The sequence below is a fragment of the Loxodonta africana genome, chromosome 3 (genome assembly GCF_030014295.1).
Source record: "Loxodonta africana isolate mLoxAfr1 chromosome 3, mLoxAfr1.hap2, whole genome shotgun sequence".
Lineage (NCBI taxonomy): Eukaryota > Metazoa > Chordata > Mammalia > Proboscidea > Elephantidae > Loxodonta > Loxodonta africana.
In genome coordinates, this window is record NC_087344.1 from 189,676,097 (window position 1) to 189,783,541 (window position 107,445).

At 45.9% G+C, this 107,445-nt stretch overlaps 2 protein-coding genes and 1 long non-coding RNA gene across 15 annotated transcripts; 1 reads left to right on the top strand and 2 right to left on the bottom strand.

Moving 5' to 3' along the window:
• Positions 1-3,781: 3,781 nt before the first annotated feature.
• Positions 3,782-21,465, bottom strand: LOC100669206 (ETS translocation variant 3-like protein). 9 transcript variants are annotated; one of them, XM_064282757.1, is made up of 9 exons: positions 16,717-19,790; positions 16,464-16,587; positions 15,107-15,257; positions 14,458-14,556; positions 13,853-13,948; positions 13,515-13,752; positions 13,096-13,285; positions 12,537-12,648; positions 3,783-9,110 (listed from the first exon to the last, which is right to left on the bottom strand). In XM_064282757.1, exons 4-9 carry the CDS (start codon positions 14,516-14,518, stop codon positions 8,632-8,634), a joined length of 1,176 nt encoding a protein of 391 aa, XP_064138827.1. In that variant the 5' UTR covers positions 14,519-14,556; positions 15,107-15,257; positions 16,464-16,587; positions 16,717-19,790; the 3' UTR covers positions 3,783-8,631. The 9 variants fall into 9 exon arrangements, with proteins under 9 accessions (XP_064138825.1, XP_064138827.1, XP_064138826.1 ...); XM_064282756.1 differs by having other exon boundaries at positions 15,039-15,257; XM_064282755.1 differs by having other exon boundaries at positions 3,782-9,110; positions 13,515-13,707; positions 14,458-15,257; positions 16,717-19,801.
• Positions 21,466-38,816: 17,351 nt separating this feature from the next.
• Positions 38,817-52,323, bottom strand: ETV3 (ETS variant transcription factor 3). Of its 5 annotated transcripts, XM_064282761.1 has the most exons (6): positions 52,308-52,323; positions 49,598-49,656; positions 48,753-48,990; positions 47,354-47,469; positions 41,195-42,265; positions 38,817-40,501 (listed from the first exon to the last, which is right to left on the bottom strand). In XM_064282761.1, exons 2-6 carry the CDS (start codon positions 49,641-49,643, stop codon positions 40,479-40,481), a joined length of 1,494 nt encoding a protein of 497 aa, XP_064138831.1. In that variant the 5' UTR covers positions 49,644-49,656; positions 52,308-52,323; the 3' UTR covers positions 38,817-40,478. The 5 variants fall into 5 exon arrangements, with proteins under 5 accessions (XP_064138831.1, XP_003415215.1, XP_010593155.1 ...); XM_003415167.4 differs by lacking the exon at positions 52,308-52,323 and adding an exon at positions 51,609-51,793 and having other exon boundaries at positions 38,817-42,265; positions 49,598-49,653; XM_010594853.3 differs by lacking the exon at positions 52,308-52,323 and adding an exon at positions 51,609-51,793 and having other exon boundaries at positions 38,817-42,265.
• Positions 51,975-73,872, top strand: LOC135230815 (uncharacterized). The gene is made up of 3 exons (XR_010321553.1): positions 51,975-52,775; positions 57,741-57,840; positions 58,498-73,872. It is a non-coding gene; the product is annotated as an uncharacterized LOC135230815 (long non-coding RNA).
• Positions 73,873-107,445: the final 33,573 nt, after the last annotated feature.

Genomic DNA, 107,445 nt, shown 5'->3' on the forward strand with positions numbered 1-107,445 from the left:
TCTTATTAACAGAAGTAGCAAAAGAGAAGGTCACAGTTGTTGAGGCCCCAGGAAAAATCATTTGCAGTCGGCACGTGAGCAGAGACTTGGGTGCCAGACTATTTGGGTCTGAACCCTGGCTCTGCCACTTGCCAGGAATGTGATCTTGTGTCTCAGTTTCTTCACCTGTGAAATGGGATGATAGTCATGCTTACCTCATAAAGTTATTGTGGGTGTTGAATGAACTAGTGTATGTGAAGCCCTTAGGACAGGCCTGGCTCATAGTAAGTGATGCATAAGTCTGGGCTGTTACTATATTATAAGCCTTTCAGAGGACTGTTGGGTAATATGTGTATCTAAAGCCATTAAAATGTCATAATTTTTGATACTTATACCATACACAAAAACTAATTCAAAATGGATCAAAGACCGAAATATAAAGCCAAAAACTACAAAGATTGTGGAAGAAAAAATAGGGCCAATGCTAGGGGCCCTAAAATACAGCATAAATAGGATACAAACCATAATTAACAATACACAAACACCAGAAGATAAGCTAGATAGCTGGAGCTGCCTAAAAAGTAAACACATAAAAAAAAATTAGGTTCATCAAAAGACTTCACCAAAAGAGTAAAAAGAGAGCCTACAGACTGGGGAAAAAAATTTAGCTACGACAAATCCAACAAAGGCCTAATCCCTAAAATCTATAGGAAAATTCAATACCTCTACAACGAAAAGACAAATAATCCAATTAAAAATGAGTGAAGGGTATGAACAGACACTTCACCAAAGAAGACATTCAGGCAGCTAACAGACACATGAGGAAATGCTCACCATCGCTAGATGTTAAAAAAAAAACCAAACCAAACCTGTTGCCCGTGAGTCAATTCTGACACATAGCGACCCCACAGGACAGAGTAGAACTGCCCCATGGGGCTTCCAAGGAGCGTCTGCTGGATTTGAACTGGTGACCTTTTGATTAGCAGCTGTAGCTCTTAATCACCATGTCACTGGCACTAGCCATTAGAGAAATGCAAATCGAAACCGCAATAAGATACTGTCTCACCCTGACATTACTGGCACGAATTTAAACAAACAAACAAAAAAAACAAACAGAAAATAACAAATGTTGGAGAGGCTGCAGGGAGATTGGAACTCTCATGCGCTGCTGGTGGAAATGCAAAATGGTACAGACATTTTGGAAAATGATATGGCGCTTCCTTAAAAAGCTAGAAATAGAAATACCAGCAATTCTACTCTTAGGAACATATCCTAGAGAAGTAAGAACCATCACATGAATAGCCGTATGCACACCCATGTTCATTGCAGCATTATTCACAATAGCAAAAAGATGGAAACTGCTCAGTGCCATCAACAGATGAATGGATAAACAACTTATGGTGCATATACACAAAGAATACTATGCAACAATAAAAAACAGTGATAAATCTTCAAAATATCTCACAACGTGGACGAATCTGCAGGGCATTATGCTGGGTGAAATACGTCAATCACAAAAGGACAAATACTGTATAAGATCACTATTATAAAAACTCATTAAAGGGTTTACACACAGAAAGAAATTATCTGATGGTTATGAGGGAGAGGAGGGATGTGAAGGGAAAAATACTAACTAGACAATAGGTAAGTGGTAACTTTGCTGAAGGGATAGATAGTACACAATACTGGGGAAATCAGTACAACTTGACTAGGGCAAAGTCACAGAAGATTCATTGACACCCCCAAACTCCCTGAGCAACCAAGTTACTGGGCTGAGGCCTCGGGACCATGATCTCAGGGGACATCTAACTCAATTGGCATAAAACAGTTTATAAAGAAAATGTTCTACATCAGACTGTGGTGAGTAGCGTCTGGGGTCTTAAAAGTTTGTGAGTGACCATCTAAGATATAGCTACTGGTCTCACGCCCTCTGAAGCACAGGAGAATGAAGAACACCAAAGACACAAGGGAAAGATTAGTCCAAAGGACTGATGGATCACAACTATCACAGCCTCCGCCAGACTGAGTCCAACAAGTAGGTGGTCCCTGGCTACCACCACTGACTTCTCTGACAGGGATCACAATAAAGGGTCCTGGACAGAGCTGGAGAAAAATGTAGAATAAAATTCAAACTCGCATACACACATACAAAGGCTAGACTTACTGGTCTGACAGAGACTAGAGAAATCCTGACAGTATGGCGCCTGGACACCATTTTAACTCAGTTCTGAAGTCCCTCCTGAGGTTCACCCTTCAGCTAAAGATTATACAGGCCTATAAAACAAACGGAGCCCTGGTGGTACAGTGGTTAAGAGCTTGGCTGTTAATCAAAAGGTCGGTTTGAATCCACCAGTCATTCCTTGGAAACACTATGGAGCAGTTCTACTCTGTCCTATAGGGTCGATATGAGTTGGAATTGACTCAAAGGCAACGGGTGTATTTTATTTTTTTTGTTGTTCTAGCAAACGAACAATAACACATGTAGTTCAACCATGTATATGAGACTAAATGGGCACACCAGCCAGGAGCAAGGAGGAGAAGGCAGCAGGGGACAGGAAAGCTGAAGAATGGAAATGGAGAACCCAAGGTCAAGTAGGAGAGAGTACTGACACGTTATGGGGTTGGCAATCAATGTCACAAAACAATTTGCGTATTAATTGTTTAATGAGAAACTAATTTGCTCTGTAAACTTTCACCTAAAGCACACACACACGAAAAAGTCCTAATTTTTTTTTTTTTAAATAAAAGTCCTAATTTTTGACACCATAATTTCACTCTTCAGAATTTATCTCAAAGAACTAAGTCAAGGAATGAAAAAAAAAAATCATAACTATGGATAAAAGTTTTGAAGCGATTTTATTTACAAAGCAAATACCCAGAGGCAACTTAAAAGACCTCCGACAGGGAAATGGTTGAATATATGCCGTATCAACATCACAAAATATTTTCCCATGGTTAAGATCATCAACATTAACTACAAATCCATGGTGAAGTGTTCATGAAGTAATATCAGATGAAAAAAGTAGATCACAGAATTGTATGTATATTATGATAAACTTATACACCCTTATTACCTGGTCAGCTGCATTTGACTACCACCTGTCTGCCAGTTTGTTGCATTGCACGGTTACCGATGGTGGACAGGTTTCAGCAGAGCTTCCAGGTTGAGACAAGGTAAACTAGCCAAGGAAAACCTTATGGATCACAATAGATACAGGGCTGGAAGATGAGGTCCTTAGGTTGGAAGGCAACAATGCACTCAAGAATACCAGCCATCAGGATGATGGTGCAGGACCTGGCAGCGTTTTGTTCTGGTCGCCACGAGTGGGAGCAACCTAATGGCAGTGAAAAACAATATCTGCATTTGGGGATTGGAGGTGACTTCTTAATTAGTAAACCAGAACATTTACTAAGAAACCTTGCCTCCAAAGCTCTCTGTACTCAGTCCCCAGCTGGCATTGCCAGGCCCGCTTGTCTGACCAGGCCTGGAGTCCCCTTCTTGTACCGGCAGGCCAGCCTTCCCTGGAGCTGCCTCTTGTGACCGCTCCTCCCCTCCGCGACATGTCACATGGAAATTTTCCATGCGGTGTACTGACTTCTGTCATGATGCCTGTGACACTTCACAGATGAAGGTGTCACGAGGACAGAGAGTCATTATCCTCAGTGCTGGCTGTACAGCACAGTGTCTGGCACATAAAAAAAAAAAAATTTTTTTTTTTTTACATAGCAGACATTTAATAAATGTTTGTTGAAATATATATATAAATTTATAATATTATCATTGTTGTTAGTTGCCGTTGAGTTGCTTTCCACTCATGGCGACTGCATGTGTGCAGGGTAGAACAGTGCTCCACAGGGTTTCAAGGCTATGACCTTTTGGAAGCAGATCCCCAGGCCTGTCTTCCAAGGTGCCTCTGGGTGGGTTTGAACTGGCAACCTTTTGGCTAGTAGTCGAGGGTTTAACCGCTTGCGCCCCTCAGGGACTCCATAATATTATATATATATACATGTATTTTTTTTTACTGTGGCAAATAATTAGGTAACAAAACCTTTGCCATTTCAACAATCTTTACATGTACAGTTCAGCAATTATGTTCATTGTTCCACTATCGCCTTTATCGGTTCCCTAATTTTTCCTTCTTTTTTAAAAGCATGTATGATTCTGAAATGTTTTTCTCCCCTCTGGATCAGGGTCCTCATTCGGGGGATAAAAGGGAGAGGCTAGGAATTCTTCTCACCCCCACCAACGATTCAGGGCAGGGAACATTTTGCTTTTGTTTTTAAATCCCCAAGTCATCTCCCTTATGCTAAGCAAAGGGTGTGCTGCCTGCCACTGAGAACACCACCTTTATGGGGACACGATAGCGATGCACATGCGACAATTAGAGGACGCCACCAGACAATAAAGAATCAGGTGCCCAAAACGCCCACAAAAAGAAAAATGCTTACCATTACGGTCATTAAAAATCACACTGGAACAACTTTTTAAATTTCCCTCTCAACATACTCTTATTTCTAAGGAATTTTTAGGGCCTCTAAAACTCTCAAGCGGAGTAATTATTATGGCGAGGTGGAAAGAACTTAACTGATAATTAGGACCTTTATACTCTAACTTTGGCTCTTCTATTTGTATGGTCTTGAGCAAGTCTGTTCCTCTCTCTGGGTCTGTAAAATTAGGGATTGAAGTTGATAATCTCGAAGGTCCCTTCTGACTCCCAACAGTCTAAGATTCATAAAGCCTGGGAGTCTGACTCCCTGAAATTCTGCTTGAAGTTCGCCGGTGCTTTCTCTGTCTTTGTCTTTGGTATGATAGAGCTGAGGACCAATGAGTGGGGCTGGTTGGTGAGATGACTTCTCTGCGTCTTCCACTGCTCCTAGAAGAAGGCTGGGTATCCACTCCTTGTTATTCCCAGATGAGACTGATGGTCATAGATGGTAAACAAAACAAAACAAAACAAAAACCAAAGCCAAACCGGTTGCCGTCCAGTTGATTCTGTCTCATGGCTACCCCATGTGTATAGAGTAGAACTGCTCCATAGGGTTTTCATGGCTGTGACCCTAACCAAAGGGTCGGCAGTTCGAACCCGCCAGGCGCTCCTTGGAAACTCTATGGGGCAGTTCTACTCTGTCCTTTAGGGTCTCTATGAATCGGAATCAACTCGATGGCACTGGGTTTGTTTTTCGGTTTTTGACCTTTCAGGAGCAGATTGCCAAGCCTCTTTTCTGAGGCACTTCTGGGTGAGTTTCAACTGCCAACCCTTCGATGAGCGCACTACCCAGGGATTCCATCATAGACGGTCAGCGGGTGTGATTTCTAGGGTTGATGGCCGCACCCTGCTCTACCAAAGAAACTTACAACTTGCCAAGTCTGTTGTCACATTAGACTTGTTGGTTCTTTGGTGAATAGCCCATGATTCGTCAAGGGGAATTGCAATGGGAAAGTGCTCATAAAAAATGTTTCCATCCTGCGACTCCCTTCCTCCTCTCAGAGGACTTCAAGGTCCCTGTCACTCCTTGCCTCAAATAGAGCCATCTGTAGGCTCCACCCACCCAGCCTGGCTCAGACCTCAGAGCTCTTCTGATCGCTGGTATTGACTCTAGCCACCAGAGGGCACTGTCGCAATATGGAAACCAAGCAGTTCTCTGGTGTTGGGGGAGCTTGGGTCCCATCTTTGCCAGAACATCTGGACTTGCTGAAGCCAGGCTGCACTTATCTATTCTCTACTTAAGTGCTTCCCAACCAGGGTTGATTTTTGCCCCACAGAGGACGTTTGGCAATGTCTAGATACGTTTTTGGCTGTCAAAACTGAGTGGAAGAGGGTGCTACTGGTATCTAGTGGGTAGAGGCCAGGGATGCTGCTAAACATCTTGGTATGCACAGGAAAGCTCCCCACAACACAAAATTATCCAGCCTAAAATGTTAATAGTGCCGAGGTTGAAAAACTGCTCTGCTTAAATCCATTGCCTAGACTCTATAGCACATCACCAGAAAGTTTAAACCCTCTGGGGTTGAGCTTTCAGTCTCCTGGCAAACATACTCCAAAGGAAGATTTCAGAATAATGACCTCAAAGTGATTTTCACTACCTGAAATATGGGGTCCCAAACACCAAAAACCACTGAAGATGGGGTGGTCCAGGCAGAGGGCACATGAGGGTGTCCATTACAGAAAGAACCCCTGTCCCTGGGGCTGGCTTCTCTGCACAGGGCCCCAGCCCATGACGATGCAATCCAGTTCCTTGTTCTGGAACAGACAACACTAGCTCTTTGTCTCCCCAAACTGGGCAGGGAGAGGGCAAAGCCCTGGGGGCTGGGCCTGTGGTGTAAGGAGCAAGTGAAAATTGACTCTCACTGTAGCCCTTGGGATCTCCTGGGAGAGAAACTCTGGGGTCGCCTCTTCTTGGCATCTGGGGAGGTAGAGAGAGGGAGGGAGACTGAATAAAGAGCACTCATAGATCCTTTCTCCTGGCCTATATCAGCTTGGAAACATAGGGGCTGGGGTCCTTTCCTTGCCAATCTCAACGTGTCTGTGGGTTGAGGGCCTAACCTAGCTAGCTCCTCTGGGTCTCTCCTTCCCCATCCCAGTGGTGAGAGCAGTGCATTTGCCATGAAGAAGAGCTAAGAGGCGGCAGAAAGCAAAATGCTTGGGGATCTTCACAGAGATGGATGCACACATCTATTCCTTGGAGAGGGACAAGGGCAAGCAATAGGCAAAGGACCCTCTGTGCGTCCCTCATTCTTCTTTTCTTTCCTTAGCTCTTGATGCAGAACATAGGAAGAAGGTGAGGACAAATCCTAAACGCGGGATTTGCGGCCTAGGGATTTGTCGTTGTTAGTTGCACTCACGTCGGTTCCAGCTTATGATATAGCTCAATCTCCTTGGCTCCTGGAGCATCCCTCTCTGCTGGCGTTTCCTTGGCTGAGCACTCCCCTAGCTACCCAGTGCTTCAGGTCTGCTCACCTTGTCATTTTAGACCTAGGAGCAGAGGAAGAGGACTCCTGCTAACTCCCTTCTTCCTCACCCCTCATCCCTTCAAATTCTGCTCAGTTATCTTCCACAGAGATCTGAGTGTCATTCTGTAAAGACTCCTGCTGTGCTCTGAAGTTCTTCCCTGGAGGCTGGTTTCTAATCTCACCCTGATTGCTCCTGTGTCACCCCCTCCTTCAGTCTTCCTGTCTGGGAGCTGATGGTAGGAGAAGGCAAGAGACTAGCTGCCTGGATTTCCGACCCTGCTCCAGCCCTCAGGCCTTCCCCGAGTCCCCTGGCCCCTTTTCTGTGAGAATCCTGGGTGATATCTAGCTCCAGCCCACATCAGAGGGCAGGAGGAGCCAGCAGGGGCTGGGACCACAGGAGGCAAGCAGTCAGCTGAGAGGGTAGTTTGCCAAGGGCATTTTATTCAAGGTCTGCAGTGGAGTACTACAGAGAGAGGAGGCCAGTCCCTCCGTCCCTAGCTGCCTGGGGCTTGGGCAAATGGAGGTAGAAAGAAGTGCCTGCATGGGACAGGAGCTCCCAGGATCACAGGAATCAGAAGGATGACAGAGAAGCACATGAAGGGGAGAGAGGGAGATCAGAGACCCTAGCCAATATGAGGGAGATAGACCCAGAGAGAGGGAAGTGCCTGGAGTTGTCCTGAGACTCAGGAGCAAATCAAGTCCTGTCCCCTCCCTAGCTTAGACCCTTAATTTCCCCCCTGACAGGTTTGGGGTGAGCAGGTATGGGATGCTTCAAATGATGCAAACTTTACTCTCCTCCACCTCCCCCCTCCAAAAGAATGAAATTAAGAACATCTTTGTGAACCACAGCCTCTTCTAGCCAGAGACCAGAAGAACTAGATGGTGCCCAGCTATGGCTACTGACCGTTCAGGCCAGAAACACAATAGAAGATCCTGGTTAGAATGGGAGAAAAATGTAGAACAAAACTCAAATTCATAAAAAAGACTGGACTTGCTGGACTGAGAGAGACTAGAGGAACTTCCGAGACTATTGCCCTAAGATATCCTTTTTGACCTGGAACTGAAGCCACTCCCAGAGGTCACCTTTTAGCCAAATAATAGATTGGGCTGTAAAATAAACAATAACACCCATGAGGAATGTACGCCTTTGAACAATCAGCAATATGAGACCAAATGGTCAACATTTACCCAAAAGAAAAGATGAGAAGGCAATGGGGTGGGAGGTGGGGGGGCGGGGCAGGGAAACTGGGTAGATGGAAATAGGACCAGCGGGGTGGATATGGTGAGAGTGCTGACACATTGTGGGGACCCTAACCAATGTCATGGAACAATCTGTGTGTGAATTGTTGAATGGAAATCTAATTTGCTGTGTTAACTCTTGCCTAAAATACAATAAAAACCAAAAAAACCAAACCCGCTACCATTAAGTCAGTGCAGACTCATAGCGACCTTATACCTAAAATATTAAAAAAAAAAAAAGAACATCTTCATCTGATTAGCAAAGTAGTGGGCAGGGACACCCTGCTTCAGTTTTCCTATCCTCACATACACTCCTTCCCTACTTGGCCCCCACCTTGGGTCCAACTCCTGCAATGGAAGCTCACGTTCCGCCAGTAGTGGAGCTGGAAAGTGCAAGGCCAGAGGGAGGTGGGCAAGAAGAGAGATGGAGCTGGACCCCTGCTTCACACCCCCCTTCCCAATTAAGGAGGATCCAAGGGCCACCCTGCTTTGAAAGTCTCCAAATTGGGGGATGCAGGAGTTTCCCCCCCAGTTTTGAGTCCGTGGGCCTCTGGGGAGAAGCCCTCTCTGGGATCAAGGCCCCTCTTTGCCCCCATCATGGGATCAGCCTTTTCCCCCAGCCCCTCAGGCCTCAGGGACAGGAGCTGAAGACTCTTGCCAGGCCCCTGTCCCAGCCCCACCACCAGGGGGAGCCCTGGAAAATACCGGGCCCCTGGGAGGCAGCTGGGGCTTGGGAGCAGGGGGTCTGGCTTGGAGGACCCCAGGAGCTGCTCCTCTGTGGGGGGAGAGGGCAAGAAAGGTCCTGAAGGACGGGTCCAGTCGGGGGGGAGAAGGGGTGGTAGGGGAGGGGTGAAGGAGGCAAAACTGGGCAGCTCATCTTGGAGGCTCCCAAAATGGCAGCAGGGGCTCAGCCGGCAGGGGGCTGGGGCAGATCCAAGTCCTAGAGAGAGAAAGAGAGAGAGAGGGTCAAAGAGAGCAGTCCCACCTCTCTGAGATGCCCCCTTTTCCTCTCTTTACCCTTTTGTTCTTGCTTGAAACTCTCCCTCCTTCTCCCCATCCCCCTCCCTTTTTTTTCTTTTTTCTTTGCTTCAGGTCTCATAGTAAATGCCATTTTGGGGGGAAGCCCAGGTGAGTCCTTGCTTTTCAGTTCTTATGTCCTCATGACTCCTCCAGGGCACTTAGCTCAGTTAGAGTTATGTCGTCATTTGCGTAATTATTTAATGTCTGTGTCCCCAAATCTGTGAGGGCAGGAACTGTGCCTATTTTACTCTCCCCTGGATCTTCAGCACCCAGCCCAGCCTGGTGCAAATTAAGTAAGTGCTCAATAAAAACGTGCTGAATGAATGAATGAAGATATTCTTTGCCGTAACTCAATGAATCCATCCTTCACTCTCGAAGCCCTGCAGCAAAGGGCTCTAGTTTCAGCTGGGCAAACAACTAGTTGTGTGGCCTTGGGCTTGGCATTGAAATTCTTAGACCTCAGTTTCTTCATCCATAAAACCACTTTCTTGCCTACTGGAGTCCCTGGGTGGCCCAAACGGTTAATATGCTCAGCTGCTAACTGAAAGTTTGGAAGTTTGAGTCCAGCCAGGGTGGTTCGGAAGAAAGACCTGGGGATCTGCTTCTGAAGAATCAGACGCTGACAACCCTGTGGAGCGCAGTTCTACTCAGACACACACTGGGTCGTCATGAGTAAGAATCGACTCGACGACAACTGGTAGACCTAAGGTCAGACGACATTATCAGTCCGAAGGAGCCCGCAGAGCTAAAGGCTGTGGACGTGAGGCCCGGGGTGGACATGGAATGAGACTTAGCCTACCTCTTCTCTGACTGGCTGGCCCACAGCTCTCTTCTTCCAAGAGCCATCCCTCTTCCCATTCCTTCCAAATCCACCCTAATCTGTTCTCCTCTACCCCCACCCTGCCTCTGGGATCCTACCATAGGTACATGTAGGTGGGGTCCCTGAAGAGGGTGATATAGATCTTCACACCATTTTCTATATGTCAAAAAGCCTAACCCCAATTCCATATTTTCTCTTAGCAAGCCCACGTCATTTAACTAAACGAATAAGCATCTTGGCGTACAACTGGAAAATATCAGCTCAATGTGGTCACATTGGTGGGGTTGAAGTTAATAAAATTTGGAAAAACAAATTAGTTATTTCTTAATACATTCAGTTGATTTGATAGAAAACACATTTCTGAAGTTGGATCTAGGAAGGGGGAAAATAGTAAAAATGATCCTCCACGAGGAAAAGTGTGGCGACCCCTGCCGTATGCAGTGTACCCTCTCTCTGGGTCATTGTCCTTTTCCTTGAGTTCTTAAGTGAGGTGGAGTCGGCGCTGTTTTCCCCCAGAGTGGGGGTCCCTGCGGGCAGGAGGACTATGTGTCCTCCCTCAGCCCGGGGCTCCTAAGGTCAGGGCTGTGTCTTCTCCAGAGAGTGTAGCCCAGTAGGCCTGTGGAAGAGATATTTCTAAGAGTCCTACTTCTCTCCCACCCTTTCCCGACACCAACCCGGCAACTCCCTGGCTCTGGTTCAATGTCCTGGCCACTCTTCTGCCCAGAAGCATCTTCCTTTCTTGGCACCAAATACTCTGAGTGGGAGTGAAGGTGAGGGGCTGGCACGAACTTCTGGAGTCTCATTCCAGAAATGGGACATATGGCAGCTACCAACCTCTGGGTGACCTACACCCGCTTAATGTCCCTCAGGGCCTGAGCACAGGCAAGGTGTGTGTGTGCACCTGCCGAGGGCAGGGAGGTGCAGAGCAGCCCACTGGAAGCTGGGGCTTGAGAGGGAACACTTTGTATCCTTCTCATGGTTTCCCAAAGAGAGAAGAATCTCTGTGCCCAAGGCATTCCCAGAGCTGGGAGCTGGTGGGTGGGGGTGAGAGAACAGAGAGGGCTGTTCAGGTGCTGTTTAGCTCCAGGTTGCCAGGCTGGTGGCCATGCAAGTTCCAGCAGGCCCTGGGCTGCCCCAAGCGCACTGCCTCAGCTGCATGTGTGGGGCCCAGAGTCAGCACCTGCCTTCTCTAGGAGCATCTGGGCCAGAGCTGTGTCTGGGCTGAGATTGCCTGGTGTAGAGGCATAGGTCTTGGGCCTCTGCAGAAGAGCCTTGAGTTGGTCAAGAGTCTCTATGACAAAATCTGATTTTATGTCTTCCCAGTTTATGGCCTCGGAAGAGCTGGCTTCCGCCTACATTTTCACTCTCCTCTCCCCCGCCATCACCATGTGCTGCCTCACTGGCCTGGGCCCAGCTCCTCTTTTCTGTCCCAGGGCCTTAACACCCGCTGTTCTCTCTACTTGCCTTGTTCTCCCCCTCCCTCTGAGCTAAGCTGATGCTTATTTATGCTTTGGGTGTCAGTTCAAATGACACTTTGTCAAGGAAGTCTTCCCTGATGTCCTTAGCATCCTGAACATCTCCTCTAGAACAATTAGCACAGTTATAATTACATATCTTTGTCAAATTATTAATGTTTGCATCCCCCCCGCTTCTTTTGCCTGCAAACTCTATAAAGGTAGTGCCATGGGCATCCCCAGCCCCTAAGACAGTGCCTGGCACACTAAGTAGGAGGTCATTAAATAGCTGTTGAAAGAGGAAATGGATGAGTGAGTGAATGGGGGCGTGAACTTTATCTTCCCAGCCTCTCTTCAGCTGCGCCACCTTATTTATCCAAGAAGCGCTTGCCTTGGTTCTGGCCTCCACCATCTCCTGCCTAGATTATTGTCTAAAGTCTCCCAACACCAGTCTTATACCTCCTCAAACCCAAACTCTACACGCAGCCTGAGTAGTCGTTATAAAATGAAAATCTCAACATGTCTCTCCCTCCTGGATTCCTCCTGCCCAACTCCTCAGCATGGTTTCTGAAGCCCTCAGTGGCTGGACACCTGTTTCCCTTGCCAGCCCCATCTCTCACCTTCTTTGTATGTCCCACCCCATCACATAACCTCCCCTGACCACGGCAAGCTACTAGCAGTTCTTCAGATTTGCTATGCCTGCTCACAGTTTTTTGCTATATAAATGCTGTTCCCTCTGCCTGGGCATCTTTCTCCACCTTCTTCGCCTGTTCAGGTATTGCCTCCTCCGGGAAGTCCAACTCTTTCTCTGTGCCCTCTGGAAGCACCTGGAGCTTACCTGAATTATAGCACCAGCTAGTGATTCCTTCCCACTAGACTCTGAGCATCTCGAGGGCCATTTTTCATCTTTGAACTGCCAAACCTGGTAAATAGCTGGTGCTCAATGAATGGGTGTTGAATGAATGACTTGTATGATCCCTTGTCCCATGGCCCCTCACCCATGGACTCAGCTGGAGAATCCTCCCTCTTCTGGTTAAGATTCCCCGGCCCCTCCCCTGTCCTGAGCACTCACGATGGTCACTGCTGCTGCTTCCCTTCTTATCCCCTGGTGGCCCTCGTGGGGTCCGCTGCCCGGACAGCTGCTCCACCATGATCTGGTGAGTGAACAGCATGCTGTGCAGAAGCTGAGGAATGAGGAGACAGAGGCGTGAGGGTGGGACAGACTTTCCCTGGCATATATTCCCCCAGAACCCACTGATACAGTTGACCAGTTTACAAAACAATGGAATGAATACTCTCATACAGGTTGTTAAGTAACCACTGCCCAAGTGCCGCCTGTAGTCTCAGATGTCCTGGACCCTCCCTTGGGGCTCCACCCCTTTCCTATGATCCACCACTGAAGGAGTAATGCCCACACAGAAGGCATTGGTCGTCCTTTCTCGTAGGTGGGTGCTGTACTGTGGGGATTATTAAATACTTTGAATATCACCCTGTCCCTGGGGACTCAGAGACTTGGATGCAGAGGGAAAAGAACACTGGAGGGTCCCTGAGGCAGAGAGAAGGGCTGTGGCCTACTGGGAAGTAGGGCGCGGCCTGATGTAGCCCTGGGGATGGGCAGCCTTCATGCCTACCTCACTCTGCATGCCCATGGGCACCAGGGCTGGCCGGCACAGGGCAGGGGTCCCCAGCAGTAAGTGGGGTGATGGCGGTGCCCGCACCTCCCACAGAGGGTAGTTGACTATGATAAGTTTGCTGAAGTTGAACTTGTAAGTGAACCTCTTGCCTTTGGTCTTGTGCAGGATCCTTTTATTGTAGTAATATCTGGAGAACCAGAGGTTGAGAACAGAGAGTTGGCCCAATGCAGGAGGGAGTCAGAGACCCAGCAAACCCCACTACCCCAGGCCAGCAAGTCCAACCCGAGCTGTTCCTGGAGAATCAGGCATCTTGCCACACGCAAAGCATTTCCCCAATCATCGGAGGGCTGGGCAGAAACCTCAACCCTTTTCTTGGAACTTTGCCCTCTCTGGCCATGTTGGCTGCCTCCTCTCACCTGAGGGCCCGGCTCAGCTTGTCATAATTCATCTGAGGTTTGCACTTCCTGCGGCCCCAGAGGCGGGCCACCTCGTCTGGGTCCTTGATGACGAACTCCCCATACTCTCCCTGCTGCCAGGCAATGACATGGCGGAACTCCTCCTTCTGCAGCAGCTCAAGGATGAAGTGCCACAGCTGGATCTGCCGGGAGCCTGGGGACGACTCAGCTTTGTAGGCCCAGTCAGGGAAGGCCAAGCCTGGGGTGGAGAGGCCAGTGTGAAGTGCCAGGCCCTGCCCTGGGGCCACACAACATCCCACCCACAGGATGGTGGAGGGAAACCTGGCAAAGGGGCTCACCTGAGATCCAGTAGTTGCCGGGGACAGCAGGGACACCCTTGGCCAAGCAGCTGCAGTGCATGGTCCACTCTGGGGCAGAGAGGGCTGTGTCTAGGCCTTGGGACAAAATGGTAGCCACTTAAGACAAGGGGAAGGGAGAGAAAGGAGGCGGGGGTAGGGGTGGGGTTGGGGGAGGGTGATAAAAGCGGAAGGAAGGAGGGAGAGAAAGAAGGAAGGAATAAGAAGGCTGACAGAAGGTCAGGAAAGAAAAAGAGTAGAGGAAAGGAATGAGTCGAAGTAATGAGCCAAGGGGAGAAAAGGCAGGAGAGAGGGGTCTGTGCCAGGAAGCTACCCCATGCCCAGGGCAGGGCTCAGGCTCCTCTGGGGTCTCCTCACTGGCCAGAGGCTGGCCCAGGACTCTTGGCTTGGGACTGAGACACTTACAGAGATGGAGAAGAATGCAAAGGGTCCTATATCCTGCCCCCGTCAGGGGATTTAGACAGAGAATGAGATCTCTTCTCAGGGCTTAACGGGATTGGAATTTTTCCCGAGAGGACAACAGAAAACATAATTAATCGCGGCTCTTTGTAAACCCTGAGTGGAGAGGCGGTGGCATATACACATACCTGCCCCGTTACAGTACTTAGAACATTTTTGCACTTGAAAAGAGCAGGGATTTTTGTGCATTTTTTCACCAGTGGGTCCCCAAGGGCCTAGAAGAGTGCCTAGAACATAAAAAAACAAAAGCAAAAAACCAAACCAGTTGCCACTGAGTTGACTCCAACTCATTGTGACTGCATGTGTGTCAGAGTAGGACTGTGCTCCGCTGGGTTTTCGATGGCTGATTTTTTGGAAGTAATCATTAGGGCTTTCTTCTGAGGTACCTCTGGGTGGACTTGAACCTCCAAACTTTTGGTTAACTGCACCATGCAAGGACTCTGCCTGGCACATAGTAGGCATTCAATAAATGGTTGATGAGAGAATAAATAAATGGTAATGAACTTATCATTGGTATTGTTGTTTAATATCTGTTTTCCCCCTTAGAATATCAGCTCCATGAAATCAGGAACTGCTGGGCCTTGGACTCACAGGTGCTTGGTAAGTATTTGTTGAATTACTAAACTATGGGCAAGGAAGATAGAATCTTAATGGCTTCCATTAAGAGGGTGGGAGATTTGCAGAGCGAGCCCCAGTGAGACAGACTCACCTAATGTACACAAAGAGAGGAAAGAAAACATCCAAGCCCCAACACCTTCCAGGTGACTCTAAACCCACCCAGTGCCGTCGAGTTGATTCCGACTCATAGCGACCCTACAGGACAGAGTAGAACTGCCCCATAGAGCTTCCAAGGAGCGCCTGGCGGATTCGACCTGCTGACCTCTTGGTTAGGAGCCGTAGCACTTAACCACTACACCACCAGGTGGCTCTAAAAAAAAAAAAAAAAAAAGAAGGTGCTAATGGAAGATGAACCAATATGCCAGAAGCTGCATGGGGACTCTGGGATAAAGTGCCTGCTTCTGGGGGCTGGGCTGGGCCTGGACATTTTCCTATTTGGGACTTCGTGTAAACAGGAGAATGGCTTAGATGACTTCTGGCTCTGGGTTTCCATCTCTGATGAAGGGAGTACTGTTCTCAACTAGAACTTACTAGGCCGCCGGGTTTGGACAGCATATCTGGAGTAGCTTCCGACTTTACAGATGAAGCTCAGAGAGGGAAAGTGATTTGACCAAAGACACACGGTGAGTTAGCCACAAAGTCCAGAGCCATACTTCCTAGCTCTTAATCCAAAGCACTTTCTCATAAACTGTGTAGCCTTAAGACTTTTAAAACACAATCTATGGCAATGCTTCTCAAACCCTAATGTATATAAGAACCACTGGAGGGTCCCTTTAAAATGTAGATTCTGATTCAGTAGGACTTGGTAGGCTGTGAGATTCTGCACTTCTAAGGAGCTCTGGGGTGGGGGGCGGGGTGCTGCTGCTGCTGGTCCAAGGCCCCTATTTTGAGTAGCAAGAACTTACAAAATACAGTAAAAATAGGCTGTTGGTGTTACGAAAGAAATTCAAGGAATCCCAGACACCTCAGGCTGGAAGATCCTCCCCACTCTCCCCAATTCAGGTCATCTTGTTCCTTGCTCTCTCTTTCCCAGGGAACACTCTGGTCCAGGGAGGCCAGCTGACAAAGTGACTTAGGCAAGAGCTTTGAGGGGTGAGCATCTCTGGAAACAGGTAAGCAGGAGGGTGAGTAGGTCCATGCCTACTCTGAGTTTGGATGAATAGGTTAGCCCACCCATCCCTCTGTCTCTAAACTAAGCTGATAGTTTGGAACCCTCTTCTTGTCTTCTCTCGTCCTCTCCAGTCCTTCTCTCCTGCCCTGCCCACTGGGAAGTTTCTCCTGCATGTAACTTCAAGTGGATCGGGCTCTCTACTCTCTAGCCTTAGCAAAGTGGGTTGGGAGATAGGATGTGCAGAGGTGAGAGATTCCAGGAATGAAGATTGTTTCCTAGAGTGAGCTGATAAAATTCCTATGGCTTGCCCCCCCGATCTGGCAGTGTTTCCTATTAGGAAGGATGTGAGACCTCAGGGTGGATTTAGGATCTGGCAAGAAGAGAATGATAACAACCATCACTTACCAGGCACCCAGTGTGCCCTGTACTGTGCTGAGGAATCGGCATACACTAAACTTCATAGAAGGTAGGTGTAGAAGGGAGGTGGAGGCTCAGAGGGATTGAGTAACCGCTCTAAGGTTGCACAGCTCTAAAGTGAAAGAGCGAAAGCAAGACTTTAACTCAAGATTTATCATTTTTAGCCACAGTTGGAGGCTGCCAACCCTCTCCTATCACTCCAAAAAAGAAAAACACCTAAAACCCCAGACCTAAGTTGTACCAGTGGGTGAACTCCAGTCCTCCAGTTTCCTGAATGCTGGCAGCCTCCTCTCCCAGCCTCTCCCGTGTTCATGAGTCTTTCCTGGACCTTCAGGTCTCCGAGGAACTTGCCAGTTCTGGATGTGGAAATCCTCACTGCTGAAAAGTCCTGCCAAATGTCCTCTCAAATCCTCCTCTTTCCGAATGAAGCCTCTGAGCTGACTGTGAAAACTTCAGAGAGGAAATTCTGGACTACCTTTATGTCCAAAAATTGTTCCTGGTGTCTAACCTTAATTCCTTGGGCTTCATTTTAATCTATACTCTGGGGGTGACACTCTCAGGTCTGGAGGAAGTCCTCCCACTCTGCTTCCCTACCCCCGCAGCCCCCTCCCTCTTACACTGTGACCTATACCCCAAGCTTTAACAGGCTCTGTACAGCCCCTACAGCCGCAACGGTGGGATCCACGTCCTTAGAGCAGGATGAGTGTTGAGAACCATAAATCAAAAAGGATCACAACCCAATCTTCAATGATCAGAGTGGCTTCCTTTAAGCGCTTTGTGTTTCTGGAAGGAAAGTGGGGTTATAGCAGCAAGCAAGCAATTATCATTGTCATTATCACCGTGATTCGGATTACTAACAATATGATTAATCCCTTTGGCCAATGTAAGTGCTCATTACAACGGATGTAGGTTTTAGGTCATTACTTAATAAAAGCAATATAGATAAGGATGATAACAATAGAGATTGAGCCTTGAGTTAGGGCTTGGCGCCAAAGGAAATGTCCAAAGCAGATTTTACTTTTTAAAGATTATTGTTAATACGAAGTGGGCCCCTATCATACACACGGCATTGGGCTTGACATTTTTTTTTTCCACAAGCTACTTCATTTAACCCTCACAATAACCCTTTGAGGTGAGTAGTATTATCTCTGTTTTGTAAGCTGAGGAAATTGAGGCTCAAAAGATTAAGATGCTTGCATAAGATCCCCAGCCAAGTGGTGGAGCTGGATGGGAACAGGTCTGTCTGACTCCAGGCTCTGTGCTGTAATCAGTCAATCAGGGCAGAGAAATTGAGGATGAAACTTCAGAGCACAGAGAGGTAAGGCTTGTGGGAGGTGCTGGGCCATGAAGGAGCACCTCTAGTCTAAAGCTAAACTATGGGCTCTTTGCCAGAAGAAATGATCAGTGGAGGCCCCAGGAAGCCAGAAGACAGACAGATAGATGGGCAGAGAGGAATACGGAGAGGATGAGAAAGATAGAAACACAGGATAAAAAAAGTGGGACAGCTGGAGATCAAAGGCTGCATCTATGCAACGAGAAACCTGCATCAAAGATCACTTCGTTGTTGGGTCTTCTAAGCAGCTGAAGTGGATTGCGGCATAATCTGATTGATTAGACAAAACCAAGTCTTTTCAGTGACAGCTTGATTGATTCAGTGGGAAAACGGGACTGTTTATAAATACAAAGGCAGCCAAAAGAGAGAGGTAGTAAGAGAGTCAGGGGGAAGAGTGTACCAGAGAGATGGAGAAAAACAGCAATGCAGAAGTTGGGAGTTGGAGATGGAGGTGAGGTCCTGGGGACCTCACCTGGGGACTAAGAAAGCAGAGTGGGGAAATGAGCCCAGAGGGGCTGCAGCAGCAGAGAAGCCCCTCTGAGACACAGAGATGGCCTTCTCTGGCAGATATTTTACGCTTGTTAGCACTGAATAAACTGCGCTTCCCCTCGCCCGGCTGTCCACCAAGTCCTCAATCTGATTAGGAGCCTCTGGTCTCTGCTCTTGATCTCAGGGCCAAGTAGAGCTCAGTTAGTCCTCCTTTAATGCTATTAGCTAAAGCTGCTTAGGTAGGAGAGCAAAGGGCTGAGGGCTGGGAAAGGCAAAACCAGCCACCTTCTCCCTTAGGGAATTTGGAGGAGGGGCAGGGAGAGGTGCCCTTTCTTCACATCCCCAAGCCTCCCTTTCCTTCTCCCCCAAGCACGGGACCGTTCCCCCAAACACGGGACTTGCTGACAGAGACCCCAGTGGCATCTTCTTCGTCCTTCTGCCACTGGCCGCAACCCAGAGATTCCCTGCCTGGGGCAGAGAGGACCCCTTCTTGATGCCTGTGGGTGGGAATCCTGCCAGCTGAACCTCTTCTCCCTCCTGTGGCACCAGCCCTTCCTTTCTTCTACTGCTCCCTCCCTGTCCATGCCCCCAGCAGGACCCAGCAGCAGCCCTTCTCCTTCACCTCTCCAGTCTCCATGTTGACCTGCTCCCATTGCCCCCTTGGTCTGGTCTCAGATCTCTGCTCGCCCCTCCCCCCAGCTCCCATCTCTTGCAGACTTGTCTCTGAGGTCCCAGGGGGGCATGGGATTTAAAAGGTTTGTGTAACTCTGTGGAGCAGAAATCCAAAGCCAGACGCCCCCACCCCCCTACCTCCAGACCTGCCAAGCTGGGCAGCTGAAGGTCAAGGGGAAAGTCACGCCCTCACACACACTCAGTCTGTGTCCTTCAGGGGCCCAGGGTCAGGGGATGAGGGAGACGGGGTGTTAGGCGACCCGGCTTCTAGCTCCACACCCATCCCTCTGTCTGTCCAGCCTCTGTAGGTCTCGGTTTCACTCTGTTTGATCTTTTTTTTTTTAAATCATTCTTTAGCTCATTTCCTCTCTCATTACTGTTTATCTCCACTTCCCTCCGAGTCTAATTCTTCTTCCCTCTTTCTACTACATTCCGTTTCCCACCTTCTCCTGGTCTTACTAGCGCCACTGTTTACCGCACTTTCTTTTCTCCCCGTGTCCCTTTTCTCTCTGTTTTTCTAGGTCTCTTTTCTGTCTACAGACCACACGGCCTCTATCTTTGTCACTGTCTCTAACTGGCTTGCCTCCCCTGGGATGCCCATCTCCCTCCTCTAGAGGGTTGTCTCTGTCTCACCACTTCCCGCCCAGCCCCGACCTCTGCTTTGCTGTCTCTGTCACTGTCTCTCATTGTCACTTTCTGTTTTCTTGCCTCTCCTTCTGTCTTTCTCTTCCTGCCCCTCTGTTTCTCATCCGTGCTTCAGTGCTGGAGACTCAACACGGCCTCTGAGCTCCCCGCCCCAGGCTCTTACAGCCCCACTGCCCCACCCCCACGGCTTCATTCCCAAAGCCCTCCAGCCCTCTACCACCCCCTTCCCCAGGGGGAACCTCTGCCTTGGTTCCTTTCATCTCTTTCCCATCAGCTGTGCCCCAGGGCATCCCCCTGCCTGGACAGCCCCAATGTTTTCCTTCCTCCCCCCTCCCAACCCAGGGACAAGAAATCCCCTCGAGCAGAGGCTGAGGTGGCTGAGGAGCCGAGTCAGAGGGAGAGGAAGTGAAAGCTGGAAGGACGCTGAGCTGGGGTGAGTTGGCAGGGCCAGTGTGGGGCTGAGTAATGGAGACCAGTCAGCAGTAAGTGGAGGTGTCAGTAGGCATCTGGGACAGTTCTAATCAGCTGGGGGCCTCTGACATCTTCTCACTCAATCCCCAACTTCAACCCCCCAACAACTTCCAGCCTCAACCTCAACACTTGCCCTCAACCGCAATCTTAACACGAATCCTAACTTCACCTTCCACTAAGCCCCAAGCCCAGCCCAAGGCTCCATCCACGAGCTCTGGTCCCTATCCCCACTGGGGCTCCACTGTCCTGGGGTTTGCATGTGGAGTGGCAGCAGCACCCACACTCTTCCCTAACCATTTTCCTCTTGGATGCAATGGGAAAAGGGCTGGGCAGAGGAGCAGGACTTCTGTCTGGCGCAGGAGCAGCATCTTTCTGTGCTTCTCCAGCGTCACAGAGCCCACATCTGCGCTTGCCATTACAGGGGCTTTCGGGATAAGGGGGGACCCAAGCTCTCAGACTTCAGGCTTCTTGGTCCTAGCTCTCTGCCAGGAGCCTGAGGAAGGGGGTGGGGGAAGGCAGGAGGACAGGGCAGAATGCCCTTATCCCATAAGAGATTTCAATGTAATTCATCCCAGCCTGGCTTGATGGGAGCAATTCTCCCCATCCCTGGTAACCCTCTGCTCACCTTCTGCTCCTTCCCATCCCTCCACTTTGATGTCCACACCCTCATCCACCTCCTTCTGCCCCATAGAAACCAGCTGATTATCAGTCCTCACCTATGGCCCTTTGACCTTGGCCACAGAGGATGGCAGCAGTAAGCTCGCATAGACACAGGGCATGGGAATGGCTGAAACCATCATTCATTCAGCCTTCAGAATCCGGGGAGTCATACCTTCCCAAGTGAGCCAACACCTGACCACAGCTGTGCCCTATCTGGGGACAAGAGCCTACTGCCATGTTGGACCCGCTGTCTTCATGATGTCCTCCTGTAGGTGCCAAGGCTTCCACTTCTCTCTGCCCTGATTGCCCAATTCCTGGCTCTGCAGCTGTCCCACAGCCGGATGGAAGAGCCCTGCCACCTCTCAGGCAGCTTCCGTGTGGTCCTTGGGCTCCTCCCATCTCCATCCAGTGCCCAGGTTTCCTTACTTCTCTTCCTCCTATTTCCCTTCATCTGGCTCCACAGCTGGGGTTGGGGTAAGGACAAAGAAGGGCTGTCCCTTGGGGGCTGGGCCCTCCCTGCCAGCCCCAACGGCAGACCTGCCACCAGAGTCCCTTACCTTGGAGCAGCAGCTGGTCCCCGGTCTCTGTCTGGCTCTTTCTGGCACACTCCTGGAGACCAGCGACCCCTCGCTCATCACATGCGTTAGGGTTACTTAAAATGAGAGCAGGATCTCCAAGCTCCCAGGGGAGCGATGTGGTTTTCAGACAATAGCATTAACCCTTTGGGGGCCAGCGACACCACTGTCCTGCGTCCCCTCCCATGCACCCCCACCACTGTGAGGGGTAGGGTGGGAGGGAGTATCTCTTCCTGGGTCTTTTGCATCCAGAGCCTGCTCTGGGGACAGATGGCTCCTAAAACATTTGACCAACAGGGAGATTGGCAATTGGGCTACCCCTTCATCTCCAGGGAAAGGGATGCTGAACTATCTGGAAGTCCTTCCAGCTGTCTACCCTCTACCCTTCCCGCTATAAGTCAGCCCTTCTCTCATGGAGCTTCCTGTGGCCTTGGAGTCCAGGCCTGGACAAGAATTCCCCCTTCACATTCTCTGACCCTTAATGCCACTGCACTCTTTGTTATTTTCCTCTGAGCCCCAGGTCCCTCCTCTGCTTATATACTGGTGTTGGAGCTTTGTAATTGCTCACTTTTCCTTTTAGTCTCAAGTATTAAAAAATAACAAGTAGTTTACCCAATCTCCTTGCCCTAAGGATTTTTAAGCACTTAATATGTCTTTTTCCTCTTACAGTTCTAGAAAGTGATGTTTCCTTTTCTTTATTAAGATGACTGGAAGTTAGACAACAGGAAGAACTTCCAACTAAGGGGTAAACCAGCCAGGAGAGTGACTGCAGGGGTGTCAGAAAACCTGCCAAGGAAATGGTAGGGACACGATTAAGCGTAGGATTCCAGAATATACTAGAGGACTTAGGTAACCGACTTCAGGAGAGGCTTCTCAGGGGAAGATGGAGGAGGAAGGATGTCAAAGAGCAGAACCTATGTCTTTAAAGTCCCGGGGACCGAGCAACCCTAGAGCCTGTCAGGCTGGTGTCCAATCTCCCCAACCCTTAGGGGGAAGGAGAATATTGATGGATGTCATTGGGGGGAATCAATATGATTTTCTTTTTTTTTCCCCCTTGACTCTGAGAGGCCAAGTATCACACTCACCCCACCCCTCCCTCATTACACTGCCTCTCCCAGCCCTGAGCTGATGGAGATGGGAATGGAGGGCCATGGAATTAAATTCTGGGGGTTGTTTTCTGGTTAAATCAACCGAAGCTAACATGATGGAAAGGTGAGAGAGAGGCTGATTGATGGAGAGACAGAAGTTGGGCGGGGGGGGGGGGGGAGGGTGGTGCAGAGAGAGAGGATCCTTGTGGTGGAGGCAGAGGCAGAGAGGGGTCCGAGCACACCCTCCAAGGCCCGAGAGGAAAGGGGCTACAGAGAGAGGGATGGAGCAGAAGGTTTTTCCAGGGAGTTGGATGGGGTGGGGGTAGGGGCAAGGAATATTAGCAAGGGCTAGGCAGACTTGACCTCTGTAGAGGACAGAGAAGAACTACAGTGAGAGGGACTGAGGTTAGAGTGAAGCCGTGGTATGCTGGGTATTCTCTTAGGATGTCGTTGGTATTTCCTCATCTGGAGAACTTGTCCTGCTCCTTGCTCAACTTTACCCCACCCTTCTCCCTCTTTGAAGAGTTTCAGGGCTATTTGAGTCAGGAGTAGAAAGAGGCTGTGGCCAGCGAGGACTCTGGGGAGGAAGGACTGCTCTCCTCCTCCTCGTCATGAAGGCCCAGGTCAAGGAGGGGGTTGGAGCAGAATCTGAAGTGGGGACAACAGGCTCCGAGACTGAGGCCCTGGATTCCATGGGGTCATTCAGACCACCTCCTGTCTCCACAAGCTCTCTTGGGAGGGCAACTTCTGAAAGACTCCCAGATAAGGAAGCTGAAGGCTCTTCTGCCTTCCCACTTCCTGCCACCATCCCAGCTCCCAGGAAAGTCCCTCATGGGGGCTAACTTCAAGCTCTTGCTAGAACTAGAGTAGCTGCTTCTGAGAGGAGTAGGGTTTTACCTCTCCTCTTCTTCTCCTCTTCTGCTGCTCCTATCTTCCAGGAGGATGTTAAAAGCAGTTCTGTCCCTGGCTCCTCCTGCCCAATTCACACATCAGCCTCCTGCCCTGTAGAGGGGGCTGGGTGTGGGGTTAGGAAGCCAAGCCTATGGCTCAGACACTGGCTTCTGGGATGGAGAGCTGATTGCCATGGAGCTGATTCTGACTCATAGTGACCCTGTAGGACAAAGTAGAACTGGCCCATAGAGTTTCCAAGGAGTAGCTGGTGGATTTGTACTACTGACCTTTTGGTTAGCAGCCATAGCTCTTAACCCCTGCACTACCAGGGACCCCTTTACATACGCAAATGGTCTAGTGCCCTTTGGGGGGTATGGGTCTCCTGACCAAACCAAGCCCTGTCTAGACTGTGAGCATCTCTATATACATCCCAGGGCCTAGCAGAGTACCTGGACATGGGGGCTACTCTATCAATGATTACTGAGTGAATAAACCCAAACGTACCTCCAGTCAGCTCTAGCTAATCCAACTACCCTAACTCAAAACGAGCAACCTCAACACATTTTAAACTGCCTCCAAAACACCATTTCCTTCAACTGTACCTGGCCAGATGCAACTCCTATACTCCCTTCACACAGTGACACTGTTAGGTCTGGGTCATTTGGGGTGGGGGTGGAGGCTCCACGTCTGTGCCTGGAGATGGGTGAGTCTGGAGTACCTCCCATCCTGGGGCTGAGCGCTCGCTCTGGGTATGTCCCAGAGTCTACTTGGAGAGGAGTCTCTCAGGGCTGAGGAAGGGGCAGGCAGGGCCTGGGAACAACCCCATCTCCTCAGCTCTCCTTGCAGCTCCTGCGGTTTAATGGCGCAGACTCAGGCACGTAATGTACTCCTCACAGGAGCAAACCCAAGGGTGCCCTACTTGGATCTCAAGTAGAATTTTCCCGTTCTAGTTGGTGACTTTTTCTCACTTGAGTAAACAGCATGATAGACTAAATTCAGAGCTATGGACACTGTTTGACATACATTGTACCAAGACCTCACCACCTTGAATGGGCCCTCTCAGGCCTCACTTGTGCTGTTGACACATCTGACATTAAAATGGGCAGGACCTGAAGACAGGGATGGCGTCAGACCCTGGGGACAGCTTCTTATGAGGCTGCATGAGATGGCGGTTTGCAAGATGGGGTGGAGATGAGGAGGTGGTGCTATTTCCCTCCCTGAGGAAACCGGTTACCATAGAGTCAACCCGGACTCCTGATGGCCCCCTGTGTGTCAGAGTAGAACTTCAGGATTTTCCATGGCTGACCTTTTGGAATTGGATCAACAGGCTTTCTTCTGAGGCACCTCAAGGTGAACTTGAACCTCCAACCTTTTGGTTCGTTGCTGAGCACTTAACATTTTCCATCACCCAGGGACTCCCCCTGAGGAACAAGACGAAAGAAAGAAAAAAGGGCTCTTGTTACTTCTCTTCCCGTCTCTCCTTGCACTTCTGCAAGGGATCTGCCTAGGGTGGGGGCACCCAGTGGGATGGACCTGGTGGACTTGGCGGGTTCCAGAGTGTCTGTCTGGCCAATTCAGTTGTGACAAGGGGAGAATATCTCTTAATAAGAATTCTCTGCCAACTGGTGGAGACAAATGGGTCGTTCCCACTACGCATTCCCTAACCTTCCAAGAGGGTGGGGTCCAACGCACTGTTGTCAGAGGGACGGAGGGGAGTGGTGGTGGATGAGATCAGTCAGTGAGGGTGAGGGAAGAGGGGAAGAAAGGAAGGGAAAAGGGACACCTGGAATAGGGAAGAGGCCAAGACAGATAGGCCCCCAGATGGTCTGGAAAGGGGACAAGGAAAGTGGCAGGTAAACATATTCAGGAGGAGAAAATTAGGCTTGAGGAGACACAGAGGGGGAAGGAGAAGAAGAAGAGAGGAAGGGGTGGATGAGGCAGAGGGAAGGGGAGAGGAGGAAGAGGTGCCAAGAAGGCCAGGCTGAGACAGCCCTGGAATGCAGCAATAGAAGTGGGGCTGGGGACGGGGGGAGGGGTGCCAGAGGGACAGTGGCAGTAGCTGAGGGGGGAGGGGAGGCTGTGTGTGAGTGTGTAGAGTGGGTGGCTATGGCGTCGGTGGAGACTCTTCATGTCCCATTAGTGGCAATGGAAGGTGACATGAGGGGATCGATACCAATCGAGGCAACAGACTCCCAGTAATAAACCCATTTCACTCACACTTCTCCAGTCCCACCAGCCCGACCCCTCCAGAGGGAGCGAGGGCTTCCCACCCCTGACACCCTCTCCACAGGGCTGCTCTCAGAGCTGTCCCCAGCCCTGGCACCAGGACAGAGACGAGGGGTCCTCCAAACCTGGGAGGAGTCATCAGCAGGGATGGGGCAAGGGTCTGCACTGTCTGGTTCTGTGAGGCTTAGGCCCAGGACCTACTCCCTGCAGGGCAAAATCTCCGTCCCTGGGCCTACCCTTTCCTCTCTGGGGGTGAGAAGGGGCTGGCCCACCTCCCAAACCCTGTGGGTATTTTCAAGGCAGAACAGGGGAAAGCCCTGGAATGTGCTGATCAGCTCACTGTGCGGGCACAGGTGAAGGTGCCTTTGTACTCCCGTGTTTATAGAAAGTCGCCTGTCTGTTTGTGCCTCTGTGTGGGTGTCTGAATGTCTGTCTGTCTGTCTCTGTTAGTAGGTGTGCATCTGTGTGCCTCAGAGGATATGTGAAATGAGTCTGCGTTTCTCTGTGGCTGTCTTCTCTCCTACCGGGTATTTTTGTGCGTAGGTGTTTGTGCCAGTTTCTGTGTTCCCAGCACGAGTTGTCGCTGTGCCATGAGCAGGTACATCTGTACGCATTCCTGGGAATATGTGTGTAGTTGTGCCTCTCTGAGTCCACGAACGCCTATCTCTAGGGATATGAGTGTGTGAGTCTGGGTCTGTCTGTGTGTGAGCCTGAGCGTGTGAGCCCATGTTCCTGTGGGTGTCTGCTTTGGGTGTGTGGACCTATGCTTTGTTTTGGAGACTGTGTTATGGGCGTCTCTGTGTATAAGTATGTGTGTGTGTGTGTGCTCGCGCCTGCCTTTGTCTCCCTGTGTGTGTGGGCAAATGCTGCTGGCCTCTCAGTGTTTGTACCCAAAGCCTGCCCCAGCTTGATCCCTCGAGCTGAAGTCTCGACTGTATCCTTCCTTCTAGGTAGAGCGCCAGACCGGCCTACTTTGCACAGGACTAAAGGGTTTCCTGAGATTTGGGACTTTCAGTGCTAAAACCGGGATAATCTGGGGCAAACTGGAACAGTTGGTCACGCTATTTCCAGGCCTGGATGAGAGGAGGCCAAAGTGAATGGCAGTGCAGGTATCAGGGAAGGAAGGAAGGGAGAAAGGTGCAGTGGGGAAAGGTGAAGGAAGAGGCAAAAAAGGACTAGGAAACAAACAAACACAAACAAACAAACAAAGGCTGTGGAAGCAGTAGGTGGAATGGAGTCACTGGGGGGTGCAAATGGTTAGCCTACTAGCTGAGGATCCATATCCACTGAGAGACACCTTGGAAGATAGGCCTGGCGATCGATCCACTTCCAAAAGATCACAGCCTTGAAAATCCTGTGGAGCAGTTCTACTCTGCTTACATGGGGCTGCCATGAGTTGGAATCAACCAGATGGCAACTAACAACAAGAAGTCAGACTATAGGAGTAACTTCCCAGGACACAGAGGTGGGGGACCTCTGGAAACAAAGGTAGGAGGGGAAAGGGCTGGATTGTCCCCTGTTCTGGAAAACTCTAGAGAAGACGAGGGAGTTGTGAGGGGCTCTGTGGAGGATGATGGCAGTGAGAGAGAGAGATGGTGCTTGCCAGCTCATGGCTGCTGGGGCGCACTCCCCACACCCTTCTCTGCCTCCTCATGGGGCATGATGGGAGCACGTGGTCCAGAGACGGGACTCCCTTAGTGCAGAGTGGACGGTGCCCTGCTCTGCATCCTTCCCAGTGGGTTCCCTTCCTAGAAGGGGACCCAGTGGGCTGCATGGGCCTGGTAATGGGCATGGGTGGGTGGGGGTTGGGAGGTTTTGGGGAAGGGAGTGCTGTTTTATAATCTCCCAGAGTCTGTAAACTCCATGAGGAGGGTCTAAGCCTTATCCGTCGTGTTCACCGTGGACTTCCTAGCCCCTACCTCCGTGTCTGGCACATAGTAGGCCTCAGGAAATTTTTTTTGATGATATTCCTACCTTTGTCCCCAGCTTCTGAGTGCTTTAGTTGTCCTCCTTCTCGGAGGATGTGGCTGGGCCTGTTATGAGTTGAATTGTGTTCCCCAAAATGATATGTCAAAATCTTAGACCCTGGTACCTGTGAGCATGACCCTGTTTGGAAATAGAGTTTTTGAAGATGTTATTGGCTAAAGTAACATAAGGTCATACTGGAGTAAGGTGGGCCCTAATCCAATATGACTGGTGTCCTTATAAAAAGAGGAGGAGAGACACACAGAGGCACACACAGGGGGAAGACGGCCATGTGAACATGAAGGCAGAGACTGGCCTGAGGCATCTAGAAGCCTAGGGATGCCAAGGGTTGCCAGCAACCACTAGAAGTTAGGAAGAGGCAAGGAGATATCTTCTAGAGCCTTCAGAGAGAGCATGGCCCTGCTATGACGCCCTAACTTGGACTTGTAGCCTCTAGAACAGGGAGACTACACACTTCTGCTGTTTAAAGCCACCCAGTGTGCTACAGTGGCCCTAGAACACTAGTACGGGACCCCTTTGGCTCTCTGGCCTTCCTTTTCTCAGCCCCACCCTTGCACTCTTCCCCAGCCTGTCTTTTCTAGGGGGTCTCCTGCACCAGGCATCAGAGGTGAGCAATGCTCAGCAAATCTCATGCCTGCTGAATCCTTGGAGGTCAGACAATGACCAAGGTCCAGCTCAAGGGCCTCCAGTCTCTGCTAGAAGCTGTCCCCTACTGTTCTGTCTCAATGTGGTGCTTTTCAAATTGTCCCAGCATTGATCCTTTAGGGCCTTTGAGGAGCTTGAGGGGCTGACAAAATCATGAAGATTCAAATCTGCCTTTGAAGGTCACCGAAAGCTTTCATCTGTTTTATAAACTGGAGTTCTCAGTAGAAGTTTTGGAAATAGAGCTCCACTGCTACAAATCTTTTGTACCCCTGCCTATTCCTGGCATTTGCAAGAGTACCGAATCCCTGGGTGATGCAAATGGTTAAGACGCTCTGCCGCTAACTGAAAGATTGGAGGTTCAAGTTCACCCAGATGTGCCTCGTAAGAAAGGCCTGATGATCTTCTTCCAAAGAACCAGCCATTGAAAACCCTACAGAGTATAGTTCTACACTGACACACATGAGTTGGAATCCATTTGATGGCAACTGATTTGTTGCCTCTGCTCAGGAGAAGGAGCCCAGATGCACCTCAGGTCATTTGGGCAGGGAATTCCAAGATGCCAGGAACCCAGAGCCTGGACTAGAAGTAGGGACATGGTTCCAGGGGGCATATCCCCTCAGCCTCATAAATGCCATGTCCCAGCTAGGGCCCTGCTTGCTCTGGTCTCAGGGTGGAACTGTTTAAAATTATACTTTTAATACCTGCTGGCCCTCTGTCCTGCTGGTCCCTGAACTGGGCCAGGGCTGCAAATCCCACCACTGAGTTCTGGCAGGTGGTGAAGGTCTGAATCATGTCCAGGGTTTTCACCATTCCCTCTCCCTTTAGGTCTTGCCTTTTTGTCTGTGAGTCCTCTTGCCGGGTCTTCAGGTGGCCCTTGTCTCCGCTTTAACTGGGGGCTTCAGGAAACCAGACAATGTCCCTTTTCAGATTAGGGGCTCCCTGGGGGAACTGAATCCCCTCTCTTAGACTGGGGATTACCTGGGAGGGGGAGAAGCTCCCTCCCCACTCTGACTGTACCCCATCCCTGGGATGAGGGGTTGAGGCGCCTTTGCTAGGTTTCCCCTTCCTCCAGTTGGAGACCAGGTGTGCTGCCTGAGCCCTAGGGCGTGGTGGATGGGGCTGGGGCCTGGACAGTAGTGAGAAAGGGGGGCAGTGTGAGGACATCGGGCCAGAGGGACACAAACATACCCCTACGGAGGGGGAAAGAGGCCAACGGGGCACTCCCTAGAGTTTCAGAGGCTCTGAAAGAGCAGTAAGAGGGATGGAGGCAGGACTCTGGAGCCTTAGTGGAGGGACAGCTAAACGCCTGGCTGAGGAGCTGGGAGATCCCAGGTCCCACAGTTACAGGAACAGGAAACAGGATGTGGTGGGATGGTGAGAAAGGGCAGAATGAGGCTGAGGCTCTAGGCCTCTCGGGTTTGGGGTCACCCATGGATTTGTCTTCCTCCAGATCTTTTCTGGACTGCTGAGGGCATTTCCACCATCTGGAGTCAGGAGGGATTTCTTGGAATAGAAGAACTCAGGGGTTCCAAGGGGACTGGTCTCCCTCGCTCCCTCACCTGACACCCTTCCCCCTCCGCAAACGCCAGCCTGGGCCAGCTAACCAAACTTTATATATATATATATATATATATTCTGTGTTAAGGAGCCTTGTGTCAGGCTGATAGGAAAAAACAGGAGGGAGAGAGAAGGGGAAGCCCGAAGAATGCAGAGCTCAAATGAGAACCGAGATAAAGCAATTACCTGATCAATACGGGTGAAATTGAGTAATCTAGCAGATCAATACCATGGGCAGGAGGCTGGAGGGGTGCATGCTTGCTCTGGGAGGGGGCCTTTCCCTACCCACTCTGCGGCCAGCTCCTCCTCCTCTACTCACACCAGCCCACCCCTCCCCCCTGGGAATTCGTAAGTCTGCCTTCCACCTCAGCCTCTGTACTCTGGTCCCCCAATGTGTCACCCTCCTGCCCTGCCCAGCCCCCAACCTGTGCTCAGGCTGTTACTCCACCAAGGACTCCCTTTCCACACCCTCTTTCCTTACTCACTTCTCCCTCTGTTTTCCCCACTTTCTCTAGCCCCCAACCTCCCCACTGGGGACTGCAGCACAAGGCAGCTGGATAGCCAACTGCCCACATGTGTGTCCTGGGGCCAGGGGTGTGTGTGGCGGGGGTGGCTCCTTACCTCCCCAATCAGACAGGTACTCTCTCAGGACAAGAACTAAACTTGACTTGTGAGCGACCATCTAAGGTATTCCATTGGCCTCACCCCATCTGGAGCAAGGGAGAATGAAGAAAACCAAAAACACAAGGCAAAGATTAGTCCAAAAGACTAATGGACCACAACTACCACAGCCTCCACCAGACCAAATCTGGCACAACTAGATGGTGCCTGGCTACGACCACCCACTGCTCTGACAGGGATCACAATAGAGTTCTAGGACAGAGCTGGAGAAAAATGTAGAACAAAATTCTAACTCACACACAAAAAAGAAGACCAGACTTACTGGCCTGACTGAGACTGGAGAAACCCCGAGAGTATGGCCCCTGGATACCCTTTTAGCTCAGTAATGAAGTCACTCGCTCGTGAGGTTCACCCTTCAGCCAAAGATTAGACAGGCGCATAAAACAAAATGAGACTAAAGGGGCACACCAACCCAGGGGCAAGGACTAGAAGGCAGGAGGGGACAGGAAAGTTGGTGATTGGGAACCCAAGGTGGAGAAGGGAGAGTGTTGACATGTTTTGGGGTTGGTAACCACTGTCACAAACCAATGTGTACTAATGTGTTTAAGGAGAAGCTAGTTTGTTCTGTAAACCTTCATCTAAAGTACAAAAAAAAAAAGTTATTTTAATACAAGGAAATTGTTGAGCAACTGTTGAATAAACTCATTGAATTAAAAAATAATAAATTTACGTGTTCTAACAACAACAACAAAAAAAGAACTAAGCTTGAGTGACCAAGTCTTCCCGTGTCAGCCAGGCCTGGCTGGAGATAGGAGCTGTGCCTCTTATTTCACTCTGCTATTGGTAATTTTTTTATTGGTAATAAACAGGGTCGCTATGAGTCGGAATTGACTCAACGGCACTGGGTTTGGTTTTGTTTTGGTTTACTGGTAATAAAAGGAGCCCTGGTGCTTCAGCGGCTAAAGTAGCTAAGCGGCCGCTAACGGAAAAGTAGGCAGTTGGAACCTACTCAATGGGAGAAAGATGTGGCAGTCTGCTTCTGTAAAGCCTTACAGCCTTGGAAACCCTATGGGGCGGTTCTCCTCTGTCCTACAGGGTCATTATGAATCAGAATCTACTTGAGGGCAATGGGTTTAGATTTTTGTTTATTGGTTATTATGGATTGAATTGTGCTCACACCAAAATAGGTGTTGTAAATCCAAACCTCTAGGCCTGTGGTTATAATCCCATTTGGGAACCGGTTGTCTTTGTCATGTTAATGAGGCAAGATTGGTGTAGGGTGTGTCTTGAGTCAATCTCTTTTGAGATATAAAGGCTATTAAAGAAGCAAACAAATGAAGCTGAGATGAGAGAAGATAGATGCCAAGACACATGGAGATCTCCAAGGAACCAGGAAGAAGAAGCTGAAGGGAAACGACCTTCCTCCAGAGCCGACACAGAGAGAAAGCCTTTCCCTAGAGTTAGTATCCTGAGTTTGGCCTCCTAAACTGTGAGAAAATAAGTTTCCGTTCGCTCAAGCCAGCCAGTTGTGTTATTTCTGTTACAGCAGCACTAGATAACTAAGACGTTGGTAATAAGACATAATCATTCCCTTTGGGGGCACTTGCTAGGGAGTTCCTGGGTGATGCAAATGGTTAAGCACTGGGATGCTAACAAAAGGTTGGTGCTTTGAATCCACCCAGAGGAGCCTCGGAAGAAATGCCCGGCAATCTGCTTCCAAAAGGTCACAGCCATGAAAGCCTCATGGAGCAGTTCTACTCTGAGGCACACGGGGTGGAAGCACATGGGGTCGCCACGCATCGGAATTGACTCGACGGCAACTGATGGTTGTGTAGTGATGGCACACGTGCTGTATGCCAGGCACTGAGCTGGAGGCCGGGAGCTGACAGGAGGACGCTTGCGCCTGATGACCCACCTCTGGGTCCTGGTGGTGAAGGGCACCAGTCCATCGGGGGATTGCTTGTATTTAGAGGGGGATCTTAGAGCTGGTTTTTTTTTTTTTTTTTTTTCTCCTCCAGAAGGAGAATGGGGGAAAGTGAGCATTTCCCTAGTATTGTGGGAACACCTGAGTTCCTGCCCACCCAAGTCAGTACTGGAAATACCATTGCAACAGGAAAGGTTACAACTTGCTAGGAGTTGAAAGACATGCTGTGGCATTGTGGAAAGAGCACTGGAATGGGAGTCAGGGCCTCCTAATTTACCCATCTTCCTTTGCTGCTGCCCTCAAGCATCCGGCCGGTAAGGAGTGTGTTTGATTTCATGATCCCAGGACAGGGCCATCATCCAGCAGTCATGCGGGAAATGTTGGTTGAATAAATGAATGACTGTTGCAGTCCTTGTCACAGTCTTCATTTCAGTTCATTATGCTGGCTTGTTTTCCCCACTCATCTGTAAGGTCCTGGCTAGCAGGGACTTCCGTGGTCTCCAAGCACATGGTTTGGCATCCAGCAGGCACTCGGTAAATGTTTGTTTCAGAATGAGGGACCAAATGAGCAGATGTGTGACTTGGGCCCTTGTCCCTCTCATCCTGTTAGGCTTCCCACTCTGGCCTTGAGATTGGACCAGGGAGCACTAACCATCAATGATTCTACCAGGAGGCCCTTAGAAAACCAGGGGTCTCTTTTTTCAAAATTTTTTTTGTTGGGCTTTAGGTGAAAGCTTACAGTTCAAGGTAGTTTCTCATATAAAAATTTATACCCATATTGTTATGATGTGACCCTAGTTGCTATCGCTATAATATGACAGCACACTCGTCCTTTCCACCCCGGATTTCCCATGCCCTTTCAACCACCTCCTATCCCTTTCTGGCTTCTCATCTCGCTTCCGGACAGGAGCTGCCCATTTAGTCTCGTGTGTCTGCTTGAACTAAGAAACACTCTTCAGAGTATCGTTTTATGTCTTATAGTCCAGTCTAATCTTTGTCTGAAGAGTTGGCTCTGGGAGTGGTTTTAGTTCTGGGTTAACAAAGCGTCCGGAGGCCATAGTTTCAGAGGTTCCTCCAGTCTCAGTCAGACCATTAAAACAGGTCTTTTTAAGTTCTGCTCCACACTTTTCTCCTGCTGCGTCTGGGCCTCTGTCCATGGGTGTTGATTGTGGATCCAAGTAAAACGAAATCCTTGACAACTTCAGTCTTTTCTTCATTTATCATGATGTTGCTTCTTGGTCCACTGAAGAGAATGGGCATTCCAGAACTAAGTCATTCCAGAATTGATTGTGCTCACGAGGAACCTGTACACAGATTAAGAGGCAGTCGTTTGAACAGAGCAAGGGGATACTGTGTGGTTTAAAGTCAGGAGAAGTGTGCGTCAGGGTTGTATCCTTTCACCATACCTACTTAATCTGTATTCTGAGCCTTGAAGCTGGACTCTATGAAGAAGAACGAGGCGTCAGGATTGAAGGAAGATGCAATAACAACTTGCGTTACGCAGATGACGCAAACATCCTTGCTGAAAGTGAAGAGGACTTGAAGTACTTACCCATGAAGATCAAAGACCACAGCCTTCAGTATGGATTGCACCTCAACTTAAAGAAAGCAAAAATCCTCTTAGACCTGCCCTAAATTGGGGTGGGGCCAGTGATCTGGCAGAACTGAGACAAGGGACAGAGGTGACACAGGTAGGGGAAGACCTGCTGCTACATGGCTCCACACCTTCACTTCCCAATCTCAGCCCATTCCTTGGACTGCGTCCACAGGGTTTATGGCTCCCACCCCGTTGTCTGCCTACACCAGATGCCCGGGATCCTGGAGCCAGAGGCCTGGAGACAGTGGGGCTCTCTCTCCCAGTGACATGCATGGCCCAGGCTCCCTGTTAGTCAAGGTCAGAGTGGGTCAGCCTTATCAAAGGGCTTCTGCATTTGATTTGGGAGGCCTCCTTTGGAGTCTTTGATCTTTATCCCCCTCAGTCCCTGCAGTCCTGCTGCCTGGAGCCTGTTTGACTAGAGCTAATGCTCCCTCCCCTGGGCTTTCCCGCAGGTGTTTGCTCCCCTTCCTCTGGGGTCTCAACATTTCAGATTGGGACAGGTGGCCTGACCCCTGGAGAAACACCTCCCCAGTTCTGCACATCTGATTCTTAGAGGTTGAGAGGAAGAAGTGTTTTCACCCTTATCTCAGAGATCTGAGGCAGTGGGGAAAGAGTACACAATTTGGAGTTAGGAGTTAAATCACCAGGATAAGTCGCTTACCCACTCTGGGTCTCTTTTTTCTCACCTGTAATACAGAGATCATAGTACCTACCTCCTCTTGAGAGGGGCCAGTGAAGCAGATGTGAAGGCACTAAGCCTGTCTTGGTCACTTTGTTAAAAAAATGACTTTGAGTACTAAGTACTTTATGTGCATCATCTTATTTAATCCTCACAACCCCACAAAATAGGGAAAAGCAGGCACAGGGAAGTTCTGTAACCCATCCAAGATCTCATAGCCAGTGAAATGGCAGAGGTGGGACTATCTTCCCTCCTTAGGGAGTCAACACCCCAGCTCCTTGGATTTGGGTGGAAGCAGGAGCAGTGACACGAGGGGCAGGGTGGTGGAGTAGGGGGGATGTCTGAGATACCACGCTTTCTTGAGGGTTTTCAGCTTCCTCCCTCACTTTTTTGCATAACAAGGGGGTGGGTGAGTGAAGGTGGAACTAAGAAGTTTGAGTCCTTAGAGAGGGGTCAAGAAGGGAAAAGCCCAGGCAGGCCTTTCTATCCAGAATGATAGGCGTCTTAGAAAATGGGAGGCCAGAGGAGAATCGCTTAGGAGGGAGGGCTCTCTATGATTTCAGTTCATTTTTCTCTTGTCCACATTCCATTGGAGTAAATAAATACCTATCAAATATGTCCTGTATGTAACCTAAGGGGAGGCGGGTTTGAAGGACGGAGGGAGGGAGGACAGTTGCAGGAAGGGGGGAAGAGGAGAGACTGAAGATAGGAGAGAGGGATGTAATACTTGCAGGGGCAGGGTCCCAGAGGGAAGGGGGTTGGTGCTAGATAGGCCTCCCTCCTCCCCCCGTAAGGTTCAGGCCCTTCTGCAGGCAGCTCTGCTCCTGGGGCTGGAAGCTTAGCCATGAAGACATTATATACTGCAGCGACCCCCTCCCCTCATCCTTAGGCCTGTCCTCATGTAACAAACCTGCATCCTCCCTCTTGGTTCCAACTGTCAAATGGCCTTCATATATGTTAATCATTTATTCAATAAACATTTATCAAGCATCCTCAGGCTTCAGGCAGTGGGCGAGGCACTGGAGAAAGGGAGGTGAACCAAACCCTATGAGGAGCCAGAAAAGCACAGCACTGACAAATGTGCGGAGGGCTGTGACACAGAGGCAAACACAGGCTGCTGTGTCCCTACTTGCCTGGGAGAGGCCTCGGGAAGTGCACATCTGAGTTGAATTTTTTTTTTAATGTACGTTAGATGAAGGCTTACAGAACAAACTAGTTTCTCATTAAACAGTTAGTACACATATTGTTTTATGACATTGGCTAACAACTCCACGACATGTCAACAGTCTCCCTTCTCAACCCCGGGTTCCCTATTACCAGCTCCCCTGTCCCCTCCTACCTTCCAGTCCCTGTCCCTGGGCTAGTGAGCCCCCTTAGTCTTGTTTTGTTTTATGGGCCTGTCCAATCTTTGGCTGAAGGGTAAACCTCAGGAGTGACTTCATTATTGAGCTGATAGGGTGTCCGGGGCCATACTCCCAGGGTTTCTCCAGTCTGTCAGGCCAGCAAGTCTGGTTCTTTCTTTCTGAGTTAGAATTTTGTTCTACATTTTTTTCTAGCTCCATCCAGGACACTCTATTGTGATCCCTACTGGAGCAGTGGTGGTAGCCAGGCACCATCTAGTTGTACAGGACTCAGCCTGGTGAAGGCCGTGGTAGTTGTGGTCCATTAGTCCTTTGGACTAATCTTCCCCTTCTATCTTTAGTTTTCTTCATTCTGCCCTGCTCTCGAAGGGGTGAGACCAGTAGAGTATCCTAGATGGCTGTTCACAGGCTAAGACCCAAGACACTACTCACAAAAGTAGAATGTAGAACATTTTCTTTATAAACTTTGTTATGCCAATTGAGCTTGATGTTCCCTGAGACCATGGTCCCCACAGCCCCCAACCCCCAAAAATCCGGTTCCTCAGGGAATTTGGGCGTGTCTATGGAGCTTCCATGACCTTGTCTTGGACACGTTGTGCTGGCTTCCCCAGTATTGTGTACTGTCTTAACCTTTACCAAAGTTACCACTTGTCTGTTTCTGAGTTGAAGGATAAAATGTATTGGTCAGGTGGAGGGAAGAAGAGTGTTCCAGGCAGACAGACCAGATGATTAGTACGGCTGAGAGGCCTTATAGCAGACTGGCTAAGAGCACAGGCACTGGTGCTTGAACTCTGGCCATACCATTTATGTGACTCAGTGTTCCCCTCAACAAAATGGGGATAAACACAGCATCTACCTCAGAGGGTTGTCAGAGGATTAGATATAAGTGTAAGCCCTTAAAAACGCCCAGCACATGGTAACTGCTCTGTATTCGTTGGCTGTTCCTACGGTTGCAGCTCAGTCTTTGTGTAGGGACGGTGTGTACGCATGTGTGTGTGGTTAGGGGCAAGGCTGGGGAGGTGAGCAGGGGCCAGTTTATGAACAGTCTTCTAAGCCATACTAAGAGCTGTCAGAGGGAGGTAACGGGGAGCCACTGAAAGCTTCATTCCCTACTCACTCACTGTAATCTAAGGCTCACCTTTCCCTCACGACATCCTTCACGTAGTCACAATGTTGTGCCACCATCATCACTAATTCCAGAACATTCTCATCACCCCAAAAAGAAACCTGTAGCCATAGCACTCGCCCCCTCCCCCGACCACTAATTTACTTTCTTTCTCTATGGATTTGCCTATTCTGGACATTTCACATAAATGAAATCATACAATATGTGGCCTTTTGGGTCTGGCTTTCTTAATGAATCCTTACAACAGTCTTGAGGTAGAAATTTCCCCAACTTGCGTCCTCGCGTCAAGGCTCTCCTAGGAATGTGATGGCGGCCACTGGTCCAGGGAACTGACATCTCCAAACTGTTAAGGAGATCTCCTCACTATGCCAGTACCTATGCAACAGGAGTAAGTATGGGGGTGAGGAGAACCAGCACTGACTTGCAAAGCTCTCTGGCTCGACCACCCTCGCTTGGTGTATACAACAAAACCAACACTCAGCAAACATTATTTAAAAGATTTTTCATTTTTTTTATTTAACTTTAATTTCTGAGGTAAAATACTTTTTTCTTTCAACTTCCATAACAAAATACAGAGCTATCAGATACCCCTGGAAAAAATATGTATATTATACATATATTTCTATAACATTACATCATATATATATAATATATATATGCAAAAATTTGAAGACTTTATATAGAAAGTAGAACATCTAAAAGGCACTGCACAATGGAGTTAAGATTACTTACATTTTATGTACATATACACACTTCATTCTGCTTAAGCGGATAACTAATGAAGTCATCTCTCACTTGTGAATGTCTCACTCACAAATCCCTGCATCACAATTTTGTAACTCACAGAATGCCTAAATATTTCAAAAGAAATTAAATGGTAACTCTCCCTCCCCCCAGTAAACCATAAATGGAACAGTTCTTGAAAGAGTAGATCAAAGTTTTTTTCTTTGAAACAAAATAAAAATGTATGTTCCATTACTGTTTACAAGACAAAAAGCACGAACATAATTATGGAATAAATAAGAAACAAGGGACAAACAGCCAACTGACTCTACCCACTTGGTGAGAAGTGACAGACTTCAACTATTTTTTTTTAATGCTTCTGGAAAGTTTCTTGGCCCACACAGGACTAGGGTGCAGCAATTCCCTGTATTAGTTAGCGAGTTGAGTTTAATGCAATGCAGCTTAAAAATTGGGGTGACGGGGCTTGATGAATGGTTTATATTTCACTATTCTTTTTTTTTAAAAAGGGGGCGGGGGTGAGCTCAGCAAGGCTGGATGCCCTTAAGAGATGTCTACTTTTTTTCCCCTATAGCTAAAAAAGCCAACTGTTTACACAAACAAGTTCCTGATTAGTAAAACTTCAACAGATTTTTATTTGCAAGGTTTTAAATATTTGGCACAGCAAAATTTGGAAAAAATAGGGGAGAGAAAGTAGGTCAGGTTTTGTCCCCCCTTTTCCCCACCTGCTGTTGGACAGTAACGAGATGCTCATGAAAAGAGAAAGGCCTGGCTCTGCGCCAGGCTGGTGACAGGTGCGGCCAGGAGTGGGATGGGGGAGAGAAGCTCCCTCCCACCTCTTTCCCCAGGAAATAGCATGACCGCCCCGTTCCCTGGTCCACTTCCTGAGCAAGCACAGGCTCGGCTCTGTGTAAGGACCTCCCCCAGCCCCAGTGTGCAGTGCCAACCAACCAACAATTTACTGGTGGAATGGCAATCAAAGGAAACAGTTAAACACCAAATAAGTTCTTAAAGCCAAAACACATTTTTCATGGAGTTGAACATTTTTCGAGTGTTTCTTTCTTTTTTTTTTTTTCAAGTGTAAAAACTTTTTGTTCAAACAGCAGCAGCATCTAGGAACTAATTCTGGCACTTGGGTTCTAGGGGGTTACAGGTATGCATTGTGGATTTTTCTCCCTCTCTTATTTTAAAGGCCTCATGTTTCTATTCCTGAGTTCATACACCTGCTGGCCCTCCCCTCTAGCAGACAGAGGGTGGCCAGCGAGCCTCCCTGGTTAGATCGGGCAATGCCAAGCAGAGATTCCTCCTCCACCTGCCTGGGCTTGCTTTCTGATTCAGAGGTAAGTCAAGGTGCAGAGAAAGAAACTGACAAAAACACAATCACCAAAAGCAGCCTGACAGCCTGACGAGAGCCTGAGTTGCTAGGGACCATTCTCCCAATCTCTTTTCTGAGGAGAGATGAGTCACTGGTGGAATTTCAATCAAACAACGGGGGGGACACTTCCAACAAATGGCGTGATAGACCTAAGCCATCCCAGGCCATCTAATGACTCACTCACCTGCTCTAACCTTTCCTTAGCCTCTCTCTCATGCATACAGTCCAGTTTAAAAAGAAAACAATGCCCTCCACCATTAAAAGCCAACCTTCAAATACATCTTAGTATGTAGTTTACTTAGGCTAAGGTGGAGTCAGGAATTTCTCCAATTCCTAGACACCACCCTTGTACCCACCCCTTGCCCCCATCAGATAAGGAGTCATTTTCTCCCTGCTGTTGGGCCAATTTGAGCCAGTCAGTATTTACATACAACTAAATGCATGACGGGCATGACGGGTGTGGGCGCACACACACAGCTGGCTGCTGCTTCTCCATGCCCCTAGCTCGGGCCCTTCCTGCGTCATGCAGCATCAGTACTCTCCCATTCCTTTGAAGTTGCTGGAAGGGAATTCCCCATGAAGAAACAATTCCTCACTGTCTATAATCTGGAGTCTTATGTAGAATAGCCAATTGATCATGACAATCAGAACAATCTAGGAAAATGGGTATGGCCAGAATGGCAACACAACAGGACAGACACCAACTCTTTTGTTTGTATCAGGCCTTTTCGCATCTGGCTGTCTTCGTGTCTTCTGTCCAGCTCTTCCCTCAGTTTCACTACTTGTACTCCCAAGCTCCCTTCTGCAGTTTCAGGTATCGTCTGCCCTTTAACTCCCTTTCTGCTACCCATCCCAGAAACATCAAGAGAGAACAACTAACTGCTAGCTAGAAATTTAACCATGTCTCAACATTCCTGGGTTATCTGAAGAGTTGTCCGTGCCCTCTTACAGGTTTATGCTGACAGACCCGTATCACGTTAAAGTACGTTCATAGTTAAGGCTTGACTTAAGAAAATGATAAAAGAACCAGACATAATGGACAGACATTTTCAACAATGCTGCCACGCCTCTCAGTGAGATCGCTCAGTCACGCTTTGGTTTGGCTCCCCAAACCCACAATGGAAAGAGAAAAATTAAAGGTCATCGTTTTTTGTTTTGTTTTGTTTTTAAAGGCATAGGGTTACTTCCTCCTGCCCTCTTCTTTCTTCCCTGAACAAGAGTTTACAACTCCTCATGGCTTCTTCAATAGGTGAAGTAGGTGGAAAGTCCACGAAACTCACAGCAGCTGAGAGACGGACAGCTCCTGTGCCTTCCTAGTCCCACGCTAATTGGTGATACGTTTCATGTTTCCTGAAAACTTTTTTCTTAAAGGAAAAGAAAAAATGCTGACCAACAGTAAAGGAAAAGAGAAAACGAGAAACATCTGAACAACCTCCCCTCCCCCCAAGTAAGACTCAGATTATCTTATTCCTCCCCTGAAATAATTATAAAGAAACATTTCAGGCAAAAAATACTTATTATTAACGGCCTCCCACTGCTCAACCTCCCAACCATGCCCTCTTCCCTTTTATGTATGTCAGAGCAAAAAGAGAAAAAATAAATTCATCAATGGCTTTCCATTTACAAATATAAAAGAAAGATGCCTGGAACCTGAACTATCATGAGACCAAAAAGTACCTTGGCCCTTTAGGAGTTTCCTTGTCATAAAGTGTAGCCCTCAACTGGAAATGGAGGTTCCTCCTCCTTGCGGTTCAATACCCTCCTTACGCCCTACTAACCAGGAAAAAAGTGTTCACATCCCACCTAATTTACAACAGAAGATACCCCCATCCTATCCCAAAACATAAAAATACAAGTCTATGCCCCTAGAATGATCAAACCAGTCTAAGTCCCTCCCTCCCTCCCACCCCTGCCCTGAAATCTTGCTACATAAATACAGGTATGTATTTGATTATAGTATAAACAGCTTCCAATCAACCTCCAGTTCTAGGCATCAGCAGCTGCCGCCGCCAAGCCCCGGGGTCCTGACCCGTTCCAGAGGAACTTGCCATTCTTACTCAGCTCTCGGGCTTCTGGGTCATCGTTCCAGCGCCGCTTCAATCGAAGCTTGGGGGGCATCAGGGCATCTTCCTTCTTTTCAGATGTGTTGGGCTCTTTGCCAGGCCTGTCCTCACTGTCTTCAGTCACCTCTAGGGGTTCTTCACTTGGGGCGCTAATGGGTACAGAGGGCCAGACAGGTGGTGCGGCTGGGCGGACAAAGATGGTGCCTTTCTCCTCTTCTGTGGTCCTGCTCGGTACAGTGCCCTCCTCTTGAGCGTGTCCCTCCTTCTCTCGGGCAGGCTGCCTGAGGCTCTCTGGATCCTTTTCAGAGGCAAGCTCCACCTTAATTCTTGGCGGGATAGGGGCCGCGGCAGGAGCACTGCCAGGTGCTGACTCTTCACTGCTCTCAGCCCGCTCCCGGTTCTTCCGCCCAACTGGCGGGGGCTGCAGCTTGATAGAAAACTGGGTTGACTCCTCGGGATGCATTTGGCACTGCAGGGGTGGAACCATGAGCCCTGGGTAACGGGGGAAAGTCCGGGGACTCAGGTGGTAGTTGAACACAGAACAGGCTTGCGAATGAAGGTAGTGTTTCATTTCCTCAGGGTTGAAGGAGAAGCAGCTGCTGCTGGTGAAGGGGCTTAGGCCTGGTGATGGACTATAGGAGAAGATGGTAGGAGTCAGAGAGAGGGCTGGTGAAATGGGGACGTTAAGGACACCTCCACGGCCAGGTATTGGAGAGACAGCGAAGGGGCTGTGGGGGTCAGGGTATATCCCTGGCCTAGTGAACAGAGGAAGCATTATGTCAGGCTTCCGTTTCTGATGGCCAATCCCTCCTCCACCGACAGCATTCCGAGAGGACATGAGATCCACGCCCCGGCGCCAGTCAGTGGCTGAGCCATCCTCCAGCTCCGAAAGCTCCGCCTTTCTGTCAGTGCCATCACTCAAGGACTCCTGGCCAGAAGTAGTTAGGGAGCTAGCAGAGAACCGCCCTGGCTGCACATCACTAGTTGGCGAATGCGTGTCGAGAGGTGGGAAGTGGAACCGGGAGGAAGCTGTTGGCACTGGTGGCGCACTCTGGGGAACCACACCTGTGAGGGTGGAGAGGACAAAAGGCTGCATCAGAGGTCCGGCCATTCACTCTCATCATTTCTACTTATGCTAAGTTGAATGTAAAATGTTCAGAAGCAACAGGAAATAAGCATTCCAGCTGCAATCATTCCCGTAATTCTCCATCTTCCTAATAACTACTGCTCAGCTTCCTCTACTCAGTTTAGCGACCACTTTCTTTAGCTTCTCACTTTATTGTCTTCACAGTACTCACATCTACTTGCTTATCTACGGTCTAAAATAGAAATTCCACGAGGGCAGGGACTTTCTGTTGTTTACAACAGTATTCCCAGCCGTTCAGGCCTTAAACAATCAGGAGGTGCTCAATAAATATTAGCTGAATGAATGAACAGCTAAAAGAGCCTTCTCCTTTTTAACTCTAAACACTCAATTTGGTAATTTTCAGCTTTGCAAATAGTCTTTTCTTGTTTTCATAATATTGGCTATTTCTGTAAAACGAGCAGACAAAAACAAAGTAACGAAACTGGAAATAACATGTAGATAAAGCAATGTAGTAAAATACCCCGAGGTTTTGTGCCTCCCCTATACAAACATGAACAAGACCATCCATACTTTATATAAAAAACAGATAATTAAAAACACAGCCATTATATTTGTTAAAGACTTTATGGCATATCTTTCACTGTTTCTGATACACAGTCATTACTTCAGAGGTTCAAACTGAAAAGCTCTTTCAGTCTCTCCAAATTTATATTCCTCTAACAAATTCTACAGAATGATTTCCATTCCCATCCTGCTTTCAAGCACTGAAGAGGCAGAGAGAAAATCCAGGGCCTACTACACACTCGCCCAAATTTGCTTGTTAGATTTGAAGCTGTCAGTGGAAACCCACACCGTGCTAAACACGTTAACTTCAGAGGCTCACAAGCTCTTAACTAGCCCAAAAGGTCCTTCTGATAAAGAAGGCATGAGAAAGGTATGCCATGTGAGGCCTTAGGGATCCTAAGAGGTGTGGGTGGCTTCTATCACTGACACTCTGAGGCAGAGCTAAGGGAAAAGAAAAAGAGAGAAAACAGGAAAAAACCAAAATAAGTAAAAGTTATAGAAACCTAGGAAACGACAAGAGATGCATATGATATGGTGTGGTTAGGAATCGCTCCCCATCAGCTGCCTTCTATTCTTGGTATAACAGAGTCATCCTCAGATATGACCCTGGAGTTGGCTGCTATGTACAAGATTGTAGCTTTCCAGGCACACGTGCCTGAGTAACAACATGCTACAGCGGCATCTCCCAAACCGGTGTTCTACAGAAAACTGTTCTGCAGGACTTCAAAAAAAAAAGTTAAAAGTCATATGGGGATACCTGTTCAAATCTTACAACTAGGAAAAATAGATGAATGACCTTGTATATGATTTAAGCAGAGCCAAGAGTCTCAAGCCAAATATTTCTTCTACCAGCCTATTACAGTGGACGAAATTTACTCTTTTTAATCTTGACTTCATATTGAGAGCACATCTATTCAAAAGCAAAACAAACAAAAACACTTCTAAGTGTTCTGAAGAAATGAATAAGTATAACATGGGTGGGTGTGGGGGGGGAAGGATCCTATTTCCTAAACAATTCAGAAACGCTTGGTTAAATTTTTTTTTTGATTGGAGGACTCTTCAGTTTTTACACATGTTAAAGGACACTGTAAATCTGCAGGTAGGAGACCTAATACAAAGCATTTTGTAAGTGTATTTAGGGGGAACAAAGGAAGGTGAGATGTAGGAGCAATGTAGGGAAGAGAGCATTCTGGTCCCCTTGCCTTTATTTAACTGGAGTAGCTCTACTTTTATTTCTTGAGATATCAAATCTCAGATTTTCTTTGGGGAAAAATTTGCTGCTAAAAAGTGTCTAAATACTGCTGCTTTGGAAGAAGACCACCTCTACGGAGCTACCATGAAATCTGAGTAGTTAGAAAATCTGGGTTTGAATCTCAGCTCTGGTGCTTTTTATCTTGTCGCTTGGTGTAAGCCACAAATTGGAGTCTTTACCCACTCCGGCAAAATGGAAAAAAATAATGGCTTTGCCTAGGTTCAAGCCCTGGCCCCAACAATTATCAACTGTGGGACTCTGGACAACTACTTACCAGGTGTGCCTCAGTTTCCTTACCTGCAAAATGGAGATAACAACAGGACCAATCCTCACATTATAAGGATTAAAGGAATTTTAAAATAGTAACTGGCACATAGCAAATTATATGTATTTTAAAATAAATTAATATTTTAGGAATTAATAATCTTCATGGTACAAAAATTAAAAAAAGGCATGTATCATTTGAACATGGACTATACATGAGGTAGTATCAGAGCAACGTTAAACTTCCTGGGTGTGATGATGGTACTGTGGCTATGGAGGAGAACGTCCTTGTTCCTGGGAGATACGTGCTGGAGAACACAGGGACAAAGTGTCATATGTCTGCAACTTAATCTCAAAACATTTAAAAAACACACGTAAGTAAAAAGAGATAAAGCAATACGGCAAAAATGTTAATGATTAGTGAACCTAGCAAGAATATATAGTCACTATTCTATTTTTTCCAATTTTTCTACAGGTTTAAAGCTTTTAAAAAAACAACCAACCAACCAACCAACCAACGTCGGGGGTAGGAGTGGGGAGTCACAGAGTGAGAGGTCTCCAGTCCACACTTGAGCTGCTCTGTCCTGCTTCTATCCCGACAGGTAACCATTTTTACTAGTATCATCTGTATCTTTCCAATGTTTCTTATGCAAATATAAGTAAAAATGAAAATATATTTAACATATTTTATAAAAAGGACACTTTTAATGATAAAATGAGGTACTATAAGCAGAAGTGCTTTCAGCAGTATCCAAATGTTAGTAGTCTATCCTAAAACAGTTAACAGTGGGTAGGATTAGTGGGAAAGGGAAAAAGAACATTCACTTTTTACTTTAAAAACTTCTGTACTACCTGGGTACGTTACAATCAGCATGTATTACTTTCATTTTTAAAACAGGCCTCTAGGACCTAAATCAGTGCAGCACTACTTCCATCTTATTAAATCACCTGTAACTATCTCTCCTGCTAAACTGTAAGTATCTTGAGGGAAAGAACTCCGTAGCATTTTTTTTTTTTTGGTCTCTAGGGCTTAACACATTATCTGTAGCACAAGTAACATATTCAATGTCCTATCTATTTAAGACAAGCTAGATTTCAACAGCTAAATCTCTCAGGGACTGTTACGTAAGAAACCGTTTAATAGCTAACTATATTCAACCCACCCTGATCATTCTTTTCTTTTGCTGTCCTCCATCCTTAATTTTATTATTGATAAAATTGGGATATCAAGACATATACTTTCACAGTGCTGGGAGGGTGAAAGACAACTCACAAAAACACGAAGCAGTTCTGTAAATGTTGTGCTCTTTTGTCTTCATAAAAGTTAACCTAAAACAATTGGCCTCTCTAGGCAAAAGTTCTCTATACAACTAATAACTCCAGTTCTTCAGAGTAATCTGTATTCAGGATGTAAACAACCAAGGAGTATGCCTAAAAGAAATGTAAACTGTTCTTGCTTTCCCTGGGTCTTTTTGATGAAAATCTTGAGCTTACTTAAGGATCAAAGTTGGTTCAATGGCCTTAAGGCAGGATAGGTTGCATAGGCCACTACTGTTAAATTTCCACACTGGGAGTCTTCACAGTGAGGATCTAGACTTCATTGCCCTTGAAAATCACATTACTCCCAAGAGCTGACGGATGCTCCATTCCAGGTTGCCCAAGTGGCTGGACTTCCAGGTTTTGATAGGCAAAAACGGGTCAAAGACAGAAAAACAAGACCAATGATGCCCTTTTGTTGGGACTTGGGGGTATGTGGGGTGAATGGAACACCAACACACCCTTCGAATTTACTCCTATATCCACCTAGAGCCCCAATCCCTCTTCCAGGTGCACAGGGAGGGTGCAAGAGTGAGAAATAGAGGAAAACAAGATTCCAGTGGCTAGAACAGGTTTGATTTCCGGACGCCTTTCCCCCAGGCATAAGGAAAGAAAACAGGTTGTAATTAGAGAGATGCATTCCAATACCACTTTTTTTTTTAAATGCATGCCCCAGGGACAGGAGGGAGTGGCTACAGAAGATGGAACTGTAATGATGGCAGAGTCAAGCGAAAACTGCCCTAACTTGTTGTGTGTGTAATTACATATGCATCTCAGCATTATATTCTCAGCCACACCCCCGTTCCAATTTTTCAGGTTTCTTCCAATTTTTCTCTGAAAAGTTATATTACTGTAGAATCAGGATTGGCTTTTTTTTTTTTTTTTTTTTGCTTAACACACAATGTAACAAAGACACAGTACTGATAGACTGGCCAGAAAATACTAAAATCCATTTTCTTGGGCAGGGGTATGAGTCGCATTAAAAAAAAAAACTAAAAAGCCTTACGAGATTGCCTTCTGCATTGAGAGGCAGACATGAAACCTGTGAGAAGCTGTGATGGAAAGGCGTAACCCAGAGAGTCTAGGGGGGAAGCCCTGCTGTACTTAGGGGAGAGGTCAAGTCACCCCACAGCCTCCTTCTCTGAGGAGCTGTTGGTGCAGATCAAAGACACTGCTTTTCACTGCAAACACCATGCGAACCTCCCCTTCTCTGGTCAAGGATGCTGTGGTTTAGATGATATTCACTTGATAAGGGAGAGTTGGTAGCTTCATAGAAAATCGGAAGTGTTTGTAGAAACAGGTTCCCAAGTATGAAAGAGTCACTGGGCGGGGTGTTAAAACTCTAAGACCTGAGCTTCAAGATCAACACAGACCTATGGAACATCATCCGCAAAGAGGACAGTGTAATAATACCTAAGAGGTTATATGAATAATGTGCAGAAAAGGGAACCAACCAAACAAAATAACAAAATAGCAGTGCACAGCTTATCACTCCCTTTTATCAGACGAATGGGAAATCTGAGCAAGAACACTGAGGCAATCCAACGGATCACATTACTTTATAGTGTTTCTAAAATCCTCTTACAATTGCTGGTCTTAGATTTGGGTTTTTAGGTTTTTTTTTTTTTCACTCAAAATTTATTCCGCATCAAGAGAGTTTGCATCTTACCACTTGACCGAATGTTGATGAATGGGTAGTTGGGCATCACCAGCTTGTTGAAGTTAAATTTATAAGTAAACCTTTTGCCTTTTGTTTTATGAAGGATCCTCTTGTTGTAATAGTATCTGTAAAAAGGGGAACATGTATTAATTCATCTTCTAGTTACTGACAGTTTTTAATACACGTTGGTAACCACTAAGACCGCTAACTCTTGCTCTAAGTGTTACTAACAAACATCACTGCCATTCTTTTGCAGCCTGGCCCTCAGGTTAGGACTGGGAGATTTAATGGCTTGCTTTTCCCATTCAATTTTCAACTAAGTTTGGCTAGAGTTTTCCAAAGACAGCCTCACTTTAAGAACATGATCACTGCTCCTAGCCCCAATCATCTTTCTTCTCCATCTCTCTACAATTTCAATTCTATAGTCCATTTCCTTCCTGTTCCCACTGTACATCACTAACTGCGGAGCTTCTCTTTTCTGCCTTGCCCAGGTGGGGGCAGACAAGTCTCTTGGGAGACCTGATGTGGTTGGTCTTGAGGTTTAAGCTCATGGCAAAAACAAAGGAATGCAGAAGTGTTTTATGGTGCCAGGTCAAACAATAGTATACCCTAATCTGGAAAATAATATAGCCAGCTTGGCTTGCTTCCCCTTCGAAGAAGCAAAGCCTCCAGGGAAAGGGCTGCACAGAATTTACATTCAGGGTCACTAAGAATGAAGAAAGGCAAGGGAACATCAGGTAACTGGAATCTTTAACCTCATATTTATTTAGCAGTGCAGGTCACAAACTGCTTTCTGGCCTCCAGGAGGCTAAAGGCTTATAAGATTTAAAGACTGACAAGGAGAAAACAGAAACTGAGAACGCTTACAGTGATCAATTGTCACATCTGTTGGAGGGTTTAACAACCATGAAATCTATGGACTGTCAACTGAGTTCACAGACACAGTCCTGAATAGCTAGGTCACTGCCATTCACTGAGACAGCTGTCAGTCCTCCTCTTGTGTGCTTTCTTTACCCTTTTTCTAGTTTCTTTTAGTGGGGCCTAAAGAAGAGAAATTTTAATACAGTCCCAACGTGGAGGTCTAAACTAACCCCTTAGATTATACATGAGCTCCAATCCATCTTTCACCATGCACTCTCACCCACTACGGAGCAGAGTCCGCTGTCAGGATCCAGTGCCAACCATGTTGGAAATCCCTCCTACATACAACCAAAGATATGTCTTTTCTTTTTCTGTGCCTGTGCTACACACATTCAACAGCTCTTCTACTCCCACTTGAAAGCTACACATTATTCACTTTGATAGTGTACTCTCTTATCATCTGATACACTTTTTATCTAACATTCACCAAACTGTTTAGTCTCCTTCCAACTGTTAACACCAGGAATGTGGGAATTCTTTCCCTTACCTGAGGGCCCGGCTCAGCTTGTCGTAATTCATCTGAGGTTTGCACTTCCTGCGGCCCCAGAGGCGGGCCACCTCGTCTGGGTCCTTGATGACGAACTCCCCATACTCTCCCTGCTGCCAGGCAATGACATGGCGGAACTCCTCCTTCTGCAGCAGCTCAAGGATGAAGTGCCACAGCTGGATCTGCCGGGAGCCTGGGGACGACTCCGTTTTGTAGGCCCAGTCAGGGAACTGATACCCTTTAGTGTGAACAGGGCACAACCACGGTAGTTAGGAGCTAGGTACATACGTGCCGGTATCGCTGCCTTCACATTCCACTGCTCAGAATCTCTAGAGTGCTTTGCAAACATGCCAGAAACACTCTTTCACTTAGCTGGGGCTAACCACACTGGGGTGAGGAAAGCACAAAGTTATCTACTCCTGTGGCAGCTGTTAAATCTGGTAAGAGTTGGGCAGCAGCACCCAGGTATCCTAACTAATCTCCCACCCTTTCACGTATTACTGAGTCCCACACCTACTTTCTAAAAGGGTATGAAAGTTCCAAAGGGAACAAGCAGGAAAGGAAAACTAATGTTTCAGGAAAATAAAGCTGGACACCCCTTACCCCAAAGACTGGAACTATGGCTTTAACAGAAAAGAGACTCTAAAGTTTGGGACCAGGGTGTGGTGACCAGACATATGAAATACATATCCATAAGAAACAAGCCTACAACTGTCCTAGCTGTATCCACCCAGTCAAGAGGTTGTCAGTCATGGCTTGGCACTTACGAACAGAGCCCAAGTGGAGACAACAGGAACCCCTGAGGAACATTCTAGGCATATCAGAGATGATTAACGTTTGCTCACCTCCACCTCCTTCTGGTTTCTCCACGATGCTACAGCCTGCTTTCATTTTCACCCTCCTGCTGGGAGACACAAGCCATAACAATTACTTGAAGATGCTATTTATCATCCTCCCAAGGTTTTCTGGCACAGCCTTTTCCCAACCTTCTTTTCCCTATCTTTCCTTCCCTATGCAACCCTCTTTCAAACATGTCACCTCCAAACTGCTAATCCCCAAATCATCAAATGATGGTCCTCAGGTCATCAGCTTCAAAAGCCATAATTATCTCTCACCTGACTTTAAACCACAAACTGTAAACACTGTCTTTAATATTTGCTTTCTTCCTCCTGACCAGCCCTTCCAATGTAAAAAAGGAAGGCTACAGTGAAACGGGTCCAAAAAGGCAGCCAAAACAAGTCAAACAGTTTGTCTTCTATTACTAGACAAGCCCAGGTGCCAAGATACACAAGCCTGAGTTCACTCAGATATACCAGTTTAAAAAAGGGTGGAAAAGAAAGAAAAAAAAGTCCAAATCCATCTGATTCCCACTGAAGAAAGAACATCTGATTTTGATTTATTTTATTGATTTATGTGAGATGGGAAAAGCAAAACTCCTCCAAGTCAGAAACTGCTCCCTCCCCCTTGAAAAATACCCTGGGATACAGGAAGTAAACACACCATATGTACAGTCACTCTATACTAGAAACACGCACCCACCCACCCACCCACCCAAAGTCTTTTTGAGAAAAAAAAAATTGACATTTTCTCCTTTCAACAAGAAGGAAAAAAAGGCAGGTGTTTCAGAGTCTTCTGTCCAGTAAGTGGAGGGAGTCTTGATGCAACCTGAATTTATTTCATCCAGATTTATAGTTCCTCAATAAATTTCCTGTTCCCAGCAAAAAACAACTTTGTGTCAGTCAACTCTTTACCAAAAAGGAGGGAGGGGTGAAACTGGGGAAGAAGGGACAGGAGAGGGCAGATCTACCCTCCTAGTTCCATAGGATGGGTGCTAGGCCCTCAGAACCCACATTAGCAGGGGTCTGGAGGAAATGTAGGTGCTTCAGCGGCCCAAGAGTGGGGAGGGGCAAAATCCCTAATCTTGGAAATTTCACCCAACCTAAGATTCCTTTTGATCCTTTATATTCCTCACCATACACATGGGGAAGACCAGCAAGTTTCAAACCACAGGGGGAGTTGAGGACGAGATAAGTATCTCAAAGGAATGAACACACCGACACACACACACACACACACACACAAACACACACACACGAGATACAGAATAACAAGGCACCAGAGCTGAGGCAGGAGTTTCCTCTTCCCGGCTGCTCAGATCTCAATGACAATAAAGGAGGAAAAGCACCAATTTCCCCACCGCTCCAGGAAGTTGCCCTGGACTCTAACTCCTAAACTGCTGTTGGACCGCGGGGCCTTTACTTGCCACAGGAATGCCCTTAGCCACTACGACTCCGGGGTCCAGATCCCACTACAACGATGACCTGCCGGGGAATCGTTCTCTTAACACCGTAGCTCCCCGATTTTCCCCACAGGCCCTGGCTCCCAGGAGCTCGGAGGCGCCTTAGCATGCCTTTCAAAAATCCACTTTGACATTCGGTCCAAGCAGGGTCACTCGTCTTAACTGTGCAAACTCCAGCCCCTTGCCCTTCGTTCCTCAGATCGCGACCATTCCCCGAAGAGCGAGGCACGCACATTCTGGAGCGGCGGTCCTCCCGCTGCAGCTCCCGGTCCCAGCTTACGCCACCCAGTGCCTCCTCTCCACCTGCCTCCCGGCTGGGCTGCCCTCGCTCCGTGGCCTCAGGGATCCGGCCGAGCCACCGAACGGACGCAGCCCTAGGTCCCAGTCGCCCCTCAGACAGGGGCCCCCCTTTCTTCCCCCGCCCCCCGCGCTGGGTGAGGCCCGGCTGGCTCGGTACGCGGCGCGCAGGCGGCTCCGACCTCAGCGACGCCGTCCCCGCCGAGGCCCGAGGGGTCGGCCCGGGGGACTCCAGCGGCGGCGGCGAGGCCGGGGCTCACCTCTCCCCGGCACGGTCCGTCTTCAGTCCGGTCTCCTCCGCGGCGTCTCCGGCTCCTCCTCATCCACCCCAGCAGGAAGTGACCTCCTCGGCTGCTGTCGTCACTTCCATCCTCAGCGGAGAGGGCGGGGGAGGAGGCGGTGCCTTCCCGCGGGTCTCCCGGCCTCACCGCCCTGCGCCGCGCCCAGCCGCGTCTCCCTTTCCTTTCTCTTTTCCGCAGACGCCAACTTCCGCCCGCACGCCGCCCCTGCGTGCGCTCCTCCCGCCGCGCATCCCGCGCATCCGCCCCGGCGCGGCGCGTGCGTCACGCTGCGGGGGCACGTTACGCACGGTCGCAGCGGGCGGCCGGGCTCGGCCGCTGAGCAGGGGTCGTGAGGACCAGAAGGAGTGACGCAGTGCGCGGGGGCGCCGGGCTGCCTCCGTTTGCTTTCCCCGCCAGCCGGGCACGGGCGACGCGCGGGTGGCACGGCGTCGTGCGGCAGGGCTAGGTCTGCCGAGCGGGGCGCTGCGCCGAGAGCCCCATCTGTCGCGGGCAGGGACCCCGCGTATCTCGCAGGAAGGGCCCAGGCGCCGGGATAAAGCCACATCCAGACCGCTGAGAGCAACGCCCATTTCCCCAGAAAAGGGCTCTGCGACCGCCCAGGGAGGAGAGCCCTTAATGGGACGAGAGGACCCGCAGGCTTCAGCGGGAGTTCCTTACCCGCTAAGAAAGGGCCCTTTCATTTAGCTTAAAAAAAAAAGCCGCGGAGCTCATCGCTTTGGCGTTTCCCGCCTGTAGAAATCGGAGAATGTGACCGCTTTTTCCTTATCTCTTTGTATTTAGTCTTAATTTGTGCCAGTGTAAGCAGCTTGCAAGTCTCCCTAAATCATTCAAACACATTTCTCCTTTTTCCTCAGCCCTTTGTTCCTTCTTAAGCAGTTACAAGTATTGTGTAAAGCATCTTTTTTTTCTATGTTTAAGGCTATGAATCAGAATGATGAAAGATCTCAAGCAGTTCAGCTTTATCTCCACCCCGGCCCCCACGTATTTGGAGTAGTGTCCAGGCTGAGTTTCACTTCAGAGGCAGAAAAAGGAGGGAGAAGTGGAGATCAGCAAAGGTTAAATAAATTAGAATAAAGAATAAGACTGGAGGAGGTGCGGAAGACAGATGGGATTGAAGAATTTGAGGTAAAAGAGCAGATTTCTTTCTGGACAGTTACTGTAATAACACTTTTCCATTCTGTCTACCACAGAGAACGTGGAAACATCACCATTCGTTGTTAGGAAAGTTGGATATGCAGATTGGATATGCTCCTAGCCATTCTCCAGCTGTTGAAACGTTAAGTAGTAAGTTGGGCCTAGAGTTGCCTCGCCTGTTTAAAGAAAGACAGGATAATAGCCTTGGTGATGTAAGGTCTTCTAGTTAGGAAATCTTGTTATGTAGGTGAAAAAAATAAGCAAATTTAATCGCAATAGAAAGGACTACCAATATCTGCAGCTAGACCACAAGCTCTTTGTGTTTGTTGAAACTGTCTGTACATCTTTTGTATTTTGGGCGGAATATCCAGAACAACGTCTTATATATAAATTCTGATGCTTGGTTGTTCCCTTTAAAATATTGGGGTTTACCTAAATGATGAAAATTGTTGTTAGGTCCTAATTCCTTCATCTACTAATGGTGTCATCTTGGTTAAGTTACTTAACCTCTCTGTGTCAGTTCCTCATCTGTAAAATGAACCTAATACTTATTGTATCTACTAATGAGGTTGTTGTATTCAATATGTTAATACATGTAGAGTGCTTGGAACAGAGAATGAATGGTACATTGGAAATATGACAGATCAATAAATGTTGGAAAGGGTAATAATCATAAGAATCATTGTTGTTAGAATCCTCAAATCCTCACACTGCCCATGCAAATCATAGTAATGTTAACTTAGAAACCAGGGTGACCAGGAATGAGCGGTTCTGAAAGGCTAAAATTGGCACAGTTAGAACTGGCACTGTCACCTCCAAGGATCTTGTGTTCTACAAAGAGCCAGAAATCAGAGTTTGGGGACTCTTCTGCATATTCTTATCCACCCCGGACTCCTGGTGGTTCTCTGCTGCTGCTTCTCTAACTAATTAGGGTCACAAAGGATGACTTGAGTAAACACAATTAGCCGTGATAAATAGGTCTCTACCTGGCAAGAGTCTGAGTTGATACACTGAAAAATACCTATATCTCAACAGAATTCAACAGAATTTTTACATGAAGAATCGAATCACTGGCCTGAAACTCCACAGCTGAATTTGGGTTCAGTGAAACAAACCGAAAATGCCCTCACAATTAGTGAGTCCCGATAAATAGAGTTGTGTGCCAGAATGTCTCCTGTGGTGGTAGAAGCTGGGGATTGGGATGGCTAGGGACTTCTTGCCCAGCGGACCCAGGAACTGATTACCCAGTAAGCAAGGTACCCATGGGCTTGCTTGTGCTCATTTACTAATCAATAGTGAAATTAGTCACTACAGATGAGTAAGTAAGCCCGTGCGTACTTTGCTTACTGCGTAGCCCGTCCCTGTCAGGGATAATAAATTTGAAAAGAGGCTTTGATTCTGTAGGAAGATGCTGTGTGGTTGGGAGAGAGACAGATGCCAGCCATACCTAGAAGCAGAATCTTTGATGTGGTGAAAACCTGTAAATTGTTCCCTGTGGAGGATCTGGTAAGATCCTCTATTAGATAACCCTCTCCTGAGTGTACCCAAGGCCCTTACAGTACCTCTTTCACCACAGCACTGCTCCCTTCTTCACCCCCTGGAAACAGCCTTTTACAACTTGGAGATCCTTCTTCTTCCCAAATTGGGGAGATCATGAGCTTCCTTAAAGCACGGGGGTAGAAACAATTAGACACAGTCAGGACAGATTGTAATGTCTTTGGATTGTCACTTGCTCAAAGCCTTCGTTGCCTACTGATGCTGCCCCCTTTCAGTGGCCCCCTACACATCTCTGTAATTGTTCTTATCCCAAGATTGGTTTCTGTTTTAAGTCTCACACCCTCACCTCCACTCCCCCTGAAACACAGCTACTCCACTGCTTCTTAAATTGAAAAGAGAGAGAGAAGACCTCCTAAAATTTCCTTTTCTTATAAAAAATCCTTTCAGGATTATGGGTGTGTGTGTTTCTTCACTGTTCTTATTTTCATTTGTGCACTTATATTGTCCACACCCCAAAACTCGCTGGCTCACATATGTGATATAAATCCTTCCTCTCTACTCGTGTGGATTATTGTCCTTACTGTCACACCTGTATGTCATGTACATATTTGTTCTTCCCAGTGTGTTTGTCTTAGATGGCAGGCCCTTAGAGGTTAGAGCTGCAGTTGGTAGATCCCCACAGTGCCCAGATCAGTTCTGTGTCATTATTCGAAATGCCTAATGACGATCATTTCCTTCTCTGCTAACATGTAGGCTGATGTGCCTCTAAGACTGGGTTCTCCTCTCTTCCCTCAGTCCCTGCTTAAGTCTCCCCCATAAAGGGCAGGTAGCCTCGAGAGTTTCCCTAAGCCTGTTCTCAGTGAACCAGATTCAGAAAAACTGGGTTTCTGCCCTTCGCTAGCTATGTGCGCTCTGCCAGGCTGCCAAGCGTCTCTGAGTTCCAGCCTACCCATCTGCAAAAGGGGGGACACTGTTGATGTCCTTGATGAGGACAGAGTGTAATAGTGGCTGCAGAGAGCTTGTAAATTATGAAGCTCTTTTTTTTTTTTTTTTTTTTTACAGAGGTCAAGGATCATTATTACCCTTGTTACCATCCCAGATCTCTTGCTCTTGGTATCAAGAACTCCAACTTTATAGCACTTACCACCTAATTTCACAAACTGAGTATATTTATTGTTTCAGACTTGGGTAGGAATCTGATAGAGTAAAGAATTTTGCCCTGAGAATCAGAGCTCTTAAGCTTCTTGTCTAGGCACTCTTTAATGAGGCCTCGCTTGAGGTGATAAACTTTAAATCACTCTGTCCCTCAGTTTCCCCATCCAGAAAATGACCATGATTAGAACGTTCAAGAAAAATACTTTAACATTAAAACATTGTTTATACTGGTAAAGTCAACGACGGAAGGGTATATGTGAAATCGACTTGTTTCTGCTCTTTGTGGCTCAGTTTCTCCTTCAGTAAAGTGAAAATAAATTATTAGAATAAACCCTGCTTATAGGGTTGCTATGAGTCAGAATTCAATTCAACGGCAACAGGTTTGGTTTTTGGTAAGTAGTATTTGCATTTTACCACATTAGATTCAAGTAACTCATAAGATCTCGTGTTTTGGTTTATTTTTCCCATACCAAGGTTGTGAGGCTAGAGAAATTAATGTCAGTAACAGGATTGGGGATCCCCAGATTAAAGGTTAACTGAGTCCAAAGCAGAAGTGACTTTGGCCAAAGTTACAGCTCAGCCCGAAGGAGCCGAGACCTGGTTGTTTACTTAGTAGTGACTTGGGGACTCGAGGATTCTCCCCGATTCCACATCCACCGCAGTCCACAAATACCCCCTTCCTCTCATTTCCTCTTTTCAAGTCTTGGTTCCCCCCTCTCAAATCAGCACAGTGGCGAGGGCAGAGAGCCATCAGAAAGGAACAGGAGAACAGGATTAACGTGAGGAAATGGCAACTTAAGCTATTTGACTTTCTTTTCCCTCGCCGACAGCCAAAAGGAAAGGCTACCACAACCAAATATTTGATTACCAGAATTTATCACAATAGTTAAGTGCTTGGCTGCTATCCAAAAGGTTGGCTCAAACCCACTCAGTCTCTTCACAGGAGGAAGACCTGGTGATCTGCTCCTGTAAAGATAAAAAGCCGTTGCTGTGGAGTCGATTCCGACTCATAGCGATCCTACAGGACAGAGTAGAACTGTCCCATAGGGTTTCCAAGGCTATAAATCTTTATGGAATCAGACTGCCACATCTTTCTCCCACAGAGGGGCCTGTGGTTCGAACGACTGACCTTTCAGTTAGCACTGTGCTACCAGGGCCCCTTCCTTCCTTTCTCTCTCACATGGAGTCACGATGAGTCGAAAGTCAACTTGATGGCACCTAACAACAACAGCATATGTATCTCAAGGTCCACAACTTCCAGGAAGCCCGCTGAAGCTAATTGGGGCAGAGGGCCAGTTTCTCCTGATGTGAACCTATCTAGGATGGATTTTCCAAGGCTCTGGATTTGTTCCCCATTCTTAAAATACCTGAAACCTTGGCTCGTTTACCACGTAAACCTTTTTGCTTTCTTTTGTATTATTCACTGCTCATATCCGGCTCTCGCTGTGTTCTCTTTATGACTGTCCATATCATTTGTCATTCTAAGAGGGCAGAGACTGTGTCTAATTAATTCTTATTACAAAATGGGCAATAAAGCTGATAATCACTGTAATAGGGACTTGGGGATCATAGTCTAACAAACACCAATGAGGTTGTAGTGAACAATGGAGCAAGGCCCCAAATCAAGTTAACTAAAAGGCTATCACCTTAAGAATGCTTTAAAAAAGTTCTTGCTTTAATAATTGCCCATGTATCCATGGACTTATAGAATCCTAGCGATAGAATGAATGCCAGAGATCGCCCATCCCACCCCCTCACCCAGTGCCATCCAGCCTCTGCTGACCTCTCAGAACAACAGGGAGTTCACTGCCTTGCCCAACAGCCTATTCAATGTTGATTCATTGTGAAATATATCTACAAGAGAGTGTATGAAAACGTGTATCAGTTGAAGGACAATAATAAAACACCCCAGTATCCAGGTAAGAAGTAGAAATTACCAAACCCTTGAAACCTTTTGCCCCTCTTGGATTTCATCCAAGTTCAATGTTTACCTCACCCTAATTGTAGAAAGCTCTTCCTTACACGGAGCTGAAATCCATCCCCTCAACACTTCTATCCATGACTCCTAGTTCTGGGAGAAGAAGCTACGCAGACTGAACTGGATGTTTCTTTTCTGTGACAACCCAGCAGGTATTTGAGGACAGGTATTACGCCTTCTGCAACAACAAGGAGTTGCCAGAAGAAACAGCCTCAGTTCCTTGCCTCTTCAAAGGCGGCTTCCTGAACCAACCTGCAGACTTGGTCTGACTAGCAAACGATGGACTGAAACTGCCCCCTCTTTAATGTACACACACTTTTTTTTAGGATAGCCTTAGGGTTGACTGCTTCAGAGGCCACAGTCTGCGCACTGCTGAGCTGACGCTCAAAATCCCACACGGCTTTCTCACAGGGACTATTAACCCAGGTATCTTATGTTAAATAGTTTTTAAACCGAAATGTCAAACTTTTCATAAATTCCTCTCAATGTCATTTTGTTGGTTCTGGTCTGCTCTTCATTCTAGCTTGTCTACATCATCTTGATTTATTAGAGTGAACGATAGCGTTTAATTTATTATAGAGAAGCTCTATTTGGAGGAAAGCATGAAAAGAATGTGTGCAGAATTCATTACAGCACAATGTCAAACTCTTCCGGACAAAATATTTACTAAATGGCTCAGAAGTCACTGCAGGATGTTGCAGTATCTCGTCTGTTATTGTCCCTTTGATCTGTGGGATGCCTGTTAGTAGAGTTGCAGGTAATGGGATTTCACATAGCAGAGAGCTTAATGCAGGAGACTCTGGCAGAGAGTTAAAGCCACTGTGGAAAGCAGAAACATCAAAGTAAAGCTTGTCATTACATTGGCAGCAGGGAAACGGGAGTAGGAGTCCATGTACGGTAGCTGGATATCATAAGCACCTGGAAATCTATCATATTTTGGTATCGATTCAGAAGGCGGAATTTCTAGTTGCATGTGTTGCCAGGATATTTCTGTCCCACCGATAGATTATTGTAATGGGCTTGCAATACTGTGTTAAGACTATTGGCACAATTAAAAAAAAATCACCATTATTATATTCACAGGTCTTGATTATGTGGCAAAAATCCGGGCTGCTAATGATCTCCTCTAAGGAAAGAAAAAAATCCCAAAACTTGGAAGGAAAACACCCTAGTGCGCCCCTCCTTCTCCTGGCTGTGAGGAAAGCACCTGGGGCACAGAGAACAGGCGCTGCAGAAGAACAAACACACAAGTGCCATCTTGTCCAGCTTCTCCATTACGCAGAGCCTGGTTGCCGACCAAGTCCTTTCCTGCCCCTGCATGCCAGCCTGGTCCAAAACAGTACTAGTTTCTCTTAAGTTCCTTGTGGAAAATATTTTGTTCCAAGACTGCCCCTGAAGCCCTGAAACACTAATTGTACCTGAACGTTTTAATTGAGCCTCATCGGTTGAACCTTGTGAGGGAGGGGTAGGTCTCCAGAGTCTGAAATAGTAAGGTGAGAGGAGACTCAACTCTAGGTGACACAGTTTGTCTCCTGGTGCCAAAATACACTGCCTCTGGGATCCCTGTTACTTGTGGCAACTTTTCTTTCTTGCTTCCCCTGTTCGCCCCTTACGCTGTATAATTCATACCTTGCCTAGCTGAGTCCTTTCACCTTGATGCCAAGAGACAAGTAGGAATTACAGGGAAACCATGAAAGTCTCTCTAAAATTGGGGCTGGCTGAGCTTGGGAAACTACCATCAAATCAGTCGTTTACCCCCGTAACTAACGGTGTTCTTTAGTTAGGATCTTGTTTTTTAATTTTTCGGTGAAAGTATACACAGTCAAAGATAAATCATTTCAACAATTTCTACGTGTACAATTCAGTGACATTGATTACGTTTTTCAAGTTGTGCTATCATTTTCTGTATTCTTTTCCAAATTATTCCACCACCATTAGCTTAAACTCATTGCCCGCTAAGCTTCCCATGCAACCTTTTGAGTTGCCGTTGTCAATTTGATTTCATATAGATAACTCTTTAAAAGAGCACAATGCTAAAAGCAGAATAAGATAAGCGATTTTTTGGTTCGAAGAAGACTTCAGGGAATAATTTTGGTTTAAGGTTTAAAGTTTAAAGATTACCTCAAGGCAATATTTATGGAGCTTCATCCAGCCTTACTAGCTCCAGAATGTCTGGATTTCATTTAGAATTTGAAATTCTGTTCTGTGTTTTACCCTGTCTTAATCAGGATTCTTCTATAGAATTTTTGATCAAAGCATTCAGTAATGGTAGCCAGGCACCATCCAGTTCTTCTGGTCTCATGGCAAAGGAGGCAGTTGTTCATGGAGGCAACCAGACACACATTTGATTTCCTCCTTCAATTCCTGACTCCCCTTCTTGCTCTATTGCTTCAGGTGAAGAGAGACCAATTGTCATACCTTGGATGGCTGCTTGCTAGCTTTTAAGACCCCAGTCACTACACAACAAATTAGAAGGTAGAACAGAGGTACTCAGAAAAAATATTAAGTCAATTGATTGGGATGCCCCTTGAAACCATGACCCTAAACCTCCAAACCAAGAAAACAAATCCCATGAGATGTTTGGTTGTACATAAGCAGCCTTGATAGTTGGTTTTTTTGGGAGGGGGGAAAAAAAAACACATTTGTCAACTCAACATTTTTCAGATGTATACTTTAGTGATATCGTTTACATTAAAGAGTTGTGTGGGAGCTTGGTTTTTCCCTATTCTATAGAACATGGAAGATCAGACACCTGGGGATTTGTGAAGCAAAGGTGACACATGCTAGAACCTAGCAGTGCTTTTGGTGGATTTGTGATCTGCTTCCTGCAACTCCACAGAACCAAATTCAATACCATTTTAAACAGGGGAAAACCTAGCTCGATCATATTGTTGTTGTTGTTAGGTGCTGTCGAGTTGGTTCCGACTCATAGCGACCCTATGCACAACAGAAGGAAACACTGCCCGGTCCTGCGCCATCCTTACAATCGTCGTTATGCTTGAGCACATTGTTGGAGCCGCTGTGTCAATCCACCTCGTTGAGGGTCTTCCTCTTCTCAGATGAAATTGCTCTGAGAATAACAGCAGTACAGGCCTACTGGCCAAGTTCTTCAGGTTCATTCTTTATTAGAATAGAAACGGCCTGGTGGTATACATACCTGATGATATACCACCATTACAAGTACCAACAGAGCAGAATGGATGTCCAGTTCTGGAAGAAATTTTCTAGGAAACGATAACTCCTTAAATTTGTATAATGATATTTTTCAAAGCATTTTTTTTACATTTTAATTTTTCATTATTCATCTTTTCATTCCACAAAAACTCATGCAGCAGCTGCTATATGCCATGCACTGTGCCACACTTTGGGGAGACAAAGCTCCTGGAGCTCGGTCTCCTGTAATTGTAATAACACTTCCATCAGCAATAGTCCCTGTGATTATTTAAAGGTGTGAACCACACCTATAATGCTGTAATCAAATACAGCATAAACAGGTTCATCTAGCTCACTAAATTCTATTTGTTTACTTGTTCAAGAGATATTTCTTGAGCACTTACTATGAGCTAAGGACTGTGCTTGTCATTGGGGACACAGAAGATTGAAATACGTGTCTCCGCTTCAAGAAGCTGTGAATCTAATAAGAGAGGTGGACACATAAGCAGACAAGTACGATGCAATGTGGGAGCACAGTGTGAAGGACACTTTTCATTATCCACCCAGTATTCATTCTCAATCATTTCTTTCTGGCTAGTAGAGCCCTCTTCCCATTAACCCATTGCCATCGAGTCAATTCCGACTCATAGCGACTCTATAGGACAGAGTAGAACTGCCTCACAGGAGTTTCCAGTGCTGTAAATCTTTACAGAAGCAGAGTGCCACATCTTTCTCCTGCTGGTGGGTTTGAACCACTGACCTTTTGGGTAGTAGCCCAGCACTTAACCACTGTGCCACCAGGGCTCCTTTCTTCCCATTAGGAAAGTGAAAAATGCTTTCTCAGCTTCCCTTTTAACTAGCAAAAGGGCATGTTACCAAATCCTGGCCTATAAGTCTACTGGAAGGATTCTGGGAAAGATTTCCCACCTGAAAAGAGCGATTCCTAGAGGGAAACTTCTATCCCTGTATCTTCTTCCTGATTTTGGATGTTGTCATATGGAGCTGCTACAGTCATCTCGTGGAAGAGTCAAGTGAATTGCAAAGATGACAAATTAGAACTCTGGTGTCATTGAGTCAATCCAGGAATTATCTACTTTCCGACTTGTTGTGAAGAGACAATAAACCGCTATTGTTTAAGTTGCTGTAGGTGTGGGAGTTCTGTTACTTACAACCACAAGCATCCTAATTGATACATGCAATGATAGAGGCATTGTAGTGCAGAGAAAGTGTGCTCCAGGGGCCCCAAGAGAGGTATTTAGGTGACAACTACGCTCAGGTCTTTAAAGATAAGCAGAAATTAATCTAGTAAAGGGCCAAAGGGCACTTTAGGCAGAAAGGATCATAATAAGAGCAGAAAAGCTACCAAATATGTGGGGGAAGCTTATTGGCTACAAGCCTTTAGTGTTGTAGGAGTCTAAGTGTGGAGCTGGGAGTGTTAAGGCTTGAGGCTGTGGAGGTTGGCAAGGGTTGGATTGTACAGCGAGTGAGGCCTTAGTTGCTACAAATGAGCTGTAGCTTTATTTTTTCTGTTGGCTTGGTCAGAACAATGTGAGTGGAAGATGGATTTGAAGCGGACAAAATGAGGCAGGGATTCCAATTAGGAAAATTCAGGAGAGAGAGGAAGGAACAGAATTAAGGTGACGGAACAGAGATGGAGAGGAACAGATGATGCCAGAAAATTCAGGAGGCACACTTGAATAATCTTGTACATCAATGTTATTGTCCATTATGGCAATTAGGCATAAAAGGTAAGTGATGATACCTTGTCAGGTGGCCGAGAACAGAAAGCTGACGTTTATCCTAAATGCCAAAACTATTTTTATCATTTTATATGAAAAATTGAAAAAAGTAATACCTACTTCCCTGTCTTCTTCAGTGGAGTTTACTAGATGTTAACTAACCTTTTCCTGATGACTCATGGTCATCATTATGAAAAGGGAGGCGTCATGGTATAGAGGAAAGGGCTATGTCATGGTATAGAGGAAAGAGACCTGTTAGACATCAGAGGATTTGGGTTTATTCCCAGCTCTGCCATTTGCTAAACTGTGTGATCATGGAAAAGTCACTAAGTCTCTCGGAGGAGTTGTTTTCTCCTCTGCTGCCTGCTTCACAGACTTACTGTGGAGATAAACTGAGATAATGTGAAAGAGCTTGGTAAACCAGAAGGCACCATACAATGAGGTATTATAATACCTTCTGAAGTGAATTGACAGGCAACACAACACCCAGTCTACTTTTGAGACCCATCGTCTTCTCCCTCCCTGTTAGGTTGTTTGTTGTCTCTTTGCGCTCTCCAAAGGCTTTTCTGTCTAGAAGGCCTTTCATCCACACCCCACCTCATTCTCCAAGGGCCATGGGTTAGGAAACCAGAGGTCAAACCTCTAAATTACTTTGTTCGGTTTAACCCAGTAAGGCTCCACGTAGAGGCCTAAGGACCTGTCTTTGGTTCAAGAGATTTGTGTCAGCTATTTTGGGTGCTTAAAGGCCTTTTTCACTTCCGGATTTGGTGCTGCATTCCACAGAACTGAGGTTGTCAGATGTCTGACTTCCAGTTAAGTGGGGTGTAACTACGGTGCTTTTATACTGCCAAATGAACTGTTCAGTTTTTACGCTTCCTGCTTAGTTAGTTCTCTTTTACCTCTCTGTACCCAGTTTTCTATGATACCTTGTACAGATTTATCTTCACCACTGAACCACACACCATGACATAAATTACGACAGAAAACTTAACTGTAACTTTTCAATAGAGGAGATTCTTGCATTTCCTCCCTGAAGGGTTTACGGTCTTTAAGCTTTCCTATTCTCTCCCCTGACATCTGAAAGGGTTCTCGACTTGCATATTGAGGGGCTTCCAGCCCCCAGCACTGATTGTGAGAGCCTAGGATAATTAGGTAATTAGCCGAGAAGACTTATAGCATAGTGCTTAAAGCTTGGACTTTGAGTAGGACCACTTGAACTTGGGTGTATTACATAACCTCTCTGGATCTCAATTTCCTAATCTATAAAATAAGACTAATGCCTTGTTTCAAGGAAACAATGTAATAATGCATATAAAGTACTTATCACAGATCCTGGTACAGAGTAAGCGCCCATTAAAAGGAAGATGATGATACTGGTTAGAAAAACCAATGCTGGGAAACAGTAAGGCTGAGGGAAGCAGGGTGTGGATTCCTTAGGACAAAAGGAGAAGATAGGAGTTGTTAGGAGATGAGGAGTAGAGGATCCTAAAAGAGCATTGGGTTTTTGGGTAGAGTGGATTCCAGACCACAGGCTGGGTTTTGAATTATCTAGCAATTTTTTTTTTTTTTTAGCAAGGGCAGCCCCTGGGATCTGATCTGGGCTAGGTTTGAGATGTAGAGAGGAGAGAGGCTGAGGTATTCACTACCTTCTTCAGGGATCTCAGCCAAGTATGAAACCTGAACCTTCAGAGCAAGAAACTCTCCCTAGACTACTTCATCCCAGATCCTGCCCTTCCTTTCTCACACGTTTTTCCTTCTGAGTACCCATCAGTTTACTCTGTGTGGTAGATTAAAGATGGTCACAAACTCTTTGACATGACCCTCTCAAGAGGTGGGGTCTATTTCCCCTTCTCCTGAATCTTGGCTGACCTTTGACTACTTTGACCGATAGAGTACAGCTGAACTGGTACTGTAAGAGTTCTGGGCCTAGACCTTAAGAGGATTTAAGCTTCCACATTGCTCTCATAGCCCTAAGCCACCACGTAAAAAGTCCAGTTACTCTACTAGAGAAACTGTGTACAAAGACCCAGAAAGGGAAAGGGAAAGGTACCCAGCTGAGTCCAGTTTTTCTGCCATCTCAGCCAAGGTACTAGGCATGTGAGTAAAGCCATCTTGGACCATCCAGCCCAGCTGAGCCACCAGCTGAATACCACTGGGTGACTCCAGTCAGTACCATATGGGGCAGAAGAATCACCCGGCTGAGCCCTGTCCAAATTCCTGACCCAGAAAATTATGAGACATAATAAAATGGTCCTTATTTTGAGCAGCTAAATTTTAGGGTGGTTAATTTCATAACAATAGATTACAGGATATCCTTAAAGGACAAAATAAGGTTTATTTGCAATATTTTCAGTGGGCATAAGGGAATAAAGAGAGCTCTCCATGACCTCTCCGTTAAAATATTATTGGAGATAATTATTGTGGCAGGGAATGTAGTCAATTAAAGGCCTAAAGTTTGGTTGACCTGGGAAAGGAAATTGACCAAAACTTGCCTTACTCCTATAAGGGTGGACTCTATTAATTAAATTATTTCATGGTTAGACAAAAATTTAGGGACATGTTTGGGAGGGAAAGCCACTGAATACTGGAAAAGGGTGGAAGAGACCAGGCTGAAAGAACTGGGAAAATGACTGCAAAACACAATTTCTAGAACTTGACAGTTTTGCTAGGGCCAGCACTGCTTTCTTTCAATCATAAGTGGACAAAAGCCATACACACAGCCTGGAATGTATAGGCACTATCCTCAATACACAGAACCCCAAATCAGGGGAGCTGAGACATGGTGAAGTTATTTGCTCAGGTTATCTGACGTGTCAGTAGAGGAAACGGAATTCTGGTCCAGGACAGAAGAACATACAAATAATGATTGTCTTGGAGTTCTCCGGAACTCTGATTCCTAGAAGTTCAGTCTTTCTTTTCCCAGTGGTTATTTTCCATCATTCTGGGAGGTGAGAAGGGGCAGGCATGCTCCACTATCTTTAGACAAAGGGGGAGAGCTGAGCACTGAGAAATGGGCTTACACACAGCCCACAGCTCTGAAAGAGGCATTCTGGTGTGGTGGGAGAATTTCAAAGGGATCAGGTGTCTGTCCTCAGGCACTTATATTCGACATGGGGATATGGCACCTGCTTCCTCCAAGTGGATGGGGGAAGGCAGAAAGCAATGACTAAGGAAGATCCGGGCAATTATAGCACAATGCTGCTCATGAAGCCAAAGACAGATGGAGTTAGATGAGGCACCAGCCAGAGAAGGCCTCTTGGTGGAGGTGATAGGCATGAATTGGGAAGGAGGGGTGAAAGAGGATATCCTAAGAGCAAATGTCTTATGCAAAATTTCAGAGGTAGAGATAAGCAATGTTCATGTTTAAGACATGATAAGAAAATTGCCCAAGATAGAGCACAGGCCCTCGCTGAGGAGGCAGGAGTGATATGATTAAGAAAGTGGAGGGAGGGAAAGGGTAATTAACCAGGGATCCTGGCCAGATACTCAGGGGCTGTTTCTTTCTCTGAGTCTGAGTTCTCTGATCCCAAAGCCAAGCCTCCAACTCCTCCCAGTTCTACCCTTACATTCTCATTTCCCATCTGTTTCTTCTGCTCTAGCAATGATCATAAGAGCCCTGGTAATAGCTACCATTTGTTGAGTGCTTACTGTGTGTCAGGCACTGCACGACACCCTTCTTGTGCATTTTCTCATTTGACCTTCTTGGAAACACTAAGAGGGTAGCCTGCGCTTTATAGGTGAGCAAACTGTGAAACGGAGCTGGGAGCAGAGGTTTGGTAACTTGCCCCATAAGTCCCTTGTCACTCCTAAGTGACAGAGTGGAAAGGAGGCCAGGCTATTTTCACCTCATGTGTACTGGCTTCCACATTGTGGAAAGGATTGTACGCAGGACCTGCTGCATAACTGGCCGGGGCTGGTGCAAAATGAAAACACAAGCCCCCTTGTTAAAAAATGACTAAGAATTTCAAGATGGTGACAGTAGAGCATTAAATCAAGTGCGGGGCCCTTCTGAGTGCAGGACCCGTGTGACTGACTGCACGGGTTACACCCATGAAACTGGGCCTGATTGTGTGGGTCACTGCAGAGACAGAGGAGGGTCAGACACACTGGGCTGAAGTGCTGCCAGCAGCCTGAGTAGGCCCTCTCTGCTCCACCATTTCCTCTTGCCTTGCCTGGGGAAAATCTCTCGGGACCCTCATTTAGGGAGGACAGGGAGGGAAGGACGGGGAAAGGCAGCAGGAATTGACACTGCCAATGGGGAGGCTGGGGTAAAGCTCCAACTGGGCTGATCTGTCTTCGAGGGACCCCTCACCCCCAGCCTCCAAAAATTCAGGGGGGAGCTGCCTCCGGGTGCAGTTTATGCTGCATCCAGGGTAACATAATATATGGCTATGGAGCCATGCAGTAAGATATGAATGGGATTAATGATCTGGGGACTCATGGCTCTTCAATGCTCTTTAAATCCCTAATTATTTAATGCACGCTTACTGTGTGGCCAGCGCTCTGCTAGGTAATGAGGGCAGGAGGCAGAATAAGTAAAAGGAAAGTTAAAGTTCTTTCCTCAAGGAATTGCACTCTAGTTGGGAATATAAGATTTCAAAACATCAACTATAAGACAATGTCAAATAAGAAACAATTACATGATCAAGCGCCAAAGTATTTGTCATGTTAGTCATGAATATTTTGTGTGCTGCCTGAAAGAGGAGAGGCCAGGGTTGGCTTAAATGAATTAGTATGGAAGGCTTTCATGAGAAGGTGGTATTTGAGTTTGGCTTTGAACTGTGGGTAGGAATCAGAAAACAAAACAAAACAAAACAAAAAAAATACCACCAACAAAAACACCTAGTTGCTGTCAAGTCAACACCAACTCATGGCGACCCCATGTGTGTCAGAGTAGAACTGCACTCCATGAAACCTTCAGTGGCTGAGTTTTTCGAACGAGATTATTAGGCACCTCTGAGTGGACTGGAACCTCCAACCTTTTGGTTAGCAGCCGAGCTCCACCTAGGGGAGTCAGGAATCAGAAAAAGAGGTGGGGGGAAACAATTCAAAGGTGGTGTGTAGAGTGAACAGGAATGTTAACAAAGTAAGCATGGTGATTGTGTGAGCCTGGGAGATGACCAGAGGGCTGAGCCAAGGATGGATGCTGGGCAGAAGAGAGGGCCCTGGAGTCCAGTTTGGCTCTGTGGAAAGCTAGCTGCGTGGCCTTGGGCATTACTTAGGCTTTCGAGCCTAGATTTCCTTCTGTACTTATTTATTTTTTATTGTACTTTAGATGAAGGTTCACAGAGCGAATTAGTTTCTCATTAAACAGTTAGTACACATGTTGTTTTATGACTTTGGTTAACAACCACAACATGTCAACACTGTCCCTTCTCAACCTTGGGTTCCCTATTACCAGCTTTCCTGTTCCCTCCTGCCTTCTAGTCCATGCACCTGGGCTGGTATGCTTCTTTAGTCTCATTTTGTTTTATGGGCCTGTCCAATCTTTGAAGGGTGAACCTCAGGAGTGACTTCATTACTGAGCTGATAGGATGTCCAGGGGCCATACTTTCAGGGTTTCTCCAGTCTATCAGGCCAGCAAGTCTGGTTCTTTCTTTCTGAGTTAGAATTTTATTCTACATTTTTTTCCCAGCTCTGTCCAGGACCCTCTATTGTGATCCCTGTCAGAGCAGTCAGTGGTGGTAGCCGGCCACTATCTAGTTGCACTGGACTCAGTCTGGTGGAGGCTGCGGTAGATGAGGTCCATTAGTCCTTTTGGACTAATCTTTCCCTTGTAACTTTAGTTTTCTTCATTCTTCCTTGCAGAGCCTAGATTTTCTTATAATAGTTTCTGCCTGTTTAGGTCTCTTGGTTGTCAAACGGTTTGTGCTCAACTACTAACCTAAAGGTTGGCAGCTTGAACCCACCCAATGGTACCCCAGAAGAAGGACCTGGCCATCTGATTCCGTTAAGATTAACCCGTTGCCGTAGAGTCAATTCCGACTCATAGCGACCTTATAGGACAAAGTAGAACTGCCCCATAGTGTTTCCAAGGAGCAGGTGGTGGATTTGATCTGCTGGCCTTTTGGTTAGTAGCCGAGCTCTTAACCACTGCGCCACCAGGGCTCCATCTATTGAGAAAACCCTATGGGGCAGTTTCACTCTGTGGAACTGTCTTGGATTCAATTAGAAGGCAAGAGTTTGGCTTGTTTTGGCCTGTTTAGGTTTGTTTTAAGGATTAAATGCAAGTAAAGCATTCAGGATAGAGCCTGGCACAGAGTAATGCTCAAAAAAATGTCAGCTATTATTACAATTATGTATTCTGAAGATACAGTTTCATGCGTAAGTAGGATTGGATTATGAAACACTGCCTCCCATCAAATCCTGGCTCCGATCTTTAGTAGTTGAGCTCACTTGGACGATTTACTTAACTTCCCTGAGCCTGTTTCTTCATCTGAAAATAGAGATGATAATGTCACCTACCTTGTAGGGAAGTGCAAGGATTAAATGACACAATACATATAAAACACTTAGGACAGGGCTTGGTACATAATAAGAGCTAATAAATGTTAAAAAAAAAATGTTAGCTATTTTTTATTATTATAGCTAATGAATGCTCTCAGAATCCTGCGAAGGCTTTTCATTCCCGTGTCGTTGTTGAGGAAACAGAGGCTCAGAGGTTAAGTAACTTGCCCAAGGCTACCCCCACAGTGGCCAGCCAGAACTTCATCCTTTCTATGAAGGAAAAACAGAGTCCAGTCAGCCTTCCTCATCCTCCAAGTTGAAACTCATCTCTTTGATTTCTAAGGAGCTCTGTGCTTCTGGTATTAGACTTAGTAGAGTCTGACTTACACCGCAGTGACTTCCTTGAGGGCGAGGCAGGTGTCTTACTCATCCTTCATGTCCCGGCACCTGACGTCAGCCAGCCCCTGAAGGTGCTCAGGAATGTTTGTTGACTTGAAAGTAGGTGATCGGGGTCAGAGCTCAGGCACAGGCAGAGCCTGTGTCTGGAATGTCAGAGGAGACAGTCAAGTATGACTCGGAGGTTTCGAGTCTGGATGTTGGGACTGTTAAAGAGAGAGGAAGTTGGGAGAAACTGATGGCTTGGGTTTGAGAAGAAACTTGAGGGTGGGGGGATGTAAAGATCAGGTCTAGACAGGTTGTGTTAGAGAGATGGGGGTCAGTTAAATAGGATTCCAGACTGTGAAAACTCATCCGTGCCATCCCCCTACCCCCTCTGTAGACTGGCTTGTGACCTGAGTCAAGCTCCCTGCCCTGGAGTTGCTCCTAATGGGAGAGACCCGAGATACACTCAGGAAGCCACAGTACTTACACAGCCACCTATCAACACGCAGAAATGAAAAAAGTGTTCGGTCACTGTGGTGAGGATGAGGAGTCCTGGGTGAGTGGTGTGGGGCAAGATCAGTCTAGGAAAGCGTCTTGGAGGAGGAGGCTTAGCTTTGGCCAAGACAGGAACAATTAGCTGCTCTAAAGGGGAAAAGAGAATGGGGGGTGGTCCTGCTCATTACAGGGAAGACAGAGGTTTCCTGGCCTTTGCTGGGATCTGGTACTGGTCCCCTAAACCATCAGCAGGAGTGTTGGAGGGAGAACAGATCACAGCTGTTGTGAGGGGGCCCGGAAAGAGATCTCTAGGGAAACGAGGACAAGAATAACCATTCCAATGCCCAGCACCATTCCATCACTCAGCTGCCTTCTTCTTTCACTGACGGGGCTTTTGCTTTCTGCCATGTGGGCACCCTTCACTCCCACCCCCTTGTTCTTCCATCCCCCTCCTTCCTTCCTCATCAGGGTGTGGGGATGAGAAGACCACCCTGCAGCTTGTGGGGAGAGGGGGCTTGGCCACCTGCCTCCTCCCTCGCCTCAGCCCCATCACGATCCATCCTCCTAGGCTGGCAGGGGCCCAGGTGCTGTCCTGACAGACAATTCAAGGGTCCTCCATGTCTCCCAGCCCCCACTCCTATCCCTCCACTCCCCCTGAGCTAGCTATAGTGATAAAACCCTGACACTCAGGAAAGAAGGGAAGGGGGTGAACGGCCCTTTTGGGCTTCTGGCCTCCGAGCTCCCTGCCCTCCCCTGTCCCCCGGTATCTCCAGAGCCCCTCCCTCACCTCCCAGTACTTCCTTCTAGATGTGCCAAAGCCCCAGCCTTCCCCTGCGTACTCCTCCCCCAGCCCTTGCCCCAGCACCCCCGCTGCCTCCAGGAGGGCACAGCAGCACCCGCTGCCCTGGCCTGGGCCAGCTGTGAGGAGCCGAGTGAGGAGGGGCAGGGCCAGCTCAGCTTCTGGGATTTCCCCAGCCTACAGCCAGCAGGAAGTAGGCCTTGGAGAAGGGAAACCTTAGTCTTGGCCTCTGTCCAGCTACTAAGCAAGACCAAAGTTCAGGGGAGGAGCCTGTTTCCCTGGTCAGCTGGGGACTCCCGCTGACCTCTAAGTAGGATTTGGGGGTTTAGGCTTCAGAGGCCCAGATGGCAAGGTCAGAGTTGGGGGAAGAGGAAAGATGGGTGGGACCTGGAGGGGAGTGGGGGTGAGAGAGACATTTTGCTGATCCCCACCTATGTCACCCAGGCCTGGCTTTCTCTGTCTCCAAACTCTGCTGGGTAGTGGTGGGGGTGGGGGTGCCCTGGACTGCGTATCCGCTCCTGAGCTGGGTGTGTGTGCCAGGCGGGCATGGCCTGGGCAGACAGGGTGTCTGCATCCTCAGGGCTGATAAGGGGACTGCAGCTGTACCACCCGCCCCACCCTCATGGGAACCCCAATTGTCGCCCTAGAGAAGAGGGTGTTTGTGGGTACAGGTGGTCCACAAGTGGTCTCATCTTGAGACATACAGGAACTGGGGCAGGAAAGGGGGGTACTGGAAGCTGGTCCTTTCCCTGGTGCCTCAGTGTCCCCTCCTCTGGGGCTGTTGCAGTTGGAAAGTGGTGAGACCTGTGAGTCTGGCTGTGGGCGAATGCCTCCTTTTCTAGTGGCTCTGGCCCACAGGCGCTTCTTGGTCAGTCCTCTTCTCCCTCCTCCCTGGATCTCTCCTCTGCTCTTACCTCTGGTTGCCCTGTTCCCTGGCTCCAAATGAGCCCCTGGGGACCCCTCAGCAGCAAATACAACAGAGAAAGAGCAAGAACCAACCCCCAGAGAGGATGGGGCAGACAACAGTGGTGACAGTGCACATTCCACACCTGGCCCCACGAGCCACCCTTTCCCCATCCCTTCTCCTGCTCTGCTCCTCGAAACCCAGGCTGGGATCCCTTTTTCAGGCCTCTTGTTGGGGGCTGGGCTCTTCCACCCCATACCTTGGGGCAGAGGAAAGAGAGAGAAACTGAGGCAAAGGGGGCGAGGATAGGTGGGAAGGATCTACTGAACGAGCTGGAGTCTGGGTCAGAGTGGGAAGGTAAGGGGTAGCACTCAGGAGCCAAGAACAATAGCGAATTTCTGAGGGTGCAGGGTGAAGCTGCGCGCTGAGCCAGCGCCCCCTGGTGGAAAGTGTGGCAGCAGCGGCGGTAGCCCTGAGCTGGTGATCCAGTCCTGTGGTTGCTGTAGTCTTTCCTGGGTACCTGGAGGTGATGGAGCTCAGATGGTGGAGACTAGAGCCCTGCACAGAGCCCAGGCAAGGTTAGAAGCTCTAACAAGAGTTGGGTTAGAAAAAGACTCCCCAGGAATCAAGAGGTCTGTGTTCTATTTCACTGCTCTTTGGGGACAGCTCCCCTCCCCTGCCCACCTCAGTTTTCTCATCTGTCAAAAACGTGGTGGACACAATACAGGAGAAGTCAACACAACAAGACTAAACCAAAAGCAAAGAAGTTTCTTGAATAAACTGAACACTTCGAAGGCCAGCATAGCAGGGGCGGGGGTTTGGGGACCATGGTTTCAGGGACATCTAAGTCAATTGGCATAATAACATCTATTAAGAAAAGATTCTACATCCCACTTTGGAGAGTGGAGGCTGGGGTCTTAAACGCTAGCAAGCGGCCATCTAAATGCATCAATTGGTCTCAGCCCACCTGGAGCAAGGAAGAATGAAGAGCGCCAAAGACACAAGGTAATTACGAGCCTAAGAGACAGAAAGGACCACATAAACCAGAGACTCCATCAGCCTGAGACCAGAAGAACTAGATGGTGCCTGGCTACAACCGATGATTGCCCTGGCAGGAAACACAACAGAGAACCCTTGAGGGAGCAGGAGAGCAGTGGGATGCAAACCCCAAATTCTCGTAAAAAGACCAGGCTTAATGATCAGACTGGGACTAGAAGGACCCCAGAGGCCATGGTCCCCAGACCTTCTGTTAGCCCAAGACAGGAACCGTTCCCAAAGCCAACTCTTCAGACAGGGATTGGACTGGAATATGGAATGGAAATGATACTGGTGAAGAATGAGCTTCTTGGATCAAGTAGACACATGTAACTATGTTGCCATCTCCTATCTGGAGGGGAGATGAGAGGGCAGAGGGGGCCAGAAGCTGCCTGAATGGACACGAGGAGGGAGAGTGGAGGGAAGGACGATGCTATCTCATTAGGGCGAAAGCAATTAGGAGTGTATAGCAAGGGGTACTTGACGGCACTGGGTTTGTTGGGATCAAGGGGTACGTAAATTTTTGTATGAGAGACTGGCCTGATTTGTAAACTTTCAGTTAAAGCACAATAAAAATTAATTAAAAAAAATTCCTTCAACTCATCTATGTCACTAAAAAAAAAAAAAAAGAAATTTTTTTTCCTCTGTAAACTTCTAACTTTTATAATCTTGTCATTAAATTCACATTGAAAATTGGAAAAAAAAGGCATGTTATACTATGGTATTTTCTGGTGTTTTAATAATAAGACTGAGCAGAGAGTGAATGACAACACTTTGACACTGAAATGCCTGAGTGGAAATTCATGGAGGAGGAGGGCACAGATGTAGGAGAAACTGACCCAGAAGCAGATCCTGAAAGGGCAAAATAATCAGATGAACAAGGATTGGTATACAAGTGGTCCCACAACTTCCAATCACTGTCTAGGCAAAGTGAAACCCAAAAGTCTTAAATAAAGTAACAGAATGTCTCAGCCTAGGACAAAACACAGCAAAGAAAACCTGGGAAAGGTAATACTTAGAAGTTAAAGGAGTAAACAGCCTCCCAGATGCTTGATTGGAAATAAATTTATTTTGCGACTAAATGCATGATGAATTGAGATGAGAAAAAGCTAGAAGACTACTTAGCAGGCATCCACTCTAACCTGGTTACAAAGTTGGGAAAGTCTAGTCTAAGGGTGTAGCATGGAAGTGGGGAGGGACAAATGTACAATGAGTAACTTTCCAAGTAATACCTTCTCTCCTGAGCAAAAGGAAAGACTACATAGAGGATCCAAAACCCAAAACCCATTGCTGTTGGGTCTGACTCACTGCTACCCTATAGAACCAAATACAGCTGCCCACTAGGGCTTCAAAGGCTGTAATCTTTATGGAAGCAGACCGCCACATTTCTCTTCTGCAGAGTGGCTGGGGGGTTTGAATCACTGACCTTTCAGTTAGTAGCCCAATGCTTTAACCACTGTGCCACCAGGGCTCCTACATAAAGGAGAGCTCCTGGGAAAGGACATGTTGTGGACCAGGGCATAGAGAGATAATAAAATCTATGTCCTCAGGGACTTCTCTTCCTCAAAAAAAAAAAAAAAAAAAAGTAGTGGATGTAATGCTGTCTCCAAGCCTCCTTCTGGCTCTGGCATCTGAGGTTCTAGGTGAAAATGGACTTGACCTGACTCCCTGTTACCTCTCTGACCTCAGAATCTCCGACTGCTCTTGCTGGTGCTCTCATGTGCTCCAGCCACACTGGTCTCCTGTTTCTGGAATGCACTAGGCATGATCCTGCTTCAGGCATGATCCCGCCTCAGGGCCTTTTCACAGGCATGTTGCCTCTGCCCGGAAAGTCGTTCCCCCAAATGCCCACTTGCTCACCTCCTTCTAGTCTTTTTTCGAAAGTCTCCTTGATGAGGCCTGTTCTGACTACCTAATTTAATATTGAAACCAACCCCCCAATTCCTGATCCTCACTACTTTGCTCTTTTTCCAGAGCTCTTACCACCTTCTAACACACTATGTGATTTCTTTTTTATTATGATTATTGTGTAGATCCTGTCTCCTTCTAACAGAAGGACAAGGGCAGGGATTTTGTTGGAATCATTCATGGAACAGTGGCTGGATCTCATTAACTACTTGTTGAAGGAATGGGAATACCATTGAAGAAGGTCTGGGCTGGGGGCTGTTATGGATTGAATTGTGTCCTCCAAAAATGTCTGTCAACTTGGCTAGGCCTTGATGCCCAGTATTGTATGAATTGTCCACCATTTTGTCATCTGATATGATTTTCCTATGTGTTGTAAATCCTGTCTCTGTGATGTGATGAGATGGGATTGTTGTTGTTGTTAGGTGCCGCTGACACAATTCTGACTCATAGCGACCCTATGTACAGCAGAAAGAAACACTGCCCGATCCTGCGCCATCCTCATAATCATTGTTAGGCTTGAGCCCATTGTTGCAGCCACTGTGTCAACCCATCTCATTGAGGGTCTTCCTCTTTTCCGCAGACCCTCTGGTTTACTAAGCATGATGTCCTTCTCCAAGGACTGATCACTCCTGATAACGTGTCCAAAGTACGTGATATGTAGTCTCACCATCTTTGCTTCTAAGGAGCATTCTGGTTGTACTTCTTCCAAAACAGATTTGTTCATTCTTTTGGCAGTCCATGGTATATTCAATATTCTTCACCTACACCGCAATTCAAAGGTGTCAATTCTTCTTCGGTCTTCCTTATTCAGTGTCCAGCTTTCACACGCATTTGAGGTGATTGAAAACACCATGGCTTGGGTCAGGCGCACCTTAGTCTTCAAGGTGACATCTTCCTTTTCAATACTTTTGAAGAGATCTTTTGCAGCATATTTGCCCAATGCTAGGAGTCTTGATTTCGTGACTGCTGCTTCCATGGGTGTTGATTGTGGATCCAAGTAAAATGGAATCCTTGACAACTTCAGTCTTTTCTCTGCTTTTCAAAGATCGTCACCAAAATTTTACTTGTTTGTGATATTAATGATATTGTTCAATGGGATTAGTGGCAGCTATGTTAATGAGGCAAGACTCACTCTACAAGATTAGATTGTGTCTTAAATCAGTCTCTTGAGATATAAAAGACAGAAGTGTGCAGAGAGACATGGGGACCTCATATTTATTTTGTAGATATGGTTGTGCTACTGTGAACAAAATAGGATTTCATTGGAAGTGACCATGTTGCTGATGAGCTATAATAGGCCGGGGAGAGCAAGAAGAAGGTGAGAGCTCTTAAGGGAGAAGAGAACATAGCTTGGTTCCTACCATTCACTTTATCAACAATCTGGTACCCAGTTTATCTACATCAGAAATTTTCAGCATGATCCAAAGAACATTAATTCTGAGAGATGCTCCTCAAAAAAGGAAGCAAAGTTCAGGTACATTTGGGAAATCCTAGAGACCAGATCATCTCGTTGTGAGATATTCATAGTCCCTGAGTCAGAATCGACTTTATGGCAATGGGACTTCAGTGGGAACATAGGTTTAATTCTTTGATCTAGTATTTCACAACACATACAACCAGGTGATCCAACAGAATGGAAAAATTATCAAACAATATCATTAGTATCACATGCAAGTAAAATTTTGCTGAAGATCATTCGAAAATAGTTTTAGCAGTATGTTAACAGACAGTGGCCAGAAATTCAAGCCGGATTCAGACAAGGACAAGAGATAGCGTTGGTGATGTTAGACGAATCCAGGCTAAAAGCAGAGAATACCAGAAAGATGTTTACCTGTATTTTATTGAGTATGCAAAGGCATTTGACTGTGTGGAACATAACAAATTATTGATAACATTGTGAAGAATGGAAATTCCAGAACACTTAATTGTGCTCACGAGGAGCATAGACCAAAAGGCAGTCGTTCAGACAGAACAAGGAGATGCTGTGTGGTTTAAAATCACGAAAGGTGTGAGTCAAGGTTGTATCCTTTCACCATATTTATTCAATCTGTATGTTAAGCAAATAGTCTGAGAAGCTGGACTATATGAAGAAGTATGGGGAATCAGGATTGGAGGCAGACTCATTAACAACCTGTGTTATGCAGATGACACAACCTTGTTTGCTGAAAGTAAAGAGGACTTGAAGCACTTACTAATGAAGATCAAAGTCCACAGTATGGATTACACCTCAATGTGAAGAAAACAAAAATCCTCACAACTGAACCAATGAGCAACATCACGATAAAATGGAGAAAAGATAGAATGTGTCAATGATTTCATTTATCTTGGATCCACAATCAACACCCGTGGAAGCAGCAGTCAAAAATTCAAATGACGCATTGCATTGGGCAGATCTGCTGCAAAAGACCTCTTTAAAGTGTCAAAAAGCAAAAATGGCACTTTAAGGACTAAGGTGTGCCTGACCCAATCCATGGTATTTTCAGTCACCTCATGTACAAGCAAAAGCTGGACAATGAATAAGGAAGACCGAAGAAGAATAGACGCCTTTGAATTATGGTATAAGTGAAGAATATTGAATATACCATGGACTGCCAAAAGCATGAACAAATGTGTCTTGAAAGAAGTACAACCAGAGTGCTCCTTAGAAGCAAGGATGGCAAGACTGCATCTTATATACTTTGGACATGTTGTCAGGAGGGATCAGTCCCTGGAGAAGGACATCATGCTTGGTAGAGGGTCAGTGAAAAAGAGGAAGACCCTCACTGAGATGGACAGATACAGCGGCTGCAACAAAGGGCTCAAGCATAACGATGATCTTGAGGGTGGCACAGGACCGGGCAGTGTTTCTTTCTGTTGTACATAGGGTCTCTACGAGTTGGAACCGACTCGATGGCACCTAACAACAACATGACCATGGGACTTTACATTCCTCCTTTCTTTCTTTAAGCAAAAGCCCTACTGAGCTCCTGCTGAATGGGTGTTCTGAAGTATCACCTTACTCACAAAATAAGGCTTAGCTGTTTGTGGTATTCGAAGGCTTCAAGCTCTTTTCCAATCTCTGCAGTGTAGTGTCTCAAACATGACCATGTTTCATCTACACTGGACTGTTCCCTGTTTGCTTATAGCTTTTTCGGCTCCCCTTACCCCGTATCCCCCTCTCCAAGACTCTCCTTGGCCCAGCTCAAATGTCCCTTTCCCCATTACCACCTACGTAATACCGTCTACACCCTGTGTCCGAGCTGCCCTTTCTTGGTTGGTCTGCTGCCTTTCCAGACTCTGCTCTTCACAGGCTGGTACGAAGTCTTTCTCGCTCTGCCTTCCCATGGCCTGCCCCAGGAGCTGCTAAGGTGGATGCAGCGAAGCTCTGAGGCTGCGGAGTGGAAGGAGAGACCTCACCGTGTTCCAGAAAAAGAGGGGCCTGGCTGCGCCCTCCCTGCCTCCTGCCCCGTTGGTATCTCCAGCCTCTTTTCCATGGATCCTTCTGTCCCCACAGAATGCCTCGGAGGTGCCATCCTGAACAACAACAGATTTCTCCAGGAGATAAATATTCAAAGGTATGTATAGAAAAATCATAAAAGAGAAAATGCAACCAGCCAACAAACATTTGGGAAAATGTTCTAATTTGTTAAGACTCATAGAAATGCAAATTAATCAGTGAGATACAATAGTATCTGTAATGTGTATTAAGAACTGGAAATATATTCATACCATGTGTGTCAGTTACCCCTTTACGTCAGAACTGTTTTTTGATTTAAATTTTTTGTTGATAAAACGTTTTTTCATTAATGGAATGCATACTGAATTATTGAGTGTGTTTGAATTGAGTGTCCCTCTGGACTCTAGCAGTAGGATTAACCCATTGCCGTCTTGATTCCGACTCATGGCGACCCCATAGGAGAGAATAGAGCTGCCCCATAGGGTTTCCAGGGAGTGGCTGCTGGATTCAAACTGCCGACCTTCTGGTTAGCGGCCATAGCTCTTACAATAAAAAAAAAAAAAAAAAAAAAAAATCGCCTGTATAAACCCGTTTCTTCTGTTTCAAAGAGTCATACGGGCCCCCGCCAGGTGGCAGCACATACTGACCAAACCAAACCAAAATCAAACCTGTTGCCCTTGAGTTGATTCCGCCCCATAGCGACCCTATTGGACAGAGTAGAACTCCTCCATAGTTTCCAAGGAGTGCCTGGTGGATTTTAACAGCTGACCTTTTGGTTAGCAGACATAGCTTTTTTTTTTTTGCAGTATTTTATTTTTTTATTGTGCTTTAAGTGAAAGTTTACAATCCAAGTTAGTTTCTCATACAAAACTTTATACACACATTGTTATGTGACCCTAGTTGCTCTCCCTATAACGTGTGACAGCACCTTCCTCCTTTCCACCCCGGATTTTCCGTGTCCATTCACCCAGCTCCTGTCCCTTTCTGTCTTCTTGCCTCTGCACAGGAGCTGCGCATTTAGTCTCATGTATTTACTTGAACTAAGAAGCACGCTCTGCACAAGTTTTTATGTTTTATAGTCCAGTCTAATCTTTCAGACATAACTCTTAACCACTGCACCACGAGGCAGCTTCCTAATAAGCCCTCTAGGGGCAGAAAATGGAAGTGACCACCGTATGTCCCGTGGATCAAGAAAAGGATACCAACGTCTGCGAATAGATTCGAAGGAGAGAACCAAAAATATCATAAACACTTGTGCTCAAAACTTATCCACAGTATTCTTTTTAGAAGAATCTTTTATTGTGAAAACAATGTGTAGATAAGTACATAACGATAAATGGACAGCTTAATAAATTATTATAAAGCAAACACCTAATGTAAGCATCACCAGGTCAAGAAATAGAACATTGCCAGCTTCCTAGAAGCCTCTGAGAGTCCCTTGCAAATCACAAACTCTTTGTTTCCCTAATGATAACCACTAACTTGCTTTTCTCCATAGTTTGACCATTTAAGTATGCGTACGTACATAACGATATTTAGTTTTTCTTGTTTATGAAATTTACATAGAAGAAACCATACCAAAAAAAAAAAAAAAAATCAAACCCACTGCCGTCAAGTCAATTCCGTCTCATAGCGACCCTACAGGACAGAGTAGAACTGCCCCACAGGGTTTCCAAAGAGCGCCTGCCGGATTCGAACTGTTGGCCTTTTGGTTAGCAGCTGTAGCACTTAACCACTATGCTGCCAGGGACGAAACCATACAGTATGTATTATTCTGTGTCTGGTTTCTTTCATTCAGCGTCATATGGACCTTTTTTTGACATGTCTCCTGTTGCAGAGGTACGAGCATTACTGTAAACAGGAGTAGAATTGCTGAGCTATAGGGATTGAATAAGATAATGTATATAAAGCTCTTGTATAGTAACCAGCAAGTGGTGGGCACTTAATACAGGATTTATTCTTTTCCTTCCCTCTATAGATAATGGGGAGCCCTGGTGACGCAGCACTGAAGAGCTTGGCTGCTAACCAAAAGGTTGGCAGTTCGAATCCACCAGCCGCTCTTTGGAAACCCTATGGGGCAGTTTTACTCTGTACTATAGCGTTGCTATAGTACAGCATCGACTTGACGGCAATGGTTTTTTTTTTTTAATAGGGTCGCTATGGGTGGAGATCAACTCGATGCCAATAGGTTTGGTTTGGTACGGATAGGGGCTCAGCTCCATTCTGAAGCAGGATTCTCTTCACCACCATCCCCAGTACTGATGCCCCGACTTCTTTTCCTTTTACCACCACTTCTCACAGCCTAACCTGAATCTGGTTTCTCTGCCCCTTTGGCGACCAAGGACACAGCTCAGTGTCTCTCTCCTATCTCTTTACTGTCTCTTCTGTTCCTACAGCATGCCCTACTCCCGGGTGGGTCCCTTAAGATTTTTTTCCAGGAACAAGAAAAAGTGGACCAAGGCTTAGCTCACAGTTCTGTCTCCCACCCCTCATTCTTCGCTAAGACTCTTCATTGAAAGGACAATGGCAACTTAAAATTGCAGTAGAAGAATCTTTATACAAGTGAATAGGAAAGATTCAATCTGTATTTCAGAGGAAAATGAATACTCAGGATTTTCTGGGCAGTTTTTTTCAAAGAGTTGAGGCAAGAGAATGAAATCTGGAAAGTGGAACCCAGATGAGATCTCTGGGGTGGGAGGCATGGGGCAATGAAGAAAAAGGAAACCTACCTGGTTTGGAAGGCAGGCAGGGTAGAGGGCTGGAGAAACCATCTTAGTCCCTTAATCTCCCCCTCTTTTATGCTCTGTCCTTTACAAAATCACCTTTTGTCGCCAATGCACAGTTTCCAGTGTCTTGTGCTGTTTCGCAAGGTGAGTATTTTTGTGATCACCACGGTTGTCTACCAGGTGTCAGGAAGAATTCCTGAAAATTCATGTGGGTTAAGGAACAGGCTTTATTGGGGAAACTTACAAAAAGAGGTTGACCAGAAAGGATGAGGAATGTGTCCTCTTGCCACCCCATAGAAAGGCATGGAAGGGGTTTGTCGGTTTGCTGGACACTGGTGAGTGGGATTGTGTCCATAGGAGGGACCTTGCCCTCCATAATGTTCTCCCGTCTTACAGGGCAAGCAGGCAGAGGAACCTTCACTGTGAGGGTACAGGCAGATCACAGGCCACAAGAGGCTGGCTAGGGGGCAGCAATTTATGAATTGTTATCATGGATTGAATTGTGTCCCCCCCAAAATACGTGTCAACTTGGTTAGGCGGTGATTCCCAGTATTGTGTGGTTGTCCTGGATTTTGTGATTGTAATTTTATGCTGAGAGGATTAGGGTGGGATTGCAACACCACCCTTACTCAGGTCACCTCCCTGATCCAAGGTAAAGGGAGTTTCCCTGGGGTATGGCCTGCACCATCTTTTATCTCTAAAGAGATGAAAGGGAAGCAAGCAGAGAGTTGGGGACCTCATACCACCAACAAAGCAGCACCAGGAGCAGAGCACGTCCTTTGGACATGGGGTCCCTGCGCCTGAGAAGCTCCTTGACCGTGGGAAGATTGATGACAAGGACCTTCCTCCAGAGCCGAGAGAGAGAGAAAGCTTTCTTTCTGGAGCCGATGCCCTGAATTTGGTCTTGTAACCTACTAGACTGTGAGAAAATAAATTTCTCTTTGTTAAAGCCACCCACTTGTGGTATTTCTGTTATGGCAGCACTAGATGACTAAGGCAATTGTCTAGGAGAGCAAGTGGCCCAGCACCAAGGATTTGGGGCACCTGGGGAAAATTGTGAGCCCAGAGAACACAGTATAGCTAATGATCTCATGGGAAGTTGATTTGGGTGCAGGCTCTCCCAGCAGAAGGAGGATACCCCCAATACCAGTTGGTGTGGTATCCAGGAAAAATCCAGATTTGGATCCAGGATCATTTTTGTTCAGTTCTCCTCCTTGCTCCCTAGGAGTCATGTGGGATGGTCAACCAATGTGCACCAAGTTAATGGAAGAAGAACAATGTGCTAAGGTTTGAGAGAAATACAGTCAGACCTTATTATCTGTGGATTCCGTATCTGTGATTTTACATATAGGACTTCCGCGATCATTGTAGACTTTTGTAAGTGCAGAGGAGCAAAACACTTCCAGCTGAGGTTGATCAAAACTAGTACGGTATTCGCAGGGACTTTATAGAACGTAAACCAAACCCATTGCTGTGAGGCCGATTCTGACTCATGGCAACCCCATGAATTACAGAGTAGAACTGCTCCATAGGATTTTCCTGACTGTAATCTTTATGGAAACAAATTGCCAGGTCTTCCGCTGTGCCGCTGGGTGGGTTCAAACTACAACCTTTAAGTTAGTAGTTGAGCTTTTATGCCACCCAGGGGCCTTTATAGAACATACCAACTGGGAGTAATGAGAATTTACTATATCAACACATGGAGCCTGCAGCCCCTGTCTCCCAGTCCAGAGGTTCTTGGTCTTGGCCATGTTTGAGCAGGTTGCAGAAGCAGGTGCTAAAAAGGTGGAGGGTAGCCCTGCTCTGTAATGTTGAGGCAGAGCCGAAGACAGGACATGTGGGAACTGGGCGGTTGGAAGGCAGAGGTGCAGAGTTCAAAGCAGGCAGGGAGCTTCTGAGCATTGACTAGAGTTTAGAATACTTTCCAGAGGAAAAGTCAGCTCAAACCCTAAGTCCCCTGTGATAGCCTGCCAGAAGAATCCTCTGGTCGGTTGACGTGACACATCAGGAACTAATGAGTTTAGGGTCCAGAGGAGAATTGTTTGAATTTCACAGGCTTCCACTCCAAGAGCTTTTGGGGGTCAAATCGTCCTGACATCCAGCAAACATTTATTTGGGTACCCTCTGACTGAACGGCCTGTGCAATGCCTGAGGACATAAAGACTATCCTTGAAAAACACTACCCTTGGCTCAAGAGCGTCCATTTTCTATTGAGGGCGCAGACCCGGTCACCAGGCCTGACCGGGACCAGGGTCTGTGAGGCGGTGGTATTAGTCTTGCTGCTTTTCTGTACTTAGTGGTGAACCATTCATTAATTTTCATCACCTTGATCTGGCCTGTGACACTGGGTTTCTGTCCCCATCCCCCTGATCCCGGCTGGTTTTGCACTCCAGGCCTTAACTCCAGTCAGCTTGTCCATGCACCCGTAGAGGGCAGGGGTGCATTAACCAGTAAGCAAGGTACGCATGGGCTTACTTGTGTGTATATACTAATCTGTAGTGAATAATTTCACCTGTTTTGTTCACTACAGATTAGTAAATATGCACAAGTAAACCATGAAAAACCAAAAAAAACCAAACCCACTGCCGTCGAGTCGATTCCAACTCATAGCCACCCTATAGGACAGAGTAGAACTGCCCCATAGAGTTTCCAAGGAGCGCCTGGCAGATATGAACTGCCAGCTTCTTGGTTAGCAGCTGTAGCACTTAACCACTACGTCACCAGGGTTTCCAGTAAAGAATATCTTGTTTATTGTGTAATCCGGCCCCGAAGGGAGGTGTTTCCTCTCTTCCCTGCACCCCTTCTCTTTAATGGCTGCCTCTTGCTCTGAAACGTGTTCCGGTGGAGCCAATTCTGACTCATAGTGACCCTATAGGACAGAGTAGAACTGCCCCATAGGGTTTCCAAGGAGCAGCTGGTGGATTTGAACTGCTGACCTTTTGGTTAGCATCCTAGCTCTTGACCACGACGCCACCAGGGCTCCAGGACCCTTTATCAGGAAACTGCTGCTGAATTCTGCTCTTCACCGTTGCCATTATCCTCATGTTGTCAAACTCCACCCTCTTAGGGACTGGCCATGTGACCCTCCCCAACACCTCAACCCTTTGGATGCTGAATGGAAAAGCTGGTATTCCTTGTGGGGAAGGAGATGGCAGTGGAAGGAGTCAGTTCTTCCTTTTGCAGTCCTGTTTCTACTTCCATTTCCTAAGAGATAAATTAAAAAAATAAAAAAAACCAAACCTGTTGCACTGTAATCGATTCCTACTTATGGCGACCCCATGCAGAGTAGGACTGTACTGCATAGGGTTTTCAATGGCTGTTTTTTTTCTTTTAAGTAGTTTATTTATTTTTTATTGTACTTTAGGTGAAGGTTTACAAAACAAACTAGTTTCTTGTCTAACAGTTAGTACACATATTGTTTTGTGACATTGGTTAACAACTCCACGACATGTCACCACTCTCCCTTCTCAACCTTGGGTTCCCTGTTATCAGCTTTCCTGTCCCCTCCTGCCTTCTAGTCCTTGCTCCTGGGCTGTTGTGCCCCTTCAGCCTTGTTTTGTTTTATGGGCCTGTCCAATCTTCAGCTGAAGGGTGAACCTCAGGAGTGACGTCATTATTGAGCTGGAAGGGTGTCCTGGTCCATACTCTCAGGGTTTCTCCAGTCTCTGTCAGGCCAGCAAGTCTGGTCTTTCTTTTTGAGTTAGAATTTTGTTCTACATTTTTCTCCAGCTCTGTCCTGAACCCTCTATTGTGATCCCTGTCAGAGCAGTCAGTGGTGGTAGCCAGGCGCCATCTAGTTGTACTGGACTCAGTCTGGTGGAAGCCGTGGTAGATGTGGTCCATTAGTCCTTTGGACTAATCTTTCCCTTGTATCTTTAGTTTTCTTCATTCTTCCTTGCTCCTGAAGGGGTGAGACCAGTGGAGCATCCTAGATGGCTGCTCACAGGCTTTTAAGACCCCAGATGCTACTCACCAAGGTAGAATGTAGAACATTTTGTTTATAAACTATGTTATGCCAATTAAGCTAGATGTTCCCTGAGACCATGGTGCCTGCAGTCCTCAGCCCAGCAATCTGGTAGCTCAGGGAGTTTGGGTGTGTTTATGGGGTTTCCATGACCTTGCCTCGTACAAGTTGTTCTGGCTTCGCCAGTATTGTGTACTGCCTCACCCTTCACCAAAGTTAGCATTTATCTGTTGTCTATTTAGTGTTTTTCTATCCTCGCCCCTCCCCTCCCTCATAACCAGCAAAGATTGTTTCTTTTTGTGTGTAAACATTTTCATGAGTTTTTACAGTAGTGATCTCAGACAATATTTGTCCTTTTGTGGTTGACTTATTTCACTCATAATGCTCTCCAGATTCATCCATGTTATGGGATGCTTCGCAGATTCATCATTGTTCTCTATTGTTATGTAATACTCCATTGTGTGTATGTCCCACAGTTTGTTTATCCATTCGTCTGTTGATGGGCACTTAGGTTGTTTCCATCTTTTTGCTATTGTGAACAATGCTGCAATGAACATGGGTGTCCATATATCTATTTGTGTGATGACTCTTATTTCTGTAGGGTATATTCCTAGGAGTGGAATTGCTGGATTATATACTATGTCTATTTCTAGCTTTCTACGGAAGCGCCATATCGTTTCCCAAAATGGTTGTGTCATTTTGCATTCCCACCAGCAGTGCACAAGAGTTCCAATCTCCCTGCAGCCTCTCCAATATTTGTTACTTTCTGTTTTTCTGATTCATGCCCATAATGCCAGGGTGAGATGGTATTTCATTGTGTTTTTTTTAAACTTTTATTAAGCTTCACGTGAACATTTACAAATCCAATCAGTCTGTCACATATAAGTTTACATACATCTTACTCTGTACTCCCACTTGCTCTCCCCCTCGTGAGTCAGCCCTTTCAGTCTCTCCTTTCGTGAGAATTTTGTCGGCTTCCCTATCTCTCTATCCTCCCAGCCCCCCTCGACAAGAGTTGCCAACACAATCTCAAGTGTCCACCTGATATAATTAGCTCACTCTTCATTAGCGTCTCTCTCCCACCCGCTGACCAGTCCCTTTCATGTCTGATGAGTTGTCTTCGGGGATGGTTCCTGTCCTGTGCCAACAGAAGGTCTGGGGAGCACGGCCGCTGGGATTCCTCTCGTCTCAGTCAGACCATTAAGTTTGGTCTTTTTATGAGAATTTGGGGTCTGCATCCCACTGATCTCCTGCTCCCTCAGGGGTCCTCTGTTGTGCTCCCTGTCAGGACAGTCATCGATTGTGGCCGGGCACCAACTAGTTCTTCTGGTCTCAGGATGATGTAGGTCTCTGGTTCATGTGGCCCTTTCTGTCTCATGGGCTCTTAGTTGTCGTGTGGCCTTGGTATTCTTCATTTTCCTTTGCTCCAGGTGGGTTGAGACCAATTGATGCATCTTAGATGGCCGCTTGTTAGCATTTAAGACCCCAGATGCCACATTTCAAAGTGGGATGCAGAATGATTTCATAATAGAATTATTTTGCCAATTGACTTAGAAGTCCCTGCAAACCATGTTCCCCAGAACCCCGCCCCTGCTCCGCTGACCTTTGCAGCATTCATTTTATCCCGGAAACTTCTTTGTTTTTGGTCCAGTCCAATTGAGCTGACCTTCCATGTATTGAGTGTTGTCTTTCCCTTCACCTAAAGCAGTTCTTATCTACTGATTATTCAATAAAAAACCCTTTCCCACCCTCCCTCCCCCCCACCTCGTAACCACAAATATATGTGTTCTTCTCAGGTTTACTATTTCTCAAGATCTTATAATAGTGGTCTTATACAATATTTGTCCTTTTGCCTCTGACTAATTTCACTCAGCATAATGCCTTCCAGGTTCCTCCATGTTATGAAATGTTTCACAGATTCCTCACTGTTCTTTATCGATGCGTAGTATTCCATTGTGTGAATATACCACAATTTATTTACCCATTCATCCGTTGATGGACACCTTGGTTGCTTCCAACTTTTTGCTATTGTAAACAGAGCTGCAATAAACATGGGTGTGCATATATCTGTTTGTGTGAATGCTCTTGTATCTCTAGGGTATATTCCGAGGAGTGGGATTTCTGGGTTGTATGGTAGTTCTATTTCTAACCGTTTAAGATAACGCCAGATAGATTTCCAAAGTGGTTGTACCATTTGACATTCCCACCAACAGTGTATAAGAGTTTCAATCTCTCTGCAGCCTCTCCAACATTTATTATTTTGTGTTTTTTGGATTAATGCCAGCCTTGTTGGTGTGAGATGGAATCTCATCGTAGTTTTAATTTGCGTTTCTCTAATGGCTAATGATTGAGAGCATTTTCTCATGTATCTGTTGGCTGCCTGAATATCTTCTTTAGTGAAATGTGTGTTCATATCCTTTGCCCACTTTTTTATTGGGTTGTTTGTCTTTTTGTGGTTGAGTTTTGACAGAATCATGTAGATTTTAGAGATCAGGCACTGGTCTGAGATGTCATAGCTGAAAATTCTTTCCCAGTCTGTAGGTGGTCTTTTTACTCTTTTGGTGAAGTCTTTAGATGAGCATAGGTGTTTGATTTTTAGGAGCTTCCAGTTATCTGGTTTCTCTTCGTCATTTTTGGTAATGTTTTGGATTCTGTTTATGCCTTGTATTAGGGCTCCTAGGGTTGTCCCTATTTTTTTTTCCATGATCTTTATCGTTTTAGTCTTTATGTTTAGGTCTTTGATCCACTTGGAGTTAGTTTTTGTGCATGGTGTAAGGTATGGGTCCTGTTTCATTTTTTTGCAAATGGATATCCAGTTATGCCAGCACCATTTGTTAAAAAGGCTATCTTTTCCCCAATTAACCGACTCTGGTCCTTTGTCAAATATCAGCTGCTCATACGTGGATGGATCTATATCTGGGTTCTCAATTCTGTTCCATTGGTCTATGTGCCTGTTGTTGTACCAGTACCAGGCTGTTTTGACTACTGTGGCTGTATAATAGGTTCTGAAATCAGGTAGAGTGAGACCTCCCACTTTCTTCTTCTTTTTCAGTAATGCTTTACTTATCCGAGGCTTCTTTCCCTTCCATATGAAGTTGGTGATTTGTTTCTCCAACACATTAAAAAATGACATTGGAATTTGGATCGGAAGTGCGTTAAATGTATAGATGGCTTTTGGTAGAAAAGACATTTTTCCTATGTTAAGTCTTCCTATCCATGAGCAGGGTATGTTTTTCCACTTAAGTATGTCCCTTTGAATTTCTTGTAGTAGAGCTTTGTAGTTTTCTTTGTATAGGTCTTTTACATCCTTGGTAAGATTTATTCCTAAGTATTTTATCTTCTTGGGGGCTACTGTGAATGGTATTGATTTGGTTATTTCCTCTTCGGTATTCTTTTTGTTGATGTAGAGGAATCCAAGTGATTTTTGTATGTTTATTTTATAACCTGAGACTCTGCCAAACTCTTCTATTAGTTTCAGTAGTTTTCTGGAGGATTCCTTAGGGTTTTCTGTGTATAAGATCATGTCATCTGCAAATAGTGATAACTTTACTTCCTCCTTGCCAATCCGGATACCCTTTATTTCTTTGTCTAGCCTAATTGCCCTGGCTAGGACTTCCAGCATGATGTTGAATAAGAGCGGTGATAAAGAGCATCCTTGTCTGGTTCCCGTTCTCAAGGGAAATGCTTTCAGGTTCTCTCCATTTAGAGTGATATTGGCTGTTGGCTTTGCATAGATGCCCTTTATTATGTTGAGGAATTTTCCTTCAATTCCTATTTTGGTAAGAGTTTTTATCATAAATGGGTGTTGGGCTTTGTCAAATGCCTTTTCTGCATCAATTGATAAGATCATGTGGTTTTTGTCTTTTGTTTTATTTATGTGATGGATTACGTTAATGGTTTTTCTGATGTTAAACCAGCCTTGCATACCTGGTATAAATCCCACTTGATCCTGGTGAATTATTTTTTTGATGTGTTGTTGGATTCTATCGGCTAGAATTTTGTTGAGGATTTTTGCATCTATGTTCATGAGGGATATAGGTCTATAATTTTCTTTTTTTGTCATGTCTTTACCTGGTTTTGGTATCAGGGATATGGTGGCTTCACAGAATGAGTTGGGTAGTATTCCGTCATTTTCTATGCTTTGGAATACCTTCAGAAGTAGTGGTGTTAACTCTTCTCTGAAAGTTTGGTAGAACTCTGCAGTGAAGCCGTCCGGGCCAGGGCTTTTTATTGTTGGGAGTTTTTTGATTACCGTTTCAATCTCTTTTTTTGTTATGTGTCTATTTATTTGTTCTACTTCTGAATGTGTTAGTTTAGGTAGATAGTGTTTTTCCAGGAATTCATCCATTTCTTCTAGGTTTTCAAATTTGTTAGAGTACAATTTTTCACAATAATCTGAAATGATTCTTTTAATTTCAGTTGGGTCTGTTGTGATGTGGTCCTTCTCGTTTCTTATTCGGGTTATTTGTTTCCTTTCCTGTATTTCTTTGGTCAGTCTAGCCAATGGTTTATCAATTTTGTTAATTTTTTCAAAGAACCAGCTTTTGGCTTTGTTAATTCTTTCAATTGTTCTTCTGTTCTCTAATTCATTTAGTTCAGCTCTAATTTTTATTATTTGTTTTCTTCTGGTGCCTGATGGGTTCTTTTGTTGCTCAGTTTCTATTTGCTCAAGTTGTAGGGACAGTTCTCTGATTTTGGCTCTTTCTTCTTTTTGTATGTGTGCATTTATCGATATAAATTGGCCTCTGAGCACTGCTTTTGCTGTGTCCCAGAGGTTTTGATAGGAAGTATTTTCATTCTCGTTGCATTCTATGAATTTCCTTATTCCCTCCTTAATGTCTTCTATAACCCAGTCTTTTTTCAGGAGGGTATTGTTCAGTTTCCAAGTATTTCATTTCTTTTCCCTAGTTTTTCTGTTATTGATTTCTAGTTTTATTGCCTTGTGGTCTGAGAAGATGCTTTGTAATATTTCGATGTTTTGGACTCTGCAAAGGTTTGTTTTATGACCTAATATGTGGTCTATTCTAGAGAATGTTCCATGTGCGCTAGAGAAAAAAGTATACTTTGCAGCAGTTGGGTGGAGAGTTCTGTGTAAGTCAATGAGGTCAAGTTGGTTGATTGTTGTAAGTAGATCTTCCGTGTCTCTATTGAGCTTCTTACTGGATGTCCTGTCCTCTGAAAATGGTGTGTTGAAGTCTCCTACTATAATTGTGGAGTTATCTATCTCACTTTTCAATTCTGTTAAAATTTGATTTATGTATCTTGCAGCCCTGTCACTGGGTGCATAAATATTTAATATGGTTATGTCTTCCTGATCAATTGTCCCTTTTATCATTATATAGTGTCCTTCTTTATCCTTTGTGGTGGATTTAAGTCTAAAGTCTATTTTGTCAGAAATTAATATTGCTACTCCTCTTCTTTTTTGCTTATTGTTTGCTTGATATAATTTTTTTCCATCCTTTGAGTTTTAGTTTGTTTGTGTCTCTAAGTCTAAGGTGTGTCTCTTGTAGGCAGCATATAGATGGATCGTGTTTCTTTATCCAGTCTGTGACTCTCTGTCTCTTTATTGGTGCATTTAGTCCATTTACATTCAGCGTAATTATAGATAAGTTTTTAGTGCTGTCATTTTGATGCCTTTTTATGTGTGTTGTTGACAATTTCGTTTTTCCACATACTTTTTTGTGCTGAGACTTTTTTCTTAGTAAATTGTGAGATCCTCATTTTCATAGTGTTTGACTTTATGTTAGTTGAGCCGTTACGTTTTTCTTGGCTTTTATCTTGAGTTATACAGTTGTTATACCTTTTTGTGGTTACCTTATTATTTACCCCTATTTTTCTAAGTAAAAACCTAACTTGTATTGTTCTATATCGCCTTGTATCACTCTCCATATGGCAGTTCAATGCCTCCTGTATTTAGTCCCTCTTTTTGATTATTGTGATCTTTTACCTATTGACTTCCATAATTCCCTGTTACGTGTATTTTTTTTTTAATTAATCTTAATTTGTTTGTTTTTGTGATTTCCCTATTTGAGTTGATATCAGGACGATCTGTTTTGTGTCCTTGTGTTGTGCTGATATCTGATATTATTGGTTTTCTGACCAAACAATATCCTTTAGTATTTCTTGTAGCTTTGGTTTGGTTTTTGCAAATTCTCTAAACTTGTGTTTATCTGTAAATATCTTAATTTCGCCTTCATATTTCAGAGAGAGTTTTGCTGGATATATGATCCTTGGCTGGCAGTTTTTCTCCTTCAGTGTTCTGTATATGTCATCCCATTCCCTTCTTGCCTGCATGGTTTCTGCTGAGTAGTCTGAACTTATTCTTATTGATTGTCCCTTGAAGGAAACCTTTCTTTTCTCCCTGGCTGCTTTTAAAATTTTCTGCTTATCTTTGGTTTTGGCGAGTGTGATGATATGTCTTGGTGTTTTTCTTTTTGGATCAGTCTTAAATGGGGTTCGATGAGCATCTTGGATAGATATCCTTTCGTCTTTCATGATGTCAGGGAAGTTTTCTGTCAGGAGTTCTTCAACTATTTTCTCTGTTTTCTGTCCCCCCTCCCTGTTCTGGGACTCCCATCACCCGCAGGTTATCCTTCTTGATAGAGTCCAACATGATTCTTAGGGTTTCTTCATTTTTTTAAATTCTTTTATCTGATTTTTTTTCAGCTATGTTGGTGTTGATTCCCTGGTCCTCCAGATGTCCCAGTCTGCATTCTAATTGCTCGAGTCTGCTCCTCTGACTTCCTATTGCGTTGTCTAATTCTGTAATTTTATTGTTAATCTTTTGGATTTCTGCATGTTGTCTCTCTATGGATTCTTGCAACTTATTAATTTTTCCACTATGTTCTTGAATAATCTTTTTGAGTTCTTCAACAGTTTTATCAGTGTGTTCCTTGGCTTTTTCTGCAGTTTGCCTTATTTCATTTGTGATGTCTTGTAGCATTCTGTAAATTAGTTTTTTATATTCTGTATCTGATAATTCCAGGATTGTATCTTCATTTGGGAAAGATTTTGATTCTTTTGTTTGGGGGGTTGTAGAAGCTGTCATGGTCTGCTTCTTTATGTGGTTTGATATGGACTGCTGTCTCCGAGCCATCACTGGGAAACTAGTTTTTCCAGAAAATCCACTGCGTCCAGTTCAAATCCCGGCAGGACGGTTCCCCAGCTGGGACGCTGCTCTCCCTGCTCCAAGACCAGTCACTGCCTCCCGGGGTGTTCTCCCACCGGCTGCGTCGCCATGCCGCCCACGACAACCGGCTGGGCCCCCTCCCGGTGTTAGTTCAGGGGGGTGGAGCAGCTCTCTGTGCTTGTGCTGTACCTGACTGGTACGCTGGCTCCAGGCTCTGAAAACAATCGCTGCTTCCCCGTATTAGTTCATTCTCCGTCTCTAAATCTGTGTTTGTTGTTCAGGGTTCGCAGGTTGTTATCTATGTGATCGATTCATTTGTTTTTCCGTGTCTTTGTTGCAAGAGGGATCCGAGGTAGCGTCTGCCTAGTCCACCATCTTGGCCCCACCTCTCATTGTGATTTTAATCTGCATTTCTCTAATGGCTAGTGAGCATTTCCTCATGTGTGTGCTGGCCACTTGAATGTCTTCTTTGGTGACATGTCTGTTCATTTCCTTTGCCCATTTTTTAATTTTATTACTTATCTTTTTGTTGTAGAGGTGTTGGATTTTCTTGTAGATTTTAGAGATTAGACCTTTGTCTGATTTGTAATAGCCAAATTTTTTTTCCCAGTCTGTAGGCTCTCTTTTTACTGTTTTGTGAAGCCTTTTGATGAGCGTGTTTAATTTTTAGGAGATCCCAGATCTAGCTTATCTTCTGGAGTTTGTGTGCTGTTGGTTGTGGTTTGTATCCTGTTAATGCCACGTATTAGGGCCTCTAGTGTTGATCCTATTTTTTCTTCTATGAACTTCATAGTTTTGGGCTCTATATTGAGGTCTTTGATCCATTTTGAATTAGCTTTTGTCTATGGTGTGAGGTATGGGTCCTGTTTCACTTTTTTGCAGATGGACATCCAGTTTTGCCAGCATCACTTGTTTAAAAGGCTGTCTTTTTCCCATTTGATGGACTTTAGGCCCTTGTCGAAGATCAGGTGACCATAAACCAAAACCAAACCTATTGCTGTTGAGTTGATTCTGACTCATAGTGATCCTATAGGACACAGTAGAACTGCCCGATAAAGTTTCCAAGGAGCACCTGGTGGTTTTGAATCGCCAATCTCTTGGTTAGCAGCCGTAACATGTAACCACTACACCACCATGGTTTCCATGACCACAGGTGCATGGATTTACATCTGTGTTCTCAATTCTGCTCCATTGCTCAATGTATCTGTCCTTGTACCAGTACCAGGCTGCTTTTTTTTTTTTTTTTTAATAATTTTTATTGTGCTTTAAGTGAAAGTTTACAAGTCAGTCTCTCACATAAAAACGTATATACACCTTGCTACATACTCCCAATTACTCTCCCCCTAACGAGACAGCCCACTCTCTCCCTCCACTCTCTCTTTTCGTGTCCATTTTGCCAGCTTCTAACCCCCTCTACCCTCTCATCTCCCCTCCAGGCAGGAGATGCCAAACATAGTCTCAAGTGTCCACCTGATCCAAGAAGCTCAATCCTCAGCAGCATCCCTCTGCAACCCATTGCCCAGTCCAATCCATGTCTGAAGAGTTGGCTTTGGGAATGGTTCCTGTCCTGGGCCAACAGAAGGTCTGGGGGCCACGACCACCGGGATTCTTCTAGTCTCAGTCAGACTATTAAGTCTGGTCTTTTTATGAGAATTTGGGGTCTGTATCCTACTGCTCTCCTGCTCCCTCGGGGGTTCTCTGTTGTGTTCCCTGTCAGGGCAGTCATTGATTGTAGCCGGGCACCATCTAGTTCTTCTGGTCTCAGGATGATTTGGTCTCTGGTTCATGTAGCCCTTTCTGTCTCTGGGGCTCATAATTACCTTGTGTCCTTGGTGTTCTTCATTCTCCTATGATCCAGGTGGGTTGAGACCAATTGATGCATCTTAGATGGCTGCTTGCTAGTGTTTAAGACCCCAGATGCCACTCTTCAAAGTGGGATGCAGAATGTTTTCTTAATAGATTCTATTATGGCAATTGACTTAGATGTCCCCTGAAATCATGGTCCCCAAACCCCTGCCCCTGCTACACTGGCCTTTGAAGCATTCAGTTTATTCAGGAAACTTCTTTGCTTTTGGTTTAGTCCAGTTGTGCTGACCTCCCCTGTATTATGTGTTGTCTTTCCCTTCACCTAAAGTAGTTCTTATCTACCATCTAATTAGCGAATACCCCTCTCCCACCCTCCCTACCTCCCTCCTCTTGTAACCACGAAAGAATGTTTTCTTCTCAGTTTAAACTATTTCTCAAGTTCTTATAATAGTTGTCTTATACAATATTTGTCCTTTTGCAACTGACTAATTTCACTCAGCATAATGCCTTCCAGGTTCCTCCATGTTATGAAATGTTTCACAGATTCCTCACTGTTCTTTATTGATGCGTACTATTCCATTGTGTGAATATACCATAATTTGTTTATCGATTCATCCGTTGATGGGTACCTTGGTTGCTGCCATCTTTTTGCTATTGTAAACAGTGCTGCAATAAACATGGGTATGCATATATCTGTTCATGTAAAGGCTCTTATTTCTCTAGGATATATTCCGAGGAGTGGGATTGCTGGATAGTATGGTAGTTCTATTTCTAGCTTTTTAAAGAAGAGCCAAATCGATTTCCAAAGTGGTCGTACCATTTGACATTCCCACCAGCAGTGTATAAGTGTTCCAATCTCTCCACAGCCTTTCCAACATTTATTATTTTGTGTTTTTTGGATTAATGCCAGCCTTGTTGGAGTGAGATGAAATCTCATTGTAGTTTTGATCTGCATTTCTCTAATGGCTAATGATCGTGACCATTTCCTCATGTATCTGTTAGCTACCTGAGTGTCTGTTCATATCTTTTGGCCATTTTTTAATAGGGTTATTTTTCTTTTTGTAGTTGAGTTTTTGCAGTATCATGTAGATTTTAAAGATCAGTACCAGGCTGTTTTGACTACTGTAGGTGTATAGTAAGTTCTGAGGTCAGGTAGTGGAAGTCCTCCTGCTATATTCTCTTTTTTAGTAGTGCTTTACTTATCTGGGGCTTCTTCGCTTTCCATATAAAGTTAATGGTAAATTTTTGCATCTCTAAGAATGTTGTTGGTATTTGGATTGGAATTGCTCAATGGCTGTTTTTGTTGTTAGTTGCCATCCAGGGTATTCTGACTCATGGTGACCCCATGTGTGCAGAGTAGAACGGCTCCATAGGGTTCTCAAGGCTGTGACCTTTTGGAAGCAGATGGCCAGGCCTGTCTTCCAAGGCGCCTCTGGGTGGATTCGACCTGCCAGTCCTTCAGCAAATAGTTGAGTGCTTAACTGTTTGTGCTCAGGGACTCCTGTCAATGGCTGTAATCTTATGGAATTGAAGTCCCCCTGACTGTCATGCTGCTGGCAAGTGTTTATATATGAGAAGCTAAGCTTTGCTTTTTTTTTTTTTTTAAAAAAAAAACTTAATTTTAAGGCCATTGTTGTGGTCAGCTCCTAACATCTCTCAGAACATTTACAGGCAGGTTAGGAGCATTCATTACCCACAACAAAAGTCCTTGGGTGGCGAAAACGGTTTGCACTTGACTACTAATCTCAAGGTTGGTGGTTTGAACCCACCCAGCAGTGCCACGGAAGAAAGACCTGGCGGCCTGCTTCCTTAGGATTACAGCCAAGAAAATTCTATGGAGCACTGCTACTTGTAACACATGGGGTTGCCATGCATCGTGATAAACTTGATGGCAACACCTTTTTTTTCTTTTTTAATCCTCACAACGCATTGAATCAGCTTCCTCCAGTTTTACCTTTGCCTTGGACTTTTCCGGAACAGAGACCTGTGCCACAGGCTCCCGGGTATATTTCTGCCCATTTCCGCACCCCTTCCCTCCTGGAGGCCTTGCTGCCCTCCATCTGTCCCTCTGCAGGTCATGCTGCACTCCTTCTTCGGGATGCCTTTCTGCTACATTTCAGTTTTCACGTGTGCTGCTTTTATCTCCCTAATGAAAGGAATCTCTTATGAGCCACTGTACTGCAGCACTTCCGTTCTGTACTGAAGTTAGGGAATGTAAGTGGGCTCCTTGGGCATGGGCTCCCTGAGGGCAACGGCTTTGCTTCCTCGTCTTAGTATCTCAGCGGTGCTGGCACACAGTAGGCGCTCATTAAATGTCTGTGGATGATATCTTGACGGAAGGCTTCAGGAAATCACTAGCGGCAGTTTGGTTTTCAGCCACCAGGTGGCACTAGTAACCAGGCGCTGCTGGTATGTGGGGCTGGAGGTGAGGGAGGATTACGCAAAGGCTGCAGGTGGTGCCCGGGGTCGGGGTAGGGGGAGTGATGTCTTTCTCTTTCAGGCTGACCACGTGGATAGATAGGCGTGGTTATAGGCAGAGAAACTGGGAGGGGGCAGCAGGTGGATCGTTGGTGAGGTAGTTCAGATGCAAATGTGTGGCTGGGGAGTCAGTAGGGCTTCCGGGCAAGTCAGGGGTTAGGTTCCAATGCAGAGGCCTAGGATGGGGTCTGGGTGGGGGCTCTTGAAGTGGGAGTCTCTGATTGGACTGGGTGAGAATTATTTTGGGCTGGGATTTGAATCCACGTGAGAGGCAGTACAGGACTGGGAGTGGGTTACCACTGGTGAATGGGGGACCCTTGAGGATCCCCGTGTCTCATACCTGATCTCTTGATTAAATAAGAGACTTCTGGGGTGAAACAGCCTCAGAGAGGAGCATGGGGGAGCATCCACCCCTCCCCTTGAGACCAACTCTGAGAAGAGAAGGCAGATTGCCTGGTGGAGGGGAGAGGAGAGACAGGTGTTTCCTCAGGCTGGGAGGCCAGGGAGCAGCCTTCCTGCTTGAGAAGGAAGGGCTCGCACCTCAGGGAGGAGATGCTGAGCCCTGGACCCTGGAAGCAGAGGCTGTTTTGAAGAATTAAGAAGAGGTGTTGAGTCAACAGCAGCCTGGTAATCACAGCTCCCCCAGTTTGGTCTTGGTCATCCTTTCCATCGTCTCTTCACCTCTCTGAGTTGGTTTTCTTTCCCGTAAAGTGCGCACGGTCATCCCTGCCTCTAAGGTCAGTTTGGAGGTGGCCTGAGGTGTTGGGTGGCAGTGTTGTAAGGTGCTCCCTGTCTGGTCATCCTCTGCAGAACTCACCACAAGGGCACCAAGATTAAGAGAGCAGCACCAGGATCCTGAGAGTGGAAGCCCGGCTTCCCACTCACCGGCTGCGTGATCTTGGGCGAGTCACCTGAGCTCTCTGCGCCTCCGATTTCTCATGAACCAGTGAAGATACTAACAGGACAGACCTTATCAGGCTGTTGTAAGGATTAAACAAAATACTGTACGACTTGATGCCTTGCATAAATACTCAGCAAATAACCTGTTGTCGTTGAGTTAATTGCAACTCATAGCAACCCTACAGGACAGAGTAGAACTGCCCCATAGGGTTTCCAAGGAGTGGCTGGTGGATTCGAACTGCCAACCTTTTGGTTAGCATCCAAGCCCTTAACAGCTGTGCCTCTAGGGCTTCTAATGAACAGTAACTACTGTATTGTATCCAGTGTAAACTTCTATGGATTTTTTATTTATTGATGGAGTTTTAAGTTAAAGTTTACAGTGCAAATTAGTTTCTCATTCAAAAAAATTATACACAAATTGTTTTGTGACACTGGTTGCAATCCCTACAATGTGTCAGCACTTTCCCTCTTTCTCTTTACACCCTGGATTCCCCGTGTCCATTCGTCCAGATATCCTGTACCTTCTGCCTTCTTGGCATTGCTTTTGGGCAGGTGTTGCCCGTTAGGTCTCCTATACTTGATTGAACTAAGAAGCACATTTCTCACTTGTGTTATTGTTTTATAGGCTTTTCTAATCTTTGGCTGAAAGGTGGACTTCAGGAGTGGCTTCAGTTCTGAGTTATGCCCTGGGGCCATAGTCTCGGGGGTCCTCTAGTCTGTCAGATCAGTAAATCTGGTCTTCTTTTGTGAACTTGAATTTTGCTCTACATTTTTCTCCTGCTGTGTCCAGAACCCTCTATTGTGATCCCTGTCAGAGCAGTGAGTGGTGGTAGCTGGGCACCATCCAGTTCTTCTGGGCTCAGCCTGGAGGAAGCTGCGGTTCGTGTGGTCCACTGTTCTTTGGACTGATACTTTCCTCGCATCGTTGGTTTACTTCGTTCTCATTTTTCCTGAGTGTGATAGGACCAATAGATGTATTTTAGATGGCTGCTTGCAAGCTTTTAAGACCCCAGATGCTATTCACCAAAGTATTATGTAGAACATTTTCTTTATGAACTATGTTATGCCAGTTGGCCTAGATGTCCTCTGAGACCATAGTTCCCAACTCTCAGCCCCAGTAACTTGGTCTCTTAAGGTATTCGGATGGGTCTAGGAAGTTTCTTTGGGTTTGCCTTGGTCTATGGGTTTTTAGATATTCTTTACGTATTATTCAGTAACATTGAGTCAAAGATGTATCCCAATTTCAGAAATGTAAAATGTGAAAAATGTGCCTGTGAGTTCTTGATAAGCATCATCACTCCACTCCTCTGAACCTCCTGCAGACTGTAGCCTGGATTACAGACTCCTTCTGCATCACGCCTTTGGACTCTCTGCTGTGTCTTAGTTCAAGCTGTTTCTTTCCCTGGAGTGGCCTTTTCCCCCCCTCTCCTAAATCTACTTGTTGAAATAACACCCATGGTTTAAGGGTTAAGCCAAGTTCTCACTTGTCCATGAAGTCTTCCCAGGCCCTTCCCTTGACCTATCCCTACTCCCATGGTTAACAAGACAGTCACAGTCCCCTTGACGGTGTGTCCTGGACCCTGTATTGTCCCTCCTGGGTGATGTCCCTGAGGGGAGGATGCATATCTGCCTCCTGTGTTACCCCCATGAGGCCTTGGCCCTCAGTGGTGCTGACTGAGCTGGAAGTGACCCCAAGGGTTTCTAGTTGGCCTTGTTAGGGTGTTGACACTTCTATTTTGGTTTCACAGACCCTTTTGAACCTCTGACGGAAGCTCAGCAATTCCTTCCTAGAAAAAGAAAGGGAGAAAGTTCTCTTAGAAAAGGTTAAAAAGAACTCAAAGCACAGGAAAAAAATAAAATTTGCTGAAAGGCAGACCTCAGACAGGTGATCAAGGTCAACATCAACAGTGATAAGTCATGTTGATAGTACACACCCTTGATGTGATATGATGGAAATGACACTTTATCTATGTGGTCTCTCTTCCCCAACGATAACCCCATCTAATCATGAGAAAAACATCAGGCAAATCCCAGGTGAGAGACATTCTACAAAATACCTAACTAGTTCTCCTCAAAACGGTCAAGGTTATCAAGAATAAGGAATGTCTGAGAAACAGCCAAGAGGAGCCTAAGGAGACATGATGACTACACATAATGTGTCCTGGATGGGATCCTGGAACAGAAAGAGGACATTAGGTAAAAATAAAGAAATCTGAGTAAAGTATGGGCTTTAGTTAATAATGTACCAATATTGGTTCACTGGTTGTAAGAAATGTACTATACTAGTGTACTAATATGAGAAATGTGGTACAGGTATGTGAGAATTCTGTATTATCTTCCCACTATCTCTATAAATCTAAAACTGTTCTAAAAAATGAAGTCTACTAAAAACGAACAAAGAATAATGAATGATTTAAATGATAAAGTTGAAAAATGCTTCCACAAAATGAAAGAAGAAGAAAACTAACCAGATCTGGAGGTCTGAGTGGGACACTGGATAGCAGAGGTTTTATGCCCTTTGGTTCAGTCTGGCCTGTGAGGTGGACCTGCTCACAATACTCAAGTGTGTTCAGCCTGGGTGGGGTTTAGAAGAAATCAGGGAGACCCCTGCCAAGAGAAGGCAACTTCCTTCAGGTCTACCCCTTCTTCTCCCACCCAACCAGCATCTGCTACCATACTATTTGCTGTAACCAGGAACCTTCAATGTATTGATTGAAGATTCAGGTTGTAAAAATATTTACCTTGCCTGGATCCAGAAAAGTCCCAGTAGATCACAGAAAAAAGAGAAATGAAAGGGGCCGGAGACTCTTCAGGCCAGAAGTGCTTCCATTCATGGGAAAAATGTCAGAAACCTTTGAAGTGGCTCCTTAAGATGGCCTTCACAAGCTGTTTTTACTTTAAAGTTTTTTGATGTTCCTTTTTTGGGGATGTTGGAATATTACAAGTGTCCATAGGTAGAGGGACTGAAGAGTATCATCTCTGTGCCTTTAAGAAATTATAGTTGAAACAAATCTCCTTGAAGGTATAATTGCATACTCCACACGTGGCCATGGTTACCGCCAGTCAACTGGTCTGAATTTAGCATTAGGGGATTTCTGAGGTCTGTTGCACTGGATATATATATACACACACACACACATATATATGTGTATATATATATATATGTATCTACATTCTTTTTGCATTTTTCTGAAGGGTAAATTCCTGGGGCAAAGGGTATGCACCTTATATATTTTAATAGATATTGCCAAATTGTCCTCAAGTTTGCATCAATTTATAGTCACCAACGTGTATGAGAGCGCCAGTTTTCCTATTTCCTAAGCAACGCTTCCCCCACGTGTCTGTCGGTTTGTTACACTGTGGGGCTTGCATGTTGCTGTGATACTGGAAGCTATTCAGATACCAGCAGAGTCACCCGTGGAAGACAGGTTTCAGCCGAGCTTCCAGACTAAGACAGACTAAGAAGAAGGACCCGACAGTCTACTTCTGAAAAGAATTAGCCAATGAAAACCTTATGATAGCAGCAGAACGTTATTCGATATAGTGCCAGAAGATGAGCCCCCCAGGTTGGCAGGCACTCGAAAGATGACTGGGGGAGAGCTGCCTCCTCAAAGTAGAGTTGACCTTAATGACGTGGATGGAGTAAAGCTTCTGGGACCTTCATTTGCTGATGTGGCACAACTCAAAATGAAAAGAAACAACTGCAAACATCCATTAATAATCGGAACCTGGAATGTATGAAGTATGACTCTAGGAAAGTTGGAAATAGTAAAAAATGAAATGGAACACATAAGCATCGATATCCTAGGCATTAGTGAGCTGAAATGGACTGGTACTGGCCATTTTGAATCAGGCAATCATATAGTCTAGTATGCCAGCAATGATGACTTGAAGAGGAATGGTGTTGGATTCATCGTCAAACAGAACATTTCAGGATCTATCCTGAAGTACAGCACTGTCAGTGATAGGATAATATCCATATGCATGCAAGGAAGACCAGTTAATATGACTATTATTCAAATTTATGCACCAACCACTAAGGCCAAAGATGAAGAAATTGAAGATTTTATCAGCATCTGCAGTCTTAAATTGATCGAATATGCAATCAGGATACATTGATAATTACTGGTGATTGGAATGCAAAAGTTGGAAACAAAGAAGAAGGGTTTGTAGTTGGAAAATATGGCTTTGGTGATAGAAACAATGCTGAAGATCGAATGATAGAATTTTGCAAGACCAATGAATTCTACATTGCAAGTACCTTTTTTCATGAACATAAATGGTGACTGTACACATGGACCCTGCCAGATGGAATATACAGGAATCAAATCAACTACATCTGTGGAAAGAAACTATAGAAAAGCTCAATATCATCACTCGGAACAAGGCCAGGGGCTGACTGTGGAACAGATCATCAATTACTCATATGCAAGTTCAAGTTGAAACTGAAGAAAATCAGAGCAAGTCCACGAGAGCCAAAGTACGACCGTGAGTATATCCGACCTGAATTTAGAGACCATTTCAGGAATAGATTTGACGCCTTGAACACTAATGACTGAAGACCAGATGAGTTGTGGAATGACATCAAGGACGTCATACATGGAGAAAGCAAGAGGTCATTGAAAAGACTGGAAAGAAAGAAAAGACCAAGATGGATGTCAGAGGAGACTCTGAAACTTGCTCTTGAATGTCGAGAGCAGCTAAAGCTAAAGGAAGAAATGATGAAGTAAAAGAACTGAACAGAAGATTTCAAAGGGTGGCTCGAGAAGACAAAGTAAAGTGTTATAACGACATGTGCAAAGAGCTGGAGATAGAACACCAAAAGGGAAGAAGGCGCTCGGCATTTATCAAGCTGAAAGAACTGAAGAGAAAATTCAAGCCTTGAGTTGCAGTAGTGAGGGATTCTACGGGGAAAATATTAAAAGACACAGAAAGCATCAAAAGAAGATGGAAGGAATACACAGAGTCATTATACCAAAAAGAATTAGTTGATGTTCAACCATTTCAAGAGGTAGCATATATCAGGAACCAATGGTACTGAAGGAGTAAGTCCAAGCTGCTCTGAAGGCATCGGTGAAAAATGAGGCTCCAGGAATTGACAGAATATCAATTGAGATGTTTCAACAAACAGATGCAGCGCTGGAAGTGCTCACTCATCCATGGCAAGAAATATGGAAGACAGCTTCCTGGCCAGCTGACTAGAAGAGATTCATATTTATGCCTATTCCAAAGAAAGGTGATCCAATCGGATCTGGAAATTATTGAACAGTATCGTTAATATCACATGCAAGCAAAATTTTGCTGAAGATCATTCAAAAGCGGCTGCAGTAGTATATCGACAGGGAACTGCCAGAAATTCAGGCTGGATTCAGAAGAGGATGTGGAACCAGGGATATCATTGCTGATGTCAGATGGATCCTGGCTGAAAGCAAAGAATACCAGAAGGATGTTTACCTGTGTTTTATTGACTATGCAAAAACATTTGACTGTGTGGATCATAACAAATTATGGATAACATTGAGAAGAATGGGAATTCCAGAACCCTTAATTGTGCTCATGAGGAACCTATACATAGACCAAGAGGCATTCATTCGAATAGAACAAGGAGATACTGATTGGTTTAAAGTCAGGAAAGGTGTGCGTCAGGGTTGTATCCTTTCACCATACCTATTCAATCTGTCCACTGAGCAAATAATCTGAGAAGCTGGACTATATGAAGAGGACAGGGCATTGAGATTGGAGAAAGACTAACAATCTGCGTTATGCAGATGACACAACTTCCCTTGCTGAAATTGAAGAGGACTTGAAGCACTTACTGATGAACTTTAAAGACCGCAGCCTTCAATATGGATTACACCTCAACATAAAGAAAACAAAAATCCTCACAACTGGGCCAATAAGCCACATCATGACAAACATAGAAAAGATTGACGTTGTCCAGGATTTCATTTTACTTGGATCCACAATCAACACCCATGGAAGCAGCAGTCAAGAAATCAAAAGACATGTTGCATTGGGCAAATCTGCTGCAAAAGACCTCTTTAAAGTGTTGAAAAGCAAAGATGTCATCTTGAAGATGAATGTGCGCCTGACCCAAGCCATGGTATTTTCAATAGCATCATATGCATGTGAAAGGTGGGCAATGAATAAGGAAGACTGAAGAACTGACGCCTTTGAACTGTGGTGTTGGCGAAGAATATTGAATATACCATGGACTGCCAAAAGAACAAATAAATCTGTCTTGGAAGAAGTACAACCAGAATGCTCCTTAGAAACAAGGATGGCCAGGCTGTGTCTTACATACTTTGGACTTGTGTTCAGGAGGGATCAGTCCCTGGAGAAGGACATTATGCTTGGTAAAGTACAGGATCAGTGGAAAAGAGGAAGACCCTCAACAAGATGGATTGTCCTAGTGGCTGCAACAATGGGCTCAAGGATAACAACAATTGTAAGGATGGCACAGGACCAGGCAGTGTTTCGTTCTGTGATACACAAGGTCACTATGAGTCGGAACCGACTCGACAGCACCTAACAACAACAACAACCAATCCTTAGTAATATTCATGTTCTAACTTTGCCAATCTGTATGAAAATAGTTCATTGTTTTAACTTGCATATATGTATTAGCAAGCTTTAAAATTCTATCACTTCTTAAATGGCCGCTTGTATGTTGTGATTGTTAGTTTTCTGTGTCAGATTGACTAACTATGGTTCCTCGTGGTTTGGTCAAATACTAGACTAGTTGTTGTTTCACAATTTAATATAATGTAATATAATCAATCAGTTGAAAAGAGAATTTCCTTAGATTGTGTTCTGCTTTCACAGTATAAGTAGATATTTTTTGCAGAATTCACTTTCTCTTGCTACTCTGCGTCTTTCTGTTGTTTGACCTATGGGTCCTGAAATGCAAGCCTGCAGAAGTCTACAGCATATTGCTTGACCTATGAATTTTGGATTTGGGAGCCCCTGCAATTGCAGGTGCCAATCCCTTGAAACACATCTCTCTCTCTCTCTCTCTGTATGTATGTGAGAGACATATATGTATGTCTTTATGTTTATGGACACACACACGTCTCTCACTGGTTCTGTTTCTCTGCAGCACCCTAAGACATGTATCTTCTGACTTTTCGTAGTCTTTTTGCATTTTTCTATTTGATTGTTAGTCTCTTACTTACTCACTTATAGAAGCTCTTTGTATATTATGGAAATTAGCTTTCTGTTTCCCCTGTTCAAGCTTTCTTTGAATTTTGGGCAGGGACAGGTGATAAGGATTTGTTGGAAGAACATCTGTCTTAATCATCTGCCGCTCCCCAGGGACTAGCAGACCAGTGTAATTTCTTTCCTTTTTTTTTTTTTTTTTTAAATTTGTTTTAGGTGAAGGTTTACAGAACAAATTAGTTTCTCATTAAACAATACATATATTGTTTTGTGACATTGATTGCCAACCCTGTGATGTGTCAATACTCTCCCCTTTTCGACCTTGGGTTCCCCATTTCCATTCGTCCAGCTTTCCTGTTCTCTCCTGTCGTCTTCTCATCCTTGCCCTTGGGCTGGCGTGCCCATTTAGTCTCGTATACGTGATTGAGCTACATGCGTTATTGTTTGTTTTATAGGCCTGTCTAATCTTTGGCTGAAGGGTGAACCTCAGTAGCGACTTCAGTACTGAGTTAAAAGGGTGTCTGGGGGCCTTACTCTCAGGGTTTCTCCAGTCTCCACCAGGCACAAATCTGATCTTTTTTTGTGTGTTTGAATTTTTTTCTATATTTTCTCTAGCTCTGTCCGGGACCCTCTTTTGTTATCCCTGTCAGAGACCACTGTAGTTTCTGTGGTGCTCAATGGTATAGAGGTATTAGGGAGAAGGCATGGTTGTAGTGAAATGCCACCTCCTGTTTGGAGGAGGAGAGTGAGTGATGGTGAAGCATCTGTGGAGGTGATGTAGCGGGTCTGTCTGGTTACCTGTGTGAGGGGTAGTGGTAGAGGTATGCTCATGTAGAGCCTATAGATAAGTTTGATGTGGCTATCAGTCTACTGATGATGGACCTTGATAACAGCACTGGAGCACAAAGGGCATAGTGAAGATTTTTCTCTGAAATAATGGTGTGGCTTGAAGGCCAGGGTCAGAGAGCAGGTGCTGGGGTAGGTCTAGGGTAGACCACACTGTTGTAAACAGAGTGGCAGTGTCAGAGGCTAAGTGCCCATTGCAGGAGATGAAATATATCACCTTGGTGAGCCCACAACCATGACTGCATTGTGGCCCTGAAACACTGACTTTGATAAAGATCTGTCGTTGGGCAGTGAGTGGGAGAAAGGAGGAATGTGGCCACACAGAAACAAGGAACCGTGGTCTAGGATTCAACAGATACATCCCTGGAATTTATTTTTTGAGAGGCTTGGATTCTGTACCTCTGGGTCCTGAGGCTAGTGGGAGACCAGCCTGGGGAATCATCCTCACACAGAGAGGGTCATGAATCCCCCTCACCTCTATCCCTAGGCAGGCTGAGAGGCCAGGCCCAGATGTGAAGCCATCTACAGATCTAGGTTGGCAGAAAGAGAAAGCCTATTGCCCAGATCCTGGAGGGGGTGGGGCTCCCAAATCAAGGGATGAGTAGGGTGTAAAGTTAGGCTGGGAGCCCAGGTTAGTAAGATAGCAAAGGTAGCTTCAACAGGTTTGCTGAGCTTGGATCAATGCCCAGAACAGGCACCAGGAGTTGAGACTGACCTGGCTCATCATGTGGCACTCCTCGTGGCATCTGACACCCGGTACGAGGGAGAGTTCCAGCTTAGGGAGGGGTTGTAATATCTGCTGGACTCAATAGCTCTCTAGCCCTGTCTCCAGGCAGGTGGGCTCCAACTGGCAGCAGTGGGCTCATTGAGCTGATCCTGGAATATTCTGAAAGATGGAGGCTACTCATCTTTCAACACTCGCTGCACTACAGGATCAGGAATAATTGTGTGTGTGTTGGGATCCAGAGAGCATAGATAATTCTGCTTGTTTTTGAAAAAAAAAAAAAATCCCTGCATTCTCCTGGTGTTTACCACCATTCATATGCTGATGATTTCCAAATCTCTATCTTTAATCCTGACTTGTATTTCAGACTCTGAATGCTTCCTGGGCCCCACCCAGGTGGCTGATGCCTCACATTCACCTTAAACTCGGTATGTCCAAAACTGAACTCATTTTATTCTCAAACTTGTTCCTTTTATAAAATCTCAGTTGTTAACACCTCTTCTGGTCACCTAACTAGACATCTGGAAGTTCTTCAGACAACAGGTCTACTTGGTAGTCATCCTGACTTCTCCTTCTCTCCCCACAATTACCAAATCCCTCCTATTTTATTTCCAAAATAATTTCTGAAGCTACCAGTCACTGTATTCATGCCCTCAGCACCCTAATTCAATCCTCCGTCATCTTACATCTGGATGGCTGAAGCCACTACTCAGTTCGCCTCTCTGACCCCTTCCATGCCTGTCCATCCTTTTCCCGACCTCCAGAGTGATCTCAAATACAAACCAATCAGTGAGTTCTTTTGCAGAGAAGGATCTTTCAGTGGACGCCCTCCTCTTTCTATTGTGTAGAGTAGTGCTGCTCAAAGGGTGGACCATTGACGGGTGTAGACATATAAGCACAGAAATAGGGAGTAAGCTTTTAGGAATTTTATAGCCATTTATTTGTTGATGTGAGCTCCTTCTGTGTATGAATGGCATGACTGTCTCTGTATCCTCTGCATTTGTCAGCCCAGTTACTGGCTGGGTCATCATTTTACTTGAACAAGACTGAAAGGCTGTAAATGACCTGGACAGGACAACTCAGCTGACATCCCTCCTAGAGTGGTCTTGCTGAGTCCTCTGACATCTGGGCCCCATCCCTGGGGACAGCCTTCATATTAGAATGAAGCCATTCTGATTCCACTTGCTCCGATGGCCAGGCATTCCTGTGTAAGAAGAGAAAAGATTCATGCACAAGTCATGCCAACCTATGTGAACATGGTGACTGGATATGTTTGAATATTTCATGACTCTTATGACAAGAAGGGATAGGAACTCAGGAATGGTAGATTTTTTTCTTTTGTCTTTAAATAAACTTTATTCTTAAGAACAGTTTCAGATTTATGGAAAATTTGAGAGGATAGTACGGGGAATTCCCATATGCCCCACCATCCATCTGTCAGTTTCTCACACTGTGGTGGCTTGCACATGGTTATGATGCTGGAAGCTATGCCACAGGTATTTCAAGTATCAGCAGGGCCACACATGGTGGACAGGTTTCAGTGGAGCTTCCAGACTAAGACAGACTGGGAATAAAGACGTGGTGATCTACTTTAGAAAACTGGCCAGTGAAAACCTTATGGATCACAACAGAACATTGACCACTTTGCTTGCTTTGGACATGTCATCAGGAGGGATTAATTGCTAGAGGAAGACATTATGTTTGGTGAAGCAGAGGGACCACAAGGGCGTGGGAGACCCTCAGTGAGATGGATTGGTACAACAGCCACAATAATGGACTCAAACAAGCTGGCAATTAGGATACCACAGCCAGGCAACGTTTTATTCTGTTGTACATAAGATCATCATGAGCTGGAGTCAACTCAATGGCAGCCATCTATCTCTATCACAGGTTTTGGGGGGGAAGACTATAGAGGTAATGTGCCGTTTTCATCACATAACATTAAGGGCACATACTATCAACCTGACATCGCTGTTGATGTTGACCTCTATCATTTGGCTGAG

Excerpts from the sequence above, each read along its gene's own strand:
- LOC100669206 (XM_064282752.1), bottom strand. The coding sequence starts at position 14,791 with ATGCCTACTATGTGCCAGGCAGAGTCCTTGCATGGTGCAGTTAACCAA. Across the intron at positions 12,649-13,095 it reads CCATGGGCATGCAGAGTGAG|CTTCTGCACAGCATGCTGTT; the intron begins GTAGGCATGAAG and ends CTCATTCCTCAG. Across the intron at positions 9,111-12,536 it reads AAGCAGCAGCAGTGACCATC|GACTTGGATCTGCCCCAGCC; the intron begins GTGAGTGCTCAG and ends TTCTCTCTCTAG.
- ETV3 (XM_023554113.2), bottom strand. Across the intron at positions 47,470-48,752 it reads AAGCTGAGCCGGGCCCTCAG|ATACTATTACAACAAGAGGA; the intron begins GTAAGGGAAAGA and ends CCCTTTTTACAG. Across the intron at positions 42,266-47,353 it reads CATCAACATTCGGTCAAGTG|GTGTGGTTCCCCAGAGTGCG; the intron begins GTAAGATGCAAA and ends CCACCCTCACAG.